The 122,044-nt window shown below is 40.4% G+C and overlaps 10 protein-coding genes across 16 annotated transcripts; 6 read left to right on the forward strand and 4 right to left on the reverse strand.

Annotated features, from left to right (window-relative positions):
* Positions 1 to 10,431: 10,431 nt before the first annotated feature.
* Positions 10,432 to 27,268, forward strand: gne (glucosamine (UDP-N-acetyl)-2-epimerase/N-acetylmannosamine kinase). 5 transcript variants are annotated; one of them, XM_041035921.1, is made up of 15 exons: positions 15,169 to 15,614; positions 15,732 to 15,867; positions 20,092 to 20,163; positions 20,389 to 20,537; positions 20,721 to 20,967; positions 21,763 to 21,970; positions 22,057 to 22,209; positions 22,416 to 22,628; positions 22,888 to 22,975; positions 23,566 to 23,776; positions 24,113 to 24,242; positions 24,360 to 24,581; positions 24,879 to 25,061; positions 25,578 to 25,694; positions 25,905 to 27,268. In XM_041035921.1, the coding sequence occupies exons 2-15, from the start codon at positions 15,856 to 15,858 to the stop codon at positions 26,138 to 26,140; spliced, it is 2,241 nt and encodes a 746-aa protein (XP_040891855.1). In that variant the 5' UTR covers positions 15,169 to 15,614; positions 15,732 to 15,855; the 3' UTR covers positions 26,141 to 27,268. The 5 variants fall into 5 exon arrangements, with proteins under 5 accessions (XP_040891856.1, XP_040891855.1, XP_040891853.1 ...); XM_041035919.1 differs by having other exon boundaries at positions 15,804 to 15,867; XM_041035922.1 differs by lacking the exons at positions 15,169 to 15,614; positions 15,732 to 15,867 and adding an exon at positions 10,432 to 10,567.
* Positions 27,269 to 29,359: 2,091 nt separating this feature from the next.
* On the forward strand, positions 29,360 to 41,017 carry clta (clathrin, light chain A). The gene is made up of 5 exons (XM_041036010.1): positions 29,360 to 29,624; positions 30,384 to 30,412; positions 33,254 to 33,371; positions 33,539 to 33,650; positions 39,773 to 41,017. Exons 1-5 carry the CDS (start codon positions 29,447 to 29,449, stop codon positions 39,942 to 39,944), a joined length of 609 nt encoding a protein of 202 aa, XP_040891944.1. The 5' UTR covers positions 29,360 to 29,446; the 3' UTR covers positions 39,945 to 41,017.
* A 2,666-nt stretch (positions 41,018 to 43,683) lies between these two features.
* Positions 43,684 to 48,760, forward strand: LOC121180569 (sialic acid synthase-like). 3 transcript variants are annotated; one of them, XM_041036088.1, is made up of 7 exons: positions 43,684 to 43,914; positions 44,058 to 44,273; positions 44,488 to 44,587; positions 45,206 to 45,360; positions 46,569 to 46,835; positions 47,503 to 47,727; positions 47,774 to 48,760. In XM_041036088.1, exons 1-6 carry the CDS (start codon positions 43,783 to 43,785, stop codon positions 47,686 to 47,688), a joined length of 1,056 nt encoding a protein of 351 aa, XP_040892022.1. In that variant the 5' UTR covers positions 43,684 to 43,782; the 3' UTR covers positions 47,689 to 47,727; positions 47,774 to 48,760. The 3 variants fall into 3 exon arrangements, with proteins under 3 accessions (XP_040892022.1, XP_040892023.1, XP_040892021.1); XM_041036089.1 differs by having other exon boundaries at positions 47,503 to 47,724; positions 47,771 to 48,760; XM_041036087.1 differs by having other exon boundaries at positions 47,503 to 48,760.
* Positions 48,761 to 49,109: 349 nt separating this feature from the next.
* LOC121180570 (sialic acid synthase-like) lies at positions 49,110 to 54,149 on the forward strand. The gene is made up of 6 exons (XM_041036090.1): positions 49,110 to 49,283; positions 50,417 to 50,632; positions 50,710 to 50,809; positions 51,342 to 51,496; positions 52,245 to 52,511; positions 52,700 to 54,149. The coding sequence occupies exons 1-6, from the start codon at positions 49,152 to 49,154 to the stop codon at positions 52,907 to 52,909; spliced, it is 1,080 nt and encodes a 359-aa protein (XP_040892024.1). The 5' UTR covers positions 49,110 to 49,151; the 3' UTR covers positions 52,910 to 54,149.
* Positions 54,150 to 59,086: 4,937 nt separating this feature from the next.
* slc24a2 (solute carrier family 24 member 2) lies at positions 59,087 to 70,913 on the forward strand. Its single transcript, XM_041036360.1, has 9 exons — positions 59,087 to 60,154; positions 67,782 to 67,817; positions 67,981 to 68,092; positions 68,401 to 68,484; positions 68,916 to 68,995; positions 69,202 to 69,339; positions 69,653 to 69,742; positions 70,397 to 70,563; positions 70,664 to 70,913. Exons 1-9 carry the CDS (start codon positions 59,234 to 59,236, stop codon positions 70,911 to 70,913), a joined length of 1,878 nt encoding a protein of 625 aa, XP_040892294.1. The 5' UTR covers positions 59,087 to 59,233.
* Positions 70,914 to 75,350: 4,437 nt separating this feature from the next.
* xpa (xeroderma pigmentosum, complementation group A) lies at positions 75,351 to 79,587 on the forward strand. The gene is made up of 5 exons (XM_041035246.1): positions 75,351 to 75,744; positions 75,865 to 75,970; positions 76,773 to 76,938; positions 77,848 to 77,965; positions 78,071 to 79,587. The coding sequence occupies exons 1-5, from the start codon at positions 75,462 to 75,464 to the stop codon at positions 78,223 to 78,225; spliced, it is 828 nt and encodes a 275-aa protein (XP_040891180.1). The 5' UTR covers positions 75,351 to 75,461; the 3' UTR covers positions 78,226 to 79,587.
* A 669-nt stretch (positions 79,588 to 80,256) lies between these two features.
* Positions 80,257 to 82,083, reverse strand: LOC121180963 (NAD(P)(+)--arginine ADP-ribosyltransferase 2-like). The gene is made up of 3 exons (XM_041036679.1): positions 82,016 to 82,083; positions 81,734 to 81,823; positions 80,257 to 81,161 (listed from the first exon to the last, which is right to left on the reverse strand). The coding sequence occupies exons 2-3, from the start codon at positions 81,794 to 81,796 to the stop codon at positions 80,322 to 80,324; spliced, it is 903 nt and encodes a 300-aa protein (XP_040892613.1). The 5' UTR covers positions 81,797 to 81,823; positions 82,016 to 82,083; the 3' UTR covers positions 80,257 to 80,321.
* Positions 82,084 to 83,706: 1,623 nt separating this feature from the next.
* kpna7 (karyopherin alpha 7 (importin alpha 8)) lies at positions 83,707 to 87,675 on the reverse strand. Its single transcript, XM_041037000.1, has 12 exons — positions 87,558 to 87,675; positions 87,340 to 87,483; positions 87,182 to 87,267; positions 86,908 to 87,076; positions 86,641 to 86,740; positions 86,263 to 86,345; positions 85,729 to 85,815; positions 85,457 to 85,633; positions 85,095 to 85,328; positions 84,317 to 84,499; positions 84,036 to 84,182; positions 83,707 to 83,846 (listed from the first exon to the last, which is right to left on the reverse strand). Exons 1-12 carry the CDS (start codon positions 87,621 to 87,623, stop codon positions 83,760 to 83,762), a joined length of 1,563 nt encoding a protein of 520 aa, XP_040892934.1. The 5' UTR covers positions 87,624 to 87,675; the 3' UTR covers positions 83,707 to 83,759.
* Positions 87,676 to 106,063: 18,388 nt separating this feature from the next.
* Positions 106,064 to 112,219, reverse strand: LOC121181172. Its single transcript, XM_041037002.1, has 6 exons — positions 112,169 to 112,219; positions 111,273 to 111,309; positions 107,526 to 108,523; positions 107,159 to 107,317; positions 106,724 to 106,816; positions 106,064 to 106,579 (listed from the first exon to the last, which is right to left on the reverse strand). The coding sequence occupies exons 3-6, from the start codon at positions 108,507 to 108,509 to the stop codon at positions 106,259 to 106,261; spliced, it is 1,557 nt and encodes a 518-aa protein (XP_040892936.1). The 5' UTR covers positions 108,510 to 108,523; positions 111,273 to 111,309; positions 112,169 to 112,219; the 3' UTR covers positions 106,064 to 106,258.
* Positions 112,220 to 116,437: 4,218 nt separating this feature from the next.
* Positions 116,438 to 118,972, reverse strand: LOC121181173 (fibroblast growth factor 20-like). The gene is made up of 3 exons (XM_041037003.1): positions 118,018 to 118,972; positions 116,838 to 116,941; positions 116,438 to 116,683 (listed from the first exon to the last, which is right to left on the reverse strand). The coding sequence occupies exons 1-3, from the start codon at positions 118,349 to 118,351 to the stop codon at positions 116,438 to 116,440; spliced, it is 684 nt and encodes a 227-aa protein (XP_040892937.1). The 5' UTR covers positions 118,352 to 118,972.
* Positions 118,973 to 122,044: the final 3,072 nt, after the last annotated feature.

Here is a 122,044-nt window from a genome sequence, read left to right on the forward strand (position 1 = left end):
AGGGAGGCAGGAGGCTGTCTCAGCAACGCATGGTGGTGATTTGATGTCTAATAAACTAACCAGATGAATAACAGATAAATGATATGCTTTAGCCTACATGGACAGATTGTGTCAAATACTACTATACTTTTATTCAACCATATATGAAACAGGCCGTCTATTGTGTGCGATAAGTTCAAATGAAATAAAAATGAAACAAAAAGCAATGTGGTGGTGATTTGTTCATGCTAGATTATACAAGTGGGTCAAGGGACAAGGTTCTACACTGAGAACCATTAGTGCAGTAACCAAAATGCAGATAGTAAATTACCATTTACCACTACCATTTAACAACCCAGAGCTGATGCAGTGTGTATCAATTTGAATAATTCTGTGGGACCAGTTTTGCAGTCTCTCATCTATAAAATTTTAATCAATGATCTTCTTAGTGTCATGTTTACTTTGCACATTCATTAGTGTGGTTCTTCATTACCGCACCCATAGAAGACACCACAACAGATATTAGATTTTCTTGTGCCTTTTTCTTCACCATTAACAGATACTAGCCAAAGCTGATAGGGATAAAAAAAAAACTGGCAACATATTTTCCTGCAGAAAAGCAATTCGTTCTGTGTAGTAATTTATTCTAATTTGGATGCATTTACACCAAGAAAATTTTGCAGTAATGGAGGATATGCTGACATCTAGACAGCCGCACTCCATCATCTCCATCATCACTGAGTAACATGTTTTTTTTTGTGCAATAATTGTCCAACATGTCAACCTTGAAATGAGGTGAAATTGTTGTATTTTAACATGTTTAATCAATCCAGGGCTTAGAGATTTTCTTGAACTACGCAGCGGCATATAGAATGACCCTTTAGCTATTTAACACGTAAAGTACCATTATTGGAGATACGAGGTTATCACTCAAGCGTGATATCAGAGCTCGCCATATTGTGGTGTCAAGAGATCACTCGCTCCCTGAGGTCCAACAACACAGCTAAGGGGTGGTGAAGGAAGCAGCTCAGTGTGACAACTGGAAACACTCCAGTGTGAGAAGACAATGTCCGCTCGCTATAAAAGATAAAGAACGACATAAACAAATGTAAAACTGTGAGGTCGCTGAATACGCTCAACTAGATTTTCTCACTTGTCCTTGATAAGTGGGACAAAAGGAACGGAAGGGTGCAGCTTGGGGACTAAGTCACAGCACGGCTACAGTGCAGCAGGTGTATGAGGACAGCACTCATTGTGCCGTCTGTCGATGGAAAAACACGACAAAGGTTGGACCTCTCAAGTTTGTGTCCTCGCTATGCCCTGGTGGCCCAGTCACTGGACTGTGGTCCACATCTTTTTAACTGCAGGGTGTGAGTAGTGCAAATTCCCCTGCTGCCTCTGTACCTGTCTGAAACAGGAATAAAAATACTGCAGGAGGCTGGGCCCCCCACTCTCCTCTACAAAAACACTTGGAAAGCATCCAGAGTGGAGTGCATCGTGCCCTAGAAAGCTAGTGCAGTAGAACTGTCACGGAGCAATGCAGTGAAGAGAGGAACGTGACAGGACGGTGAGAGCTGGATTCACGCCCCCCAACCACACAACCAAATACAAGCATAAAGGGAATGCAGTGGACAGCAAGAGCAGAGATTTGTATTTCTCTGAGCAGATTTAAAGCACAGTTGAATAAAATCTATATCAATGTGAGTAGCTTTGAAAAAGTGATATGCAGTTGGGACTGCCCTGCTTAGTAAACTCTAGAAGAAAAACTATCATGACTGAATAAACGTGTCCTCTATACCTGTCTGAAGAAGGACTACAGAATCACATTTTTGAGAACTTGATCATGGCCAAAATGTTGCCAGGCATTATATGCTCCTATTTCCTCGATTACACCTCCAGTAACTGTTTTACAGGGACTTTGTGGCATCTACACTGGATGCTATAAAATGCAGAGACAGGCTGAAAAATAGATGAGCACACTTTCAGACTTCAGACTTTCAGTGCTTTGCCCCTTTAGCTTATCAACTCTAAGCAGCTCAAATGATGACATCTGAGGATGTGTCACAAATTTAAAATGGCAGTGTGGTCAAGGGGCAGTGAGTCTAGACCTACTCACAGATTGCTGTGAATGCTTACAATAGCTTACTGTCACAAAGTAAAACAGCCTTTTCAGCCACCTCCTGAAAGAGAAACAAGAGAAGTGCTGAGATTTGGATCAGGAACAAAGTGTCATGTTTACCTGAAGAGACAAAGTGGAGGCAGTTTCTTGCAGAGCACCTCTGACAGGTTGTGCCTGTCTAAACAGATGCTCCTTGGAGGTAAACGAGAGAAAGTGACTATCTTTTACTGTCAAGCATACTGCACTGCAATCACAAAGGCTGCTGCACAGATAAAGGCTTTCTGTACTTTTATTTCACAAAAGGGAAATTTTTGAACAATAAATGATAAAAGTGTGCAAATAAGACAAGACCTACAGTAACTAATATCACTGAGGTTTGTTTACAGTAGAACTGCACGATCAAAGGGCAGATATGGTTTTCTCTTAATTCTGTGGAGCAATTTGGACGTTTTGGCTGCAGAAGGAAATGTGACTTTTTCCTTTTAAGCCTAAACCTAATCTTTTCATGACTTTAGGATGGACAAAAATCAGACAGGACTTCAAAACACAGACTGTTTGCACCTGTGTTAAAAGCACACTTGAAATGTCCAACCTGGTACTGTTTGAGCTGAAGTCAGAGTAGAAAAGCTGGACTGACTGCAGAGCTGAACAGACTTCTGAGTCAGGTGAGAAAAGAAAACAAGATGACAAAGAAGAGCCAGCATGAGCCAGAGTGATGTATGAGATAAGAGATTCACTTCTACAGCGCCTACGTGTGTGTGGGTGTGTGTATCTGTGCGTTTGTGAGTGCATATCTATGCATATATGAATATGAGTGAGCATGAGAGTATGTTCGTGTGTGCGTTTGTTGGGTGCTCTGTGAAGTCATCCTAATTAATAGCCGAGAGTGTCTGGCTGAAAGCAATGTTCCTTAAATTAGAAAAGCCTCTGTTGTCCAACTTGGCAGGGTAAACTATCCACATTAGCACCCATGTTCCTGAGAGTCGCAATAATAATATATTAAATCTCTTTGTAGAGTGCTTTCCTGAACAAAGCACCACAAAAAATTAAAAGAATGAGCTACAATGAAAATGTTGTTTTCCTATCTATCTATCTATCTATCTATCTATCTATCTATCTATCTATCTATCTATCTATCTATCTATCTATCTATCTATCTATCTGTCTATCTATCTATCAGTCAATTTGTCAGTCTGTCTGTTGGTCTATCTTCTGTCCTTCGATTTATGCACCCATTAACCAATTAAACTTTAAACAATAGCAAACTTCAATCACACTGAAGGAGACTGCATCAGCAATACAGCAAATAGGCTCAGGTGTGTGTGTGTGTGTGTGTGTGTGTGTGTGTGTGTGTGTGTGTGTGTGTGTGTGTGTGTGTGTGTGTGTGTGTGTGTGTGTGTGTGTGTGTGTGCTGGTGGTGCTGATTAAAGGAGGTCTCGGTGCAGTGATCAATACTCCTTGGGTCATAGTCAGTCGTTTTATGAGCTGCAGTCATCCTACCGCCTTTTATTTTATGTCAGTCACCCATATCCTTCTCTCTCTCACTCCCCCCACTGCCTCATCCCTCTCTCTGTCTCTGTCTCACTCTCACATAGTCTCACACACATAAACACACTCACACACACACACTCTATCCATCCCATCAATGATAAAGATTGCGCTGACAGAGCAGTCTTAAAGTAACAGCAGATGGCTTGCGTCCAGTGAGAAAGGGTGTGTCCAGAGCATGATTGCATTTCCCCCATATGTCCATCGCCATAGGATGAAAGAGAGGGAGAGAGCAAGGAAAAGCATGATGAAATTTTTAATATCTGTACTTAGTGTTTTCAGATAATTCTGTGAAACGTCAAACAGAAAGACCAAAACAAATGTGGTCTCTAAATCTTGCCACCAACTGAGGGGAATTAAAACAAAAAAATAATAATAATAAAACTTGGGCAAATGGAAGGTGACGCCAAGAAATCTGGAAGGTGGCCAAGAAATCTGCAATAAATTTTACTTTATTAAAATCAGTACAGAGCTTGCTTCTTACACACATTAATTCTACTCACAAGGAGCATTTTAGCATGTTACATTTTTTTAAAAATGTGGTTTAGCATCTTACTTTCAATACTCCATTTTTTGGTGACAATACTTCTGTAATTTTACTTAAGTAAAAGGAAGTGAGATTTTGAATGCAGGACTTTTATTTGTAATTTGGAGTATTTTTAAATTGTGGTCTTTCTACCTTTACTCATGATATGTAGGGGTCTGAATGCTTCCACCACTAAGGATGGTAGATCTTCAAAGATGGTGGTTGAATGGACTGATGGAAAAATCAATTCAATTCAATTCAATTCATTACACAAGAAGCATGTAGGACACTGGGGAAATAGGAAGCACTTGGATTTATGGGAATGTGGCTTTAATTTTTAGAAACACTCTCAACCACACTGTCGTGACTGTTGTCCTGATCTGCACTTTTATTTGTTTGCAATGATGATTTTGAGGCACAGCAATGTGTCATTCCAAAAAGAACCTTTTGTGATATATTTGAGTGCTTTGAATAATGTATGAAAATTAGCAACAAAAAAAGGACACACACATTATTGCTGACAGATAGAAAACATGCCACCCACAGCCTCTCCCTGTCTCTCCTTTGAAATTCTGTAAAATGATTCTCTTCTTCCAGAAGACCATGAATCAGTGTTTATATGTTTTCTGTCTTGTCCTTGAGACACACACACACACACACACACACACACAAACTGCTGATGGAGTGAGCTTTCCAGTGCAGTGGAGATCCTTGAATACATTAAATAGTATGTACACTCAGAGGGGGCATGCATATTTGATGGCCATAAAAAGGTAAGGCTGGGGTGAGTTATGATGGCTCTGCGCATTCTGTAAGTACGACACACTTTCTGCCCTACAAAACTGTGTGTCGTTGTTCAGAATAGTGCATAGATTTTAATTCCAAACAACATAATGAGAATATTTCCATTGCTCTGGTGGAAAACCATATTTGCGACAAAACGAATAGCAGCCATTTGTCAGCAAAGACAGTAAAAGTCTTTCATGTCCGCGGTCCTGCTAACACCCTTCAGTTAGACTTGTCTGTGCTTCTAATTTCTTTTTGCTCTTATTCAAAGTTTCACCCTCAAATATTTTGCAATCACAGCAGAGTGTGAACTGATGTACCCGTTTCAGAGACTATTCAGTGACTGTCTAGACTTAAAGCATTTTCCCCCTCCTCTGAATTACTCTGTTTGCTCCGACTGAAAACGCCCATGCAGCCTCTCCCTGCTTTACATGTGACTTTGCAGATATGATGTGTGTCCTTGACAGAGACCTTGGCTTGCATTGCAGTCATGATGATGGCAAAGAAACAAGCACTCTGGCTGTGCTGCTGCCCCTCAGTGGACAATGTAGAAAAGTGCATCTGATTACAGGAAGTAGTAGTGCATGGTGTAATGGAACTAGCTGTGGTCATATGGGTGGAGGGAATTCCCGGGGTGACTATGTATAATAGTCTGAGTTTTCCTCTAGATGTGAGGCTGTAATGGTTGTTTTCAACTCTGTGATTAAAAAAAAAAAGACTGAATGAGGACTTGATGGAAACAAATGTGGCAAATGTTTAAGTGTCACAATATTAATGGAGAAGTGAAACAATCTGTTGGACTTAAAATATAATTTTTTTAGCTCAGTTTCATATCATTGTAACTGTCTCAGTCTAGTTCTCACGCTTCCCCTGCACTATTGACACAGAAACAACCCACAGAATAACAACTGGATTCTGGGAGGACGTTTATATTTTCTTGGTTGTTTGATGGTGAATGCCACGAGGGAACTAGTCATCAAAACTTGTGTTGTGACTCGTGTCCTGATGTGTATTGTATCATCTGAATGTGACCAATTCAGTGCCAAAATATTCTTCTCAGAATTAGGAGTGTTGTGGGGGTTTTTTCCCCCTAAAACTAAAAAAATACTGCACCCAAAGCATTACCACAGCAAAACTGCTCCAAAAGTGTCAACCGCTTACAGGAACAAAAGATACTCTGTTCTTATGTACACTCTATCCTACTTTCATTGGTGTTGTGCAACTTTAACACTCCCCCCGTGAGGGATCATTGACATTTCTTCTTTGATCTAAATTGATTTATTCTGATAAAGGCAGCAGTCTCAGCCCTGCTATATCAGGGTCTCGATGTGAAACTGCTATAAAAATGCCTGACAGTGTTGCAGAGCATGTTAAGATATTAGCAGAAGAGGTATGTACAGTATCATAGTGTGTTTGTCAAAATCCAGCCACACACTGTCCCAGCATCATTTACCACTGTGGAATTACTGAAAATCAGCCAGTGCAATGTGAATCCACCTCCTGATGTTTATCTTGGTGAATGAGATGCTGAAGAAGAAACTAAATCCCCAATTCTCTCTAAAAAAAAAAAAAAAGACCGTGTGAACTTCCTCTTTTCAGTGAGTTTGCCTTCTCGCTATGTCCTTCTTGGTGATGCAGCAGGGATGCATTAAAAAGTGGTGACCAAAGAAACAGAAATGGACAATACATTAAGAGGAGGACTGACACTGAGCAGTGACGACTGATTTTCTTTCTGTGCAGCGTTTGTTTGCTGTTGTTGCTCAGCCTCAGTCAGGGGAAATCCTTCCTGTTATTTCACACACAACTGTGGTAATAAGCTGCTCTGTGGACCCTAACCTGGATGGTGAAAAAAATACAACTGGGGGAGGGGGGGTCTTTATCCTGCTGCAACATTTCCGTGTGTGTGTGTGTGTGCATGTTTGGATGTAAGACAGGCGGGGGGTCCATTCACTGCTAGAGCTGCAGCAAATGAATTGAATTGAATGAACAGCACAGATTTACCTAAAGTGACATTTGTTGCTACCATAGCACCTTCAGGGCATGGACTATAAAAGTGGAAGCGTGACCTGAATGGCAGCACTCATTCTGCTTCTGAACAAAGGCAAAAACCACATGACAATCACAAGTTGTAGACTCTTGAGCTCTGTGCATGCATATCACACATTTTCAGGCGCTCTTTATTTCCTCTCTTTCACTCACTCTCTCATGGTTTTTACAACAGATCTCGCTCAATGTTCTGTGGTTTTGTAAAAACATTGTAATTTGTGGTCATGTGCAAAGTCTATCATATATCTATCAAAAATATAATAACACTGACATGAGATCTCCATGTTGAATCAAACACAAGTTTTATGTCATAGGTGAATGAAGCATTTCATTTATCTGCATCTTTTCTTATAGTGTCATAGTGTCATACTGTCATGTAATCATATAGGTTGTGCAAGTTTACACATGTGTTAAGTGCTTTAAATTTTCTGAACCCTGTTTGCACTTGAAGCATTTGCCAATTTAATAACTGCCAACCAGGAACGGCAAACCAGATGCTGTGACCACAGTGGAATGCAGCACATCCAGTGCAGCCAAGCCCCTGTGGGTACATTTTCTCTCTTAGTGCATCAAAATGGATCAGTTTCTTTTCTGTCCCCTTCACAACTGCTGTGAAACTGACTCCATCATGTTGCCTAATTACATCGTACAGTTACACTTTAAGAGGGAGAATTTTTGAAAGTTTCACATTTGCAGGGTAGAAAACATGATTTTGGTGGTAGGAATAAGCTACGAAAGGACTGTGCAACATAATACAATCATGAATTAGCAAACACCAAGTAACAAATAAGATAAAAACGGATTTTAGCAGCTTTTCTACAGCAGAGTATAGTATACATACACAGAGTATACATATCTGCCATTATTTCCATGAAGTAATATGCAAAAATGGTCATGTTTGTGAGAGTATTGATCAGGTAATAGACAAATGCATTTGTCCTCACATAGCACAGAAATGCTATTACTGTAATGTGAGTTTGTTTTCTTAAAGAATTAGGACGTTATATTTATTTTGAGATAGATTTGAAACAACAATAATTTTGCAGTTGTTTTATACAGTGATGTATGACAAAATCAGATCAGATCACCTGCTGTTAAGGGGGGAACCTATGGTGCAGGTATGATGTTTCTATTATGTATTATTCTTGATGGACGGCCATTTTTTTGGCACACAAATGGGCTATAATATGTCCCACACATGAATCCATGATGGAGGGACAGAAAAACTAAATAAATAATGTCCGAACTTTGCATAAAAACATGTTAAACATGGTAAAATAAACATGTTTCTAAATTAGTCAGTTACATGAAAAAAATGTCATATCATACTCAAATCATTGTGTAGAAAAAAAATCTCATTTTACTGATACAGTAAGGATGTAAAGTACCGTGTGTTAGGGTTTAAGGGTTCACAGAGTTCATAGATAAATCATTTTTGTCATAGCTCGATCCATTTGTCAGTTTGTTGCATAATAAAGCCAAGTTTGGCTGGATAAAAGCACATGTGTCATGGTGGCTAACAGGACGTGCAGTTTACAGTAACTTAACATGTCAGCTGAGACAGCATCCAGTCCTGCTGTGCAGTGTCGCTGTTAAAAGCCGTGGCACAGACCCCACTGCACTGCCCAGGCTGAGAGTATCCCTCCAATTCACACACACCCACATACACACACACAATCAGTAACAAATAGCAGTGTTTTGTGATATCTCAGGGTTGACTGGAAGGAGGGGAGAGCAGAGGGGGAGATAAAGTAGGTGCATTTCAGTCTCTGTGCACGTCCTACTGCGTCACACATACACATTTACAGGCACACTCTCCTTCACCGTGACTCATCCCCCAGGCCAGCCCCCTCCCCTTAACCCATCTCTGTTCAACCTCCACACACACAACAATCGATCTGTCAGCACCCTCCTATCTGGTCCTTTCTTTCTATCCTTCTTTTTCTTTCTTTCTTTCTTTCTTTCTATTTCACTCCCCACCCTCAGCGCTCAATCCTTCTAAAAACTTTTCATTATTTTCTCACTTTTACTCTTGTTTTTCTTCAGGCAAATCCCACCCAAGCATCCTCCACCCAGCTCCCTCACAGGACTCCTCTTAACCACCATGATGCTGTTGGTTCTTATGCAATCCCAGCCCTGCATGTGTGTGTGCCGGGGGGGAGCGCTAACCCTGCAATGCAGCACAGTTAGAAAATAGCAGCAGGCATTATGGGAGCCGCAGCTGAGACAAAACACTGCTGTGTGGTTACACTGCTCTGCACTGGTTCTGCTGTGAAACACTCTGTTTTAGCCTCTATTTATTTGTGTCTCTGTGACAGACAGAGTTCACATCCAAACAGAAGAATGGGTGTTTTACTAGCTTTTCTTCAAGGTCACATCAGTATAACCTGCTGACAAGACAATTTCATCCAACTCCCACAGTTCATATGTTCAGACCATAATGATATTACGTACTCGATATTAAAACACATGTAATAATTTCTAACACTTCAAAAACTGAGAGCATTTAGTTATACATACAATAATATTTTAGCCTCAGCTAACATCTGAACTACTTAAGTAACAGTCTGTATCAACAAAAGGTGTAGGAATTGTTTGTCTACTTCAAAGGCTTCCTATACTTCCTTTGCTGCAGGAAAGCAGTAAATTAACCAGTTTCTCAATCCCTGAAAGAAGCCTGTTTTCTATTAAATTTATTTTTTTGGTGACCTAAACTGCTTTTTTCCCCCCTTGGGTAGTTTAGCACTTACCCTTCTACCATTTAAAGTTGTTATATTTGTATTTCAGTGTAAACTGCATTTCCGTTATGTTCTGTGTGGTTGCCAGGTTTCCGGACGTAGTCGGGCTGGCCCACAGCATCATAAAGTTCACCAAGATAAAGCAATACCATACCTGATTTCCGTCTCGGATTCAAGACAATAAGAACTGGATTGACAAACCCAGTTTCACCGAATTTTGAAAGTATAGTCATCTCAACAAGGAAACATTGTATTTACTCCTTCTTCTGCCATTCATTTATACTTTTTCTTTTGTCTTATCCATAGCCTTTTTCTGTTGTGATTCTTGAGATGCTGGGCTGCCGAAAGTGTGTTTAGATCCACATGATTTCCACCAGGGGGCGCACTTAAACTGTTATATAAGTAAAAGAAGAGCATACGTTCCTTAAAATATAATTGTCATACCGAATGTCCCCTTTCAGACAGTTATGTAATTATTATTACATGTAAGAAGTTGCCAGCAAAGCAAAATTTCTATATACTATCCAGTAATTGATCAATTCTGTATTCATTTTTTTAAGTTATACTTTGTCCTACATGTAAAATCCGACTGCAAAATTAGTTTGAATGCTTTGGTTTTATTATGAAGGTCCAAAGCACGAACATCCGGTATTGTTCTCGTTGTCAGACTGGAAGTTAACGGTGTTCACCCATCGGGAGAGGGGGGGCACCAGATGCCCCATAACGTTGACTGATATGCACTGGAAACCCAAAGCAGAAGAGAAAGAAGTGCCTCTAACCATCGAGGGTTTCATCATAGAGCACGGAGTCGCTGATTAATTCAAGGTAACCGTTATATCGTGAGAATCCACAGCAGTGTTTATAAAATGTGCGGGACTGAGAAGTTGAGTTAGCGTGACTGTTGGGTGGGATTCACTGGCTAACGTTAGCTAGCGTTGCTGCGAGACTTTCAGTCCAGTGTGTGACAACGTGTCCCAAACTCTAGCAATAAAACACCAAGTGGGTGTTGCTATGATGGTGTTGGCTATGGCATTGTTGTTTGTGCCCTTGTCAACGGGACAGCGGACACTAGCATAACATTGGAACCTTAGCTAAAGTCAGACCTTTGTTCAGCGGTGGGTAACGTTAATGTTAGCTAAAAGAGCCATGCGTTTGGACACAACAATGCACAATACCGAAATAAAAAAAAAGAAATAGACCAGTCTGATGTTGTCTTCATGTGGTTGTCATGAGTTGCTTTAGCTGAATTTGAATTTCAGAGACATAATTTGGGTCAGGCGTTATTTGGCCGCAAGTTAAATGTTTAACAAAAAACTCTTCTGCCTGCATGAAAAGATCCCTTTGTGTTGCAGCCACTGAATGCCGAGGAGATGTGTGCACATTACATATCAAAATACATTTAATTAATTTAGTTATTTCTAGCTAACTACCCAGTTGCTAAATAATGTAGTGTCATTGCTTTACGCTTAATTGGTTGTACTACATATGACTCTATCCATAGCACGTAAGGTTGTGTTGTGATAATCAGACAGTTACTCTGCGCCTGTACAACCAGGCCACATCAACATCATTCTCGGTTAATCCACTATAATCCTGCACAGATCATAGGTTACCTTGTGGTATTTGAGTCAGTAAGTGTGAAGGAGAGATGTGGGTGGCTCCTCACATCTAAATATTACGATATGCAGCTGCACCTACAAGGAATCAGTCAGAAGTAACCTACAATAGCTGCTTCCTTATAAAGGACATTAAATGACAGCATGCCATGAACAATGACAGACACACCTTCATTTGTATCGGCCTTTTCCTTCAGTTGTACTAGTATACTATTTACGCCCTTAGGCACTGTTTTATGAAGCTTGATTGTTCTCTCAAACCTTTGCCTTCATAAGACAGCAAAAGCAGATATTGGTTGTTGTACCAATTGTTGTACCAGGAAAGCAAGTGGAAACTATAATTATATTTTGGTATTTGGTCTCAAAGGCTAGCCCTGATTTTTTTTAAGCAACTTTCAGCAACAAGCAAGTTCCTAAGACAAAAATACAATAAGGGCCGATATAAACCATACACAAGGCAATCTTGAAAGACACACAGATTGGATTTTAAAATGTGTAAAATAAAATAAAAGATTAAAATGAGCTAAAATAAAATAAGACCATTTAAATAGTAGATTAAAAATTACATAGCAGATATAGTGCAGTGCAAGGTATGAATAAGTAATCCTAAATTTAGTTTAATGAATGCAGTGTCAAACAGAAAACTTTTAAGTCCTAATTTAAAAGAGCTGAGAGTTGTAGAACATTTGTTCCAGATATGTGGTGCATAGAAACTGATTGCTGCTGTATCTGAGAACTGTACTGATGTGATCCACTTTCCTGGTTGTAGCCAGGTCTCTGAGTTCATCAGACAACTTTTTAGAGAGACTTGTAAAGACAGCGTTAGAGTAGTCGAGTTAATATGTTCTGTAACTGTTCCACAAAAGACTGCTTGGAGAGCTTTGTTGTGGGACCTCACATGTGGGTAAACAAGTAAGCTGACCCTACATATACTGTAGTCTGTTTAATTTTATAGTAATTCTGCAAAGGAGTGGTTGCACAGTTTATGGTCCATTGCTGTGTTTGCTCTCTTGCTTCACCAGAGCAAAGCTGCGTTAATTCAACACTGTGAGACCAGTCTTTGGTCAAGTTTGATGAGGTATTATCTGAGATATTATCTGTCTGTTGTGAACCAGGATGTCACTGTTATGTTAGCTCTGATGGTAGTTTACTCAGTTAATATTCCATTTTACAGCCAGCTTACTCAAGTTGTACCTGCATTGCCCTTCCTTCATGTCAAATACAGGCTTATAGAATGAATGCGAATATTCACTTTATGATGCGTTTCCCAAATCCCAAGGCGACCTTTTCAGACAAACAGTCCAAAATGCAATGGTAATCAATTTACTATCATATAAGTCAAAGAAAAGCAGCAATTTCTCTCAACTTAAAGGTGGAACGAGCTAATACTTGTCTTTTTTTTCCTTGGAAAAAAATACAAGTATTAGGCAAACATTTAATGAATTATCAAATTTGTTGCAATTCATTTTATGTTGTTCAATTAACGGACTAATAATTTTAATTCATAATTTATAGCAGTCCTTTTGATTTTATTTACATCTAATTCTTATTCCTTCCTGGTTTATGGGAAAACCATAAGGGGGAAATAGGAAGCACTTGAGTTTAAGGGAATGCAGCATTAATTTTTAGAAACACTCTCTAGCCAACCACACTGTTGTGACTGTTGTTTTGATCAGCACTTATATTTATTTACACTAATGATTTTGAAGCACAGTAGTTTTAGCTGTAGTTAGAATGTAGTTAGTATGATTTTTACTCAAGGGAATTAATAAATTGATTCTGTTATTAATCACAGACTGTCAAAGGAGTCTACCCATTGATATTTTCATTCCTTTAATCAAACAAATAGCAGTTGCACTTCAAATGCAGAGTTGACAGATAAATGCATCTACAACAATAGAAACAGTGAAAAACAGACAATGGGACTCTCGAGGAAGAAGCATAGTAATTAGAATGGTGAAGACGCTTCCAGCTTCTCTTCAAAGTGACTGTAAACGACTGTTTAACACAGCGGCTTTAGAGGGCTCAGCAGGAAGAATTTCCCTTCAGACATGGAAACAGTCTTCATGCTTTTAAGGTCTTGAAGGCTGTGTTTTGTTTTGGGTTTTTTTGTAATTTACATTACTGTGAATGTCAGTGTGATTTTTGTTTGCCTTTTTACCTTGTTTTTTAATGCGTTTCTCTGAAACAATTTCGTAAAAGGATATGCCAAAGTTACCTTGAACTCAGCCCTTAAGGCAAATAGTGGAAGGCAGAAGCCTGAAGGTCTCTGAACTTCTTAAATAAACAGAGTTCTTGTAAAAGTGAGTTAATTAGCGCTCCTGGGAATTAGATGTGGCAGATGCAGTAGGCTGCATTTTTTTTTGGGGGGGGGGGGGGGGGGGGGGGGGGGGGGGGCTTTGTTTTAATTTGACCTCTGGTCGAAACTACATGTGATCAAGGTAGACGATTTAGGGTCTCTGGGGACCAGGACTGTTCTGACCCATGAAGTGAAAGCAAACAGACGGTGCGGTCTGTTAGTCCAGGGAAGAGTTCAATTGTGACTTTGTGTTGGCATATCTGTGTGGGGGCCTGGTGGGCGTATGCAAGCATGGAGACAGACTGACTGTAACCGGGAGGATTAACGAAACTAACTCTCATCCTATAAAAGTAAATGGTCAAGAATCTTTTATTAACATTGATATGGTCAACACGTTTGGCTCAGTGCTTCATTGGACTTATAAAAAGATTTAAGAAGCCTTGTACTTATATAAGACGGCATCCCAGTTAATTAGCAGATGAACAGTAGTACTCGTGTAAAACTTGACTTAGTAATCTGTACTGGACAAGCATTATCAGTCCATTTCTGTATAAAGCACTTTGCACTAACAAGAAAGTTACGGATGTATACGGGGACAGGAAAAATTAAATAAAAATACTAGCTAGGAAAAAAGCTAGATGTTTTTTACCACCCTTAGACAAACCCACACCGAGTCTTTGGGTTCATGCATGGCATGTTCACACAATCATTACATCCTCAATGATTAAAAAATAAATTGAGCTATCTATTCAGTTAATACAATTGATCAATATTGTTATTAATGCACAGAAAATACATAAGGAATAATTAACAATGCAGGAATCCAGTGCAGAGACCAATGTAGAGGTGTAACCTATGCAGAATAACACAACTACAATAAACATACTGTAATGGACAGAGCAAAGAGCCAGACATTTTAGAGCCATCTTAGAAAATGGAGACATACATTTTCAATTATTGAAGTCAATTCAAACTGAATTTACAGATAGTGAAATGATCCCTTTATAAAGTGTTTGTTGGAGCAGCTGGGGCATCTGCCACATCTATAATCACTCTGTATGTTGAGCTAATCGAGTTTAGGCCGTGTTCAGACTGACTTTAACTTTGCATAAATGGGGCCAGAAAAAAAAACGTGGGGGCTCATAGAAATGTCATCAGTTGCTGTAAGTTCCTCTCTGTTTTATTGTATTTATTTCTTGATTGTGGTCTGGCATTTATTTATTTGTCATATATTAAAAAAGGTCCTGATAGGGATTTTACAACTTATGAAACACTGAATGGAGATAGGCGATAGATCTAGTTACAAACACATTTACCTGGATACCTGTACTTTAACAATGTGTGCCACGTTGGTCTTGTGTTGCCATAGCAACCAAAAATGTAATAGTAAAAGCAGTCCTCTTGATTTTATTATTTTTACATCTAATTCTTATTCCTTCCTGGTTTATGAAAGAAGCTGTCTCCTGTAACGTTGAGGTTTGTAGCTCTTCTGAGGCTAAGCCATTGAAGCTGAGGATGACAACAGAGAATTTCCCTAATCATTTTCAGAATTTCAGCAGACTTCATGTGAAACATATTGTTTCTGACATTTGTCATTTCATAGGTAGAAGTAGTCAGAGAAATATGGGGGCTGTATATGGTAGTATAACTCCTGCCAAGACTGTCTGCATATGATGTGTCTTTTGTCCACTGAGCCTGCCGTGGGCTGTAAGCCACGCCCCGATCTAGCGCAGCTCTGCTCCTCCCCCATTTTTTACGTCTATGCCATCCTACCGCTCTCTTTTCCTTTATTCCTTCCACTGCTGCTTGATGGCTCATTCATGCCCTTCCTTTGGTGACCAATGTGCCTGGGCTAAAGAGGGAAAATTTAAAAAAAAAGGATTGGAAAAAGAGCAGAAGCAATCCACAGATGCGTGGGATGGAAAAGCATCCGGGTTCTTTGTGTGCAAATCCTCATGTGAGTCAGACGGCCTTTTTTCTCTTCCCTCACTCTCTCATATTTTTTGCCATTTGATTTTGTATCATTCTTTCTTTTTCTCACTATCATTATGTCTCTTTCAATCTGTATGCTCAGTATCTGTGCCTCCACTGCCGTGTCATCCCTGTGTTTGCTTTCCGCATGTGTACCTCCCCCCATACCATAAAGCTGGCTGCTGATGCTGTCTTGTGATGCTTGAGTGGAAGTCACGTTACGCTGAATGAGATTTGAGGTAAATCTCAGGATTTAGTCCAGCAGTTTTTTTTTGTGCATGTGTGATGTGACACAGAAATGCTGAAGAAAGGCACAACAGCAAAGAATGAGTTTTAATATTGCTTTGATTATGTCACACAGATAAGTTGGCATTCACACGATGATGTTACATCTTTTAAGGGTAAAAAGTAGCTGTCCAAATACTGTCCTGGCCTTACTGTAACTAATTTGTGAGTGTATATGTATGATTATAATTGGGATGATTAGCAAAACTAAGGGGAGGATGAGGAAGATGATTAACAACATTGACATTCAACACAGATGATTAACAAATGCAGTCATTTAACAGAACTAAAACTAAACAGCAGCACTTCCTCTTGGCATTAATAAAGGAGAACATCACTGCTCAGAATGAATGAATGAATGAAGGCTACTGGAAAGTTGTGTAATCACTGATGAAAACCTACGTACATTTCCTTAAAGGTGTGTAAGTGAGAGGGGTGGGAAAGCAGAGGGAAGAAGTTACAGAGCCCACGTGAAATCACATTTCACATCTGTTCAGTCAAAATCACAGTCTAATGAGATTTTTAAATAAATTAGTGGCATCTAGCAGTGAGGTTTGAGATTACAACCGACTGACTACTCGTCCCCTCACCCTTCCCTCTCTAATCGTGTAAGAGGACCCTATGATAGCCTTCAGGTAACGTAAAAAAAACTCAAAAGGTGTTCTCTAGAGTCAGAACATCCTGTAAGCTCATTAAAATATGCTATAGTTTACCTACCTTGTTGTAAACGTGCTGAATTATTGTAAAGGGGAATTAGATTTAGGTTTGTGGAAATTATGTAGCAAATTATCAGGGATCTAAAACTAATTCACATACTGCATCAGATGGGGCGTCTCGGTCTCGCTACCAATCAGCTGGCCCAGGAGGAACGCAGATGAGGAGTCCTCGGACTCTCCTGGTCCTTAGAGGCAAACCCACTGGCTGGAGGTACAACCCGCTCAAAACACTGGTGCTAGGCTGGTCGGTGGGGGCCCTTCGAAAGCGGGTCAGTGAAGGTTTCCCAAAGTGTGCGTTTAGAAGCCACAGTTCAGGACGTGGGATCAGCATGATTGGTCGATGCCAAACAATTCACCAACATAAGCACGCAAGATTATTGGGGAATACCAGTCAGCTTTTATGAAAAGTATTATTTATGTTATTTACCTAATTTATGTGCACTTGCGAGAGCGCTCAGTGTGAGAGTCTCTGCTGCGTTTTGCCTTGCTTTTTAATAAGTTAGGCTGTTGTTTAGCAAATCATATAGTAAGTCACCTTAATATTGTAATTGATCACAAGAGATTTGTTAAATTTCTAGTGTTTTTTTTTTTTGTTTTTTTTTTATTTGGAACAGTTTCTTCTCAGAACCTGTTCTTGGTACCCTAACAGCTGAGTGATACTGAGAAAATCAAGTATACCATACTTACATTATTTTAAATGATCACTTGTAATATGGATATGATAGGTCAGTCTTATGTATCTCCAATTATGAGACACAGCCAGTGGAGTTTGTACAGGTTGATCCACTATACGCTATTGTAAACTTGTTTCAGTGTTAAATTGCCATTAACATTTACGTAACAAGGTGCATGTCTGAAAGGGGCTTATGTAAAATGTCCTTAAATCCTGACCTGATGTCATCTTTAACTTGGGCATGAGCATGGGACTGAGTGTATAAACTTCAGTCCCAAGCCAAGCCGCTCATGAATAGACGAGTTGATTTTTCCAGCTTACACTGAATAAAACAAACAAGAGTAAGTCAAGATTGAGAAGTGATGAGTATTACCTTTGTTCTGTGTTGTCAGTCTCTGTTGTGACGCAACCAGGTTTCACCCCGTCAATGTACCAATGTGTCATTGTTATCAGTGATCTGGTCTAACATGCTTGTCATGTATCAAAAATAAATAAGCTCAAGTACAGGAAGCTCAGGAAATTTGACTTGAGCAATATTGCATTAATGTGCTTTTTGAAGCTGATACAGATGTAATACAGATGTGAATGCCAGGTGTGGCAGTATTCTTCATGCAGCTGAACTCACATGCCATAGCACATTCCTTCCATTCCGTTTTTGGTGATGCCTTTTTTTAATTTGCAGAATTGGGATGTTCTTTTTCTCTTGTTTAATAAAGGGCTTAATATTTTCCAAGTTGGTAAATTTAATACCACTATATTTAGGTTTTCCCTCTTTCTGAGCAGTACCCTACCCTTTGATTTTTGTACATTATGGCAGTTTATGGCAGTACAAAGACTCAATCCTACGTTTACCATTCATTTACATTGTAGTTACACCAGTCTAATGGATTATTAGAATATTTTTAGCAATGGAGACAGCAATGTACTCGCCAAGGCTTTCCTGATAATTTTACAAGCAGCATGGACTGTGGTAAACACTGGATCACGCCATGAAAACGTGATGGAATTTAACATTTGTGCCACAGTGGGAACCATGTTTTTTTTTTTTTTTAATCCTTGTTTGTTCATTCTGATGTCAATGACCCCTCTGTTCCTATTCCGAGAAGTGCAAAGGAGTGAAATACCGCTCAGTCAGTGACCAAACTTAACATCAGGAGTTTTGTTAATTCCACGCACTCAATCTGCTCAGGAATTTGAGGTCCCTGTGGTTTACCACACTGGTTTGAATGTATATACAAAAACTGTATGTTTTCTGGAAATGACACCTGACACACTGGTGCTGTCTTTTTAAAGTATTCAAAAAGTAGTCTTTGAATGCTTCATTGGGCAAGTGCAGCTGTCATAATACATTCACAACAGCAGATGGCAGCAAGTATTTGTAAGAGAAGGATTCTCCTTTGAATAAAGGGAGCCATCTTCACTGGGAATGTCCGCAACAGTGATAATTTAATGTAGCTGGATGAGCTATAGAGAGTATTTAAGTGACATATTGTGACATTGGCCATTAAATGTTTGAAGACTAAATCATTGCTTGCTGGAACTCCTGAACAGAACAGAGCCATAGTTGCTTTTTTTCGTAGTATAAGCCAAACTGTCTGAGGCTGAAACTATGTAGTTGGGGTGTGTTTAAAATTATAATCATACCAGAGATTCTTGTTGGACGACCCAATGATTTCATTTAATCCACAGGAGACTCTTGCCCGCCCCTGTATTGAGGGAGGGTAATGAAGGGTTACAGTATGTAGTTAAAATTAAATCGACTGACACAAACACACCAGGCTTTTGCAGCTGATTCACCTACGTATGACTCGAGCTGTCATCGCTTCCTGTGCTTTGCATATCAACAGCCAACAAGCACAGAGAAAAGCTTTTATATGATTTTCAGTTCATCGCTGAAGAGCTGTGACTTTGGTTCGCTCACTCGTGGGCTCCTGTCAGGTCAGTGACGTTACAACTCAGCAAATGTTGCACCAGACTTTCCCAGCTTACCGAGTCTGAAACTCTGAAAACATGAGGAGAGGCACTCCGCATGCAAAATGTTCACAAACTACATTATGTTTTCAGATTTGTTTGCAGCACAGTGAGCAATAGGCACTATATTCCAAATTGAATTTAAAATATCAAATTTAATTTAATTTTGTCTAATGCCTAATATTCAGGTATAACCTGTTTGTGTTGATGAGACTTTAACCTAGTCTATACTTCCCACTTTGATTTTTCCTGGTTGACTGGCAAAAACAAGTTGGTTTGCTAAATCTGACTGAGCACTGACACTGACCTGCTCACCACTGCCTCTTTCACCACCACTGCATCTCCACATCTTTTTTTGGGTTGATTTTGTAACATCTGTCCAAGGTCCACAAATGAAAAACAGCTGACTCTGGCACATTTACAGCAGTACTTTTTACTTTGTACTATCCGTAGTAATTAAACCAATAAGTTAGGTAAAGTATTCATATAGTGGTATAGTATAGTAATTCCTCCTTCCCAGTTTTCTCCTGCCATGCGACCAGAGCGTATCAGTGTGACATTTGCCTTGCCATGCAAAGCACTGTCCTACAGCATGTTTCTACCTCAGGAAAAATGTGACAGCATGTGTTCTTTATGTAAAATACAAAACATTTTTAGCATAGTTTTGTTGTGTTTTCATGCTTCAGCATCTGAATATTTGGAAGGCCCAAGTGAGTATGACCTGTGGGTGGGTTTTGATTGAAAATAATGGATAATATTATGCTTTATAGTCTCTGAATCTACTGGATCTCAGTCTCTCTTCTGCCTTTGTTTTCTAGGAGCTTTACTATCTGAGAATGCAAAGGGGGAGAGAAAGGATGGAGAGACAAAAGGTGGCAGAGCACAATCAGGTATGTCTTCTGAATGAGAGCTAATTGAGAATTCTCTAGTTGTTAAATGCAGAAATACACATATAAAGCCTTTTTCTGTAATTATAGTACAGCGGCATGTGGAGATGGTAATATTCCTGCAATAGTGGACTAATTGTTGTTATTGGAGAGTGGGGTGTATCTCTGTGTTTATTGAAAATCAGCTCATGAGATGGTGTTTGTTGGTTTCACCTCCTTTTACTGCAGTGTAAGAAGAAGTTGAGAGTGTGTGTGGCGACATGCAACAGAGCAGACTACTCCAAGCTGGCCCCCATCATGTCTGGGATCAAATCCCACCCTGATGAGTTTGAAATGGAAGTCGTGGTGCTTGGTTCACATCTCATCGATGACTACGGGTAGGAACAACTGGCACAACAGCACTCTTTAAAAAAAAGCTTGCTAGAAACATCTGAAAAGAGTGAAGTTTTGTATAAATCGTAGTGCACCAGCTAACACAACTGTCTGATTATGAAACTACTCATTTATCCAGGTTTTTTCCTTTAATTGGTCTTGTTGCTTTCCTACCATGCACTCTGCAGGAACACTTTCCGTATGATCGAGCAGGATGACTTTGATATCGGCTCCAAGCTCCATACCATTGTGAGAGGAGAGGATGAGGCAGCCATGGTGGAGAGTGTTGGCCTTGCACTGGTAAAACTCCCTGACGTCCTGCAGAGGCTGCGCCCTGACATCCTGATCGTCCACGGTGACCGTTTTGATGCACTCGCTCTGGCCACGGCTGCGGCGCTGATGAACATTAGAATACTCCACTTGGAGGGAGGAGAGGTGAGGAGGCTTCTCTGCTGAGCAGCATTTGCATTATGGGTTCCTGATGGTAATCAAGAACACGTTCCAAATCAAGAATCGGAATCACACATCTCTGAGCTTATCAGTTCCTTTAATCAGCGCCAGCACATTTATCTGACAGTTGAAAATTGTCATACAATGATGTCAATCATTGTATGATGTCAGTCATATGCGCTGCTGGGAACTTGTGATAAAAAGGAGTTATGATGGAGGGAGGAAATGGAAATTAAGCCCGGCTTAAATTCATGAAGATAGATGACGACAGTGCTAGTTGTAATGTCTGTAAAATGGTCATTTCAATTAAAGGGTGGAAACACCAGCAATATGCTTAAACATCTTTCTGTGTATTTTCAATGGGACTCACCTGGTTACAGAAAGAATAAATAAACAAACAAGAAAACATGGACTTAAATTCCAATAATGCCATGTATCAAACAGTCCATGCAGACAAGTTTAGCAGGTTTTTTTCTTTGACTAAGAAAACCCAAAGGACATATAACAGCAGTTAAACAGTGGGGCTTTTGCTGTTTCCTACTCTGTTGCTACACTGTGTTCAGACTCAGAGATAATAAAACAGTTGTGTTGATGCTACAAACCACCCTGTTATTAAAGTGCATAACATATCCTTATTTCTTAAAAATCCATAAAAATGTTAATGTCAAATGATCGATAAAATTCAGGACTTGCACTCGTCTGTGTAGGAACTTTGTAGTAATTGTTACCACATGGCAAATAACTTGCAACATCTCTTCTCACCCTGGCTTCTCTTCCCAGGTGAGTGGTACAATTGATGACTCAATCCGCCACGCCATAAGCAAACTGGCCCATTACCACGCCTGCTGCACGCGCAGGGCAGAGCAGTACCTCATCGCCATGTGTGAGGACCACTCTCGCATCTTGCTGGCTGGCTGCCCTTCATATGATAAGCTGCTGTCAACTCACTATAGAGAGGACTACATGGATATTATCAAGAGCTGGCTGGGTATGCAGGGATACAGTCACTGGACAGAAATACAGTGTGTGACCTTAGTGGGTGTATGTATGTGATGTGATTTGTTCATGTTGCAGGTGACAACGTGCAGGAGCATGAATATATTGTGGCTTTGCAACATCCGGTCACCACAGACATCCAGCACTCCATTAAGATCTATGGACTGATGCTGGATGCCTTACTCTCCTTTAACAAGAAGACTCTCATCCTCTTCCCTAACATTGACGCCGGTTAGTTTCACCTACTGGTCCCTTAAGGAACTTTTCCTACTTGTTTTTAAAGGTTTTGTCCTCTTCTGTATGTGAGTGTTTTGTCAAAGTAGAACTACGATCACTGGAATTATTTTAAAGCATGTTTGAAATTTAGTTTAAAAATTGACTAGTTGAATAAATAAATGTATCTCTGTCTCTTGACCCACCCCTTCCCACTTAAATAGGTAGTAAGGAGATGGTACGCGTGATGCGGAAAAAGGGCATCGAGCAGCACCCCAACTTTAGAGCAGTGAAGCACATTCCCTTTGAGCAGTTCATCCAGCTGGTCTGCCACGCCGGCTGCATGATCGGAAACAGCAGCTGTGGAGTGCGTGAGGCAGGGGCCTTCGGCACGCCTGTCATTAACCTGGGAACAAGGCAAACTGGCAGAGAGACGGGTGAGAAAGACAAAAACCAAGATTACTGTTGACCCGCTCCCCCTGGAGTGGTTGTAGATCTGATTTCATCATCTGACACAAGTTATTGCTTTGACGAATATTAGAGGATTGTGGCAGCTAGAAGACAAGAAGACTGCTAAGGTGTCAAAATCAGTTTCTTAATATTAGCAATGCAAAGCAAACATTATTCTGTGAAATTAAATTTGCCCCAGGTTGTTTATCTTAACAACTGTGTGAATGACATTTCCTTCTCTGCCAGGTGAAAATGTTCTACATGTCAGGGATGCTGATACTCAAAATAAAATCTACCACGCTCTGGAGCTGCAGTTTGGAAAGCGATACCCCTGGTATGACCAGTGTCCTTCTGTCTCACTGCGTCTTTGTGGTGTTCCTTTGTCATTCAGTTTTTCTCTTGTTGTCCTCTTTTCCTGAAAGTGCTGATTCTTTAATCTAACCATGCGCTTTGGCTCTGGATATTATTAAGGCTGAGTCACAGCAAATAAAATGTGAAGCACAGTGGTGGTTGAGCAAGCTAGTGAATGAACAGAGGGAGCGGCGTTGGTTAGAACAAAGCAGTGAATGACAGAAATAAAACATTATTTTCTGATTGTTTCCTCCACACAACCTCATGGGATGGTGCCGCATTGACGAATTTTGTATGAACTCAGCCAAAGTGAGGAAAATCCTCTGTACTATAGCTTTAAACAAGGAGAGGAAGCACAGTTATGCCTCTTGGTGAACACAGTGTAGTGTAGTTGTAATGTAGTGTGGTTCTTTGCTCTGCTCTTTTGTCTGGATCAAGTTTTTCACAGCTCTGTCTGTGGACACTAAGTTATCGTTTATCTTACAAAAACCTTTATTACTCTGAAGCCATATAATTTTTTTTTTTATTTTGATGAATGATATCAACAAATGCATATTTCTGTTTTCCCATCAGCTCTAAGATTTACGGAGATGGCAACGCGGTGCCTCGTATTCTTAAGTTTCTCCGTTCCATTGACCTGGACGAGCCCCTCCAGAAGACCTTCTGTTTCCCGCCTGTGAAAGACTCCATCTCCCAGGACATCGATCACATCCTGGAGACACAGAGCGCTCTGTCCATTGACCTGGGTGGGACCAACCTCAGAGTGGCTATCGTCTGCATGAAGGTAGGCTCAGAGACTCTTACCTGGACACACACATCAGTGTATTACTCTTGATGTAACTGCATTTTTATGAGCTTAAATTATTTGTCGTGATGATAGGTGCTACTACTCTTGAAGATATTAATTTCACTTTACTGGTCATTCATTTTCATTTGATCAGTGTACAGAAATTGTATCCTCAGTGTGATCGAATTTGTTTTTCAGTTTTCTGTCAATCATTAATTACCTGTCCACAGCAGCTATTTGTTTCTTTAAATAACTTTGGGGATTAGATTACTTTTACTTTGTCTTTTTAATTTGCATCAGTATGTCATATTCACTTCTTCCCTGTCTGTCCAGGGTAATATAGTAAGGAAGTACACTCAGCCCAATCCAAAAACCTTTGAGGACAGGATGAAGCTAATATTAAAGATGTGTGCTGATGCCATGCGGGACGCTGTCGGTCTCAACTGCAGAATACTCGGTGTCGGTATGTAAACACACACACACTCACATTCGTTCTTGAAAGACGGCTATGATGCTGACAGACATATTACAAACTAATATAGCTCATAGTTCTGTTAAAATGTGTCGTCCACATCTTCAGGAGTGTCCACTGGTGGGCGTGTAAACCCACAAGAAGGCGTGGTCCTACACTCGACAAAGCTGATCCAGGAATGGTCCTCAGTGGATCTGAGAACGCCCATCTCTGATGCCCTGCACCTACCCGTCTGGGTCGACAACGACGGCAACTGCGCTGCATTGGCTGAGAGGAAGTTTGGTCATGGCAAAGGAGTGGAGAACTTTGTGACGGTCATCACGGGAACAGGTAAGGAGGCAGGATTTGACAAGTGTCATAATCTGTTTTTTTTTTTTTTTTGTCAAGATAATCAGAATTGCTTAAAAATAGTGCATTATATATAAATTACATTATTATTATAAAAAATATGTATTTTCAAGTTCATATTGTTTTCAATTTTGACATAATTGTTGATCACTGTAGATTGTCACAGTGCCTTTCAGCTGCTATTTGAAATCAGATCTCTTGCATAATTGCACCGACAGTCTGAGGAAGTAAATAAAAATAAATATATGTATATAGAATAAATATTGTGATTGTCTGTAGGTATTGGAGGAGGGATTATCCATCACAGTGAGCTGGTCCACGGCAGCACCTTCTGTGCCGCAGAGCTGGGTCACATCATGGTTTCATTAGAAGGCCCGGAGTGTTCATGTGGCAGTCACGGATGCATAGAAGCCTACGCGTCTGGCATGGCCCTGCAGAGAGAGGCCAAAAGGCTGCACGATGGTAAGTGTTTATTTTAGTGCTGATGAAGCTTCAAGGAATTTCTGAAAACAACTTTTAGTTTTGTTTACCAAAATCCATATAACACACCCAGGTGACACAGGCATCTGTAAAATAAAAAAAACTTTGTTCAGTCTCTCACTAAGTACTGAATTGAAAACAGTTTGGTTGGATTAATTGGGTGGGGGAATTTAAAGTAATTTCCTTGTCATTAATTAAAAATTAAAATTAGAAATCCCTACACTTAAACAACAGAGAGTAGATCATGACAAAATATTTTTTCTGCACGAACTCATTACCAGTGTTATCATTTTTGTTTTGTTGAAGTGGTCTAAGAATTTGTGACTTAACTTTATTGAAATCTAAAAGAATGAAGAAAACCAGAAGTGAAATATTTAAATCTGATTAATTAAATAAAGCTTCTTACCACACATATACCTGAAAAGGCTTGACAGTACAACATCATTCACACACTTGAGGCTGTGTAACATCTGACCTGTGTTTTGTTGTGTCTCTCAGAGGACCTGCTGAAGGTGGAGGGGATGGATATGAAGCTTTCAGAGCCAATCACTGCTGCCCATCTCATCAACGCAGCCAGACTGGGGAACTCCAAAGCTGATGCTGTTCTGAACAAGGGTCAGAGCACAAACCAGACACACACTAACACACAAAAAAATTCTATTTTAAGAGTTCAGACTACAGAATGCTAAAGCATGCAGGCAGGTTTGACAATGACTCCCTATATTCATATTAGTGGGGTTCACTGCAGTGTAGTGTAGTCCAGAATTTGTGTGTCACTGGTTATAAAAACAATGGGAAATTTCATTTTTTTCTTCCTTTCTCCAGCCTCCACAGCTCTCGGTGTGGGCATCGTCAACATCCTCCACATAGTGAATCCCTCGTTGGTGATTCTGTCTGGAGTCTTGGCCTCTTACTACCAGGCCCCTGTGCAGCGAATCATCACTGAAAGAGCCCTCTTCTCTGCCCAGAGCATCAAAGTTGTCACATCAGACTTGGAGGAGCCTGCATTACTTGGAGCTGCTAGCATGGTGTTAGACTATGCAACCAGAAGGACATATTGAAGGATATAGTCCTGATTTCCTAAGGACCACTACCTACCACATGACTGCAAAACTGAAAGGAAAGTTGTACCTGTACTCCCTACATAACTGCATAAGCATCTAAGGGATACATTTTGAAAAGTGAAAGACAGTGTGTTAGAAGCATCAAGTTAAGGATGATATTTTTTTGTAATTTCTTTTTTAATTTCCTGCTTGTTGATAACCTTGATTAATGCAGTCTTACTTGTGTTCTCCACAAAAGTAAAAATTCCCAAGCCTATGGGAATCATGCCTTCACTGGGTCAGATGCTGGCCAGAGTATACCCCTGGTACTTCATGTATGAAGTGGGTCAGTTGCACGGGCCAGAAATCCCACTTGTCTTTCGTACTTACGTAGGCGAGGTTTAATGAAGCCCCAGGCTTTTCTGAGCAAAGCATGAGCTTTAAAATAAGCTACAAAGCCATCTCGAAGCCAAAATGGCCCATACAAGACTGGACTCACCCACTTTATTTGCAGTATGATGTGTTTTTTAATGGAAAAGTTTATTTCAGATGTGACCAAAAATGTTGCTGAAACATGCTCCTGTAGCTCCCTCTCTGTTCTCTCTAAATGCTTGCTTTCTCAGTGTTCTTTGTATCTTATATGGAGTCAGAATTTCTATCCCTTTTTCAGATAAGGTTGACTGTCTAGTTATTACCTTAAATTTCCATGTTTTATTATTAATTTAATTATTTAAGGTGTTGGCAAAAAACAGAAGTGCTTTAAGAAGGTTAGTATAGTTGGTGGTCTTAGAGGTTTGAGGGGAAAAATATCGTATATTTGTAAAAAATCAGTATAAATGCTATACTGGCTCATATAAAAAAAAATGTTAAGGCTGCAATTGTTTTAACCTCATTGCTGCTACGCTATGATGACGGCCTGACGGTGAATCTTTTGCCTGAGGTGGAATTTTTTTTTTTATTATTTTGTTTTTTATTTCACTACCACGTCCCTTATGAAGATTTTTATCAGAATTTGAAGCGAGTTTTCTTCACGCCTTTCAAAGACATATTTTGTCTCTGTTTATGGGGTTTGTATGTAATATTACATACTGTATTGTACATTTTCTGCTATTTGAAAATTTTGGATACATTTTATGTAACTTAATTGGTTTATGTTGGTCCAAATAAATACTCCAATACTTGCTTAAGATATAAACAAGAAATAGATTTCACAGTCTACAATGTTGTTGCCCTCGTTGGGGTTTTATGCACCTTTTACTTGTACAGAGAATACATGCACCTATTACGATGCATAGCAGCTCAAGACACAAATCTCTTTTACTTCAGCATTTACAACCTTGAAATATGTGTAAAATTTAGATTTACTGGTAAATAACAGTTAGTTTAAAAAAAGCTTTATTCAAAAATGAGGAGATAAACAAATCTGATAATGGGATGGTGTATTTCTGGGGTTCCAGTAGAGTAAAGAAGTTGACTGATCTGCTTTTTCCAGAAGAAGTTTTTCCCATTAGACATTTTACTGTGAAACAGGACCTGCAGCATGTCTCAGGGTGCATCTTATGAGTCTCCTGGATATTTAAACTGAACAAAACAGTCAGTCACTTAACACTTTTTATGGTAAAAGTAGTGTAAATGGGACTTTTGCTTTAGAAAAACATTTACCCCTTATATCCATTCTGGCTTCTGCACACTTATCATAACCCTCTCTGACTGGGGCTCCGACAGAGCTGCAGTACCTGAATCCTCCACTATAGTCTCTGCTGCTGCTATGTTTTAAATTCAACTTTATTATTAGCTGAATTCTTTCAAAACTTAGTATTATACCACACACTCATTATGGAGATGATTAGCAATTGTACCCTGCAAGTCAAGTGGTGCAGTCCTGTCAGTTATGTTGCTTGTTCCTCAGTTATTTTGATGTTATTGTGAATTTCTGTGCCTGCATTACAATCATAAAAAAAATTGAAGTTATAAAAGTTTTTGTAGGGTTTGTAAAAGAATTGTACTTTTATCATTTTTCTCTGTCTTTTTTCATTCTCATCAATTCGTTACCTTAAATTTAAACTCAGTTGAAATTTTAGGGAAATTTGGAGCCATTCAAGTCCTCAATCCCCATTTATGTCCCAAGACTTAGAAAACTTATGAGTTGTTATGGTTCTGTACATAAATAAATCTGTATAAGATCTACATAGCACATAGAGGAAATGGAATGACCTTGGTAAAGTTAGCAACAACTGGATGTGTGTTCTTGCTCCTTGCGGTTCTTATGTTCAGCAGCACAGGTTTCAGCCTCTAAACAAAAGGCTAGAGTTTCTAGTTTTCTAATTATGGGGAGTTTGAAATGCTGTAGCACTGAGTGTGTACAACACTTCACGTGTTTTCTGAATCACACTAACGTTGTGATGTACTTTAAAACAATGTCAATTTTTGATTCCAGTTTCATTCCTTGGGTCATGTGAGTGCCTGCTTGTCACCTGAGCTCTTTGAGACTGGCAGAGCTGTAAATAATTAACCACCACAACGTTATAATTAGGGCTGGACACAACAAAGGTTGCCAGGGTGGCAGAAAGAATACCAACAAAGAATACCACTCTGCTAGTGCTTGACAGAAGGCATGAGGAAGACTTAAATAAAGACGGCAAAGTTCTATGATCCGAGACTAAAATGAAACCTTTTCTGTGATCACACTGAAACAGTGTTTTGTGTGTAAGCCAAATAGTGGACATCTCCGCAGCAGGCCCTGGGAGAATTGTGGCAGAGAGTAAAAGACACCCTCAAGGCAAACCTATGGCAACCTGTGCTAAAACTATAGAAATGGGACTTGCAAGAACGCTTTTTAAAATTTCAATGACAGTCACCCAAAGAATCATAGTATGTAATCTGTATTTTTGGATTTACAAAAGAAAAAAATCCATACAAATACATAAAATGTATGGATTTGGATTTTTTTTCTTATCTGATAACAGAAATTCTATGTACAGGAATAAAATTGGGGCCTAACAATGACCACAGTAAACGTAGCACTTTAATCTCGCCTAATCGCAGACTGCGGAATTTTCTCACAACTCTGACTGCACGTAGCAGGTCATGAGACCCGTATGCAGGAGGGTTTAAAGATTTGATTGGTCCAAATTTGAGGCAGTTGCTGTGTGATTGGGCCTCTGCACTATCAGTCACCAATCCTGGTTTTTGATTGGTTGTTTATCAGTTTCCGCTTCGCTGGGCTTTGCAGTTTTTTTTGTCGTCCTTCTTCCCGTAGGTTTCGGTCAACCGCTACACCTGCTACCCGTTTCTCCTATTTATCCACCTACAAGTACACACAACATGGATGATTTTGACATGCTGAACGCACCCGCCGCTGGAAACGGTGTCGGCTCGGAGGAGGACCCTGCTGCCGCGTTCTTGGCCCAGCAGGAGAGCGAAATCGCGGGGATTGAAAACGACGAAGGCTTCAGCATCCTGGACAGCGGAGACGTCCCCTCGTCGCTGGGAGAATCTAACGGTGGGCGACTGCTGTGGTCAAGCGGACACAGTTTGCCTCTGTTCAGTGTTATCATTGTCTGTCTAGAAAACCCAACTTTAACCATATGTGGTTGTGTTTGTTACTAAACGATAACTGTTCCGTTAAACGGTAATTTGGTCCCAAATGGACACTGGAGTGGACGGTCTTTAAGCTAGCTTGCTAACGTTAGCTGAGCTAGCAAATTAGCTAAGAGGACTTCGCTAACGTTGAAAAGTAATCCGTGTCTTCGTTGTTTAAAATTGGTAAATGACCACCAACATATAAAAAGAAAACTCCGAATTATTAGTCAGTGTTATTTGTAATAATCCACGCTTTCGCTCGCGTTTCTAAAATGAATGAAGCTGTCTGATAACATCAGCTCTTGGTCGTGTCATTCATTGCTGACCATCAAGCTGAACTACCTTATGTCAGCGCTGTTGTGTGTTGCTCCAGCTGCATTTGCCAGCTAACCCCACAGTCTTAAGAGGAAATTGATGGAGCTTAATGACCTTTGGCCATTTCCTTGAAGCTTTAGCTACGTTGTGGTTTGGCAATTGTAGCTGGTCAGAAATGCTGACATGGCATATTATGAAATATGTGTGTATGAAAATCTTGAGGGTTCAGCAAGAATAAGGGATTCCCATTTAGTTCTAGTCATTGTTAAGATGTTTTTTCTTCTTTCCATTCATGTTAAATTATGTTTGTGGTCATATTTATGTGCTTCATATCTAACAGCTATTTCACTTGTGTCTTTTTTAGATGGTGCTGTCAACGGAGAGCTTCATGGGGTAATGATTTATTTAGGGCCCGAGCACCGAGTGGTGCGAAGGCCCTATTGTTTTTGTAGTGTTTATTATTATTATTATTATTATTATTATTATTATTATTATTATTCCTCCCAAACAACTGCATTTTTCAACCCCTTCCCATGCTCTAAAACGCCTGAAATTTTGCACACTCATCAGGTCTGGTGAAAAATTTGATATTTTGTGGTCGTTGTAAATGGGGGGGGCAAAATGGCTCCGCAGCGCCCCCTTGAAATTTTCAAAACCCCCCTCCCATTGGGCTTAGTTTGTCATAGGTGCATGAAAATTGGTACACATGTTGATCATACCGAGACACACCAAAAAGTCTCTTGACACCATGACCTCAACCCAACAGGAAGACCGCCATTGTGGTCGGAAGTTGGCCATTTTGGCGAATTACACCATTGGTATGCGGACGAACTCGTGCTAGGGATTTCACCCGATCCACTTCATATTTGGTGGACGTCACCTCAAGACCATGATGATCAAAAGTTATCACAGAGTTTTCTCTAAGTTAAAGGGCGTGGCCTCTGTGGCCCGCCAAAGTTTGGTGGCGTTTGGTGAATTTGCCATGGCATTTTGAATGGCTCTCACGTCCACATACTTTATCCAAACATCTTCAAACTTTATGAGCGTGATCAGGGCTCTGCCCTGAACGCCTCCATATGTCAAACTCCCGCCTTACTCGTGGCGTCCCCTGCTGGTAACAGGAAATGACCTATTTTTACTCTGAAGTGTACTGCTCCTTAATAGTTGACACCATCGGCTTGGTTTCTGCTCTACAACCTTCCCAACTACTTGGTGAAGCTACATTATAAAGGCCGTGAAGCTGGGTGCAATGGCATCTGTGTGGCGGCGCGGCAACTGACGATCCCTCGCCGTGAAATTACGTTTGGATTTGTAATGACCTTAACCACCTCCTATGATCATAAAAATTCATACACACGTTCTTGGGGGCTGGTCCTAGACTCTGATGGGGTTTTTGTAATTGGGCGGGGCAAAATGGCTCAACGGCGCCCCCTTGAAGATTTAAAATACCCCTCTCCATATGGGTTTTTTTGGAATACAAAGATGAAAATCAGTACACATAAAGAACACTTCGGGACGCACAAAAAAGTCTCTTGACACCATGACCTCAACCCAGCAGGAAGTCAGCCATTTTGTTTTTGGCGGCCAAATTTCAGTGCTTTCCACCATTGGTATGCGGATGAACTCGTGCTAGGGATTTCACCCGATCAACTTCATATCTGGTGAACCTCACCTCAAGACCATGATGATCAAAAGTTATAACAGAATTTTCTCTAAGTTAAAGGGTGTGGCCTCTGTGGCTCGCCAAAGTTCGGTGGCGTTTGGTGAATTTGCCATGACATTTTGAATGGCTCTCACGTCCACATACTTTATCCAAACATCTTCAAACTTTATGAGCATGATGAGGGCTCTGCCCTGAACGGCTCCATATGTCAAACCCCCGCCTTACTCGTGGCGCCCCCTGCTGGTAACAGGAAATAACCTGTTTGTACTATGACGTGTACTGGGTAGAAGAGGAGAGGACATAGGGGGACTCTGGTACTCTTGGCTGCGCCGGCTCCGACTCCGCTGGGTCGCAAGGGGTGCGAGGGCCCGTCATCGCTGCTTGCAGCTTTAATTACTTATTGTTATTTGCCTTTGTTCTTTTAGCTCTTTAATTGTCAGAGTTTGTCTTCCCTATTGTTTGTTCTTCTGTGTGTTGTTTGTGAAGGGGGGGATTTTGACAGCAGCCTATTTGTACCCATGACGTACACAGATCTTTGATGTTTTGACTTCTAAATAATAGAGCTTTTACTTTCAGCCTTTTAAGAGCCATGTGTTTTTGTGTCTAATCAATGAAAATAACGTTGCACTCACCAGAGTAGTTGCTCAGACCTGACCATAATTCCTATCAGTATTTATAATGTTGTGCTCACTAAGAAAATTGCTTAGATCTAGAAACATGGCAACATCATTCAAAAGAAGTCAGATGGGTGAAGCAACACAACATTGAGGTGATTGGACAGGTTTTAAATAAGCCAACAGTTAAGACAGATTACTTTATTTGGGTGTAAACCTGACAGTTAGTCCACCTGAAATGCCAACAATAAAGTTTCATTGCACAGAAAAAAATAGTGTGCACATACAACTACATGAACTACCATGGGTCAAAGTTGAACCAATAAGTTGTCCTGCAAACAGTGATGCATGTTTATATTGCACAGTCTGGGTAACAAAACCTTTACTTGTGTTTTTTTTTTCTTACTAAAAATGTTGGTAACCTGTTGGTTGGTTTTAAAGTTAATCATTAGCTGCATCAATTCTGCAGCTTTCTCACTGCATGAAATATAAAGACTATTTGTAGTATTTAAAGTGGTAGTCTGAAAAATATGTCACTGTAGCAGTGCGATTGTATTACTAACCTCAGATGCTGAATGAAGATTTGCTCCAACTTCCTTTTCCTGTGCTGTCATTGCAACATTGCTGGCTTTTGCACTGTCAGGAGTTCTTTGTTGCTGTGAGAGAAACTTAGCTGATAAAACTCAAAGTGGGCCACATTTGGTTTTAATTGAGCCCCTCAAACATCATACAGCTAACATTTACAAGCATAGGAACGTCATGCATATCTGAATCAGGGCAAGAGACTGACAACAATAGCTGATTCAAAATGTCCTAACAAATTCCAGGTGATAGTTGGAAAGATGAATTATTGAATCATTCAGGATGTGGGACTGTTTCTTTGCCATGTCTATGTAAATGTCATTGGTAAAATGGTTTTCCTGTCACCTTCCTATCATTATCTCCCTTGTTTCTCAGGAAAGCAACGGTCCATCAGATGCTTATGCAGCAATTTCCAATGCAGACCGGCTGCAGGCCGAACCTGAAAGCTTACGCAAGTGGAGGGAGGAGCAAAGAGAAAGGCTGGAAGTGCTAGGTAAGCACTTAACACAAAGTTTTTTTCTCAAAGAGAACAGGACAGACCTTGCTCTTTGAGATGTGAAGAAATAACGGTTCGTTTTGTGACAGCTGTGCCAAGCGCTGGAGATTCAAGCCTAGCAGATCTTCTTTATTGTTTCTCTCCTCGTTCATCTCCCTCCCCAGACGCCAACTCTCGCAAGCAGGAGTCAGAGTGGAAGGACAAGGCCAAGGTGGAGCTGGAGGAGTGGCATGCCAGGCAGAATGAGCAGCTGGAAAAAACCAAAACCAATAACAGGTACTGGTGTCTTAGAGGGAAAGAAACAGGACAGAGGACTATTACTGTTAAAGAAGAATGATGATGATTCCATGATGATGATGATGGAGGATTCACAACAGCACACAGTCTCAGAAAATGTTTGAATATTTAAAAAGGTTCTTAATGGTTGTGAAATAATAGCAGCAGTCTTGGGTTTAGGCACAGGTGAGCATATAATCGAATACTATAGTTTGGCTCCGTGGCTCTCTGGCAGAAAAAGAAATGGATCCACTGTGAGATACCAGAAAGGACAATGTGTTAGCGCCCCAACACGTCACTATATCTTTTCATCATTATCCCCATCCCTCCACTTATCAGTTCATATGTTAACTTATAATTGTGGCCAATAATGTGAAAACAAGCCTTTTAGTTTAGGGGCCAACATGAGAAGCTACAGTAGATCAGCCAAGAGCACAATATTCACAGTTGTATCGTAGCATCTCATGTTTTGGCACAAACATACTCTTTTCAGGTAGTGTTTATTCAAAATCCGGCTCCATAATAACCTTGAGCCAATTCAAACTTCTACAATCTATTACAATCCAGTGCAGTATTTATTGTAATGCTTCCCAGCACACAGCACTCTTTACTTATCAGCTGTTTAGTTTAAACATCTTTAGATTAGACTAAAGTTTACTCAAGTTTACCTGTCAGCTAAAGTTCGATATTACTTTACACTGGATTTATCATGGAGGCTTAAAACAACCATTACATTTTGTTTATATTATTATCTTAGAATTACACTGCATCTGTTTTCGTGAATTGGCAGGGGTGGATGAATAACATCTTTGTACCAGGTCGAACTAAAGTTGTCACATCAAACGACAACAACAACCTGGCTTGTTGCACTGGCAACATATATTGTTGGGGACAATCCACAGGGCTCCTCCAATAAACTGTGGGTTTAGCTTCCTGTTATTTATTTTTTTGTGTGCAGCAGTGGCTCAGGAAAAGTATCTAAGAATTGCTCTGTACAAAATTAAATCATAACATGAAGTGGTTTTTAACAACTAAAATTCAAATGTAGATTAAAAAACATTTTTACAAGTGTACAGGCTTATGATAAAATACTAGTTGACACGTTTAAGGTGTTAAGGTTAATTGCTCTTGACTAGATTAAAATAACACTTTGTAAGACTAATGTGTTGCTTTTTCGCCTGGTTGTTAACATGTACTACAATATATGGATGTACTAAAAACCAAATGGCTGGTGTATTTGTGTACTCCATCAGCCACCAGGTAACTCATCGTTTTGACAGGTTGAATTGGCAAAGTTTCTCCTGCACTGTAATGTAGCCCTGCTGCCGTATTAATAATGAACTACCAGCAGCCATGACTCCACACTCATAAGGCAGCCCTGTGTATCAGCTTGATTGAAAGCTGTTTCTGCTCTATAATCTTTTGAACAGTTTTTACTTACGTAAATAGTTATGTAGTTTCACCATAGTTCACACCTACTGTGTAGGTTTGATCCGACAAATTGACGAATGATTTCAGAAAGTGGAAAATTTGAATTTGATACCGTTTTGAAGTCTTTCTCTCACTTACCTAATTTGTCTTAAATGTGAAGGACCAATGGTGTCTTGTGGATCACCAGTGCTGGGTAATTAAAGATTTCAGGGGGCTGACACAATGAACTCCCCCCACCCCCAACACTGCATTTAGTCCATCCAAAAACCTGAGCCTGTGATTATATGCCTGAGCGTATTATTGTGTCGTAACCTGTAATGCTTGTTTTTCCATCCTATTCTCCCTTTTACCGCTGTCTCTCTTCTCTCCTGCCTTCTTGCTGCTCTGTCGTTTGGGCGGATGTTTGTCCAGGGTGCTGGATGAAGACTTCTACAAGCAGCCCTTCTCTGAGCTCATTGGTTATGTGTATGTTGCTCCAACTAACATCCTCCTCTTTCATTTTCTCTTTTTTTTTTCTTTGTTTTTTGTTTTCTCCATCGTCATCTGCTCCCAGCATCCAACCACTGACATCATATTCCTGACATTAGTTAGGGCATTAGTTTAACCATGTGTTGCCATGTTTTAGTTCCATCCTTAGTTTCCCATATTTAACTACTTGGATTTTTAACGGTTTCTCTTCTCATGTAGCTTGTAATTGTTGCTTTTGTTTTTTTTTATTATAAAGTGCAGTAATTTTCACCCCACATGCCTGCATGCCATTCGTGGCTGGATATTTCAGTAAAGAGAATGACTGCATGCTTCTACATACTCACTGCCAGGCTCCTCAGTCACATCCACTGAAGTCAAATTAATTCTTTCATCACCTAATTAATTCTTTCACCTGTGTTGATTTCTCATCCATTATTCACTTATAAACCATTTCCTTTCAACTCATTTCAGCAAAACATTTCCAACGGTTATCACTTGCTTACATTAATTATATGAAATATTTTGTTTCCACTTAACACCTTTTATATTTGTGATTTTCACCTAATTAATCTACAAAATATATGCAGGAGTAGGATGCCTATAGATTTATTTGAAGCAATTGTGTGTTTATAAGTGGACGTGGTGTGTTCGTTAGTATCACCTAAACTTTATTTGACTTTTTTCCTTATCTCGAGAGTTGTTTGTAAAATGAGATATGAGCTCCCTGCTTAAATCCTCACCCTAGCTGCTCACTTATATAAAAGACAAGGGCTATGTACAGAACAGGATAAGGCCAAACAGAACATAAAAAAGTTAGTTTTAAATACAGTGTGTGAAGTTATACTCCTTTCTGAACTCATCTGTGCTCAGTGAGGTGGAACTCCTCATCAAGCAATGTATTAAAACATCCTCTCAAACTATAGCTTTTATCATTTTATGTACTTTTACATGAAATATGTTCTTTTACATACGAGTTGATACCTTATTTTGCCTTTGAGGATATATTTTAATTCTCCTATAAGCTGCAGAAAGGTCATCAGCTGTTTTAGGGCATTAATCACCTCTTCAGATATGCAGGTTTCCACTTTTGTATCCATGATTTTGGTTCAGTTCACTTACAGGTAGCACTAAACAGTTTAAGTTTGGTTTTCCTAAAGCTCCAGCACTCGCTGTTTTCACTGTGCCTCTCTTTCTCTCTGCGTCTCATTAATGCTAAAATTAAATGTACAGTAAGATTTTATTGCTGGCACCACTGGTCATGTCATGAATACACAACTGCTTCAAACTGAACTGTGTTCATGCTTTATTAGAATGTTAGCTGCTCTGTAGCTACTGCTGTCCTACAGGATGACATGCTAATTTGCCCAAGCTAGCTATCCAATAGCCTGAGCTGTGCAGCCTTTGGTTTTGCTATCAAATTACTTGGGAATGGCAGTTAGCCTGCATTGTGGTGCACACGTTTTGTTTCTTTGTTTTTTGCCTTAGGTTTTCAAGGTCAGGTGTCTCGTAGCAAGTTATGCTTATGTATAGCTGAAAGCTGTCATGTTTGCTTTTTAATAGTTTGATATCTTTCCTGGTCACGTCTTTATATTTGGGTTCTCCTTCACTGAGTTGGTTGATGAGCTGTTACTCTTTTTAAAATTGACATCACCCTTATTTTGTATCTGTAACTCAGCGTAGATAAATTCATGTCCCTGGGTCATTTTTGTCTGTTGATTAGGGAAAGAGGTATTTTATTGTTCATTCAGTCGTTTACTTTTTTTTTTAATGTGCACATCTCAATGCAGCCTACACAGCGTATTATTATTATTATTATTAGCTTTGGTCTTGGATTCTAGTATAGAACAAACTGCTTTTCAGCCTCAGCAGTGTTGCTGTAGGATGACACTGAATCACACCACTTCTTGCTGCTTCATCCTGTTGGTATGAGTCTGCGACAGGGACTGCGGGGGCCTCATTTATAAACATTCATTAAGAACACGTGGGCTTGAAAGATGTGAATACCACTTCCCACGCAAAAGTTGTGATTTAAAAAAATAAAAAACACCTCTCTACACAGTCTCTGAACAGTGCCTGTAAACTTTCTGGAACAAGCGTGAGCAGGGAACAATTAGCAAAGCAGTGAAATAAACGATGTGAATGGTTGATTTTTAAAGAAAGAAAAACTGTGTGTAGATGAACTTATTTGCTGTCTGTTTTACATTAGAATGTTTTTGAAGTCAAGCAGTGCTCGTGTTTGACCCAACCTATTAGAAACGTTTTATAAAGGAGACCTCCGGGCTATAAACTCCTTGTGTGTGTATTTGACAAGAATATGGCACGAGATACACTCTCACCAAACCAAAGGCTGCACACTGTTCTTTCTGTAGAATACTTTGCAGAAAAAATATGAAGTTAAAAAAAAAATGTTGCTTTTGCATGCTTGCTTTCAACATCTGCATTTAGCTCATTTTTGTTGTCTTTCATTTCGTCCCCTCCCCCCTTTCTCTCTCTCTCTTCTAAATTCTGACTTGTGAAACTGTTTCTCCCTGTTTTCTTTTCCTATGCACCTTAAAGCACACACATTAACCATCCTTGCTACCGCCTAGACCAGTTAAGTAAAAACATAAAACCCCAGAACCTCCAAATACTCTATATTTTTGACAGGGGGTAGATTCAGTTATTTGTGTGTATGTGTGTGTGTTAGATAATTATGCCTTGTACAGATCCACAGCTTACTAGCCCAAGAGTTAGATCCACTGCCTAGATAGAGGTTTGGTAAACTGTCCCTTCTGTGGTGTTGTGGTCCTTCTAGTCCCTTGTGTATTTGTAGTCGGTTGTGACAGTGAATGTTCATTGGCTTCTCATCCCTCATTTTGCTTTGTGTACTGTGTTGTAATTAGTAGCTGAGTTTGTGCCTACAGGTGGGGTGGGGACTAGAAAACAGTCTTTGTAAATAGAAATAAAATATGGCAGTGGAATTAACTAATGCAATGTTTTGTGGGTTGGGTGTGATGAGGGTTTACATTTGTTTAGCCATAATCTGTGGCTTGCATCTCAAAATGTCTTGTGATAGTGGCACTGATCCATTTTTAGTTCTTAAGTTTTTTTTTTCTTTTGTTCTTTTTGTCACTTTTGTGTTTTAATTTCAAGTATGTGGTCAGTCCTTTAGTATAAATGTCTTTCTTTCTTTCTTTATTTATTTTTTGTTTGATAGATGGTTTAAAAACACACCAGCCTTCACCAAGAAAACATTAATTGACCAGTTCCACAATTATGACACATGAAAAGTAAACACATTCTTTGCCACACCTTCAAATAGCCTGCTTTTCAGCCGCAGCATAATGCATGGCTAAGGCCCAGTAGTGCTTTCCAATTCTTTTGGGCTTGGTTAAAAAAAAGAAATTAGAACTTGCCATTATTGTTCCTTTTTAATCAAGGACAAGTATACAGATGAGCTTGTCATCCCTATACTTGGGTCTTGTTGTGGAAAGAGAACATTGTAAAAATGCAACTACAGGGCAAGTCCAAGTATAAGGGTATGGGCAAAGTCCCCTCCCTCAGTTCTGTACTGAACTGCCTTTTTAACCAACCAAAAATGCTTATCAGTCTTTTTGATTATTATTATTTTTCGGCTTCAGTTTGTTTTCTCTTTGGATTTCTCATCAGTGTTTTGTATGTACTGCCCCTTACTGTTGTGGAGAGTTGAAAATACAGGTGACTGTACTGTTACTGTGTAAGTAGAGTTGGGGGCATGTCACAGGTAATGAAACTGTTGTAGCTCGTTTCCCTTTGTTAGCATAAAGACAGGTGGATGTCTTGTTTCTGTGTGATGATCGGACTGTCCTGCCCTGAGATAGACTCTGTCGAACCAACAAACTCCCACCAAGCCAAGAAAAAAACAATGATAAAAATAAATAAATAGTAAATAAAACAAAGACGTATCTGTTATGAGTTATATCGTGGAGATTTATGTGTACTATACACATTAGGGGAGTATTTCTCACATCTTGATGTCAGATTGAAATTTGAACTTATCTTGTGTCTATCTGGCAGTTCAGTCAGTCATGCCACTGCTGAGCCCAGGAGGCGCTGCCAAGTTTTCCACGAGAACTTGTGTTTGTTGATGATCAGCAGAGGATTTTCTCAGGGCTGTGCGTACATCTATGTTTATCTTACCTCTTCCCCCACTGACTGTTCTCTCTTGCGTGTCCCGTCCTTCTCCTCTTCCCTGTTGCATGTAGGGCGGCTGAGGAGGCCATGATTTCAGATCTGGATGAGAACAACCCCGGCACGGAGTGGGAGCGGGTGGCTCGGCTCTGCGACTTCAACCCCAAGTCCAGCAAGCAGGCCAAAGACGTGTCCCGCATGCGCTCCGTCCTCATCTCCCTGAAGCAGTCCCCGCTCGTCCGCTAGGCAGCCCGAGGCTGGGCGTCATTCTGGATCATCCTCAATCACCACACACCAACCAACCCAACTACCGATGTCCCACCATCTGTATTATAAAGACAAGGGGGCTTGCACCTCATCTTTCCATATCTGTTTGCCATACACAGCCCTGTTTTCTTTTCCCCAGTGGAAGGATATAGCCAGTGGTCCCATCCCCATCTGTCTCTTCCTTGCAGGGCTGTAGAGATTAGCTTTGAAGCACCAGCTCACCATTTTCCCAAAAGGTTTTTACCCAAGTGCACCTCTTCCACAGACCAGTCAGGACCTTGTAATTCCTCTTCCTTGTTGTTTAAAGAGATCATCATCTCATGGTCTGTGGACTTGTGTAACACTTATGTAAGGGTGGTGAGTTGGGACACTAAAAGGGAAGGGTTGATGTTTGTTTGGGCCTACAGCTACACTACAGCCTGCTTCTCATGGCCCCCAAACAATATCATTCCCATGATGCTGTACTCTAACTCTTAACCTGTCAATCTTATGAATCCTTTCATTGACTTACGAGGGTTGATCGATGTTAAATGGATTTAATCACCTTTTGCCCTCTTAACACATCACCTCATGTCCCATCCTCACAAAAAAAAAAATTCTGATTTTTCTTTTTGTTGTTTTGTTTTGGGTTTTTTTTTTGTTTGTTTTTTTAAGGACCAAACAACAAAATTCCAAATTCAGTGTGTGTGTCCTTTGAACTGTGTGTTTAGAATCTGCTTGTGGCATGTTGTGTTAAATTTTCCAATCTATGCATTTCCTTTTGAAAAGCCTCTCCCCTCTCCAGTCAGGAACTGAACAAAGTCCGGTCATTACAATAAATGTGACCCGTTTGTATGTGTGTTTAAACCTCAGCAGTGTGTGTGTGTGTATGTACTCTATGTGTGTACCTTTGTACATATACAGAAGGCAGTATATATACATTATATAAAACATTTACGTCACTGAAATTAGACAGTTGTGGTTTTAAAGAGAACTAGATATCAGCCAGCTGTTGCTTGACCATGCGTGTTCATTGACCATTTGATTTCAATATCAGTAAAACGTGAATGAAAGTCATTGTCCTGTCATTCTTCAACTTGGTATTTAATGTTATTCTGTGACTAAGGAGCGTGGCTGCACTGTGCTGAAGGTATCATGGTGCTTGAAGATCATGGAAAGGTGTGAGTTTAACTGTAACCTTTAAACTAAATCACTTCGTGTCCACAAGGAGGCAGCGCAGCACCTGTAGAAACAGGTAACAACAGAAACAAATGGCATGTTTACTTCTACTGAAGTTAGCAAAAAGTGCCCCAGTGTAAACCCAGCAGACTTGGACTAACTAAATTATCTGAGTGGAGTCATGTTTCTGTTCAACCAATTAATTCAAACCTAGTATTTTCTCCTTTTTGCTCTGTTTTACTTGCTACCACTTTTAATATGACAGTAACTAGCTTTCTAGCTCCACTTTCCTCTGCATTTAACTTTGCTGTCTGGTGCTAGGCAGCCTACAGCAGGTTTGTCAAAAGCTTTTTTTTTGGGGGGGGGGGGGGCATAAAACAGCTGCCTGCTGCTTCTGTAAGACGTGGAAAAGCTTTGCACAGCTGCAAAGATGCACTGAACAGTGTTTTATATCAACAGTGGGTGACCTGTTTCTATATGTAATATTAAGACAGAATCACATTTGGACTTGATATTTACTGGATGGACAGAGCCATGAGTCTAAATAAATGCAGAAGTTTCCTCTCGTCTGATGTGTAGACAAGTAACTGACACTTATAAAATTGGCACAGAGACTGGTATGGCTGGTTTATACCGACACAATGGACTGCATTTATGCCCTCACACGCACACTTGTATGTCACATGTATGTAATGAAAGGTTAAAGTCATAGTGATGGGACGGAGATCTGGAAGGGAGAGAGTGACGACCCCAAATCACATCTTCTGACACATGACTTTCCGTAGGTCAAAGTGTTTGGTTGCGTCTTTACATCCCTCAGCACAGAGCATTGATACGACTTGGCACAGGCCTTTGCCTTAAATTGTTTCTTATGCTCATTCTCCTCTGTTTATGTTTTTTTGATATGTTGAAACTGACTTTTTTTTTCTTCTCGTTGCTAGGAATATTATTCTACTTAAGTAAGAGGAAGTTTTTTTTTGACAGTCTAAAGTACAATTTGACATATTGTCAGCGTCTGTTTGCCAAGGGAAGGGAGACCAAAGACAAACTGAGAGAGGTTGAAAACCGATGACACATATTTGGTTCAAATTTTGGACTCCTTTTTAAGCTGCCTATTACCTTTAGTCAGTTACACATAGTGATATCACTGTGCATCATTATTAACAAGATTTTGCAAAAATGAGCAAAGTAACAAAACCCAGAGGGTTGTAAAATATTGTGTATTTCACACTAAGAAATACACAATGCATGAACAAATTGCTGTAGTTTTCCATTGCATTATAGCATCAGTCAACAGTCTGTCATGCCATAGGATGATTCACACAAAATCTGGTTGTACGAGTCCAGGTAGTTTGATTGTGATCTTCATGCGTTACAGTTATGCTGTTATGATACTTGCCCTCACAGTCTGTGGGCCTTTGTAAAAATTAAAGTTAAAAGATGTGACGTTTGCCATCACAGCATCTGACCCAGTCATGTCCCAACAGTGCTGCCTGTTTTCACTCATTCAAATGCAAATTTGAATATATGTAAAGCAATATATATATACATACCTTTCAGCCTTAAATTAATATTAATAACCTTAAATTTCCATTAAATAAATTAGTAGAAGTTAAGTAAGTGAAAGTAGAAGTATTTAGTAAGTTAAGTGAAAGTATTTCTCCAAACTGCATGACATTATGACATATTCTTTATTATTATACTGTTGTTTTTTTCTGGATGCTCCATTATGTCAATCATAAATATTCTAGACGAGGATGCTGGGATCTCCAACAAAATATAAGGTTAAATTCTTTGAATATAAGTAATGGTTGATCCACCAGATGAAAAGGGTGAGGAGCAAAAACAAAGCAGCTTCCTTTTATTCTCACCCCACCCTGTCTTTTGTTACATGCACTTCAGTTTGTCTGCAAATTCTAGGCAGAGAAGATGGGATGGGCCATTGTTGGTTTGCTAAAGTTTGATAGTACAACTATGCTAATAAAAAAGTTGAGTAAAAAAGAGAGTAAAAAAAAAAGAATGGTCCTCACGTTCATGAAGTGATCAAGTGGACGAGCTAGGAAGACTGTGCAGTGAAAGTGACAGAGAAGAAGTAATTTGCACGGAAGGTTGTGCAGTAATTTGATCACCAGGTCGGTTAGGGTCAGTTTTTGCCCGTAGACCACACACAGACTGATATTCAAAACAGGAACAGAAAACAAATTCAGTCATGTAAAGTCCTGACTTCACAATGAGGACAGTGTTTGGATGGGGCTGCTCACAACAATCAAATATCAGTGCATCTGCTTGTGAAGATTTTAATAGCAGTCAAACTTTTTGTGGATATTTTCGTTCACAAAAAAAAAAAAAAAAAAAAAAAATCCAAACTAACAAGTGTAGAAATTCAGCCATGTTGTGTGCTTGTGTGTGTGTGTGTGTGTGTGTGTGTGTGTGTGTGTGCATGTAAGCGCGTACCAGAAAACTGCATTACGTGGACATTTAGCATGTGGAGGCGGGATCCCTTGGGCCTATTATAAAAGGCACATCAGAAGATGCCACAATTTCCACTCGTTTGCTTGCCTGAGGGGAGTTCACTTTATCTGACATCTCTCACCTGCCAAGTTGTGAGATCTCTGACTCCTGTTAGCAATTCACTCATCAGCTCTCCTATATCACCAGAATGCCTCTGCAGTTTGAATTGTGTCCCGGTAGAATGATCGGAGGTAACCATCCATGCTTCATCATTGCTGAAATTGGACAAAACCACCAGGGAGACATTGAGATTGCTAAGAAAATGATCAAGATGGCAAAGGTAAATTTAAGGAGGTGAAACTGTGCTTACAAAGAAGCTGGTCATTTATTTTACATTAAATTAATGCTTTGTGCCTGTCAAAAATAATCTTTTCTTCTCTTACTTTCCTTTCTTTTATCCCCCATTGTCTTCTGTTGTCTCAGGACTGTGGTGCTGATTGTGCTAAATTCCAGAAAAGTGAATTAGAGTACAAATTCAGCAAGCGAGCCTTGGAGCGCCCCTACAATTCAAAACACTCCTGGGGCAAAACATACGGCGACCACAAGCGTCACTTGGAGTTCAGCCACGATCAGTACAAGGAACTGAAAAAGTATGCGGAAGAGATTGGCATCTTCCTCACAGCTTCTGGCATGGATGAGGTAACAAATATTTAAATCCGCACTCCGGTGACAAGGTTAGGTCTGATCAGGTTAATATTCCAGTAGACTTTAATCCGGAGTTATAGTGTAATACATTATAGCACCCTGGCTGTACCTAACTGTGTTCCTTAAGTTAAAATAGAAATAATGCAACTGCTGACAAGAGCAGAGCACATACAGTATGTTTGTGCCCTAATTACTCTGATTTCCATAGATGGCTGTGGAGTTCCTCCATGAGCTGGATGTGCCTTTCTTCAAAGTTGCCTCCTGCGATGCCAACAACTTCCCCTATCTGGAGAAAAGTGCCAAAAAAGGTATGAGGTCCTGTAGCATATAGTCTCAAATGATTCTGACTTGAACCAACATTACATGATGTGAAAAATATGTTACATCTGCCAGATGTAACATGTCCCTTTAAACTGAGCTTGATTGTTATTTGAGATTGAAACCTTTGGTACAATGCGTATGTTGTCTATTTTTGACCACACCTAGTAATGCAAATGGATGTGGACACAGGTGCAGCTCTGGCTGACTCCAGAATCAGAATCAGAATCAGAAAAACTTTATTAATCCCCGTAGGGAAATTCTTTTGTTACTTACAACTCCCAATTGAAAATTGAGAGTGTGAGGAAGATAGAGTGTGTAGTAAGAGAAAAAAGTTTCTAAAATAAATAAGTAAAGTCAAAACAAAAAAAGGTATTGTATAATGTCTTTTTTCACCCTTTACTGTCTGGTGATGAAATTTTATGAATAAAGGTTCATGCATGCTGTCAGTACGAAAACCAAGGCTGAGCTCATAAAAGTAATGATTTGACATAGAGACTTAGCTGTTAGCTGTTAATTTTTTGTAAATATGTCCAGGGATGGTGCATCTTATGACACACATCATATTTCCCTCTTACTTTGTCTTTGCACAAACCTGTCTGTGCCAGGACGTCCCATGGTGGTGTCCACTGGGATGCAGTCCATGGAGACAATACGTCGAGTCTACAAGACAGTGAAGGAGCACAACCAGAACTTCACTCTGCTGCAGTGCACCAGCGCCTACCCTCTGGATCCTAAAGACGTCAACCTCAGTGTGATCACGGTAAGATGAAGAGATAAGTGTCCCCTCCCAGTCAGTCGTCATGTCCACAGTCATCATCTCCCTGGGGTGCAGTAAAAAATAATAACTCATATCTCAGTGTCTTGCTCTATGATCTTTTGCAATAAATTACCATTACTCAGCACTGATACAGACATATAATCTCTGAATTGTTCTGCTTTTGTGTAGTACAGCTTGACCACTTTCTGTGTTAAAATGATACAGATTTTGTGCACTTGACTCCCTACAACGTGTTTAATCTCTGGTCTCTTCTGAGAGGTGAAACTGAAAGCTCTTCACACCGTGTGTGAATAAATACAAGTTCACTTTTCACTGTCTCATATCCACAGTCTCACCTTTCTGTGACTACCCAGATCACATAACTATAAATGGTCTGAACAAAGAATTTCTTCTCTCATTACCTTAAGAGTTTGACGCAATACTTGCATTTCAGGAGCTACTGTAGAGAGCAGTGAATCCCACTTTCCATATTTTGTCTAAAGACAAAAGTGTTTATAACCACTTAGAAATGGCAGCAAACTTAGTTCTGAGATTTATAGAAATGTGGGTAACAGTGCACTTTCAGACAGTCTCTCCTTGAAGGTATTCATAGTGTTGCACTAGGCTGTACACACTGAAATGTGCTTGAGAGAACCGTTCATATCCTGCTTACTTTCTTACCTCCACACACATGGCCAGTCGCTGTGTTCAGTGGGCATGTTGTTGGATTTTTGCTTTTGAAAACATTGCCAGAAATTGAAATTACCTTGATAGTTACCCTAAACAAGATCTGCAATTACTTATCATTCAATCCAGTGCCTTAAGGTCATGTGACAACAGAACAAAGTCTTGTGGACTCTGTTGTCAGGAGAACAGTCACCTCTCAACACAAACACAATCAATGCTAATTATATCTAATGATACCTTTACATTATCAAGTTATTGGAGCGTGTTCTTGTATGTCCTTGAAGACCAGTTAGACTTAATCCCCTTTAATACCCTTTTAACAAAGGGGAGGAAGGGAAGGAGGAGGAAGAGAATATTTGAATGTCGGGAAATGAACAAAAACTTCTTTACGGTTAATGCAGCAATAACATCGTTTGTAAGATCATACGCATCCATGAAAAACACATATAACAAGTGTTATACACAACACACACTATGAGCAGCAGTGGCAAAGAGATTTTTACTCCCCCTCTCTTTCCCTGTAGGAATACCAGAGGGAATTCCCAGATGTTCCCATCGGATATTCCGGACACGAGCAGGGGATCTACATCACCGTGGCTGCCGTGGCGATGGGGGCAAAGGTTGTGGAACGCCATGTGACCCTGGATAAGACCTGGAAGGGGAATGACCATGAAGCATCCCTGGAGCCCTCAGAGCTGGCAGAGCTGGTCCGAGCCATCCGGCTGGTGGAGGTGGCGATGGGATCTCCTGTCAAACAGATGTTACCCTGCGAGAAGAACTGCCATGATAAGGTTGGTTTGATTGGAGTCAGTGTTGTAGTGGAAAAGTCCAGAACCTAAGTAACCTTTACCTTGGCACAGTGACTACAGAGTGATTAAAACTTTTATGTCTTTGCAAACACATTTTATGAGTCTACAAACAGCAGAAACTGTTCATGTCCTACTGGCAGATAAGTTTTGTCTTTTACAACTTATTGAACAGAAATTGCCACTACAATGTCAAGGTTTGTTTTTTTATCTTTTATTTTTTATTTTCAGTCTTTATTCCCTTCAGTTTAATCCCTAATTCACATTGACAGAGTTATAAAAGGTACACCCACCAGAATTACATTTTGCACATGAAGGTCAGTTTACCATTTTTACCATGCATTGCACTTCACACAAATTACATAATTTCATGTTAGCATAAAATAGCAAAGTGTGCTGATTTCTTGTATACTAACTGCAAAAGCTGTATACAACAAAGATTACTGTATAGTATGCACTATATAATACTAGCATGTAATTATTAAATTGGCACACATCCATAACATAAGAAAATAACCCCAGTGATGTCATCAGGGTTTCCTCAATTTGGACTTTGAACAAAAGCCTGCATTTCAAACTGTTAACGTAACAGACATTTATAAAAACCTGTCAATGGTTTTGTTTGTTTCCTCTCTCCCTTTTTTGGTTCCAGCTGGGCAAGTCAGTGGTGGCCAAGGTGGCCATCTGCAAAGGCACGGCGCTGTGCCTGGACATGTTTGCAGTGAAGGTTGGTGAGCCAAAGGGCATACCTCCAGAAAACATGCAACAGCTGGTGGGCAAGAAGCTCAAAGTGGATGTGGAGGAGGACGACAGCATCTTGGAGAACATGATAGAATAAAGGATCCTCCACAGAGGTTGGGAGAGAGAGGCGGACAGACAGAGACAGAGAGAGAGAGAGAGAGAGAGAGAGAGAGAGAGAGAGAGAGAGAGAGAGAGGCAGACAGGTGGAAGACGGAAAGACAATGTTTGCAGTGCATGATCAGAAAGAGACATAGAGAGAATGAGAGGGAAGAAATGAGTGGAACAGAAGATTAAGTCTGTGTGTCTGGGTGAAAGAGAAAGACAAGAGGGTTGATAAATAGAAATGCAGTCAGAGAAAGGCAAATTACATTGAAGATGAACAGGTTTGAACAGATCTTAAAATGATACCACATGATGCCAATAGCTTAACCAAACAGGGTGTGTGTGTGAAATGTAATTACCAACAAACTGTAATTAACGTGGTGTTGACAAATCAGTTTACACCACCCAACTGAGAATTTTGTCAGCAGTAAAATCTGGGATGAGAAGCCACACGTTCATACTCCACGATCTGAAATTAAACCCTGTAAATGTGATGCTGGCATTTCTGCTTGTCCCCTGTATTCAAATAATAACATGTTCTCAAACTAAAAGCGAAAAACAAAGTGGAGTTGCATGGCTGCTGTGTGATTTGCACATCTTTGACAAGATAAATATGAACACGCCTGTACCAGGGAATGAAAATATCAGCTGGTAATGTCAGCTATGTTTGCATCTCTGCACTGCCACAGCCCTCTAAAAGATAAATATTTGCACCACCAGTCCCTGTCCAAACTAAGAAATGCACCACAGCTGGCTTGTAAAAGTTCCTCACTTAATGATAATATTTCTCATATGTGGTATGAACATCATCTCTGGAATGATCGGTCCCTGCCTAATTTTCCCAGCAGTGAATCATAATAAAATAGTGTGGTGTGGTTACAAATGCAAATATATTTAGGCTGTACTTGAATTATGTGCAGTGCCTATACTGAATTTGTGGGGAATGTCACAGACAAATGGTGTTCGGATTTCATGTGCAACAACTGTTGATTCCACAGTTGTGGCCCTTTCATAGTAATCAATGTTTCTGTGTTGTTAGTCTTGTAAATAAAAAAGGGTGTTAGAAAGCTTTGTATTCTAGTGTTATTTTTATTTTTGTGTAATCGTTTTCTGTCTTTTCAGATTTGATTTGGGATAGGCTTCATTTGTAAAGAAAAACTTTATTTACCAAAAATGTTGTTAGCCTCTTGTGAAATAGTCTCAGTGTCCTAAATAATGTTTTATTTCGTTTTAATGTTGGCGTTTTTACATTTTGAATTTAAATATATATTTTAAAGGAAATCCGGCTGATACGTTGACGCACAAAAGCGGAAGTCCTCCCACATCCTGGATGTGCACCGCACTAACTGCTCCGGTCGGCTTTTCTAGTCACAGCTCATCGCTCTGCGCCACCCTGTCCAGTCCTCTGCTAAATAATTACTGTCACTGGTAGTTCTTCGTTTCCCATCTGTGAACAAAATGCCGTTAAAGTTTGAGCTGTGTCCCGGTCGAATGATCGGAGGTAACCATCCATGTTTCATCATAGCTGAGATTGGACAAAATCATCAGGGAGACATTGAGGTTGCCAAGAAAATGATCAAGATGGCAAAGGTAATAAAAACCACACGAAAAGGCAACGTATTGGTTTCTTTTGAGTGTTTTCTTTTCTCCCCTTTTTTATCTTGCACACACAGAGGAACGTACTAACGTTAGAACATGAATTCCCCTTAGAAATCGACTAATATATCTTAGTCGCCACACCTTCCTCTTCTGAATCATTCATTTGAACAAGATATAAACATAACCAGTGTGTGTTTATCGAGCTTATTGAATTAATAGTTAAGTTATTATGTGCTTACTTATGCACCAGCTCCATGCAAGTGGCTTTAAAGGCTTTTTGTGAAAGGATGTTGAGCCATGTTGTAGAATGTTAAATTGCCATATTTGTGAATGGAGTTTGGTGTGCAACTTCATGCCTGGCACATAGTGGCCTTGCTAGACAACTGTATTTAAGCCATAGTACATTCCTGTTTTTGTTTATACAGTTTAACAATATAAATGAGCTAACATGTCTGATTCTCACCTTATTAGAAGTATTACTTCTGTTGTAAAACTACGTGTAATACCAGGCTACAGTATGTTGAAGCCTTAGGCTACATAAAACATGATGTCATGTCATCTGCTTTCAGTTCAGTCAAATGGGATAGGTGTGTGGAGCATACTGGCCCCTTTGGTAGTTTAGTTTCTGTCTGTTTATTTTGTTTTTAGCAGTGGGTGAGAAACTTTAGATGAAGACTTTCGGTGAACATGGTAAACATAAAAACAACAACAACATCACATCTTTTCAGAAATAAAGCAGAAAGCTTCAGTATGGCTCCTCCTTTATAATTTAAGTTGTGTTTTATTTGACAGACATTTTAATAACAACTTCCTTGTTAATAAATAAATTTCCTTCGACATTTCCTAAAAGGATCAATTTTTAATGAAGTTTCTTGAAAGCACTGCTTCTTTCAAACCCAAGTAAATGCAATAATTTATTATTAATTTATTATTGTGAACATTATTCTCCATACGTGTTGATTGGTATACCTGCCTGTAGGAAAGAAAATCACACTTTTGCATGTTCAGTATGAACTTACAGTTATATATCAGTTGCTTTCTAGTTACTGGAATCTAGAGGACGTTTGAGATAAATCATTCCTGTTCAGTATGATTTCTAAGCGTTGCCTCCTCCACCTTCACAGGACTGTGGTGCTGACTGTGCCAAATTCCAGAAGAGTGAATTAGAGTACAAATTTAACAAGCGAGCCTTGGAGCGGCCATACACCTCCAAACATTCCTGGGGGAAAACATATGGCGAACACAAGCGCCATCTGGAGTTCAGCCACGAGCAGTACAGGGAACTGCAAAAATATGCTGAGGAGGTGGGGATCTTCTTCACTGCCTCAGGGATGGACGAGGTAAGAAAGATAGAGGTTTTCATGACATTTCAGTCAGGTTTAAGTTTAAGTTTAACCATAACCTTTTCTGTCTTTAGATGGCAGTGGAGTTTCTCCATGAGCTCAATGTGCCTTTCTTCAAAGTGGGATCTGGAGACACCAACAACTTCCCCTATCTGGAAAAGACTGCCAAGAAGGGTAAGTGTGAACTGTCATAACCCCAGAAATGTTTCAAGTATGTGATTGAGTCATTAGATGTTAAATCAGTTACGTCAGTGTTAATAAGTCAGCATTAAACCAATCCAGTGTGTTTTGGGGCAGCAGTGGTGGTAGATTTAGGTAACTACGGTAGAAGGATTCAAGGATTGTCAAGTGCATTAAAACTTGGGCTCCGGCTGATCCTTGGATAATATGTATGAAAACAGTAAAAGAAGAAATGCAGAAATGTCTCAGGCCTCTTTCAGAATGAGGTATGATAAAGGAAAATATCATGATGTAAACTTCTGGAATATGCATGGAAATGTCTACAGTTTGACTCAGGGCTCTGGCCTTTATCAAAAAATGCTTGAAGCTAACCCTAAGCAAAGAGATCTTAAGCCACACGAGTCCAGTGTGTGATTCTTAACCAGTCTGGGGCTCTCTGAGAGTAGAAAAGTATAGTATAGCATTTTGCCTTCTGCTCATGTTAGACATGATGTTTATGACGCTGTTGCCCTCTCCTGTGTCTCAGGACGTCCCATGGTGGTGTCCAGCGGGATGCAGTCCATGGAGACCATGCGCCAGGTCTACAAGATAGTGAAGGAGCACAACCCAAACTTCACCATCCTGCAGTGCACCAGCGCCTACCCTCTGGAAGCTGAAGACGTCAACCTCAGAGTGATCACTGTAAATAGAATAGAATAAGAATTTGTGCAAATTAAAAAAAAAAAACACTTTATCCACTTTAGTTGTTGTGGAGACACATCCCTCTATGGGGCAAACCAGTCCAGTTTGAGTGACAGATACAAGAGTTTGAAGGTTTACCAGATGCCAAAACACTGCACAGTGGTTTGTAATATCACAGGGAACCGTGGAAGATAATCACGACGGCATTTATTTTATCTTTCATCATGATGATCTCCAAGTAAACAGATATACTGTGCTCACTTTACAAAGTAATCTACCTGGTGTGTGTGCTTGCACATCAGTCCATGTTATAATGGCAAAATATTTGTGACATGATGTCACAATAGAATTTTATGCTTAGTTTATTCATTCATATTATTTATCTTCTCAGACATTAGATGATTCCTTATAAGGTACATCCATACATTTTAAGCTAAAGCTGGAAGAGGATAATCAATTCATTTTGTCCTAATACTTTTTAAATTATTTATTTTTTTCTTTTTGAACCAGACAAAGTCCGTAATCTTGTTAATCCATGGTTATAGTTAATGAATTTGATTTCATCCTACAACCTTAAATTCATCCAGATTTCACTGAGGTCTGTTGTTAGCTTTTATGGCTAAAAGGGCAGAATTACTAAAACCACTTGTTTTCTTTACAAAATAACCTGATTATAAGATATGAGCGTCATAACGTGAAATTTTGAACTATTCCTTTTAAGAGTGTCACTTTGTCTCAACCACACCAGGAATACCAGAAGGAATTTCCTGATATTCCCATTGGGTATTCCGGCCACGAGTCTGGGATCAGCATTTCAGTGGCGGCCGTAGCTCTTGGGGCAAAGGTCATCGAGCGTCACATAACCTTGGACAAGACGTGGAAAGGAAGTGACCATGCAGCCTCACTGGAGCCCTCTGAGCTGGTGGAGCTGGTCCGCTCCATCCGACTGGTGGAGAGGGCATTGGGCAGCGGCCTCAAGCAGATGTTACCCTGTGAAAAGCCTTGCCATGATAAGGTTAGATACCGTCTTTCTTCGGGCAAATACACAAGTCAGTCTGAAGAGTTAAATGCTATTTTTAATTTTAATCTCTAATGTTTATAGAAAGTTTAAGAAACCATTGAAGCTGTTACTTTTCATAATTGTTTTCCCCTTTGTGCTGTAAGAATAATAATAATGTCACGTCCTCTTTATTTTAACACCAGCTGGGCAAGTCAGTGGTGGCCAAAGTAAAGATCCCCAAAGGAACCGTCCTCACTCTGGACATGTTGACAGTGAAGGTGGCCGACCCCATGGGAGTTGCAGCTGAGGACATCTTCCAGCTGGTTGGTAAGACCGTGACGGAGGATGTGGAGGAGGACGAGAGCGTTGTGCCAGGAGTGGTGGACAGCTACGGCAAGAGGGCTAAGTGTTGAGGATGGAAGAGAGGTTTGAAATAAGTAGAAAAAAAGGCACTTAATTTGAGAGGAAATTGTTTTTTGTTTTTTTTTTCTTCTGGGGATAATTCTGAAGGAGCTCAAGACGACACATGCAGGATGGTGATGGTAATTTTGTTGGGTGCTGCTGAGATCTCTGACTTTCACGAGTCACAGATGATCAGTAGCTGGTTGCATACTGGTACTGGACATTGCATTAGAGTCTGATAGTTTGAATATTATCACAGCTACTAAGCTCTGATAACTCAGTCTCTCCCTCAGCTCTCCATTGCCAAAGCATTTTTACATTTTCCAAAAGCCTTCTTTATAAAATACACACACTTTTTGGCTTTTTGTTAGACCTATCATTATCTTATAATAGGCTCAGTGGTAGTTTCAACACTCTGATCAGTGCATTACTACTAAACATACTTTGCACTATAGAGATTAAATGAACACTGAACATGGAGGTCAAGCTGCTACTAGTCATGTCTTCACACATCACAGAGCCTGTCAGCCCAAAAGTCAGTGTATTTGTTTTCTAACCTTCTCATTGAGCTGTCAGAGGATTGTCAACTAGCACCAGAATGGCTCTAGTCATTGAAATGTCTGGTACTGAATCAAACAGAGTTTGTGTTCGTACAGCTGATTAATGTTGCTTTTGTCATCAGCCAGACTTCTTCTGTCTTTGTTCTGGCACCAACAGTGTCCACTGACCATAATGTAAGGACGATGGAATGTTAACGTACACTTCTTGTTAACGTGGAAATCTGATGAGACTCTGTCGAGAAATCTACGATGATCTGAAAAGATGAAGCCCTCGAATAAAATATCTATATTGCCAAAATCTCTTTGAAACATTACTTTGATGTTTAGCTGGTGTTAAGCATGCATCGCAGTACTTCTATTGTTATGGCAGCTTCTTTATATATGCTTAATATTTTCTGTATAGCAGTACTATGGTTTATAATGCTATACGATTATACTACAGTGCATAATGTCTTACTTTTCTTTTGCTATGTAAAGTGGTGTGTGCGTTGTGCATCATTTTAGATCCCAAAGTGTTTCGTTTTGATCAGATGATCTGTGTGGACATGAAGAGGTTGTTCCTGTCCTGCAGAGTTCATGATGCTAAATACACACGCCTTCCTTCAGTATCCTTTGTGACCTAAGAGTCACAAAATAGCAGATGATAACGGCCCACTGTGTGTTCCAGCTCCCTACAAGCAAGTTCACATTTTGCTATGCTGAGTAAAGAACAAATGAAAACTTCTTTGTACCAAATATACAACAAGTAATGTTGTGTTTGACCACTGGATGGTGCTGTTTCTCTGTTGTCCGTATCATCACAGGCAAGCAAGGGTGTTAACCCATCTCTGACATTTCTAGGATCAGTTGAAGGCAGGAGATCATGTTTGTTGCCAGTGTTGTAGTGAACTGACACTGACATTCTTTATCTTTATCTGAATTAATGTCTAAAACATGACAAACACCACACCTTATTTCACAAAAAAAGACATACCTTTCATTAATTATTATTATTTTAAGTTACAGGGGCCACTGTTCTGGGATTAATCCTTCTCTCTCTGCATTTGAGAATCAGAGGATTTCCCCAAGATTATGCAAAGTTGTCTGTCTGACACGAGTCACTTAGGCCTCTAGTCTCATGGCTGTAAGAGGTAAGAGGTCAAGGTAAGACAAGTAAAGCTAATGAGCTGCATAGGTCGTCCTCTTACCAGCCATCTCAGCTGCTGATATCATAATGCACATCACAGTGTAGTGTGTGTGTGTGTGTGTGTGTGTGTGTGTGTGTGTGGCTCCTTAAATCTAGTTTTAAGGCCTTAACAATTTTAATTTACTAAACATTTCTAACTCAAGGTGCCTTTACACACTTGTTCCACAGCTTTTAACTATTATCACATCAGCACATGGAGTCTGTTCAGTTGTCATGGAGATGAACCTGTTGAAATGCAGATTTAGTGCCTGTAATGATTTTATATCATTTTATTTTGAGATTCCCAAGTTCAAGACTGATCTTTGTGCTTGTACAGTGCATATTCCTAAATTACTCTGAGTTGTGGGGGCCCAACGGGAAGATTTTGCCCCAACTTCTCCAATATGTTAATCTGGCCAGGCTTGATAGGCTTAGCAACAGTAACTAAGGGGGCAGGGCTTCACAAATGATCAGTTTCCCTGAGAGAAAGGAGGTAAATTCCTCCTCTCTATTCGTAGACTTGTTGTGTAGATCTCAGTGATTACCTGGGCCGTCCCTGTTCACAGATAAAGGGTCTCTCTTTCTAACTCATATATAACTTAGCAGCTATTTCAGGCAGGAGCTTTAGCCAATAAGCTGCTGCTGATCCCAGCTTCACAGAGGAACATGGCTCTATCTCTGACTTCTCACCGCCTGGCCTACCAATACCTTAGCCACTCCCACCTCTCTCTCTCTCTCTCTCTCTCTCTCTCTCTCTCTCTCTCTCTCTCTCTCTCTCTCTCTCTCTATATATATATATATATATATATATATATATATATATATATATATATATATAATGAACTGGTGCAAATTCAAAGGTTATGTTTATGTGGCCAAGGATTGGCTAATGTTTATGTTCAGTCACTGTACTTAGGCAACATCTTCGTATGGGAACTCTAACACATTTATTTTTGCAAGAGAGGGGTACTTCAAAGTTAACCTGAAACAGCTACCAAAGGCGTCTTCTGCATGCCAAGAGACTTATTTGTATTTCAAGTTCTGCATGCGATGTACCTCAGCCTACATAGAAGGAGGGTTAGGTTAGCAGGGTTGGTTATATAACAAGTTTAGGCTGTTCAGGACTTTACATGATCCTTAATATAGCAGCTAATGACCCAAATAAGGAATCCATACTGAGGTCAAACACCCTTACACCAAGCCAGGTGTCACCTCAGGCCGTGACATTGGTTTGTAATTCTACATTGTAAAAATGTAATGGCTCTACTAAATATAAAGAGAATGCAACACCTTTATCAAAGTCATTTTGGCACAGTTTGTATTTTTTTTTCTCCTTTATTTAAACAAGTCCAAAGACCACCTGAATATAAAGCCAGAGAAAATCCTGAAACTTCAGTATCGTCTGAACAAAATAGTCAAAAGCAGACTCCTGTTTGACAAAGGTATTCAACCTTTTAAGTGGTCATGGCTGAAACAGACTGACTGTGAGCAATTAAGAGCAGCATTTTGCTTCTTAGGGAAAGTTAGCGGTCCACCCCTTTAAGTATGCTCCTGTTTAATTGGATAAGACCAGTAGGAGGTGTGAAACAATGGTCAGGTCTGGTTGGATTTATTCCCAGCAGGGAATATGTTGTTTATGAAGGAAGTGAAGTGGAATAATGCTTTTTTTAAAACATCATTCTGGTTTCAGGCTGCCAAAATCTCCATCTTTTCAATACATTTTTCCAGTATTCAGTTACTACTCAATAAAAAAAAAAAAAAAATTATTAATTGAATTTATTTTATTTCTAAAATGTCTAATTTCTTTTTCAGAACACTACATTCTCTCTGTGTCTCACACACACAGACATACAGACACTGCACCTGGAGAAGAGGTGGAGGTGTGTTAGGGACACTCTACGTAATGGGTCGCATCATTTGAACTCACCTTCAGGTGGCTATTGGAGTTCTCACGTGGCTATTAAAGTCTTCACGTGTAAAGCCTGACCTGACTTTAAGCGTGTGCTCGTGCGCACACATACTCACACACACACACACACTCATGAACGAACACACCTCAGTTAAAAATTATACATTCATTCCTCTTATTAAAAATTATTTTTAGATATTTTTTACACTTGTATTCTATTACTACTATACTGTTATTCATTTGATTCATTTTGGAAAAATGAGGAGGAGAGCTTCCTAACATAATCTCTGCTATACTGTGATTCTGCAGTTCAAAGTCTCAGGGCCTGTCGATGTGTAGGTCCAGATTAGCATTTGTCAGCAGGCTTCATTATTGTGCGATAAATGAAGGATGCAGGATTGTCTCTCAAGAGCAGATGTTGCTCTCAAAGCCAATTACAGACATGCAGGAGATGAAAGACAGAAGGCGTGGTGACATCCAACAACTCGCTGTTTATGACTAAAATGATTGTTGCAAGGAAAGAACTGGAAAGGAGTGGCAAAATATGCAGAGGAAAAACTCAAAAGAAAACTCTCTCAAAAGTGACATTCATAGTCACCTAAAAAATTACAAAAAATCTCTGCTAAAGTATCAATAAATATAATCTAATATTCCAGACTGAAGATGTGCAAGAGAAAAGCTTGATTTAAAAATGTTTGTGCTTTTGTGCCTCCTCCACTCTGTTTGACACCCTACTTAAAAGTTGGACATTTTAAAAATGCACACAAATTTCATGCAGCAGGTCTTCTGAACCTGGTAGCAATGCCTTCCATTACAGAGCAATTGGGATAATTTTCAAGGGCTTTATGCACAGCACTATGATCTGATGGCAGAACGGGCTTCAACCTGTAAAGCTCTAAGCTTGTTTTGTACGACTCATTTTCTTAGGTGTGTGGATGGGAAGAAATGATACATGACACTGAGGGAAGGTAGGAACCAGAGAGGAGGGGGCACAGAATGGGGGGGAGGAGTCCTTGGTCCTCAGCTTCTGACCTGATGTCTCGGAGCTCCACCTCTGCTGAGGGAGGAAAATCTCACTGAGGATTTACTGCTGGGACCTTCAGACTGAACACTGAGCGCTCGGGACCTTTCTCCTTTGGGAGTCAATTATTTGGAATACTCACTTCAGAGACTCTGGACCTGCCTACCTGCTGGAGTTCTTCCTGCTGAACGGGAAATATCCAAGAGTGGTATGAGAGCAAAAATGATGCTTGTGTGCTTTTTGTGTGTAGCTGTTGTTTGTCTTTGCTCTAATGTGCTTATATAGAGTCCAGAGTGTTTCTTTAGGAGCTGCTGTTATAGCACAGTTGGATTTGAAATTCTAAAATGAATGTTTTTACAACAACTGACACCGAAGTTTGACTGCAGATTAAGACTGTTCAATCTTTAGGACTTGTGCGAATAAGAAGTTTAAGAATTGCAGTTTGTCCCAGTGGAGTTGCTTCACGATTGAATTACTATTATGAAAATGGACGTGGAGTTTGTGGCTCAATTCATTTTGCTGGTGTCAATTTTTGACTTTGTGCAGTGGCATCAGTGTGCAGGGCCTGAGGCTAATCTAAGTATATCTTCTCAGGGATTAAATGGCTTCCTAATGAGCTTTCACTAATGTCCAAGCTTCACTTAAAGGAAAGCTCTCACTGCAGGTCCTCACACAATGTCAAGAAGGCCACAGCACGTTTAACAGAATTGTTGCTATTAATACTGCTACTATCAACTGCTATTAGCTATTAGTACATACTGTAATTGCAGTTGCAAGAAAGTGTTGGATTTCAGATGAAAAACAAGAAAGCAAAAGGTTTAAATATGTTTATGTAATATATTTTGTAAACATGTAGCATAGACACATAGACACTGACTGTAGTTGCAGATAGGTTATTGTTCTAGCGTCAGTTTAGTTGGTTTATGCAGAATATTTTGCCCAGCAATTATCATTCATCTGAGCCTTGAACTTAAAGCCAGCTCTTGAAATTTGTCAGCAGCAGAGTCAAATAATGCAGAACTGCCCCATTCACAGTGTTGCATTATTATAGACATTATGTTACTGGGGTTTTATTATGGATGCATCAACCTATAAGTAATAACTTTTTTGTTATAGCAGGTTGAGGAGAAGCTAATTTGAATTAATTTATACACTGTTGAGTAGTCTATCTAAAACAGTTTCCCAAATCATATTCATCATGATTTGAATGTGAAACCTTCATCTTTGAGGCAACTAGCAGCAGTACTCGTAATGCTGCAGAAATGTAGTGGTGTAAAAAGTAATTTGTCTTTTTATCAACTTAAAACCCCAGAAGATGCATTGAGAACCCCCATCTCTCAATCGCATTAAGAAGCTTAACTTTATGTATGCTCTTCTAATTTTTAGGTTCTGAAGTATAACTATGGTTATTTTTTTGAAATGCTCCCTTGCATTAAAACTGTATTACTTTTTTTTCTCTGTCATCTAGTGAGTAATATGAGGAAGCCTTTGATTGGGCTAGATCCAGGAGTCAGACTGCAGGGCTTCCACTGTGTTTAGACTGGGGAGCAGCATGCAAACAAATCGGTGAACCGCTGCGGCCTATCACACCCCCACCCTCTAAGCCACCAGCACCACCAGCCCAGTTTTGGGGGGGATTCCAGACACTTCCACTCTGCCTGACAACCTGCGCCAAACACCATGGATTTCATGCTACCCATAAGGAGTCGAGACACAATGGCTTCCTCCAGCTCAGCTCCCCTTATGGGCCCTCACAGCAGCTGCGCTAGGCACCACTACCAGGTCATCAAGAGAAAGCTGCGGCCCGGTCGGATTCTAGGCTTCATCATCAGCCTGGTGGTGGTCTGCACAGTCTGCTCATGGAGTGCCTTGTCCTTGGCCACAACGGTGGCCACAGAGCTGGAATCCACCGCCGAGGGCTCAGCAGAGGCAGAAGTGCCCCAAAGAACTCTTCTGCAGTACCACAACCTCTCAGCTGCGCCAGAGGACACACCGGTGGCCATGCGATCATCTGAAATAGAGATGAATCAAGGGGACTACCCAACGGACTACTTCAGCGTGGAGGAGAGACGTGAGGGCTATGTGGTGCTTCATATGTTTGGCATGTTATACATGTTCATAGCCTTAGCCATCGTCTGCGATGAGTTCTTTGTCCCTGCGCTCACTGTCATCACAGAGAAGCTGGAGATCTCTGATGATGTAGCAGGAGCCACCTTCATGGCGGCAGGTGGCTCAGCCCCAGAGCTCTTCACCTCTGTCATAGGAGTCTTCATCTCCCACAGTAATGTGGGTATCGGTACCATCGTGGGCTCTGCCGTATTCAACATCCTGTTTGTGATCGGGATGTGTGCCCTGTTCTCCAAAGAGGTGTTGAACCTCACCTGGTGGCCTCTGTTCAGAGACGTCTCATTCTATATCGTTGGCTTGCTCATGCTTATCTACTTCTTTCTGGATAATCAAATCACACTGGGGGAAAGTATCAGCCTGCTGTTGTGTTACACCTGCTATGTGACGTTCATGAAGTTCAATGCCAAAGTAGAACTTCTCATCAAGAGCATGTTGGGCAGCAACCAGGTGGACAAGCTGGAGAATGCATCAAAGGTGAGTCTGATTCCATCCATCCGCCCATCAATCCATTGGTCCATCCATCCATCCATCCATCCATCCATCCATCCATCCATCCATCCATCTTCCCTTAACCCCTCATCTTTTGAGGTACAGACCCAACTGTTGCCACTTTCTGCTGAACAGCACCCATCTTTCACCCCATCTTGGATGCCAACAGCTGAAACTTACACTCATTCATCCATACATTTACCCCAGTGTTCTCATTCACTGATTGACATCTCCATCCACTTAAGGAGCATCCCCACCAGAAACAACCATCAAGAGGTTTTTAAGTCTATTAGTGGCTTTTTGGTGTACCAGAGAGTAGGAAAAATGAAGTGAAAATATTTAGAAGTTGAAAATATCTGACAAAGATCAAAATATATAAGATGCATTTCCTTTTCTTTCTTTAAGTCAACATTTGTGATTCTTGAAATCGTTGCACCTCTTGATGACTGATCTGAGAAAAAAACATTTGGTTTTCACAGTGTATAAGATCGCAGAGAAAACCGGTCATGGCCACTGACCCTGAGAATAGCTGTGCTCCTGTTCTGGGAATCAGAGAGGGTGTTATATTGAGGCAGAGAGGGTGTTAAAACAGAGCTTACTGAACAGGCAGCACTCTGTCAGGCAGCCAAACCCCCCTGAATCCCCCTCTGGAAGGATATAAAGATTTGTCTTAACCCGTGCAGCTCATACAGAGCCAGACGCAGGGCCAGACTGCAGTGTCTTCATGCTGACTAAGTCAAGGAACAGACCTCATCTTCTACTTTTAGAAACCGAGTCCAGACCAGAGTCCAGCAAGGCTCTCAGAATAGGAATAGCAACAGAGCTGGTTGTTAAAATGTCCTCAATTCAAATGGACTGAAGTACAAAGACATTTTGTGTAAGAATACTTTTGATGTTCTCATTACTTACGAGAGTGTCTAAATTAACACTATGACCTGTTCTTAAATGGTCACATCTATCACATACATCTTCTGACAGTACTGAACATTTTCCAAAGAGCTGTATCAGCTCTGTTGGAGGATAAATATGTTTACAGTTAAAACTGCCCAAACCTAAAATAGCAGGATTCTGTCAAAAGCCATTTATCCATTCATTCATCCATACATTAAAACTTTTCCATATGGTGTATTAAATCTTTAATATGACGTATCTCAGCTCAGTGCTTTTGGTAGACTGCACATTCAAAATGACATTTGAAAAACGTTGCAAAATATTACAAACTTTGCACTCACCTGCCTATTCTGAGATCTTCAAAGATAAAATTAGTGCTTTTCTTTTTCTGTTGTTTCTTTTTTTTTTTTCAATCCCACGCTAGGAGCAAGTCACTTCGAAGTCCATTGTCCATTTCCCATGTTATAATCACACTGGTTACATCGAGATATTTATTTCATTATTACATTGAGACATTGTAATTGCTGGTGAATTCTGATGTTATGTTGCCAATTCTGAAACCCACACATAGTGTAGAGAGAGTTGAGATGGCTGGCATCCTGTGTGATTAAAAATCAGTGGAAAACTAAAAGCAAAGAAAGAAGCAGAGAAATTGGGAAATTAGTCAGAAAGAAAAAACCACGTAGCGTCTCTCCTACCAGCATCAGCATCAGCTCCCTCCTTTAGCTCCCCTGGTTTTGTCATGGCATTGGGTAAAGTGAGAGGGATCCTCTGACTGTGGAAGAAGGCTGTAGTTCTGAGTGTTGTTTGTCCTCTATTCACACTAAAGCTAATTTCAGAACATCTGTGGTTATTCATCCTAACATGGGTCACATACAGATTTCATAGGCATCTGTCTGTTCTTTAGTTAGGCTCTTGCACAGTAAGTGTGAGTCACACTGACAGGATGTTGACCTGAACACACTTAAAATACCAATCACTTCACAATCACTAAACCAATCACTTCATGTCAGCCGGGTATAAGATGATGGGAAAGTGTAATTTTGAGATTAGCTTGGAGCGCTCGTTGTTCTGCCTGGTGAAGGATTTATGAGAGGATGTGCATCTCTGTTTTTTGTTTTTTCATATTTGTCTTTCCGTCTCTTGTATTTTCTGTCTGTGTGTGTGCAGTTGGAGTCAGATCTGTTGCTCTCTGATGTTGTAATCTCATACGGCGCTCAGGTGACTCAAACATCTGTTGACTGATCTTAGAGCAGCTTGCCTGTAGCTTAGACCAGCATCACCCATCACCAGTTCTTCAGGGGCGTATACAGTGCAGTGCTGCTTTTGTTTGTCCAGAAATATTAATCACAGATTATGAACATTTTAATCATCATAGACCTTTAAAGCAAGGTCTTGTTCTCAAAATGTAAACTGTTAAGATACAATAGTGGTTAAAAACACTTAGAATGATACAGATACTTTTAAGGTCGTAATTCAGGCCATTGGAAGGTCTCAGGTTTTAGGCAGCAGATGAGCTAATGATCATCAGCCTCCACTATGGTCATACCTGCTTTAAAGCTCCTCCATTTCACTGCTTAGGAAAATGCAAACAAGAAAAATAGCTTCCCCAGAAGCATGACTTGCTTTTATTTAGAGGTTTTATAGAGTTATGAGTTATTTGCTCCTGCATCGTCACGTCGTCACTTATGTAAGAAGATAAATCTATTATTATTTGCCTCTGCGTCCCTTCTCTTTTCCATTTATTCCTAATTATTGATCGGTAAGAGCAGATTTAGTACTTTTTGGTTTCTTTCATCATCTTCAGGCAGATGAATGCTGTATTTAAGATTTTTTTTATGTCATTGTAGTCCGGCCGCTGTGAGCACAAGAACAATCCAAAACTGTCTGATCCACATTTATAATTGTCATGTTCTTTGTATTTCTCCTAAACCTGTGAGCTCATCCATTTCCTGATCAACCTCTGTTGGAATCAGTGTTGTTGCAGAAGCTCAGTTTGACATTTGTGCCCTTCTGGGAATCAGCTGTTCTTCAGGCTTGCCTTGCCTCAACCCAAGAACAGCTTTTCTCTTTCTGTCGTACGGCACTTGATGTCCAACTGTCTTGCCCTCATGTGTCGGTCGCAGCTAAATAATCCCCCGGGGTTAATGCTCTCCAATCGCATTTAAGCCTCTAATAATAGTCAGATGCTCCTTGGGGGGAGCAGGAATCAGCAAGTCACTGAGAGAAAAGACTGAATGTGCCTTTGTCAGCCTGCAGTCATGCTCATAACGCATTGTGGGTTTTTTTTTAATTTTAGTGCATAATTTAGGATGTTTCCTGTGGTTTTGTGTTTCATATATGTTGCATACAGCATCTATGTACAAGGGGAGAGAGAGGCGATTTGCTGGTTTGCTTGCTGATGGCACTAAAGACGCCAATCCTTTCTGATCCCCTTATTAACTGCTTACCTGCAGTGACGACAGCAAACATACAGCCCAGCACACTGTAACTCTGCTTCTGTGCAGAGCAATAACAAAATGTTCAAGTTCTTCTGGACATAATAAATTTCTGTCCTGCATGAATCACAGTGCAGAACAGAAGAAGACATCAGTATCTGTTTGGAAAAGGAAGATTTATTTGGCTTATTTGTTTGCTCAGTAGAATTCTGGGGATTTTAAATATTCATGATCTGGAGTGCAGATTCACATTGGTTTTTGATGTGTTTATTCCATATTTAATGGGTGGTGACATTTTTCTTCATACAGCGGATTCTGTTCTGGGGTCAGCACTGGCAACCTCAGTTTGCCTCAGTTCCACAACAGGACTGATTTTTTATTTTCATATCATCATTGTGATCTTTCAAAATCTGCTCTCCTAAAATGTGACAGTAACTGTGAGGGAAGCAGCAAAAATCCAGGAATCCACAGACTCTATAGTGCTGACTGCAGTGGAACTTGTCGAGGAAATTTGACTTATAATACATTAAAAAGGTAGTAGGGATTTGCTGACAAATGAGTGTGAAAGAGAAACGTTTGATAGGGTGGTGACCTGTGAAAGTTACTGCAGGACTTCACACACAGGCTTGAAAATAACCAGTCTAAAAGTGGTGATCTCTGCCGATTAATCCTGGCTAAGCCCCACAGCTCGGACAGTCAGGTGTACACTGAGGGAGAGAGAGAGAGAGAGAGAGAGAGAGAGAGAGAGAGAGAGAGAGAGAGAGAGAGAGAGAGAGAGAGAGAGAGAGGACAAGAGGGTGGGAAAGGAGACATGGATGTGTTTGAATTTTGAAAAGTTGGTCTGATTGTGCCTCACTGGTTTAATTATCAGTGATGACAATTATGATGAAGGGAACATTTGGTGTAAATCTGCTGGCCCCAGGTCAGCTCTTTACATCTTGGCATTCGTCCAGTGTCTGTATCTCCTTGTCTGGACCAGGGATGAGACAACTGACCTGGAACAGCAGCTCAGTCCAAAGTGAACAAATCGTTTAGTGAGGCTTTCTTCCTTCTCTGCACAGATCATCTTCAAATCTCAAAAAGCTCTTTATCATAATATTAATGAGTCATGACCTGTTTGTAATAATTCATTTAACTTCTCAAGGTTGATGCTTTCTACTAATTCTAAAATTATGAATACACAATACACAATATTAATATATTCTTTATTATTATTGTTATTGTTATTGTTATTATTAAGTTAGAAAAAGAACTGCCTTACACATGTACAAGAGTATCTTGTTTCAATGAAGAGAGGTGTACATTATAAGGCAAAGAGGTTCAGCTCCGTTTATTAATTCTCTACAAAATCAGGAAAATGCATCAAACATTGAACTCAGAAAATAACAAGGTATGAACAACAGCATGTGGTTTCATAGTACATGTGTTATTATATCTATATAAAATAGACCTAACCTAACGTTCTCAACAAGGTAACTTACAGTAATGTTACTCTGGATGATCTTATTCTGTGACAGTTCTCATTATGTTTCTGCTTGAATCTGTTGTTGCAACCTGCTGGAATTACTGACTGAAAAGGTTTGGCTTTGGAAGACATTCACCAGTTTTAGAGGAGCAAAATAGGCTCATAGATACACTGTCAGGTGTCCACTGCTTCTTTTTCCTCCTTCCTTTAACATGTCGCTGTTATTTTTCTTAATAATAATTTATTGTATAGTGTATATAAAACAGTACAGCTCTGGAGAAAAAAAAAATCAGCTTTGTTTGCAGATCACACAGTTCTGAAAGTGTATCCTGCTCAGTTTGATGAGTCTGTGTAGGTGAATCTTAATCAGGTGAATGTAAACTTGCAGCTGAATGAAAATCATGAACATCACCTAATGTGCAGTCAGGGGGTCTTCATGCAGCTGAAACTATAAATACCTACATTGAGAAATCTGGACTGGACAAACACGTAACAGGTCTATAGGAGTGACAGCCCTTTAAACCCTAAAAGAAAACCCTTTCTTTAGCTTTGCTTCAGCTTCCATAACAGTGGTAGGTGTCTTGTCAGATGCAAGCTAAAGGGATTATCTGCTCAAGCTCTGAGGCCTCCATCATGAAAATGTGTCAACAACAAAACCCCACCCACCTCTCTGCTTGGTGTTTGTAGATGTCTGTTTGCTTTTTAGGTTTTCTAGCTGTATGTATAGGATATCTGTAGCTTGTAATATGAATTAGAAAGTGTATAAAAAGAAAAGCAATAGTTACCTCAGCTGTGTGATGTGTTTGTGTGAGCTAACACCGTGTTAGGTTTGGCACTATTTAAGGAAAAAGACAAGACAGACCAGCAAAATTTACAACTTCTGTCCTCATTCATCATTTTTATCAATTAAATACAGGGCTGTTTATAGGCTCTCTTTTAAACTATTCTGTCCGTTTAAAGTCTCAGAAAACTCACACAGCGTTTGGCAGCTTGAAACTGTTATGACTGCACAAGTGACTGAGAGAAATAGTGAGAGAGTTTAACTTGGAAATCCAGCTCAGTAAATGCCCATACAAACCTGTCTTGAGAGATATATTGGGAGGAACAGGGACAACTATATACAGAAGACTGACTGTTTTTCTAATTTGTGATCTACTTTGAAATGTAGTTCCACATAATTTCAAAACTTTAGTCCTGATAAAACCTCTGATCATTAGTTTAATCAAAGGTAGATTTCTGAAATTACCGTCATTTTTACTTCATTTAGTAAATACCTCGAGTCTGTTTATTAAAACGCCTGCCAGTCATTTTGAGATTAACGTGATGTTTCAAACTTGTGTTATGATTTTTGATGGTGGGTTACGTTTCTACTTTTTGTACACACTGTGATCTGCAATCGGTTGTAGCTTTAATCTACATCCTCGGCTCTTTGTTTTATTCTTTCTTTCATTTTTGGAGCAAACCTCTCTGTACACTCAGGAAACACAGGTCTAGGGTGTGATAGAGCTACTGCCCTCTGTGATCATTTGTTTGGTAAAATATAACTGTAACTGTAACAAATTCTGCGAATCTCCTCAGTCAATTCATGAAAACAATTTTGGTCTTAAATTTGGATTACATAACACAATATCTACCTACGAAACCTGATGCTCCCATCTGTTTTCTTGAACATCTCAAAATCCCTGATTCCCACACTAAACCATCCCCACTGCTGACATCACCACCTCTGTTTTGTTTTTGTTTGTTTTTTTCACAAACCAGCACCACAGTCTCTGTCTGTCTCTGCCGGTGGACTGTGTGTGTTTGTGTGTGTTTCTCAATGTGGTGACACCACTGTGCTGTATATGTCCTCTGAAGAAATGGCTGAGGTTGAGATTAGTGTGAGTCCTCCTCTGTGTATGTGTGTGTGTGTGTGTGTGTTGTGCATGTAGGATCCTAGTCTTCATGTTGGAACAGGACCCAAAACCTCGGGCTCTGGTTTGCTCCCTCCAGCAGCAGTGAAGAGGAGGAGTAAAAAAGGAGGAGACAGTGATGTCTCAGGGTGCATAAACAGTGAGCTGTGCAACTGACGTAGATTAGTCTAATTTCCTGAGAAGAGGGAGGCAAATTTTGGATCAGGTCGCAGAGGTGTTTTCCACATATTTTTCACATATTTCTTTGCCATATTGTGGATTGAACGAGGCTCATGTTCATCTTTCATATCTGTCCCTACCGCTCTGTGCTGTCATCACACTTACAGGGTAGAAGAATCATATCCTTGATCTAAAAAAAGTAAGATAAGAGGTTTATCTCTGCAGTCTTGCATCCTTTTCCATTTTACCTTTTTTTTTTTCCTTTGTTTTCTACCTACTTATGTGCTCAGACATTTGGTTTTAGTGGGTGGGGCTGATTCATTAAAATGTAAATCATTACTTTAGGTGTTTGTGTGTTTTCACTGCGTGATTTTACATTTTCAAATCTGTTATGAGCACCTCTGGGTCTGTAGGAGTTTCACTCAGCTATATTGTAGCTGTGTCATCTGATTATTTCACTTATCCCCTCCTCACCCTGCCATTGTGGTGATGCAATCCAATCCAAAAGCAATACAAACTGAAAAACTGGTGTCAAATAAGAGTGTTGTGTCACAAATATGGAACATCGTAAGAAATGAATTGCATTTATTGCAGGCCTAATGTATTAGATTGCATATAGCACATTTGTGTTACTGTGTCCACACCCTGCATATATAGAGGACTGTATGCATGTATATGTATATATATAAGAAAACTTACACTGTATATACATTGTGTTTTTTTTTTCTCTGTGTTTTTCCCTAAAGGTAAATGCACCAGGAGATGATGAGAACAAGCTGACGGTAAATTTGTTATGTGTGTGTGTGTGTAAACTTATCATGAAATCTCTGATACTGGTCATGTTATAAGAAAGCAGTTTATGTGTCTGGCGTAAAAATAACGTTATGCTGAATATATGAGAGTCAGTCAATATTTATTTATTTATTCATTTATTTATTTTCACAGGCAAAGCCCAGGCTGCAGAGAGAAGGCAGCTGTGCATCTCTGCACAACTCACTGATGAGAAACAGCATTTTCCAGCTCATGATACACACACTGGACCCTCTCAGTGATGAAGGTAGGGTTAAAAAAAAAAAAAACACAGAGACAACACACTCAAATGCGACAAGATCTCTAAAACAAGGTGTAATATCAAAAGCACAAGCTTTGAAACACAAGTGAACAGGCTACATACGTGTTATGTAATCATTACATTCCTCCACATAGAATTAGGCTGTGTGACAGCAAGACAGTCCAGTTTGCTCTGTCTGTTCTGTCTCAGTGTCAGTTATCTCTGTCCTATGGTTGTGTCTCCTGCAAGTAGTCCTACCACAGTAAATGTTCAGCTGCTGGACCGCTTAAAATGTCTCCTTTTCTCTGTTTTAGGACAATTTAAAGAGAAGGCATCAATCCTTCACAAAATGGCCAAGCAGAAGTGTAAAGATGAAGCAGTCAGTGCCAACGGCGTAGGTGAGCGACAGTGATGACTTGTGCATGAACACACATTTGTGATATCTATAAGAAAGCGTGCGACCATGTGGGAGTTAGAAGGAGGTGTTTCTGTAAAGTGAGATACTATTTTATCATCAAATGATATATTTTTATCGTTCATTTACTTATTTATTCATATGTTTAATCTGTTTTTTTAGAGGCATAAAAGATTTTCCATATGATGTTACACTTGTAAGAATGAGCTGGGAAGATTAACATGGATATTTTGTTTCTCCACATATGAATCCTCTCCCAGACACTAGCTTAAAGAAATGCAAATGCAAAGTTTCATCTTTTCCCTCTGTGTCGTTTGACCACCATTTTTATTTCCAATTAACACACTTCTCATGAAAGTGTCCCTTAAACCATTTTTGTCTTTTTCTCTCTTTGTTTTCTTTCCTTTCCTGAAGCTGATAAAAACATTCCCAACAGTACAAATGTCGCAGTGGAAGTCACGCCACCCATGAACGGTGTTGCAGGAGGAGACGGGGTATGGTTCACATTCAAGGCTTTTTAAAAACCATTTTATTTTTATAGAGCCTCAAACAAGTGCACATAAATCCTTAAAAAACCTATTAAAAATGTATCACCTGACTTCAACGTACAAAAGCCTCAGCAATACATAGCTTTACCATTGCTGATAATATGTTGATGCATTCAATATATGTCCAGTATAATTCATGAACTCTTCCTCAGGATGGTGATGAAGAGGAGGATGAAGACCAGCCTCTGAGCTTGGCCTGGCCTGACACCGCCAGGAAAAGGATCACCTACCTACTCATCCTGCCCATTGTATTTCCACTGTGGGCTACACTGCCCGACGTCAGGCGAGAGGTGACAGCACACACAAACACACACAAACTTTTTCTCATCAGATATCTTGACAATATTATAAGTTCACATAGTTCACTGAGGAGTTTGTGTTTCTCAGCTTGTTAATTGAAAACACAGGCGTGTTGTCCTGCTGTTTTTAAAATCATTACTGATGTAAACAAAATGAGAAAACTTATATTCAGTGTTTCTCTTGTTTAGTTTCTATGTTGCACGACCTCCATAATCATTTTGGGTGTAACACAATGATTTTGTTTTGCACTTTCTTGACATTTGGATTTGAGTATTTTGTCTTGTTTTTTGTCTTTATTTTCAGAGCTCAGTAAAGTTCTTCCCCATCACTTTCATTGGCTCCATCTGTTGGATTGCTTTCTTCTCCTACCTGATGGTCTGGTGGGCTCACCAGGTACAAAACACACACACCCACACACACACACACACACACACACACAGACACACACACACACACACACTCATACAACACAATTCCAAAGAGGAAACCTGTAAGATCTGTACTTCAAGATTTATATTTCTTATAATCTCTGATTGTTTGTCACATGCACCAATTCTGCTGTCTGGTTTGTTCTATTTTATTCTATTTCTGACGCCTCTCTTATCAGAGTGCAGCAGTCAAGGTGCTGAATGTGTGACCACGGTAGCTAATCCCGACTAATCTGCCTTGATCCACAGTCAGATCAACCTGTAATGCTCTATTTTAACAGTGCAAATGCAAAGACAGTCCTGAAGCAGGAGGTCATGCGTGCAAGGTCACAGAAGAAGCACACCGGCTTTTATCTGGAAATATTTAGTCTTGTCATGTCATTTTTATTTTGCCTCCATCGTGTGCACTCACTCACTGACTCTGTTGTAAAGGGATGGTTGGTGTTTAAACCTTTCAGCCCATGATAGCAAAGTGATGCCTAAGCACACATAAATCCCAAACAAAACCAGAAATAAAGCAAAAATGATTGCTCTGAGCACCGTGGAAAACTTTTCTGCCTTTATGACGTTTCAAAATTGTGCAGCTGCAACATGAAGCGCCATGTTTACTCCCTTTCAGGTTGGAGAAACTTTCTGGATCACAGAAGAGATCATGGGTCTGACCATATTAGCAGCTGGCACTTCAATCCCCGACCTGATCACCAGTGTGATTGTAGCACGAAAAGGCCTCGGTGACATGGCCGTGTCCAGCTCTGTGGGCTCCAACATCTTTGATATCACTGTGGGGTGAGTCCAGCAAAAGACAGTCAAAACATTTACTCTAAGAGCTGTGTGCTAAGGACAGAGATAAATAACTCTTCTTTGCTGTGCTTTCTCCTCCTCCCAGTTTGCCGTTCCCCTGGCTCCTCTACAACATCATCAACGACTTCAAGGCCGTCGAGGTGAGCAGCAATGGCTTGTTCTGCGCCATCGTCCTCCTCTTCCTCATGCTCCTCTTCGTCATCATGTCCATTGCAGCTTGCAAGTGGAGAATGAGCAAGTTGCTGGGCTTTCTTATGTTCCTGCTCTACTTCGTGTTCCTCATCATCAGTGTCATGCTGGAGGACAAAGTCATAAGCTGTCCCGTCACCATCTGAGAGAGAGCGACTCCCACTGCTTCTCAGAAAGCTGAACTTAAACATAAATGTGCTCATGTGCACATAGGATCGCAAAAAAAAACAAACATGCTCACACAGACACAAAGTCTTGTCTGTTTCACACATACACACAGTAGAAGACTTGCACAGACACACACACACACACTCAGTGTCAAGCTGTACCTGCACACTCAAATGAAGCAAACACACAAAACATACACAGGTCATTACAGGTACAAACTGGTGCATCACAGCCTTCCAGCAGTGGCAGACAAGCCGGTCCTTCATTAATGGACTTATGCCGCCTGTTGGGGGGAGACTTCTCTCACTTTGTACCATGTGACTACACTCTGTGGCTGCCATTGGTTAAAACCTGCTGAAAGCAACCGATGGAGCCACTGATTTTAATCGCAGACCATCATTTTATTTTTTTCTTTCAACCAAAGGACTGTGTGGCAGCATAAGAAGTACCTCCTCTACTCATGCAAGCAGCCATGTTAAGCATACAGACTGAGACTGAGGGCTCAAAGAGACTTTATGTTTTGTTTGCGGAGCTCCGGAGAGATCCCGTATGTCTTGGGGGAAAACTGGAGAAAACACATAAGTGTGAAAGCTGCTTAATTGATGTTTAGATTTTAACCATGTCGACTCCACCACCTGTACGGCGCTGCAATGATCTGAATGTGTTTTCAAATGCAGTGCATTGCATGTCAGGTCATATTTGGCAGAAATTGTTTCTTTATTTCTAATTCATGAATATCTATAATAGGACACATTAAATGCTAAATAGTTACAATAGAGTGTGCACTGCTAGCATGGACCAGGGTTAAACTGGCTACGGTTTTATCACGCTCGGTATTTCTGCTTATATCAGTATATCCCAACTATCTTATTTGGGTTTTCATATAATAAGCCTGTGAGAGTGACTTTTTCTGGTCTGTCTTTTTTTTTTTTCTGTCTGCCTTTACATGCACCACTTTAGAGAAAGAGAGATTACTTCATTGTCCTGACTAAAACTGGATGATTTTGGTGCATAGTGATAAAGAGGTCAGCATCACATTTTAAGAAAAAATCCCAGCCTGTAGATGATACAGCTGGGACAGCAAGTGGTGGACTAAAGATTAGTGTTTTTTTTTTTTTGTTTGTTTGTTTGTTTTTTGAATTATGTATTTACAAAAAGGAGTGTTCAATATCAAAAGGTATCACCAGGTTCCTGTAACACTTTGATGTGAAGCAACTCGTACTGTATAACATCTATATGTGAGTATATATATATATGTATATATATATATATATATATGAAAGCATATGATAGCAATATTTCTCATTTCTTGTTTTTCCTGGTTTTCCACTGCTGTAGGCCTTTTGTACTGTATCAGATCAAAAAAGCCTAATGAGGGGCCATCATCGCTACCTTCACATACTACTTTCATGTGTTCAGTGTGTGACATACAGTGGGAAATCTCAGACTAAAGTTGTTATTACAAGCACCACGTAGGCCCGTATTTTACTTCTGAAATAACGCACCGCTGAAGAGATTCAGTTTGTGACATTTACGCATTTTGGCTCAATCTTTTTTCCATTAGAGTTACAGATGTGAGCCATTGCTCAGCTCGTGAAACAACACTGAGCAAAAGCATCACTATGGTCCTGCTGTAGTTTAAAAGTATCAATAAGCATATCCATTCAAATGTTACATAAATTTTCAAAAAGTAAAAAAAAAAAAAAACTGTGTGTGTGTGTTTCCATGATGCAAATATTCCAAAGAAGTTGCAGAAAGATTAAACAATTAAAGAATACCACAATAAAGAAGTCTCTGTGACTCAAAAAAAAATCCATTACTGTTTTGCTTTTTTTTTTTATTTGGGGGAAATTTCAGTGATTTTTTTTTCTTTTTCTTTTTTTTTTTTTTTTTTAAAAGTGGTGCTTCCATTTAACAGGCGGGGTGAAGCGTACTTATGAAGCAGAAACAGTTGTGACCCAACAAATGTCCACCTTGTCTACATCAGCTGCACCACCTGTTGCAAGCTGATCTGCCTGGCTGCCCTCATACAAGCTACAACACGCAGACCGTCCTGAAACATTTATTTCACCATCTTCAAATATCTCAAACAGCCCAAATAGTTCACTACCTTTCAGGGCTCCTAAAATACCTGTTAGAAATGTTAAGAAGAACATCATCAGCCTCTGCAGACAAAGATCACATTTTTAAAAAGTTCAAGTTCTGGTTGCAGTTTTAAAGGAAATGTTGGTGAATAATTGTATAAATGTATCTTTCATTTTCCTTATGTTGCCTGCTTTATATGTCAAATACATGAAGTGGAACCAAATGACGGTGATAAATAATTTTCCCAGTCATGTTCAACGTGCTCCATCAGACTTGGAGAAATGCTCAGTAAAGGTCCTGTAGACTCTTTGAGTAACATCCTCCTCTGATTTTATTCTTACAGTAGTGCAGGAGTTGGGAATTGTTTAAAATGTCAAATTGGTCATGTGCAACCCCGAAACAACAAAAGAGCCAAATGAATTTGAAAGCTGGCGACCTGCTAAAATCTTCTTTCAGAAGTTTTATAATCTATATGCTAACTTTGGAAGGGAAATCTTAGCGTGCAGAATGAGAAAACTTGTTTTTTCTCAAGTATAAATTTGCATTAAATTTGTATTTTCTTTTTAATGTAGACATTTTTCTGTTTTAGAAAACTGGTCTAACTGTCCGTCCTCCATAAATAAATCAGTTCCCTTATTCCAAAGGCTTAAAAATCTCCTTTTGTGTCACTAGGTCAACCCACCTTTTTCTTTTTTTTTAAATTTTCATAAAATGCTATTTTTTTTGTCCAAATGAATATGAAAAAAGATTGTCCACATAATTGACCCCCAACTATTCCTAATCTCCTGTTATTAAAAATGTGTTTTTTTTTTTGTATGTGCATAAAAGATTTATAAACTGTAATGCAAAACTGTACATAAGCTCCTGTATGTAATGATAGTCAGCGCATAATCTCAGAATCCAGCTTCATATTTAGCCTCACTGACTCAGTATCATTTGTATATCTTTCTTGCTTTGATGGATCATCTGAATGTGAGACGTGTGTATGAATGGATGCAATTAGAAATATCTACAAGAATCAATCCTCAACCAGTTTGAAATATAATAAACAGTAACATGCTTTTGTATTTCCCTTGGACGTTATGCAAGAATGGAATCATATTCATGTACTACTTGAATCATGTATCATACTGTAAAAACATATATATCATTCAACTGTGTATAAAGTGTTATATGATCAAATAAATGAAATCAAATTTTCACTGCTGGCCTTTTGAGTTGATGGTCAGATTTAGACCTAGTGTGTCTGACAGACTGGATGAAATTAATTAAACTACAGAATATTTTGTGAATGATGATCAAGGCTTGTGCCACAGGTTTTTGGAATTCATGCAGCTGCTCTACGGCTAAGACAGTTGCACTGTAGACATCATTTGTTAACTGGCAAGGTCATGTTCGATTTTAAATCTGATGAACCACTTAAAAAGTAAGTTCACGTCACCTGTCAAGCTTCCTCACCACAGCGGTAAGATCTGCAGTGTCATCTATCAGGATGTGATCTGCTTTACTTTGACACAAGCCTCTTACGGCAGTATGCGTGGCTCTCTTCCATGATCGGCATGATGCAACAGGGATTCGGTGGACACCTGAGGGCAACCAGTGAAGGACACACTCACCTGCCTGTATTCTTCCTGCGTTTCTCTTCACTGCCAACTGAGGACACCCACTCAGTATACGGTAAATGTCTGTCAACCATCAAGCTGGAGACAGTGTCACACAAACCCTTCTATCACTTCATCATTTTTTATTTTTTTTGTCAGTTGATTTCTCATTTCCAAATGTCAGAGCTGCGGAGAAGTTTTCTGATATCTAGTGTTACACATGATATGATAGCAGAAGAACTGAAAACCTGATAGGAGGGATGCTACTAGAACTCAAAGAAAATCCTTCAGAGACTAACCACTCAGACAGCATTCAGGGAAGTGGTTTGTTGCAGGGGGGCTGGCATGTAATCATGGATTATGGCAGTGGTTCCCAAACTTTCTCTGCTGGGCCCCCCCTTTGGTACATAAGAAAATTTATTTATTGATTAATTCATTCAGTCTTTTCGCGCCCCCCCTGCTATGGCACTGCGCCCCCCAGTTTGGGAACCACTGGATTATGGTAAGTATGATCAGGAAAGACAACAAAGTAAAAAGAAGAGTCTGAATCTAAACAATAATGAACTGATCATGTGGCATATGCAACAAACATTCCTTGGATGTTACTGACCAGAGAACCAACGTAGGATTTAGTCTCTGTTTCACTGTTCGTGGCCGCTGGGGGGCGGTAATGCACCTAAAGGTTCAAAATTAAAAAAAGAAGAAAGAGAAGCAGCCGGAAGCAGCTGTCACTTCTGTAACAACAGTCCATCGTTGTGCTCCGTGTGGAGGACAGTAACCACCGGTCTCCGCAGTCATTTAGTTCATTTCCATGCTGTGATCGCTATTTGAGGGAACATCATGGATCCCTCAGAGACAGAAGGGTCGGACGCTGCCGGTCCCGAACCAAAACAGAGTCCTAAACCCGAACTCTCTGCGGCGATGCGAGCCAAAATCGAGCGGAACCGGCAGCGCGCGTTGATGCTGAGGCAAGCCCGACTAGCGAGCCGCCCTTTGTCCGCGGTGGAGGGCGCAACCTCGGCCAAAGTCTCCAAGACCATCGACTCCGGCGCTGGCTTCTTCATCGAGGAGGAGGAGGACGAAGAGGAAGAGCAGAGGGTCAGGAAGGTGGTGCACCAGCCAGGTGTGTGTGTGTGTGTGTTTCGTGACTCGTGCGTGTGCACACATATGGTATTTGTATGTTTTGAATCACCTCACTGAATGTGTGTGTGTGTGTGTGTGTGTGTGTGTGTTTTGTTTCCAGCTCCAGTCATTGAGCCAGACTACCTGATGTGCGATGACTGTCAAAAACCCTTTATGGACTCATACCTCAGCAACAGCTTTGACCTGTCTGTGTGTGACAAGTGCAGGTACACACACACACACACACACACACACATACACACACATAACTGCAGATGTTTGGTTGACAGTGAGCATGTAATCAAAATATAATAGGTTTTCATGAAACTGTTGGAAAAGCATAACATGTCTATAGTATTTATTAGAGTTGTGAATTTTTCTAATTCAATTTTCCTTTAATTTTCCTTATTTATTTATGTTTATTTTTCTCTTTATGTGTCAGTGAGATGCCTTTTATAATTGTTTTTCTTTCTCATCAGTACAATCCTTTGTCTGCGCATTACTGGATTATATTTTTATTCTTTTGATTACATGTAGTGACACTTTCCTTGAGGAAAAGTTAAATGAGGGAGATGAATTAATAAAATTAACAGAATATCTGAAATATCAGAATAAAAATGGCATTAAGTAGTATTTTATGAAATTGTTTGATATCGTTATTGTTATTATGCTGGACTCTACATACATATACTCTCTATACATTTAGCTGTGTATTTTGAAGTGTAACTAGTCTGATGGTGCAGCACCACTGTTCCAAGAAAGTTCAATCTTTGCTGGATTAACACACCATCTGGTTGTCATCACAGATGGATTACAAACTTTTAATCTTCTGGTCATTCAGGTTTAAATTTGACTTTATGGAGTGTTAAAATTTTCAAAACTCATAGTGCCATTTTCTGTTTTCCCATCCTTTGTCCTTGAATCTTTCTGTTGTTGTTTTGTTTTTTGTTTTTTTTGGGTTTTTTTTCATAATTATATGAATGAAATACAGCCAGATAGACTTAACAGGTTAAGCATCTTTCTCCGCAGAGACAATGAGGAGAAGCACAAGTTGATCTCCAGAACTGAGGCCAAGCAGCACTACCTGCTGAAGGACTGTGACCTGGACAAGCGAGAGCCTCCGCTCAGGTTTATACTGAAGAAAAACCCCCACAACCCACGCTGGGGAGATATGAAGCTCTACCTCAAACTACAGGTGCTGTCCTGTGCTGTGTGTGTGTGTGTGTGTGTTTCTGTGTGTGTGGTGATGGGTGTCGTCTGACTGAAGCCTAAAGAATCAAGGTGTTCATTATAATATTAAATGTAATGCAGTAATCAATTAAAACTTCTCCAGTCCATGCTAACTTATATCACATTATGTTAAATCCCAAATTGCAAAACAGTTATACAGGTTTTGTAAAGTAACACTTCACTGCAAGTATGGGATTTAAAAACTACTGACCAACTCATTTTGGGGCAAATATTTTGTAATTTGACGTTACTGTCTCTGTTATTGTCTTTTCTGTGTCTTATCCTTCTTTGTCCTTCTTGTCTTAGTAGTTGGTGGCCAGGTGTGTTATTGGCTGCCAAGACAACATCCACCCAAAGCAATCTGGTGTCTAATTTTCCAGATTCTGAAAATCATGTCAAGAACCATTTCAATTAAGAATGAAAAATAAGCTTTTACTTCAGTGTAGCTTTAAATTTGTCCCTTTAAGGTCAGTGGATGTGTGGGAATTGCAGATAATATTTAAAAACCATGGAAAGTGTAACTGATAGATCAGTTACTCACTCGTCATGAAATGAATCGACATTTGTTGGTTCCAGTTTCTTTTGAAGTGAGGATTTGCTGCTTTGTGGAAAATTAGCCATCTTTCAATTTTGAGGTGTTGCTTGGACAAAACAAGACATTTGAACATGTAGTCTTAGGCTCTGGAAAATTTAACAGTTTTATAACATTTTATCTAAACTAAATAATTAATAAATCATTTAGTTGTTGGTTGAATCGCTAAACCAAAGCAACAGTCATTTAGGTTCAAAGGCCAAATAACTCTTCCTTGTTCAACAATGATGTACGTATGTGTGTATTTGTGTGTGTGTGTATGTGTGTGTGTTTACACCACAGGTGGAGAAGAGATGTATGGAGGTGTGGGGTTCAGAGGAGGCTCTGGAGGAGGCCAGGGAGACGAGGGAAGAGAACAGAGAGGTGCAGAAACAAAAACGCTTCAACAAGAAAGTCAAAGGTCAGTTTCCTGTTTGAGACAAAAAAAAACAACTCTCAAATGACAAACCAGTTACACTGTGGGTTGTTTCAAAATCATCGTTTGTCATTTGTGTGTGTGTGTCAGAGCTGCGCAGGGCAGTGAGGAGCAGCATGTGGACCAAAGACACCAGCGTTCACCAACATCAGTATGGACCAGAGGAGGTGGTGGATCCAGAGGAGGACCTCTACAAAAAAACCTGCACCACCTGCGGACATGAACTCACCTATGAGAAGATGTAGACACACACACACACGTTGACAGTCTATGAGGAGATGATATTTGGTGCTTCTGTGGGGATCCACTTCTCTCACAATCCATCTCTCCCTCCAGTAATATTCCTTTTTTAAAATGTATTCTTTTCTTGCTCATTGATAAAACACATCCTGGTCACATTCAAGGTGCCAAATCGCTGTCCTGTGTGAAGCACGCACACTTTTCTAGGTCAATAGTAATTTCTATTTTAAACGGCTGTTACTCATCTCAGCTGAAACGTTGACTCAGAATTGCTGTAGATATTTTTAGCAATAACTTCGCTTTCTTGCCTTTCTAGTCCACTGCCTGTTGCCACACTTCCTGTCAGGAATTTCCTTTCACATTGGGCAAATTAAGGAAAGGACAATACTGAAATCTTAAAATTCTGTCTTGCGTAAAACAGTGAATTGTGGGGCCTACTTTATATATGTATGATTGAAACAGATATTAGCAACAAGAACAAAAGTCTGCTGCCTTATAGAAAAATGTGAATTTCGAGAAGGTGCTCTGTTTTTAGTTTTTATTTCACGTTTTTGGGCACAGGTCTGTGGCTGTATCCATATGTCCTCACAGATTTTGGCTACACGTACTGTGATGTGTTCACTGTCACACATCATTGTGTTAAGACTGAATGCTAAAAGTTCACTTCTCATCACCGTCTGTGGCCTTATTCACCTTAACTGTATTTGGTTATGAGGCATATAACTGTGGCTTAATATGCCATTGTTATTAGGGACCTCTGCTTAGCTCAGTTTTCTCTCGTGCTCTCTATTACGTCAGCTTCCAAATTATAATCAAAGTCATTCAGCTATTGTCTGTTATTGGACAAAGATGTAGTGGTGCATGGACCTTCGTCTGGTCTGGAGTTGCTGGGTTCAGACGTGATATCAGACTATTTAAGAAGGTTTCTGTGAACAAATGTTTGATACTATTTGGTATCAGCTGTAAAGACACGTTGTCATTGTCCAGATATTCACCTGGTGTTGATGATAAAAGAAAGGTGCTGTGGATTTGCTCAAGAGTTACTTTTGATCATTTCTTAAAAGACTAAAATGAGATTAAAAAGAAACATGTTTATATATTGTATGTATATATATTTGTAAAATGAATTTTTGTGTTATGTAAAAATTCTGTTGCTTTAAACTAGTGGAAACAAACTTTGGGGTTAGTTTTTTGGTATAGTCAGTCTATAACAGCTTGAGAATTAACTTTCTATCTCAACTTTTATGCCAACATGAATGAGAAGTCCTTAAAGTGCTCAGCTACAATTTGATGATAGATCATGTGATAATATCAAATATGATGAGATGGTTTGTGCTGTCTTAAAAAGGTTAAAAATAAAAATTTAAAGTTCATGAGTTAAAGTGTTAAAAAGTATTTTAAAAAGTGTAAAAGATATATTTTCCTTTAGTTCATGGAAATTGTATCAGAGTGAGTGTTCTGTACTTTTCTTGGTTTTGGAAACAGCGACAGAGTGAGCGCTCTTTCCCGTAATATTCTAAGTCGCATCTTTGCCGCTCCGCTCTGCTACGTTACTACAGTCAACAAGTTGAGTCAGTAACGTGGAGACCTGCTCATAAAGTTGGTTAATGTGGTTGCACACGCTTCAGCCTGGGAACACTACAGTCTGTAAGTATTGTGTGTGTGTGTGTGTGTGTGTGTGTGTGTAGTTTTCTAAGTGGTATGTTTATTGTGTTGTTAGCATTTTATGTTAGCAGCTACCGCACGAACTAGCTAACTTGCGTGTTATTTGGGAGTTTGTTTGCTAGCCCCATTATATTTTGCGTAGTTATTGTGCAGATACTGATTTGTGTTGTTTTTTCTGTTGTATTTCGGTTTTACGTGAATGACAGTGTGTGTTTGTGACTAAAGTAAAAGCAAGAAAAGTCACCAGACGTTATCTGGAGGTCTAGCCTCGTAAGGGTACGCGCGGTGAGGTCAGTGCATCGTTATATCATCTGCTGTTTCCAAGTCAAGAATGAATTTCAATCTCAAAATAATTGTTTTAATAAATTCAAAGCCGTGAATCATAACAAAACTGATGCATCAAAATGATATATAATAACTGAAGACCTAGCACCTTTTAAAGGTCCTGAGCCTGGCAGTTGAGGCTGCTGTAAACCCCTGCAGTCTCCAGCTTGTAGAAGACATCACAGTGTAAATCATTCTCTCCTGACGTGTCCACGGAGACAATGTTGAACATCTCGAAAGGAGGAATCAGTACTTCATCCTCGTCTGAGTCAAACTCTGAATAGAACTTGAGGTAGGCACCGAAACATGTGTGGATCTCGAAGCAGGTCCTTCGTCCAAACTGACGCAGGTCCTTGTTGAAGGAGCTGGAGGCGAAGGAGCCAAAGCGGATGGTTTGTCCAGCTTCCCCGCTGAAGAGCAGTTTGCTCCTGCGGTAGGTGGTGTAGCAGCTCCTTTGGTTGAGTTTCAGGAGCCGGATGGCATCAGACAGCAGGAAGTGGAGGGCGTGGAATTCGAACGAGGTCTTGTAGGAGGCCTTCCCCTTGCGGACTGCTCGGTTCAAGTCATCATAGGCCCCCGCTGTGTAGGCACACAGGGCCCTGAAGTGATTCCAGGACAGAGGGTCGTAGATGTCCTTGTTCTTCATAGCTCTAATAGCACAAAGTTTAGTATATGTGTCGTGCAGACCTTCCCTGGTGCTCCTTGGCAGGTACTGACGTTTCACCTTGATAAGCATCTTCTGGGAGCAGCCGTAATACATGTCATCAACAGAGTCCAGAGACAAGCTCAGAGGGATTCTGATGAGCCTGGACAGACCTGAGGAGACCTTCAGTGAGGCATTAGTGACAGCATGGGTGGAGGTATTCTGAACTTTTACAGGAGCTTTGGAAGCTAACGTTGGGTCCACTGTAGCCGTTGTAGCCTCCAGTGGAGATGATGTCCCAACAACCGCCTGCAGAAAAACAAGATGTACAATTTAGAGACATAACTCAGCAAGTGAAATTTGACTTTCTAATACACTCAGCACTAACAAAACCGGTCACGTTAGTTTGGTTTTAATGGTTTTAATGATAGAACTTTGTATATTAAATATTATGTGTTATTATAATATATGTTTTTTCTGGGAAATTGTGTTTTTGTGTTTATATTCCATGGTGAGAAGGTAACACTTAAAGTTTTGAGTCTTATTTCAGTACTTTTTGTACCAAACATCTTGATTTATTCTAGGCAAACAATTATAATAACCACATCATTTGTTTTTCTGGCTCAAGAAGATATCTTGACTTTTTGTCACTATGGCTCAAGTAGTGAGTTGTGCTCCTGCTTTAAAGTAACCTGACTTTGATGTGTAGATCTGTGTATTTAGTGAGTGCTCCCTTTACAACAAATCTTCATGTTACAACATAAAAATTATTACAATTATTAATATTATGTCAGTATGAATAATTTTTTTACAAGCTGGGGGAATATACTAACATCAGGGAACAGTGTTGAATATGTTACTGTATGGATCTGTAATCTTACCGTCTCTGCATCCAGAGGTCTCATCCTCACACAGAAGCAGCAGAGGACAATTAACATCAACATGCTATCCTTCAACACGAATGACAATGCCTAAAAGAAAGTATACAAATCACAGGACATTCTTTAAGTGGATAGTAATGACTTACGGTCAGATTATTAAGCAGCAGCAACTTTTCTATAATAAAATCTGAATAAAAACCCCACTTAATTTCACTCCCCGCAAAAGAAAAATGAGAAGAGAGAGTAAATAGATTAAATGTATTTTATTCTATTTGATCTTACCAGATAATGGTGCAGCAGGTGCTGTAGCTCTCAGAGCCGGTGAGGTGTTTGGTCTAGATGATGCCAGTTGTCTTCTCTTATATCAGAACTGACATGGGTGTGTATAGGAGAGGGGTGGAGTACTTCCCAAGGATTTCCCCAGGGTTTTTGCCAGCAACAGTTTTTTTTGTCGGTTTCAACAGCTCCAAAAGATGGAAGTTGCAAGGTTAAAGGAGTGAAAGTTGCAGACAATTTATCAGAAGTCCATCTTACAAAAGAAATAGTCCGCATGAAAACCGCTGACAGTGTGTTCTTGATGTTTAACGTGACACTTCGTGGAAAACGTTTCCATTCATCTGTGTCGTATCGAAGCGGTTAACCTGCTCCAGAGCAGCTTAACCTGCTCTGGAGCAGGTTAACCGCTCAAAACCTGCCAATAGCCCTGAAAAGCCAGGGGTTAAACCTGGAGTTACCGCAGTAATCCCAGATCCTGCTTCGTAGTACAGGCCTCAGAACATCCAATGAAAGTCTCAGTGAAGCCGGCTAATGAAAAGATATCTTGGGTCTGGTGAACAGGCCTAAAGCAATTCATATGGCTTCACTGACAAGTGGAGATACGTGAGAAAATGTCTGTATCTGAACCTTAAACAGGTGAAGTATCGCAATTAGTTTAAAACTAAATCAAAGAGTAGAATGACTTTCATGGTTGTATTTGTGGTGCTTCAATAGATAATTTAGTTGCTGTCAGATATAAAAGCAGTTGGCCAATCAGAAGTACAAAGCAGCAGGTCAAAAGTTTTGTGAACATGACAAACACTATAGCATTTGAATATCTATATTAATGCATGTTTTGGGAAGAAGCAAAATCAATTTGTTAAATGGTCACAAGTAAGCGTAAGTTAAGTCCTTCCTTTTTTCACTTTAAGTGGAGAAGTGGGAGTTTCATAACTGAAACTTGAAACTAATTTAAGATCTTACTGAGAATCACCACTCTGATGAAATTTGTCTAACAATGTGAGTTTGTTTGGAAAGTCCCCTTTTTTTTTTTTTTTTTTCTTTTACCTTCAGAGGTCATAGCACAGGAAACAATTCAGTTTTTCACTCAAAAAAAAAACAAAAAAAAAGTGCTGTTTGGATGTATTGCATAATTTACCTTATTTACAATAATGTGGCTTGTCTAAATAAACACCACTGTATAAAGCAGTACAGTTCAAAAGCACCACAAAACATCCTCAGTGGAATCATTACCCCTAAGACAGTAAAAAAAAAAAAAAAGAACTTTATAAGTTATAAAAGGTAGGATTAATAGCATGAGTGTTGTATTAACTTTTTTTTTTTTTTTTTTTTTTTTTTTTAAAGCTAGGTGTACCTAATAAACAGGGAACTAAATGTGTTGCAACTGTGGCAATTTGTGTCAGTACTGCAGTAAATGTTTACCTTGCTAATAAATGTAGATGTAGTTTTGATCACTGACAAACTTAAATCCCAAAAGGTTCAAGTTCTTTTATCAAGTCAGATAATGGAGGCTAATCAGGATTTTGGCTCTATTGAGTTTAACATAGCTACAGCTCTGCCTCAGTCCTTTGAAGACGCACATGCCACCCATACATACGGTCTTTAAAATATATCTGTTTCTGTCCTGTATCCACTACTGCTTGATTTGCTTACCAGTTTCAAGTTTCATGCTTCCAGCAATAAGAAATTTACTGCATGTCATTTATTTTACTTTCAACATTAAAACACATACAAGAGCAAAGTTTTCAGTTTAAAATTCAAATGTTCTCTGAACATCAGAGCACTGAAACACAAATGCATCGTCGGTAGTGTCAACCTTGACTCCCTCCATGTCACCCTAGAAGGACAAGAGAATAAATCGAATTTTAAAATTGCAAATGGAGAAAGTGTGCTACCTCACTTTCAGATAGAAGTAAGCTTTAGGCAATTTTTGAAAATTTTTTTCCCCAAATTTAACTGATCTATTTAACATCCATGATGGAAAGAAGTGTTAGATGTGCAATTTGCTGTATATTCAACCACTTACATCACCAAAGTATTTTTCTATGAGGTTATGTGCAGCCTGGTACACCATGTCGTTGTCATGGTTCTGCAGCATCTCAATGCGGTCCAGCCCTCCCAGCTCTTCAACCAACAGGCTAAGTTTCTCCGTCTCCCCGAGCTTCTCTGCTGCCTGAAAAGTCATATACAGTAACTGAAGCCATCTGTTATCTGGTCATGTCAGATTTCTGGCTGGATCAAAATTGTAAAAAAAGTTTTAGACCAATTAGATGCAAACGCTAATCTGTGCCCACCCGCCCTCCTCACCATGAACATGTTGTTGATGGCATCCAGTATAACCAGAATGACTTTAGCATCTTTAACTTGCAGCAGGTTGATTATTGCCTCCAGGGCTCCACTCTGCACCAGATGGACCACCTGCTCCACAGTGCCCCCACTGGTGAAGTTTGTCACTGCCCACACTGCCTCCCTTTGAGTCTTGAAGTCTCCCTGTGAAAAGATTGATCAGGGCATTGCTCATCTGCTCACTTAACATTTGCTGCCGTCCAGTGAAAACTGCATCCCCAAATTTGGTGATATTTAAATTCCAGTAAAACTGGAACATATGGCTTAAGCAAATCTGTGTCATTGATTTGAAAAAGCTGAAAAGTGGACATTTTCTTGGCTGTTACAGGAGTAACAACAATTTGTAAAATGTCACCATGTAGACCAGCAGACCAGAGTGAGACTTAAACCCCACATGGTCTGTGTTATATATTTATGTCTCCAGGCAGCCATTTCCAGCTACTCCTTGTAATTTAACTTGAGTTTTCAATTAGGGAATAGTTAATCTGTTTTGTTGTGTAAGAAAGCTGTTTCAGAGCCAGTTTGAAGGCTGCTGAAGGGCATTTGTGCCCCAGTAAGTCCTGATAGTGTGACATGTACAATATCAGGACCCTGAAACTGAAGCAGCTAAATGAGTTGATCCATCATTCAATTTGTTTAATGTGCTTTTGTCAAAATGTCTTCTGTGGAAATGGATACATATTTTTTATGCAAGTAAATTTCAAACGCCAAGCATTCACGCAATTCATGTTATACTCACATTTCTAAGCTGTTCTACCAGAGGGGGGAGCAGTCCACAAGTGATAAGCTGCTGGATTTGCTTACAGGGACCCGCAGCAATGTTGGACAACGCCCACGCTGCCTCCTTCTGCACACTGGCCTTTGGGTGCCTCATCAGTTGAGGAAGGATGTTCAGAACTCCAGCATCGATTGCTGTCTGGGTCTGCAGGTCGGAGCCACTCACTATGTTGCCGATGGACCGGAGAGCTGGGGTCTGGAGGTGAGGAAAAAAAAAAACAAAAAAAAAAAAAACTAGGATTACTTCACTAGTACAGGTTGCTACTGGACATTTGATATTGTTTGAAACACTTGTTAAGTTTTAATGATTCGACACCACACTACCATGACGCTGAGCTCCTCGTGGCTCATGAGCTCCACCAGTCGAGAGACAATGCCAGTTTTTACTACAACATCAATACGGTCATTGTCGCCATCCGACAGGTAGGAGATGGCCCAGCATGCATCAGACAAGATGTCCTTATCACTGAGATGGAGCAGCTGGATCAGAGAGGGAAGCACCTGATGGACAGTCACAACACAGTTCTCTTACTGGTATTGTGGACACCTTTCTGGACTGAGGATCAGTGAGTACCAACCTGGGGTCATTCACTTACCTGCAGGACTGCAGACAAGGGTGGAAATGGGTTCTTATTTCGGCACAAGTTGGACAGTGTCCATGTTAGGTTACGCAGGTAGCCAACCTGGAGCGATAAATCATGAGTAATGGCTACACAGCAGCAAAATTAAGACTTCTAAAACCTTAATGATGATTTCACACATTAGTCTGTTTACAGGCGTCAGGGGCTACTACAACATGGGTGGGGGGGGGGGGGGGGGGGTTAAGCCTTTTGTGGACACACTGAGGAAGCCAGTGTGACATCTGAAACTCTTTACTGGGTTTTACTCACTAATTTAATCTTTACCAGGTGTAGGTCTTTTTTTTCCCCCCTAAGAAGTTGGACATACATGTGTTCTATCAGAGCTGCATGTCAAAAACAGAGTGAACTTTTCTGGGTTTTGTACAGCAGTTTAGTTTTAAACAATGTGACCCCAACCCTTCTTTGTAAAGTTTTAATAATCAAGTGAAATGGGAAGAGTATAGAACGTGGGAGCATAGTTGGAGCTGGTCTTGTAAAGGTTTGACTTACTGGTGTGTCTGGGGAGATACGGGCCAGCAAGGCTGGAATCACATTGCACTCAATCAGGACGTCTCGATAAGCCGGACCGTCGCCTGTCGGTTACATTTGGTGACATTAGTAAAGCAAACCACAGTTAAACAGATATAGAGTCTGTCTTTACCACCAGTGTCTTTACTGGACTGATTTATATTTTTCAGCACTAAGACCTTTGCAGTACAAGACACATGGGCCTTGAGTCACTTCATAGCTTAATTACATCCCAATTGGTACATAAGGTGGGTAACCACTTAGGTTTTGTACTTTTGGAAACATTACCATATTTTGTAATTCAAAATTCTCATTTGGATATGATGGAAACATAAAACATGAATTCAACTTGGATTTCACCTGCAATGTTTCCCAGAGCCCAGACAGCCTGTTCACTGATGTGCAACAAAGGTGATGCAAGCAAAGCGATGAAAGCTGGTACAGCCCCATGTTCCACCACCTGAGGACAGAAATGCCAATTTAACTTAGGTTTATTCAGAAAGAGCAATTCAAGAAGTTGCAGACTTCATAAGCCCATCATGGACCATGTGAACCCAAGTTACTGTGAAACTAAATAGTTAAGGTCAGTCAACTTAAACGTTAGGCTGTCCATAGTTGTGTTAACACCTGTTGTGTATGCCAAGATGTTCCAGAGGCGATGTTGGTCAGAGCCCAAGCTGCTTCAAACTGCAGAGTCGGCTCATCGTCCATAGACAGGAAGGACACAAAGCGGGAAAGCAGACCAGCATCTATGATCTCCTTCAGAGGAGGGTTACGCTCTTGAGAAAGCAGCTTCCTGGAGGAGGGGTGGAGGAAATTTACTTAAACATCGTACGTTTTAACTCCAGCCCTCCCACCCCCCATCTCTATTAGCTTGAATACTGAAACCCTGATGTCTCACCTGGCTGCCTGACAGCCTCGGGTTTGGGACTCCTTGCTGTCGCTGTTCACGTCTTTGATTATCTCCTCTATGGATAAACAGGTGACCTAAACAACAGGTCGATTGTTAGAGCCTACACTGGTTTGATTTTTGATCGTTCAATGTTTCTGTGCACTAACCATCTCGTTGGAGATGTAATCGGGAGAAAGGGCCTCTTCGTCCGGAAGAGAGGACAGCGTTATGTTTCTCCTCTTCAGGAAACTCTCATTCTTGTGGGCTTTGCGCAGCTCCACGCACACCGAGATCCTTTTCTCACGAAGCTTCTGCAAGTGGCACAACATGTAGTGTCGATAAACTCATTAATACGCATTACCTCGAAAATTAAACATCAACTTACTGCTGGATCCTTCCCCTTGTTCTTGAATTTGGAGATCCGCTCGTCAGTCATGTTCTTGGTGGGCATGGTGGACTTTTTTTTTTCTTCTTCTTTTTTTACGCACGTCGGAGCTGCTTGGCTCGCACTGATGAAAAACTGATGAAACCCTCGGTGGGGAGGTTATAAGTAGCAGAGCCGCCTCGGGTGAATCTAATTAGCTGTGATTGATGTAACGCCCCTATTGGTTCATTCACCTGCAGCCGTGCGAGTTTCAATCAAGTCACCAACAAACCTCCCGGGTTCCTTCAAAGGCCTGTGTTTATGAGGAGCAGATCTTCCTTTGCAGTATGATCAATGGTATGAAACTGCAGGCTTTAGGTCACGAATTCAATATTATAAATGACTGATTACCTACCAACCCGCACCCTGCCCCTTTAAATCAAATTACACTTTATTTTCTTTCATGCGTTTGCAGACTTTTTGTCTTTCATTCATGTCATAATCTGCACCTTGTGCAGATGTTTATGTTCCTAATGTGTCCTGTTTAAAGTGGTTTAGATGATCATGTACAATGCACAAACTGTAATCACCACCATTACTACTCATACTACAAATGATGTAATCATATGGAAATAGTCTAAATAAAATATACAGATTGAAGTGAAATTGTTGAAAAAGTAGCTACGAGGCTTGAAATTTGTGTGAATAATCATGTGGTTCCAGACTGCAAATGCTGCTGCTTTAATCAGCCATTGCGTGTCTTAAACAATAGATGGCAGCATAACACAACTGACCCGTAGTGCATGTAAGTGTGTGAGAATTGTGAGTTGAGAGTTGTGTTGAAAGCTGATGTATTGCTAAATCAAAGGAAATTTCTTCTTGTGAATCCATGTTCTATCTGTGTCTTTATATCTTTATTATCTTCATGTGCAGTCCTGAGGTTTTCTTTTAGACACATCGTTGCAGATAGATAAATACAAGGATGATTTCAAAAAATTGAAAAGGGAAAGGTGAAAATAAACCGATCAAACAAGTGAAAGAGAAGAGAGAAGGTGTGAGTGAAGGCGAGGCAGAGAAAAAGTGTGACAGTGATGGAGTGGCGTCTTCCTCTGTAACAACCAGGAAGGACTGAACAATAGCAGCTGAAGTGGAGGTTTCCCCCTTACCAAGTTATAATCACTTCCTTTTGATAACATATGTACACACACACACACACACACACCCATGCTGCACACAACAGGGTCATGTGACTGTGAGTGTTCAGGCTCATGTTTAAACACAGTCTGTCTGCAGCCTTACCACCACCAGAGTGAGTGTAGGTCACAGCCCTTGTCATGGTTGTTTCCACTAATGTAGAATCTTAAAGCTTAAAGTGGATGAGGAAAATGGCTCTTTAAAAAAAAAAAAAAAAAGTGTTTTTGTTGGCCTTCATGGCGCTGGGGACTACCAAATTACCAAACCATATACAGTGTAATGGTGATAATAGTGGGTGTGTATCTGTTGGAGGGTGACATGATGGTGCAGTGGTTTAGCACTGTTGTCTCACAGCCCAAAGGCTCCAAGCTTCATGCTCTGTGAGCATGCTTCAGGGTTTTTCTGCCCCTAGAAACCAAAAATGCATTAATGCAGCTTTAAGAAGCCACGGTTCTGCTGCCTTTGTGATTCATTTATTGTGTGGTTTTCTTAGAGAACTGTAAATGTTTGTGAGAACATATTGGATTGTTTCAGAAAGACGGAGGGGGAAGAGGAATGAACGTATATTTTATTTGTAAGGTGATGATATTTATTGAATCACACCTGCTCTTAATTTTATATTAACACTTTGAATTCCCCTGTACAACCACTAGTTTAGTGGCTTGTTAAAGGGCAAGAGAGTGTTAGTGTATTAGTCAGACTTTAGCAGCGTGTTGAAGATCATATTAAAGAGTGAGCAGCATCATTTAGCTCACAGGAAACTGAAATCTTTTTTTTTTTAATGGATGGAAAAGGATATTTTCACTTGTCTTGACACTGCCTCTGACAGTTTCTCTGCGTCTGTCCTGTTTTCTTATCCCTGCTTCAGTATTAGTAATTTCCCTCTGTCAGGCATGAGAAACCAGAGAGGATAACGATCACATCTGTTCTCAGGCTCTCTTGCTACTTATTTTTTAACATAACATAAAGGTCAGAATGTTGTACAAAGCACGACTGGGCTTACTGTGAGCCTTCACCAGAGGTATTGATATGTACAGAAGTGCTGCTTCATTAGATGGTGAAATTTAAGAAAACAGAAATGTGCAATTTCCAGACGTAATTTCTGGCATAATGACTTGTTGAAGCTGAGTTTTGTGGAGTGTGTGTGTGTGTGTCTGCTCCTCTCATTGCCCTTGAGATCATCCGGCTGGCCTTTTGACCTGGAAGTGCTTATGGTTCCTCAGAGACACCCTGAAGGGTGTAGAGTGTTGCTGTCCTGCCCTGTCGTCTTTGACTTGTTGTTAGACTGAACAATGTGAGGTGATTGGAGGAAATTCCGCTGTGCACGTCTGAAGGCTTCACATGCATGCACACACGAGCACACACACACACGAACACACACTCTCTCTCTCTCCCTCCCTCTATTACAGACAGAGACAGACAGCCCAACTTAGAAGCTCTAAGAAGAGCTTGTAAGTTGTATCTAATGGCTTTAACAATGGCTAATTAGGTATTTATTAATGCTTTATCAATCAGTAATACTCCATCACTGAAAGCACCTTTGCCAGGTTGTGAGAAGTCTCTGAGGGCTCTTACTTTGTCTTTTTAACTGCAAGGAATCAGAGTCACAGTCGGTATAGTAACTGTTTATTAACATTTACAACTACAGGCTTCTGACTGATTAACGTTTATAATGATGACTTTCTAAGTTTGCTGATGGGTTTTTAGGGAGTGAGAAGCCCATGACCCTTTATCATGACTGACAAACATTCATACCTCCAGACTTGATTGCTCATTAGAAAGTGAGAAACCCATTAGCATTTTGTTATTGACTTGATTATTAATGACTCACCAGCAAAAGAGCAACTGTTGTTGGCTTATAACTGATCAGTAAGCATCAATCAGTAAGTAACCATTACCAGAACCATTTATAAAGTCATAAATTCTTTTTAGAAAATTCTGCCAGATTCTGAACGAAGTTGTACCTAAAAAGCACCAAGAATAAGCGCGCAGTGCTTCAGCTGTAAATTGTTGATTCATATTACTGGTGTCTGTCCCTCCTTACATTCCTCTGTGCTGCCTCTTTCTTCCTTCAGTCTTTCTTTCCTTCCATCTCTTCATTCGTCTCTTTTGACTTCTCTCCCTCCCATCCTCCCTGGTTCCCAGATCAACTTGAGGTGTCTATGGGAAATCATTAGTATAGATTGCGCTGCGGTGCTGTGTCAATACACACACACTCGCACACGCACACACACAAACTTGTGCATCGTATGCCCTCTCTGCATCTAATAACGGTGGGATGTTTCAACCCTCTCTGCCTTTCTAAGTGTAATTCTGGGAACAAATTCTTGGGTAGGGTTTGTTGTTGTTGGGTGTGTGGCTGTTACTGTCATTATGGTAGAAAGAACATGAACACAGTCAAACACACACACATGCACACACACAAAACCTAGATTGCAAAAAATGATGACAAACACTCATGCAGTGTGGCAAAGACAAAGGTGTGCTTTGTCTGTCCACGTAAGTCAGCGGTTCTCAGATATCAAAGCAGAGGAGAGAACAAGCACCACAACAGGATGTGGGTTAGAGTGACAGAAACAGAGAGAGGGAGAAAGATTTGTGTGTGTGTGTGTTTGTCAAATGTATCAAGGATGGAGGGAATTTCCATTGAGAAATCACTTGATTCTGATATCAGACATATTTCAAATTCTCAGACACACGAATGTGAATGCTAAGCTTTTCTAATGCTTCTCATCCCTTCTTCATGTTGTAATGCCTCAGGTATGGACACTGTCATTGCATTTTTGCATTTCAAACATCTCTCTCTTTGCCCTTCTCTTTCTCCTTCTCATTCTTTGTCAGATCGGCGCTTAGCTCCACTCTATTAATATTTCATGCTGCCACTCCGGTACCTGCCTATCAATAACCCAGACAAGACACATCTCAGGTCCAATCCATCATACTCACCACTGACCAGGCTGCAAAATCATGTGTGTGTGTGTGTGTGTGTGTGTGTTGATAGATCATTTGTTTCTGCTGACAAAGCCCTTGTCGTGGGCTTGTGTAAACGGGCTGAGGGCTCAACAGCTGAGAGATCGAAATAAGCCATCTATCATTTCCTGTAGAAACATTCACATTGTCGTATGTGCACACACACACACACACACACACAGTTATTTACTGGCATGCAGGGTTGAAAGATCAATACAGATTTTCTTTGATCAGTCAAAAAATAAGAAGTTTACAGGACATTGAAGCAGGAAACAAAGTTGATCTCTTACAGCTAATGACTTTTACACATTAAAAGAAACTTGCAACCATCTGCTAAAACAAAAATAGCATTTGATTAATTAATTTAGTTGTTTAAAAAAAAAGATGGGTGGGTGACATGAAAATTAGAAGTGATTAAAAGTTAAAGTTTCCCAATGTAAAATGTATAAAAGTGTTCCCAGCGGTCAGGTTGTGGTTTTGAGGAAAACCAAATCGTTTTAATGACCTTGGCACAGAGGACTAAGAGCTACTAAATGATAAGACTGTTCCATCACCTGCAAAAATCCAGTTGTGATGGTTTTAAACAAAGAATCCCATGATTCATGATATCACTGTAAAAGGACATTCTACAATCTTATAACACACTAATTTAAATTCACATTAAATGATCTCTAAATTCCAGCAGGTCAAGCTGAAAGTAAGAACGTTCCAGAGCACTTAACACATTGGAGACACCAACATGAGACAGATGTGCAGTGGGAAACTTCTGTGAAGGTTACTACTGTTTGTGAAAGCTGTAAAAAGCAATGAAAAGGTTTAACTTTATTGTCCTTAAGCCAGCCCGGATGAACTGTCATCAACATGCAAATGTGAGGCTTGTTTTAATCCACCTGTGTGCCTTCAAAGCAACTGTGCTATTTCAGCACATTGGTGACATGCAATAAAAAGCGAAAGCAATAGACAGTTTGTGGAGAAAGCACGCCAATGAACCAATGCAAACAAAGTTACCGGGACAGTTTTTCAGATCGTCCATCCATTTTCTGTGCCCACCTATCTTTTGAACTTATCCCATATGTTTGCCTCTGTTTGATATTCCTACAGTACATACGCACACATCGAAATGTGCAAATAAATAAATGAAACAAGGAACAGATCAAACAAGATTAAGCACTTCTTTATTTGTTCTGCACCTGAGCCGTGTATGCTGATTTTTTTTTTCTTCAATATGCAGCCTAGAAGAGACTAAGTGGCATTATCTTTGGATCAGCCAACTCCCCGTAACAAGAAAGGGAATCAAAGCAGTAGAGGAGAGACAGGGAGGGGCGGAGGGGGCGCAGGGATGCATGGTAGAGAACTTCAAAGGTGAACACAGAGTTCACACAGATATGAGGCTCAGACAACAGGGCAGAGCCCTCATAGACTCTACAAAAAAGACAGAGGGCAGAACTGAGAACATACACATAACATACACGCAGTGTGGGGGGGCAGAGCTGCCAATACTGTCAACAATAACATCCTTCATTCTTGTTGTGTGTCTGTGAGTAAAAAAGCCAGCTGGCAGGCAGACCAGAGGAGGAGGAGTTGGGGGGGGGGGAGGGGGGGGGGGGGGGGGGGTTTGGGTGTCCAGTGGGGGACTTTAGAGGGAGGGGTGGTGGGTGGGTGTTGCTCTGAGGGTATGAGCCAGGTATCAGGTGTATCTGGGCTGAGAGGCCCCTCGCATGGGCATCCTATTCACATGCTGCCCGGACCTGGACAAAGGCTGGGGCTCTGGGGCTCCGCTGGGCCACAAACAGGCAAGGTAACACTAGAAGGTCTTAATGGCCCCAAGATGAAGGGAAGATGGTTAGAAGAAGATTACAACATGGGAAAATGTTGGGTTAAAAACAGAGCTTTTTGATGATCTGAGGCTCCACAGTCAGCACAGTCACCTCTTTCCCATGAAGCACCTCTGAATGGCTGAACAGGGCAATGATTCGCAGAAATTGCATGTTTAATTTTGTTTATTTATGATCCGGATATTTATTTATTCTACACACAATCAAGGTCAATAAGGTTTATAATTAGATTTGTTTCTAGTCTTTGTGCTAAGTTAAGCTATTTTATCTTCTCATCTAACTCTCAACAAGAAAGCCATTGAGTGTATTTCTCAAAATGTAGTAAATAAAGAATTTTTCAGTATTTCTTTTTGTATCTTGACTGTATCTCAGTGTTATAGAAAATGTGAGAAAGCATGTGCATGCACTAGTTAGACAATATTTGTGGACAAGAGACACCTTTTGTTCATGGGAGGATCTGTGTGCAGTTTACTAATCTCATGTCGCATGTTTTCTCCATATTGAAATGCTAAAAATGAATCTCTTTCTAAAAAAAATCAAGCTCACCTCACAGTGGAAAAAAAAGAGAGAGAAATGGAATGAGAAAAACTGGTCCAAGGTGCTGAACAGACAAGGTCAGAGTGGTTTAACCTTCTCAGGCTCGGTTGCTTTGGTGACCTTACACCAAAGACCTTACTTTGAATACTGTCTTGAAATGTTGAGGGAATAGCATTAAACAAAAAAAATCGTGCAAACCTGGTGTGTGCGTGCTTGTGTGTGTGCATGTGCTTATCAAAAGAGATTGTGTATATGAGTGAGAATGAAACTGAACCCCATTTTAGTGCCATGGCATCCTGTGCTATAACAGCAGTGACATTTAAGAAAGAAAAGACACGTTGATTTCTGCATCTGAGCATTTTACTGCCGACACATATGTTCTGCAGAGGGCTGAATCTAAACAATAATTACCATACCTGCCTGACATAAAGACAGACAGATGTGTTTGTGTCTGAGTGTGTCTATGTGTGTACACACATAGACACATATACATCTTTAAGTCATATAGACTTTTTTTTGTTTAATTATTGTAAAATGGCACTATGAACTGGAAAAATCCAATATCACAGTACACTGTTTTCAGTTTCAAGATATTTAGATTCACCAAAAAAAAAAAAAAAACTCTGCATTTGTCATTTTTAATTTTCAGCAATTTAAAATGTATTCTTCTTTGCCTTTGGACTGACATTGTTCTACTTCCACTGTTTTCAGCAGTGTTTCCCTTGTTTTCTGTGTCTTTCATAGTCAGTGTTTAATTTTGCAAAATTCTTAACGTAAGTTAGTTTTCGAAGAGAACTTTTTTTTAAAAATGCATTTTAAGGTTTTCTGGCTTTGGCTTCTGCTTGTTTTTTGTAAGCTGATTTGTTTAGGTAAAAGCTGAACTAATAGATCGCATTATCAGATTTTAGGATTCAATAGTCGAGGAAATAGCTCATTAAGATGGGTTGTTTTTTGTAGTGTGTTTTGGTAGAACAGTATCAAACTTTTTTTATAAACTTTTGTGTTACCTTGAGTTTAGAGTCTCAGTCACATCTGCCCTGTAATTCTCTAACAGAACAGGACTATGATTTTAAAAAAGGTCCATTACTATTTGTTTTTAAAAGTAATAAACAGTTGTAATAACAGTACGGAATGATTCACAGATTGTGTGTGTGTGTGTGTGTGTGTGCGTGTGTGTGTGTGTGTGTGTGTGTGTATGAGAGAGAGAGAGGGCGAGAGAGAGAGAGATACAACTACAGTGGCTTGGATGGAAAAAGTGGAGACATCAAAGGGCAGTAGAAGAGAGAAACAGCTGGTGTGTGTGTGTGTGTGTGTGTGTGTGTGTGTGTGTGTGTGTGTACATGAACACACCTTCAAAGAGGACCCTAGATGTGCCAGCCCACCTGACTCCAGGTATCAGTATAGGGACCCATAGACTTTCACACACACACACACACACACACATACTCATTTCCAAACTCACAAACACATACATATTCTGAAATAAACACATGCTGATGCACAGAACACGGAGAGACTCTTTTACTTATACATAAACTGTTTTTTTAAACTCCACTTGTCACTGTGTCTGTGACTGCATGTGCGTATGAGTGTGTGTGTATGTGTGGTTTTTTTTTTTTCTGCAATTGAAGCACACAAAAGTTGCATGTCTTGACATGTCCAGGCTCCATGCACCACAGCTAGGCAGGATGTGCCTGGATTCAGGTTTTCTGGAGAAGAGAACCAGACGAGATCTGCAAAGAGGAAAATGGAACAAACCAATCAGGAATATGTTTCTGTGCATAGTTGTAGGTGAAGTGTTCTACACTTTATCTGCAACATCTCAGAGGAATTTTATGGGGAATTGTTGAGGTTTTAAAGTCTTAATATTTAAGTTAAGGTTGAGTTTAAACTAAGTCAGGACTCACATCAGTCAAGTCTAAGTCCTGTCTCAAGACTGTGGACTTGTGACTTGAGTCTTAAGTCTACAGCTTAGATTCAGTCGCTTCAACTTTAAAGAAAAAGGGCCTGCGATTCTGGTTGCACACCTTTAATTTACTTTCCCTTTTAAGTCTATCTTAAAGGGTTGGTTTATTTTTTTTTTCAACTGTCTTAATACATTACTCTTATATAATATATACATTCAGATATTTATTAGAGTCTCTGGAATCAGTCCTCCTCTCCATACCAATCCATGTCCTCTGCAAAACATTGCATTTGAAAGTGCAGTCCATGTCAGCCAGATTAAGTGGATATGTTTCAGAGTTACAGAACTATTTGAGTCTCCTTTCTTGCTGAGCTGGTGGAGGAATACGTCCAACAGGTCACGTGTAAGTTTGTTCAGGGGCACCTGCAGGAATTTTGGGCCCTAGGAAAAGATATCACACTGGGCTCCACCACTCCACCAACGCAGGTTACTTCAACCCTGAAAATATTACACTGCAGACCTACATGCAACATTCTGCCTTCACAGGAATTCATTATTCCATGCAAGACTGTTACCCTGTCTGAGAAATATGCTAAAGGCCATCTTTTACAGTTTACATGTATGTATGCATTGCATATGGGTAAATGTGTATGCAATACAAAACCTCTCTGGATGTTTACTTTTTGACAAAAACAAGAATAGAACAAGAAACTTAGCTTTAATGGTACATTGTAAATAAAATATTCTATTAATGATAATTGGTTAATGATTTTATATTGAAAAAATATGTACCTAGTGTTTAAAGGCTCCTGTCAGTCACAGGCCCTTAACTTTTCCCTCCCATCCAACGGCCCTGGGTTTGTTGCAGGTGCACAGCATCAGCAATATTGGTTTAAGGATAATGTCACACGGGTGAGATAAGAAACCTATCAACTGTAGCAAGTTAAAGGAACAGTCCAACCTTTGAGAAATGATTGGGAAGGTTTGGCCATCATACTCAGAATCAGGAGCAAAGAAAGTATTGAAATCAGTCGCGTACAGACGATCATAAATCTTAGTTATGGTGTTGACTTGGATGATTTACGGTGTCTTTTACAGCTCTGCATTGTGACATGACAAGTGATGGAATTACTGAATGAGGCTCTTAATGAGAGAACACTGCTTTCTTTCACTTCCAAGGATTGTCAATGAAAAGTGAAAATATGATACACTGCTTCTCTGGAGAAAGAGAGAGAGAGAGTGTGTGTGAATGTGCAAATGTGTTCATGTGTGAGTGCATGTGCTTGCCTGAACTCATGAGTGTGTGTAATTGAGGTATATCTAAGAACAACCTTAGGCGACAATGTTGTTTACCTCCTGGCAGGTCAAAGCTGCTTGGAAGTGGTAAGGAGTACACACACGCACACACACACACACACACTAATTTCATAGAGCCTCAGCCAGGAAAGGAAACTCCCTGGCTTAGAAATGCAGTGATCACTCATATCCTGATCTTCTGATAACAACATAAGTGTGGTTTCTGTGTGTGTGTGTGTGTGTGTGTGTGTGTGTGTGTGTGTGTGTGTGTGTGTGTGTGTGTGTGTGTGTGTATGTGTGTGTGGTTCTTGCAGTGTTTCGTCTGCTTTCTATTGCCATAGTTACTGTCTATTTGTTCACGAGTACAGCAGCTACAGTATGTATAAGACAAGCATTCCATAGCTCTGCTGCCATTTGTTCTGCACACACACACACACACACACCCATACATCCACACACATGAACATAGAGTTGCTTTTCCAAATACTGTCTGTCACCTTCACATGTCGTAACTCCTGAGGTATGGATACTGTCATCACTGGCAAACACCTCTCTATGTCTCTTACTATTTCTTTGTTTTGGTGTCTCCCCATTTTAAGAGAAATCATCAGTGAGACACAACCACAAAATAAGACGTGATCAAACACCTTGTACATGTGTGCATGAGGTTGTTCGCACAGCAGCTGTGACTGGGGAGAAACCCAGTGAATGATATCATAGACATTATAGTTCACATGTGGCCCCAAACAGATCTTGTCTTGTAATCAATTTAGTTTTTAAATGATGGCCTCAACAAATCATATGGGACATTTCCTGTGTGAAACAGCACCACTGTTTTCTCCTGAAAATTGATGTTTTATCTGAAAAAAGTATTGTAATGGTAAAGTATTTTACTGGTGTTGATGCATGTGCTGTCTTATCTTTTCATATGTTAGTAGGCTGGTCCAATATTAATTCTAATGTAAGATTTCCACCATGCTAAAGAATCAAATCTTGTAATTATCACTAAAGTGTTTGACTTCTCTGTTGTTATTTTTTAATCCAGAAAATATTCAAAACTCCAGCCAAACCCTGTCTGGGTCTGCACATGTGTGTGTTTGTGTGTAAGGATTAGTCCTTCGTGTTTGCACTGACAGCAACAAGTTTTATAAAAGAGCAACAGATAAAAGCACAGCGACGGCTGTGTTGCTGTGAAGTCATGTTTTGTTCTGAAAATCTGGCAACTCTTCAGCCAGACCGCTGTCTACACCTCTCCCAGCTGAGAACACAGAAACACACACACACACACTCACACTTGGTTTGAGAAAAGGTGTAATAAAACTTCCCTGTCAGTCTTTCATGTGTGAGGCTTAGGAGCTGTCACACCAACAGGGCGAAACCACCATGCTTGGATGGGCCCTCCACAATAAACACAAATCTGCACACAGCATGCAGGGACGTGTGTCAGTGTGTGTTCATGTGTTTGTGTGGCTGCGTGTTAGATATGCTCAATTTCCATTGCTCAATGAGGCCACTTGATATCCAAATCAAATATATATTAAATAGTAGTGAGGCTAAACAGCAACGACTGACTGAAGTCTGCACGGTGCTATGTATCAACATCTCAAATTATGCATCAGTTAAATTTGAGAAATTTACATCTGGATGTGGATGAATGTGTTTCGGTGTAAAACACTGACTGCAAACCAAACCCTACCGTTGTCAGAAATGTTGATATCTGGCGATTCTGCAAAATCCTGGATTATGTTCATGCTAATGTTTTCAGTGTAACTTCTATCTCCAACATCCGCACATGGCATCTGTATGGCATATTAAGGTTAGGGTGTGGTTAGGGTTAGGCAACTAAACGTAACTGTGCCAGAGATGGATTCTAGGATTTTGGATGTTGTGGTCATTGTGTTTTGAATGTATTTAGTGATCATTTTCTGAGAGATGCTTTACTCACTGTAGCTGGCTTTATTCAGCCATACACCTTGGTTTGCTTAGGCAGAGCTTAGTTCAGTTATTTACCTGTAATTTTGTCAAATCAAACCACTCCTACCAAAATATTAGCCTTTTCAATCCTATCAAACTGCAAAACAACACACACACATACACACAGAGAGGGATGGATGAAGAAAGTGAATGGACAGAATAAGTGCAGGAGAAAAAGGTTGACACTGAGAAGCTCAGTCACACAGTGGAAGGACTCAGCCAGTAGATGCAAACCCACTTAGGATTGATCACAAATAGGAGATAATCAATTCCACTCCAATTGAATTCACATCAAGCAGAGAGGGAAATGCATTTCAACAGAGCAGCCATCCACCATTGATGGTGGGTTTGACACACATTTGTCATGTCGAGACCTTGTAGGGAATTCCTACCGATTATTCAATAGAAATCCATGGCGTCTCACTCCCCTGCCATTTCTGGAAAATCTCTGCTGTCATTTTTTTTCTTTTCGTGCTGTTTCTCATCAGCAGTGCTTTGTCCTTAGTCCAGTGCAGAGTCACCTGGGGTACTGGGCATTTATGATGACTATACAGTCTGTGTGGACTGAACAAACACACACACAGCCGCCCCCTCTCACACACCCCCCGATGAACACACAAATGCTGTTCCATTGATCTGCTAATCTAGTGGGGTGGGGACGTGCAGGACTCTCATTTAGTTAAAATCATTACCCCTCCCTACAGATAGATAGAGATAAAGGGATTTAGGGAGAAAGGAGAAAACAGGAGGTGGGATGAAGAGAGGAAGGCAGAAGTGAGAGAAGAAGATGGGAAGATGGGACAGAGAGAGAGAGAGGTAAAATGAGGGATGAAGAGGCAGAGAAAGAACAGCGTGAAGGGCAATTCCAAAATTAGTTTTTGCAAATTCTGCTGCACAGAGCAACTCTCTCTGTCTCTGTCTTTTCCTATCTCTCATTGCAACTGTCCCTTTTTCTTGTTCACCAGCTTACATCACACACACTTACTCACACACACACACTCTGCAGAGAGAAGTGTTTTGCAGAGGGAAGTCTTTGCAGCGGTCGATAGCGCTTGGCGAGTGATCTATCGACAGAGCGGGTGTGTGAGAGATGAGTTCAATATACTTCAATTTAGCTCCACTTGCTTTAATTACTTCCACCCTGTGTGTGTGTGTGTGTGTGTGTGTGTGTGTGTGTGTGTGTGTGTGTGTGTGTGTGTGTGTACCCCCAGAGGCTGAGTGGTGTTAGACTACCCATGAAGGCTGATAATAAAAATACAGCTTTGGTCATTATTGAATTCAGGGTCTGCTGAGTATTTAGGAGAGTCCTGGGGGCCGTGACCCTTCAAGGTGTGAATTTAAGAGGGAAAGTCATTTATCTAAAGAATATGGAATATTTTTTATTCATTATGTCCATTTCATATTCTTTATTATTTATAATTATTTGGTAAAATAATACATTTTCCAGTGATTCTAGGTTTAACACGGCCTGCCCACATTTTTGCACTGTTGATGCTATAGGGTAGAAGTATCAGTATAAATGAAAAACACACCAGTTCCAAAGGTTTTATTAAAATCTATGCTTTGTTATGACCAGGGTGGTCGAGCGGTTAAGGTGTTGCACCCATGATGCAATGTACACATGTTCTTGTGGATTTCTCAATCTCAGTCAATGTCTAACAATCAATCAGGTCCAAGTTGGCAGATAATGTACAGTCCAGTGCAGATCTTTGTAGTTGAGGATCCTGGATGATTGAACTCAGTGAATCCACCAAAAGCTCAAAGGATAAATACGATGACTTTGGTGTGACCATCATTTTGCAAAATGGCCTCAACATTAATCATTTGAAAGGTGAACAATGATATTGGCCGCGCCTCAGTACAGATGATCCATTTTCTACAGAAACAAAAAAAGTCATGCTCCAAGTGTTCTGAGACCAGACCTGTATTTTACCTGAATGTGTTAGTTTGCACAGATAATACTGTGAGTTTGAATCGCTTCTTTCTTTCCCTTCTTTCTTTCAGTATTATTCCCTCTCTCCCCCGTCATCCTCTCCCTCCCTGTACCCCTCCTTGTCTGGCATGTTAATGGATGTTTCCACTCCTATTAAGAATTTAGGAGTGAATTTGTCCATGAATCCATTCCATTGAGCGAACATGTCCGCCGTAAGCCACATAAATGATTTTACACCACAAGGGTGGAGAACCACAGGGGAATAAGTGTCTGCTGTCTCATCTCTAATCCCTTCTTTTCCCTCCTATCAGTTCAGTTCCCAATACCCCTTTCTCTGCACTTACACGCATGCACTTCTTGCCATTTCACTTCACAGTAAATTATCACAAAGAAATCAAAACAGCTTAATGCAGATGTGTTTGCAGCAGACATCAATTTTTCTGGTTTAGTTTTACGCTGCAGCAGAAGCCTAATTATTATGGAAAGGCAATTCATAGAAAGTATTGGTCTTTTCAGGTTTCAGTGCATTGCACTATTAGAGGATGTGCAGCTTCGCTGGCTCAGGTGGGTGTTCCGCTTGACTTCGCCCGTACAATGAACTTCGCCTGAACAACTTTCAAAATAAATCTCCTGCTGTCGTATGTATGATCACACCTGCAGGTTCAGCTGAGTTTATTGTTCATATTACACGTCTGTGTCTACTGGTAAACATGCATTATGGGGCACCCGCTAGCATAATTCAGTCAGCTAAATTAATTAATGTTAGAAGGTACAACATGTTTATGTGACTTAAAAGGGAATTATTTTTTATGTGCTGGCACTGTTTTATAACCTCAAGGCCATTCAAAATCTCAATAGCAACGCCTACTGTAAACTAATAAAAATGCATTGTAAGTGTCATGATCAGCCAGGAAACAAACTTAGATCTGAGAGAGCTAAATTTCGTTCTCTGCCCAATTTCAAGCCCTACCCATGTTGTGTGTAATTTGTGGTTTTAAGGTTTGTGAATATGAGCTGAAGACAGTGGTTAGATGGGTATTTGACATGGAATCTGCCTTCTGCTCAACAACATGTTCAACGACTGCTTTAGAAGTATCTGTGATAACAGGGTTGAAAATATGTGCACAGTTGTGAATCTTTCATCTGCAATATGTCAGGTAACACTCTTTCATTGAAAAAGACCAGGAGAAAATAGCAGGAGGGCGTGGAGGTGCACATCAGGTGCTCTTGGTTTACTTTAGCTTGTGATGTGGTTTGATTGTGTATTGTTGTCTCTTCTGAGATAATTCACGGCTTTAATTTATTTAATTTGGCTAAAATCCTTACACTGTTTATATATATATTTATAAATGTGTGTGTGTATGGTTTTTTGAACACTTGAGGGCAGTGGAGCAAGCTGTAAACACATCAATTCATCATCACCTAATGAAGTTAGTATGGAGAACTTTTCAGCAAACATTTCCTTATTTATTCATCCAGCAGACACGGAGCAATATTAGCATTTATTTGGAGTAATGTCTCTGACCACCTCATCAATGTAAGCCTAATATTTACTGATATGAAAACGTACAGGCTACATGCTAAATGCTCCACTACCAGTTAGGCCCTGGCCTTATCTGTAATCCATTTTGCACATGGCCAATAGTATAAAACCGGTTGTTGGGGCTTTTTAGCTAAAGGCAGCTGCCCATTTATGGGAACTGCAAGACTTAACTGTAACAGTAAAGCTGCAGGCTGTAAAACCAATACAATAAGCTGAAAGATAAGTCAGTCATTTGACCCATTTTTGATATAAAATATTTGGTTCAGCTTTTAAAGAAACTTTATTTTTCCTCACTTTTCAATAGCAAAAGTGTACATAGTCTGACATTATACTGCTGCTAAAAGTGTGAGAAGAGTTTGATCTACAAAACCTGCAAATTTAACATCAGAAAGTGTGGTTCATGTCCTGCCAACAGTCGGGATTAGTTTCTTTCCCTTCAACGTCATCTTGACTCATGAACACACATGTATTACCTTCACAAGTCTGTTTCACTTACAGATGCTTCAGTTAGGACAAACACTTTTGAAAACATTGTATTTCAACTGAACAATGCAAATTGCTGTTACTGAATTTGTTTTAAATTGTGTGTGTCTGAACAGTGGTTGGTTGCACAACGTTTTTAAGTACATTTGTAGAGATGTAGCGACTGATAAGTACGTCAGAGTTGAAGTCATTTGTTAGTCATTTGTTGGATGAGTTCATAGCTGTCTCGTAGGTATAAGAATTTGGGAAGGACACCTAGTTTTCTTTTTTTTTTTTGTCTGAATTCACCACAGTTGAGTCACCCTCACAGCACCATTAATCTCACGCATAGAAGAGTGATGACAGACGGTGCGCGCATGTCGTCAGTGTGTGCGTGCGTTGAAGACTGCAGGAAGAACACCTGTGTGGACTCCGTCAGTCGTAGATACGTACCAAGAGAGATCACTGACTTCTACACCTGCCTGTTGAGAAAAACAAAAAATTACACACACACACACACATTCTTCACACACACACACACGCACACTTTATGGGACATGAAACCGTAAAAGAGACAGGGACAGGGGCTTAAAAGTGTTTTTACAGAGCCCCTAAAATACACTCACTCATTATTTGATATTTTAATTTTGTGTTGCTGTTATAAATGCAGTATATCACAGGACAAGAGACTATACATTTGCTGCAGACTGGACCTTGAATTGGATTTTGTTGTTTTGGGGTATAAACAGGATTTTAGTTTCAACATACAGTCTGTGCAACAAACAGAGTGAGACAAACGTGATATTTTTAAGGAAGTTTTTAGACATTGTGATGAGGAGAATCACATGAAAGATAAAAGAAAGACGAGATGTTTTAAAGAGAATTTCAGAATCAATTTTCCTTTTTCTGCTTGTTTTGCACTGGTTATCTTTGCAAGGACCATTACCTGCTGGATCCAACAGTGGAGATTCAACCAGTCAATGGAAAACCCCACAGAGGACAGACAGAGAGTGAAGAGAGGGGGTGGAGGCAGGGCACCACACACACACACACACACATACACACACACACACACACACACACACATGGGCCTTCACACATCAGTCAGACAGCCCTCAAGTCAGGAGAACCCCTGGCTCACCTTCACACAGATTCACAGATCACACACACACACAAACACACACGCACACACACAGACATTGTGCTGACATGAATCTATGCAGTCACTTTGACTCACATAAACATGCCTCCCCCCTCCCTGCAAACACACACACACACACACACACACACACTTCAAAGGAAGATTGCAACCTGACAGGCCGGCAACTCTAAGAACCCACATACAGCCTTTTTTTTTTTCTAATTCTTTGTAAGAAACCCACCTGTTTCTTACAAACTTTCAAGTCGTACCTCTCTCTCTCCTGGCTGGTTTTAAGATCTCTCTCTCTCTCTCTCTCTCTCACTGTCTGACATACACTCTCAATGTACCTATGCTGGTACTCAGGCGCTCTCTTTCTGATGTTCTCTCCCTCTCATCCTACACTGTATACCCCTATCAGAGGATTATACACACACTGAACTGTGTCTTAACTAGACACAATGTAACCATGCTCCGGCCTGTACAACTGGGCAGATGTGAACTGCCGTGTGCTGTAATCTTATCTGAAACATGTTGCTGAGCCGATGAGCCTGTATGCTGGCACCGACCTCTATATAGAAACATCTCCTTGATGTGAAATGCAGCTGGAGAAATAAAAAAGTTTGAAGACAAATGTGACACAACTGGTGTTTCTTCAGGCCAGATTGAAAGGTACAGAGTGACAGGCAGCACTGAGCTCTGCTTCAGTACTGTGCAAGGTCAGCCATGCTTTGTTGAGCCCTTTCATTTCCATTTCCAGTACACAGGGGCCTTTGGGTGCCACAGATGGGGGTCCAAGCCTGTGGAGTCTGTTGGAGCGCTTCACTTGTACGAAGTAGAACAAAGGTTACTACACATTACATGGGGGGGTAAATCCCTAAATCACATGTGGTCCCCAACACTGTAAAATATAATAAGTTGACTTTACTTAAAAAAAATATGCAAAGTCGTTGCCTCAAAAAAAGTAATTTATGTTGATTTAGACAAATTAAATTGGGTTAACTTATTTATTTTGAGTTTGCATTACTCAAATTAACTTATATTAATTTGATTACATGACCTTATTTATTTTAAGTTTACAGTGCTCAAATCAATGGATTTCAGAAAAGTACATTTAATTTAATATTCATGAATTGTGAAAGCTTAATTCTCTAGTTTTACTCATCCTTCATATTGAGGCCAATTTAATTTAATTTTTTTAAATATTTTTTTTAGTGAAAGACAATAGGACACATGCTAATTTAATTAAAAAAAAAAAAAAAAACACACACACACACACACAATACAAGGTAATGAGCCCCCAAAACAAAATGAATGGTGAACACATTGGATTTACTTTGCAATTAACATTTATTTTAAATGCTATGTGAACAACACATTTAAGGCTCTGGAAACATGTTCCACGTTTGTGGAAAGAATATATATGTATATATATGTCCCAACAATAAATACATGTATCTGTCTCTTTACCTTCCTCCCTACCTTCCTGCACCTTCCTACACCTACTTTGCTCCCTCTCTCCGTCTGGACCTACCTACCTCTTTACCTTCATACCAACCTTCCTGCTTACCTTCCTACATCTACTTCGCTCCCTCTCTCCCTCTGCACCTACCTACCTCTTTACCTTCATACCAACCTTCCTCCCTCCATCCCACTACACCTACCTACCTCTTCACCTTCCTTCCTACCTACCTACCTACCTACCCACACACCTCCCTCCTTTCTAACTGGCCCTTTCTATCAAACTGGAACTACAATAAACATGTTATTATCTGCTAAAGTGCACAGCAGTGATAAATAACAAAATGCATCACTGTCTTTCTGCCAATTAACAAATCTGTATCACTTTGTTACAAACACCATCAAAGTGTTACATTTGAACATTATTAAACCTGGAACAGTAAACAAGTTACCTTGTTTTTTCTCTCTTTGGCCTACCCCAGTAGTGTATTCTGCAGTGTGACCAGCTTTGGAGGGAGGGTTTTGTTGCCCAGTCCAAGCATGACTACTTGAATGAATCTGAACGTGTTTTCCATGCATTTTGGATAATTCAAGTGAAGGGCATAAATGAGGCCGAAAAGAAGGCAGACTGCCTGGGGAAAGTCTCTGACACTGTCCATGACAGTACCTCCCTCAAGTATGATGGCAGTGGAGATGGGTTGGAGGTGCACTGCTGGACCCTGCTGTTGAGCATCTTCAGTCACTGTCAGCACTCCAACTGTGACTGAGGCAAATGCTTCTTCCTTTGCTGTATCCTGCAAAAAAGCACACAGAACCAGCTATTGAATCTGGGCAATTTCAATCAAAAATTGAATATTAAATATTTTACAATGCTGTGAAATAATTAAATATGATTTGCAATAAAATGGATAATGGAGATCAATGTTTGTTTTACTCACGGAGCAAGTCGTGTAGACTTGACTGGAGTCTTCACTGAGTAGAACTGGAAGACCTTTGAGGACAACAGTACGAAGTGCCGTCACATCAGGTGACTAAGAATGGAGAGAGAACGGATAAGTTCAGACCTATGTAGCATTTTGAGAGTTTGGGGGAATATGTGTTGATATACTGTTCTGTATTTCCTCTGATAGTGCAGGCCTCTAATAGGAAACAATCAGGTGGATTCATCAAATTCCTGCAACTCTAATCTTGTCTGAGCAGAATCAAGAAAGAAATATAGAAAGAAATCTTATTTTTATTGTCTGTTACTCACAGGATCAATATTATATAGTCAATCAGCATAAAAATGTGTAGAGGGCCAAAAAAGGCGAAGAATGAGAATGCATAAAACTAATTATTAGAAATATAGTACAAAAACACAATAGAATCCTTACCACCCAGTTGATGTGCTGCATTAAGTCTTTCAGTTTTTGTCCCACAGTTCCTTTTTTGGACTTGAAAAGATCCATGAAGCGTGGTGTGTGCTGGTCCAGAGCTTCATAGAAGTTGCCCTCAAGATTCTTGCTGGCTATGCGATTAAACTCAGCAAAGACCTGGAAGATAGAGAGGGGAAATAGCAAGAGGGATAGCAACACTAAGCTGCCCATCATTCAATTAATACTATAGCAAATGAAAGAACTTCACATGTGAAACTAGGATGACTTGGAGCTGCTCGATTATGGTAAAAATAATGATCACGATTATTTTGGTCTGCTGGAATCTATATGGGGGAAGGCAGGTCAAAACTAACAAATATCTTACCTGTCTCTCCGTAAACAGTGCTGGCCATCGTTCTATCACGCTCTGCACAGCAGGTTCCTGTGTCACTATCTCCCTTCTGCGCAGTGAGAATGTTTCTTCCATCATTCTTGAAACTAGACTGGCATTGGGTTGTTTTTTCTTCATTTCCTCTATGATAACCTTCCTGGCATTTTCAAGGCTGCTTTCATCATGTCTGTCAGGAAAATTTGGCAAATAGTTGACTTCACCTCTTTTTGGCCGCTTGATATTCTTGCTAGATGATGGTCCTTCTGGGTTGCGTTTGCTTCGCTTACCCCCATTGATCAGTACATCATCACATCCTGCTTTTCGTAGTTTTGTACGATAGTTGGCCATCTTGAATTTAAGGCTGTTCTTCCAGCCATACCATCCAGGCTGGGGACCAGGTTCAGTGAGGCTGGGGTGCTTGCTAATCAGTGCTTTTGCAACCCTGCTGAAGTCATCATCGTCAGGGTAAGCTTTGAAACTGTACATTGTTTCAGCAAGTTTCTCAAGTATGTCATGTTTCATATCTCGTGATGGAGTCCATGGGACACGATCTTTCATAAATAAGAGATCTGCCTGTCTCAGTCGGTAAGCTACATCCACGGAGAAATTGGGTATGTCAAAGAACTCCGGCCACTGTCTTCTTAGTGGAGGTGTTGAACCAGTGGAGGACAAGATCTCAGTGTCTGCTGTGCTGCAGTCTGTATCTTCAGTGGATGAAGACAGGGATGTCAACTCAAGAGTTACAAGAGGGATGATTTTCAGAGTAGGTCTTTCAGGCAAATCCTCTACTTGAGTCAAATTGCAGAGTGCATTACTGAAGTCTGGGTCTTCATATTGGAGTTTGAAGTCATACTGCAGTGACAGCTTATCACTCAGCTGGGTTTTTAGTTCCTGAATGGAATCCGGTTTCTTATTCAAGATTAGTTTCCTTATATCATCATCGTCAATGATAACTCGCAGCATCATTCTTTGCTCCATTTTGATATCCTCTCCTGTAAAAAAAAAAAAAAAAAAAAAAAAAAAGAGAGAGAGAAATTCATCTGAGACTGGCAAGTATTAAATCCTCACAGCACAGTGTTAAAACCAGTCAGCACAATATATACCGTTTGAGAGTAACAAGCTGTTTGCCATGAACTCTGTAAAGTGATAGAGGAAAAACATCGTTCAGTTCAGACAACTGGGTGACTGAGAAGATGGGCAAATGGCTGCTACAGAGTTCGTATGCTCGAAGATGCTCATCATACCATGAGGTCATCAGTCTGCAGACAAATGCTACATCTGTGTTGATAATGACAATGTTTGTGATTTGTCTGAAATCTGGGAGCCCTGAGCAGGATCCAACAGAAATGACCATACCAGCACTGTACCTAATGCCATCAATGCAGACAAAGGAAGCTACAAGTACTGTGTTCAGCTTGTTGCTTCTTTGATTGAGCCAGTTCTGCACATTTTCTGGAAATGATGAAACCATCACAGAATTCAATTTGTGAATTTCAATGGAAGGCTTAAAAAAAGATGAGGCAGCTAGATGGAAAGCCATCATTTTCTGATGTCTGTTTGCTAAAGTAAGGGGAATATTTTTGAAGTTCTGAGAGTGACGCACAGCTTTTTTAAAGAACTTGTGTTTCCCTTCGAAGCGCATTGTCCAGACATCAGACAGAGGACCAAATGTTCGAATTAGCTCAGGGTAGTGCTCAACATAGTGGTGCTTTGGTCGTAGCTTTTCACCTGGGAAAACCTTCTGAAACAAACCTCTATGTTCAGAGATTTTGCTGTCAAGAAAGCACAGGGATTCCTCTGTAAAGCTTGTGGACACAGACAATTCTACCACATCTTTTAAGGTCATTAAAACTTCCCAGGTTTCATCGCCTTTCGGAATGTGTTGACCAATCAATAATGGCAGAAGTCGGAGCAGAGTCCAATTTTCATGACCATTTCCTCCAATTGTTAACTTTGAGGAGAACGTCTTTGGAATGAGCTGGGGTTGGTTTGTTTTGTCTGAAAATGTGTAGGGGAACTGTTTAATAGCATCATTCAGAGCCACAAAGGAGATGATTCCCTTTGATATGAGTGCCTTGAGGCACAAGGCCAGTTCTAATGGAACAATCCCCTCCAGGAGGTCGTGCAGAAGGTCTGGAGGGAACCCCTCAACAACATGAAAATGTTGCAAGCTTTCAGTTAATGGACAGCTTCGTTTCACACCATATTCTTGAGCCTTGGTTGAATCCTGAGAAACCTCTTGCACTTGTTTGTCATGGTTTTCTCTTGTTCTTTTTTGAAAAAATCCTGTCCGTACTTCCTTGTCCTGTATTTCCCCCCGCTTGGCCATACAGAACCGACACACTTGGGTAACTGTGAAGCTTTCAAAGAATCCTCCCAAAGAGTGGGCAGCCAGATTGTCTGCTGCCACAAATAACACTGTGCCTTTAACAGTGGCTCCCAACTGTTCTACATATATTCCTTGTTGCTCAAGAAAAACAAGGTCCTGGATAAGAGGGCGGAGAATTTCACCATAACCATGGTCTTGGATGCTGTTGGCCTTGACAAGCAGAGCAAGTTGAATGGCATGAAGACAGGAGCGATATTTAGGGTGCAAGTTGCCAAGTACCCAGTAGACAGCAGTTAGTTTGTGCTTTTTTCTGGAGGTTCCTAAGGGGTTGGCCACCTCAAAATCATCAATATACAGGTAAAGAGCGATTCTGAACTCTTCCTCATTCAAAAAAGCATTGTCTTTGAAGCAGGAACCATCTCTGTAAGACTTGTATTCCTCTGACAAAGTTGCCTCATGTGACATGGTCTTTTCCAAAATGTCTCTATTGCTCAGCAAAGTTTGCAGCATTTTCAATATGGGGATATACACAACTGTCTGCTTGTCATTTCCTTGGACAAACTCAACAGGCATAATCAGAGAAAATTCCTTTGAAATGTAAGTTGTTCGCTTTTGAGCAGTTGACAATGATCCTCCATCAGAAGTGAATTTGAGGAATACATTATTTTCAGTGACCACTCGAGCTATCTCATTCACTAAATCATCATCAACATTTGCACCATGCGTGTGCAGAATTCTTCGAATTGAAGAATGTAGCAATGGCTGTGATAACAAATATATTTGATTGACCTGCTCTATAACCTCTTGCTGGGCAGTTTCAGAGATGTTGAGAATTGATGACATTTTCAGGAAAAGAGCTGCTACATTGTGTTCCAACTGAGTCGTCAAGTCCTCCACATCTTTTAGCTCAGTAACTTCACAGTCAATATCATCATTTTCAGGGTCACTCTCTTCCAACTGAAAACTTGCATTAGTTGGAAGTTCTTCAACTACATTTGCTGAAACAATTTCAGGTTTGAATGCCATCTTCTTGTGCATCGGATGCTCTTTGCTTCTATGGGCATTGAAGGTAGAATAAACGTTACTTTGAAAGTAACAGTCTTTATATGGGCAAGCAACCATTTGTCTCAGCTTAAGATGTCGTCTCAAATGAGTAAAAAAGTCTGCTTCTGTGCAAAGCTCCACAAAGTTGCACAACTGACAATGAAATGCAGTTTCGCTGATTTTGCCTGAATCCTTTTTATTATGCCATGTTGACAGGTGTACTTGGAGGGCATTAAAAGATTTAAATGTGCACAGGCAGTCCATATGCAGGCATGGGAGTCGAGATGTGCGAGTATGGCATCCATGTTTTAAACGGTAATGTTTAAGCAAAGCACCCCTCTTTTCAGCAAGAAATGTGCAGTACTTACACGTCCACTGCATTGGAAAAAAACTGCTCGGCTTGACCTAAAATAATAAAAAAGAGAAGAGAATTTCAGCATTGACCACTAGTTAAAAAAAGTTTTGATTACCTGGTCAAGATTGAGTTTAATTGACACAGCGCGACCTCCCACCCCAACCCCTCTCGCAAATCTCATATGATGGGGAAGGGGGAGGGGGGCACAAAGCGCAGCGCACATAGACAACAGACTGACACCCAAATAAAGTTTTCTTCCCTCCTACACACGTTTAAGAAGAGCCACATGTGACCACAGTTTAATGTGGTCGCTTTACACGCGGAGTCTCTCTATTTAGAAAAGTAACCGAAAATTTTAATTTGTAGCCGCATCCAACTTTCCGCTGGCACTCGAGCTGCGCTGGGCAAAATGTGTGCGTTTGTGTGCGCCGTCCAGCAAAAATATAATGCTTGCGTATTTTATCCAGCTGCCGGATAGACTGTAATGTAACGTTCAGCCGGACATGGTCAGGAATGGACGAGGAGGCGTCAATAAACCGTTGTGTATTTCTTTATTATTCTGGACGGTTACTGTCGGCGTAACCACGTAACTACAACAACACAGCGAGCAGCTCGAGCGGCAACAACACACTTCACCCTCGGCTCTGTTTCTCTCACCACCCACTCCCCACGCGTGTGCACACAAACATTCACGTTAACAGAGCACAGGCTCCCCGAACAACAGTACAACACACATTTCACGGGACCATTACTGCTCCCTACCCATGAACTAGCTAGCAAATCATGAAGGAAATACAAGTGAAATTAACGAGTTTGGCGACTGCGACGCACCCAGCCAGTAAAACACCATAACATTATACCACAACAAAATAACTCCACGGTTGACAAAAGAGAAAAAATTTAACTTACCAAATGGATGCTTTTCGCTGACCTCCGGTTCACCCTGGTGCATGTAAAATGAAAAGACCGCGCGTAGATGGGACTGGTCTGCGCATGTCTGAAATAACGCCCAAAGGACTCTGGGACAATAAATTAATCTTTCTAATTTAACTGAAGTGGACTTCACTAAGTTAAGCGTGTTCTCCAACCTGAAAGTAGCAGTTCCTTATTTAAGATTAGTGTTGACAACAGGTTGATGATTTCTAAGTTTGACTCACTAATCATTTCTAATTAATTTGAATATTGGCATTTACAGTGAAGTAATTCTAGTCCCGTGCGAAGTGGGCTTAAGGTGTGCCAAAGTAATTCAAAAGATTGACAAGTAACCAAACCCTGGTAACTGAATTATGCTTACTCCTATTTCACTCCGCTACTCTGAGTGTTAACTTAACCTGGCTGTACTGAACTCAGTACATACAAATGTACTGATAAGCACAGACACACACACACACACACACACACACAGACTGCCAAAACAACCTCACCTAAAGGTCCATTTAGCTGCAGTTCTGCAGCTTTTGATCTTACAACAAGATCAACAGATAGAACTTGCCCAGTTGACATGGAGGTTATTGTTCTAAGCCCCGCCCCCTCCTTAGTTACTGTTGCTAGGCTGTCAAGCTCTCAGTTCTCCGTTCTGAAAAGGCACAAATGCAGTGATAATAGAGGTAGATTGATCACATGAAAAAAATCTCTGTCATCTTTCAAACACTGGCTCCATGCTTTCACACACAGGTACACAAAAGCATCTCAGTTTTAGCCAGTGGCTGTTGATTTTTCAAGCTGAAATGGCAACTGGCAACAGCTGCTTGGATATTTTATCATAGCTAGCTAACTAGGTAATTACGAGACTGTCCACCTGTAAAAAAATCGAGCTCATAGGTCATCTGTGCAAGTCACTTATGACAGTTACATGAAATGAGCTACAGTCACTTACACAAGATTTTTCATTCCAATTGAAGATCTTGGGTCAACTGTTTACATGGGGTGTGATTTAATATTAATAATCTGATGTTGAATGCTTTACAAACTATATTTAAATACATGTTTATATGGAGCGCTTTTTTCTGTTTGGGATTTTAAACTGTTTATCATTGGAATATTGTGTTTCTTACAAAACGTACACTTGCAGTTTAGTTGTATATAAATGGAATTTCTTGGAAACAGTGTTGATGCTAAATGAGGTGAGCTGGTTTTGCCAACTGCTGTTTCTAACATCAAGAAGGATGTTTGAAACTCAACTTTGAAGCCAAAATGGATGTGAGGTCCTTAAATTACTCAGAAAATTGAAAAGTTAAACATTTACAATTCCACAACAACTGGAAATACTCCATCTGCCAAGACAGACCATGTGATCCAAAGCTCCAGAACAGCTAAAGGGACCTTTTGGTGAAATAGTTTTGTCAACTGTTTCCTAGCTGCAGAACAATTATCCCACACCATTGTCTTTCTCATACTCATCGTTCTCTGTCTTGCCGCATCATTTTCTTTTTTTCTGTTTCCTGTGCCCTCTTCCTCTCTCTGTCTTTCACCTATTCTGCAGTGACATCTGTCCAATTCAGGTGTCATAAGAACAAGGGATGACTCACCCAAGCTGGGCAGATGAAGGGAGGGATAAAGGGATGATGAAGGGGAGGATGAAAGAGTACATCAGATCACTCGTCCTGCCAGTCACTTGTCTAATTGTAGTGTCTGCCAGAGCAAGCGCGTGCTGTCTCTTCACATAGATGACTTCATGGTATTTTTCTCCTCCTTTCCCATTACACTGTCTTTAGCTTTTAGCGGAACCATACTCTTAACCATTTTCCATTATAACAACGGAAACAGCCCATGAGAACAATTTCACATTTTCTTTAATTCTTCTTCTTTTCTTTAATTCTGAAAAACTGGGCTTTTATTGTTATCTAAGACAGTCACACAGTCTTATGTCACTGAAGGCTTTAAATAATGTAAAGGAATGATTTTGCCCTTCAAACTTGAAAAAGTTTGATATTGAATGGAAAGCCACATATGTAAAATATGGAGTACTTTAATGGTTGTTTGACTCTGTCAGTATGGTAGTCCAGCAATTACCAGCTTCAGAGGAAGGAAGGAAGGATCAGCTCACAGTATCACATAGAATGGTCCTTTAGGTATTGGTGTGGTGTAGGGGGAGACAAAGCATAGCTTGCAACATCTGACCTTTAAGAAGGCAGCCACACTGGTGGTTTACAGTCCTTTTCACCAATAGCTAACAACATGTCTAAACTATCTCTTTCTGCATGTTGCTCTCTGCAAAAGAAAAGTCGTAAGGAAGCATAATGTCATATATGGATGCATTGTGCATGTGTAGGTTGTGCCTGCTGCTTTATGTGAATTGTTCACTGCGAATCTTGGGATGTGGGATACCGATACTTCTCAGCGTATACTAAAGTTTGATGTATTAAAGTACAAACAAGACGTGGCATGCTTTGTCTCACTGGTTCTGTTTAAACAGACTTTATGAGCATTGTCAACCAGGGCAGGTACAACAATCCCATTGCAAAGTTCTCAAAAATGGGATACAAGAGTCTGCAATGTTTAGGTTTGTGCTGTGTATAATTTGCCATATGGATAGATAATCTGTATTAAATAGGCACTCCAGAGATATTACATGTCAAAGTCAATTTATAGTCTTGGGAAGCCTGTATACAACAGTTGTATAATGGCTTCTGTGGTTCTGGTGTAGGCTTGTCAAGTCTGAGGAAACTACCCAAGTGACATCACTTAAGTAATCTTGGCTTGGGCTTGGAGAATACAAATATTTAATACAAACTGGGGTTGTGGAGTTTGAAATTCATGGGCATTTACCAGCCAAGGAGGGCCCGTCCAAAGACACCACTGAGCTGAATCTTGGGAATTGTGGGAGTTTTTTGGAAACAGCAATTTTGACACTTGAATAAAAGTCAGAATTTTTATCTGTTTGTTAGAGCAGATCACATTAACCAAATCACAGATACAGATGACAAATGGACTCATGGCAGTAAAATGAAAATTTGCTGTTTTTAGCTGAAAAGAGTTTTGAAAAGAGGAGTTTTTTTGTTTGTTGTTTTTTAATCAGTGATCCCATGTGTTCAGTTTCAGCCACACTTGTGAACACAGTCAGACAGTGAGAATTCAGAACAAAAGTATATGCTGTGATGATGTGAAAAACAAGAACAACCTCTCATGGCTTGTTCTGGATATTTTTTATTTTATTTTATCTCATAACTGTAAAAATATATTCTCAAAATAAATAAATATATGAAATAAATATACTGTATGTCCTAGGTAACAAAACCTCATAAATTAGAATAAAATCTGTCAACGTGTTCGTAAAGGTGTCTTTGTCGGTTCTGTGCAGTCAGTAGGAGAACAACTGAATTCCTTCACTGGATTCTAGATATAGTTCCACCAGAACACGCAGTATTCCACCACAGGACACCACAGAAGAAGTCCATACAAAACGCCATTGGACGTGTTCTTCTCTTATTCCTCATGCACTTTGTAGAAAAGTCCCATTTTATCAGCAGCTTCTGTCTTTGGAGCAGTTTCAAAGAGAATCCATCCATGTCATCACAACAGTCAGCCCGACAAAGACCCGTCTCCCAGAACAAACATGGCTGCTTTCCAGTGCATGAAACTACCTTTTAGTGTAAACCAGCCACTCTGTGTAGTGAATTATGCATTTTGATAAATCGTTTACATAGCAGCCACAGTAGTGTTTAGAATAAAATAAAAAGCCCTACTGAAAACAGTGAAAATGACGAGACTCACCAGCCACAGCAGTAAAAAGCTATTAGCAGCCAGCTGTTAATCTCAACTATGGGTTCCACACTTTTGTCCTCTTGAACATGCAGTTTGGACTAGCAGGTAGTTGGATTTAGTTAGTGGAAACTCAAAGGAAATCCATGAAACATCTGTTGGGCCACCAGGGCCTATGCAAAGGCCAATAAATGGGCAAGGTAGCCTCTGTGTCTGTCATGGGGCCTTCACATCTTCCATAGAAAATCCTTGGTGCTGTTCAGTCAAACTCCACGGTCAGTCTGGTTTAGGAAGGCCTGCTTCCTTCCTCCATTCCAGCTATGAGGAGTGTTGATTTGGTGCACTTTTTGTGATCTTGTTTTGTCTAGTTAAACAAGATCCCCCAACTTCATCAAGAAGGGGTCGAGATTAGGTGCACTTGGTTTGCTTTTCAGCCCAGACTGACTCTGACAGGGTCCAAGAAATGCCCCATCAGCCTCAGCTCTGGCCCAGTATGTCCCTGTACAGCTCTGGTACTCTATCCGGATCTACGGGTCTAGGTAAGAAGTGAGTGAACCTCTGATGCCGCCTTGACCGCGTTCCATCTCGGGACGTCCCATCTTTGTTCAGAGCAACAAAATAAAATGCACCTTTTTCTCCATGCCGGTAGATGTTGGAGGAGTAGGTGTTGTACCAATTTTCTTCAAATTGCTCCCTAAAAACACATTCTGCTGACAGCTTCTCCTGCAGAAAGAAAGCAAGAGGAAATATTAGTTTATGGTACAAAAGGTACCACCTGCTCACAATGGGTTACACATTAGATATGTAGTGAAATGGTGTATTTCAAAATAAGCCTCTTTGTGAAAGCAAATATGAACATTTTAGTGTGCGTACTCACCGATCCATACAGTTCTCCCTTGCTGTTCATGGCGAGGTAGAGGCCGCTGTCCACCCCTCTGATGCTGACCAGTCCAACAGCTAGACTGATGAACTCCAGAATACCTGCACACACATTACATTATATTATATTATATTATATTATATTATATTATATTATATTATATTATATTATATTTATTTGACAGATAGTTTTGTCCAAAGCAACTCACAATAAGCACTTTCAACCTTTCATTAACACATCTGAAAACACATGGGCAGCATCTAGTACTGGATACAATGTGGCATTAAGTATGGCCAAGGCCGTACTTGCACAATATCCTACAGTATCATGTGTTTGTAAAATAACATGTCTGAAGAAGGTTAATATTAAGACTAAAATCTACCTGTACTCCATAAAAAAAGTATAGTACATAACTCTAAGAATGTCCACCCCAGCTGACTCTGACAAGCAAGGCTGAGTGTCTGGAATGGCTTCTGGCAAGTTACATCCTGGTCTCAGATGGAATAAATCAAGTGCCAGAAGTCTGTTAAAGCCTCGCAGCACTAAAAGACCTCTCTAAGAGGTCTACTTTTGATCTGCCGTAAGTTGCAGCTGTTTATGTTGATAACTGAAGATAAGCTAGTAAAAGGAAAGAAAAGCTTCCAATCTAATCTCAAGAAGGAAATGTGGTAGAAATGTGCAAACATGAAATATTCCAACTATTGTCTCACCTGGAAAGTTTATTTATCTTTAAATAAATAATGTTTCACTGGATGCATTATAACATCTACTAGGCTGCTGTTAAAGCAGTAGCAGAAGCAGCTGCCATCACAGAAGGCTACTACAGACTGAATTAGCACCTGTGTGGCTGGAGTAGCATAGGCATTATTTCATGGTTATATGAAGTGGGTGCTCCAATGGGTTGTGTGCCTATGTCCCCCTATACTATGGGTTAGTTAGTTATTTCCATTTACATCTAATCAAAGCATAAAACAAAATTTTGTGCTGTTTTTAATCTCTCTCTCTCTCTCTCTCTCTCTCTCTCTCTCTCTCTCTCTCTCTGTGTGTGTGTGTGTGTGTGTGTGTGTGTGTGTGTGTGTGTGTGTGTGTGTGTGTGTGTGTGTGTGTGTTCCATAGCCTCTACCATAAGGATACCTGTCAGTTATAACAATAGATTTAATCGTAAAAGGGTCTGTACCGAATCTGCTGTGGTCCTTCCTGGTGCCCTGCACCGTTCCGTCGGGACGGATCTCCAGATGGAAGCCGGTCCTGCAGTAGAGCTGCCGCCGCCTTAGAATCCCCTTCAGATGGCTGAGGTCTGCCAGGCTCCGGGACAGCCTCTCCGCGGACACGAGATGCTCCTGCTGCTGCCCCTGGCCCCCCATCATCAGTCCGGTTACCGAGTTGTAGTCCACCGCCCCGGCTGGGGTGAGAACGAAATGAGAGCCAACGGGAGCCTGCGCTGCACCCGCGGCACCAAAGCTGTCCAGAAATCCGTTGGCGAAGCTCCCAACCTCGGCCGCTGCCCCCATCACAGATGAGACACGCGATCCGGTTTGCAGTACGGGAGATCCGAGTCGAGATCCAAGTGATGAACAGAGAGCCTTGATACGAGCCAGCGAGCGAGAGAAGGAGGGTCAGTCCGTGAAGCGGAGAAAAAGAAAAGTTGGACGTGCAGGCGGAGAAAATCCCCAATGAGTGCGCGTTTTGGCGCAGTCACCAGCACCGTTAATTAGACTGACATCTAACTGAGATTAAACTCCCGCGTTATCTTGATGTGTGCAGGTATCCTCGGTTGCAGCTGCCCCTCTCCCTTCTCCTCCTCTCTTCTGCTATTTATCCCTCTCTCCTGTTCTCTGTCCGCTCCCTCTCTCTCCTCTTCACCTCGGGATACTCCCCTTTGCTCCGATGCACATCAGGGTTTTCCTCTCTCTCTCTCTCTCTCTCTCTCTCCCCCCTTTCTCTTACTCTGTCTCCCTCTCTCGTAACCTCCTTAATTCACTTCAGCCTTTTCATTTCTGCGGTACTTCTTAGCTCCTCCAGCAGAAGGATGTAACGCAGTGAGACCAGTGCGCTGCACTCCACATCTATATAGAGCAGAACTCCGTATAGAAATTCACCCTAAGTTGCCTCTTTATGTAAATGCGCCCCGATCTCCTCCCTTTATGGCTCATTTCGGTTCCGCGTTTGAAACGGAGCCCCTTCATCCCTCTACTCGTCGTTCTCCTGCCTCGCCTTTGATGTTCAGTTTCAGTGCAGCGCAGGGACTTGGAGGGGAAATTAAAAACTGCTAATAAAGATTAGCCTAACATACCCCCCCCCCCCCCACTCCGCTCCCCTCCAGCTACACAACTGCTTCCGTGGAGCTCATGTAGACGCAGTGTCAAATTGCTCATGGGCACTTCAGCAGTGGGGATGCCTGCCAGTTTAAACTGTGTGAGTGTTTGTGAGAGTCGCAGTGTAGTGCGCAACTCCGCAACAACTTGTGTGTGATACAGACGTGGAGAGAAAGCGAGAGAGTGTGTGTACATGTTAAACGGCATGAAAGTGATATTACCATTACCCTAAACGCTTTACAGCCCCACGCCCCCATTTCGAAATGACTCAGGTGCGGCGGGAGAAAGAGGAAAGCCCCCATTTGCGTAATTTTCGCACTCGCTTGATGATTTATTGCCCCTGTTTTATGTAACCCAGCCGCACGTTTACAGCACCCGCACAGACACAAACACACATATACACATTCGCACTGAACGCACACCTGTGCAAACGACATCACTTGACTGTCAATCCCCTCATTGATCTTTCCACGATGCTTTGAACAGCGCAGGAGCCCATATATCCTTAATTGTGGTCTTAAAAGACGAATCAAAGACACAGAGGCTTCAAAGTGCGGGGATCTTGTAAGGGGATCAGGCAATAACAACCAGAAGAAGGGAATATACCTGTTTGAACTGCAAGCATAGAAAATACCCCGACACTTGACACTTGAAGGACTTGTGAAAAAAAAATAGTAGCTGTTAATGCACTGTGTAAATAAACGCTTTTCGCAGTGCATGTGCATCTTTTCATTGATCATAACTTTGAACATAGCCTGTTCCACTGACCATGTAATAGTCGTGGAACAACTGACCCCAGTGCACTAACTGTATATGCAGGACAACGCAAAGATCAACAGTGGATTGACTTTTAATATTACAAGATTGTTTATTCATTCCAAAGACGTCTCTCCAAATGTGAGGTGGCGGCTTGTACCATCCATGAAATATTTAATATTCCACCATTTTCATACATCCAGGTCTGAGTTTCATGGCCACGGGGCCAAACTGCAGCTTACATGGCTGATTTAGGCTGGTTTCATCCAAACCAGGGGCACAGAGGCCCATGTTCCAGCCTATATGGCATTGATTTTGGCAGCTACACAGACTCGCGCACAAACGCACGCGCACACACACAGCTGCCCCCTCCCTTGGGAGTCGCGTTGATAAATGAGTTGAAGGTGCAGAGGTGTTAGTGTGTGTGCGCGCGCGAGTGTGGTCGCCGCACAGGTCATTTTGCAGTAATGTGGATTTCTGCAGCGTGACAGGAAGACAGAGGCACGTGTGCGGTATGTATTTTCTTTTCTGGTGTTTTGTTCGTCTGTTTATGTGTTTGTTATGTAGTGGATGTTCACACTGTGTGCATGTGCGTGAGACAGACAGACTGAGAGGGCCTCTGTAAGAGTGGCGTGCGTCCTTTCCCCTCTTTCCCTCGGTTCATTAGTATTTATGACTAGCAGAAAAAAAATGAACTTTTTTTTTTTTTTTTAAAGGAGACAGGATCGATCGGAATCGCCTCCAGGCTGATCGGGTCCTGATGTATTGGATATCGACCTTGCCACAGTGAAGACGTCAACTACAACGCCACATCTCCACTTAGGCTTCAAGGTGCAAGTGAGCAGTTCCCAGGGTCACATGGTTTACTTTAAAATAAAATTTCTGTAGGTTTACACCACTGATTGTGGCAAGGGACGGACAGTGAAGTCAACCATGTAGCCACCATAGCGGTCATGGAGGAGGAGAATGAGGAGGAGGAGGAAGAGGCCCCCAGGGTTACACCCCCCACCCCGCACCCACCCACACACACACACACACACACACACACACACACACACACACACACACACACACACACATACATACGCTACACACACACAAAGAAATTACAACCTAATCGAATGCCTGGATAATGGAATAACTGAATAAGTAGCCTAGAGGTTATTAATGCAAGTGGTTTCCAAACCGAGGTCTGGGGAACTCCAGGGGTCCTTGAAAGCAGGATTCGGAAGGCTCATATCAAAATATGGATAAATTATATATAGATATATGATTTAATCATAATTTAAACTACTATGTGCCGGAAAATGCATAAGATGCACTTAGCATGCACTTAGTCTTTGTCCCCCATTGGACAAACTGTGATTAGATGAGGAATCTCTAATGAGTTTCAGCTAGGAGCTTTGTTATATATAAGTATTTCAAGTGGTTAGACTTTATGCATCAGTCAATACTGAATCCTTGTCAGAGATGTTAATGTCAGATGACAAAACTGGGTACATTCCAAATTCATTGATTTTATTTATTTATTTTACAGGTCAGCTGAAATTTTGAATTAATTATCCATTTCCATCAGTCAACCAGTTAGGAAAGATATTGTTATGATTAATCACTGTAACAGGATTATCACATTTGGGTTATGTACAGAATAGAAATCAAAGTAACAAATTAAGGGTTTAATAGCCATACTTGACCCTTTAGAGGGTTTATTTCTACCAAGAGTCATTTGATAGTCATTGTTTGATCTGTTTTCAACTTTTGGTTAAATGGAGCTTATAGGTTAGAGTGATCCACAGTGCTTCATGTGTGAACAGGTGATAGGCCCATCTATTAGACTTCTCTCCTTTATTCTCTCAGCATCAAAGTCATAAGAAAAGCCCCATCAGGTTAACATTAGTCCTACATGTAAAGACTTAAATGAAGAGTTCATCTTTGATATTTGTTTCATATCTGCTCTCCGCTGGCTGCTTTGATCCTGCACTTCCCACTGGAAATTTGACTCCACACTGACCCTGAATGAAAAGTGAAGATTGACAAATGTTGATATTGTTGGTCACTTAGAATTTCCCTCATGTAAACTGAGATGACTTTCATGTGGATTCCATTGTGAAGGCTATTGGCTTGTTGTGAACA

This window comes from Toxotes jaculatrix, chromosome 4 (genome assembly GCF_017976425.1).
Source record: "Toxotes jaculatrix isolate fToxJac2 chromosome 4, fToxJac2.pri, whole genome shotgun sequence".
NCBI classification, from domain to species: Eukaryota; Metazoa; Chordata; class Actinopteri; family Toxotidae; genus Toxotes; species Toxotes jaculatrix.

Bases quoted from the DNA above. Each gene is read 5' to 3' on its own strand.
- gne (XM_041035918.1), top strand. From the start codon at position 15,567: ATGCGTGGGATGGAAAAGCATCCGGGTTCTTTGTGTGCAAATCCTCAT. The intron at 20,164-20,388 runs GTATGTCTTCTG...CTTTTACTGCAG, and splicing joins AGGTGGCAGAGCACAATCAG to TGTAAGAAGAAGTTGAGAGT. The intron at 21,971-22,056 runs GTATGCAGGGAT...TTCATGTTGCAG, and splicing joins TATTATCAAGAGCTGGCTGG to GTGACAACGTGCAGGAGCAT.
- clta (XM_041036010.1), top strand. From the start codon at position 29,447: ATGGATGATTTTGACATGCTGAACGCACCCGCCGCTGGAAACGGTGTC. The intron at 33,372-33,538 runs GTAAGCACTTAA...CTCCCTCCCCAG, and splicing joins AGAAAGGCTGGAAGTGCTAG to ACGCCAACTCTCGCAAGCAG. The intron at 33,651-39,772 runs GTACTGGTGTCT...TGTTGCATGTAG, and splicing joins AAAACCAAAACCAATAACAG to GGCGGCTGAGGAGGCCATGA.
- LOC121180569 (XM_041036087.1), top strand. From the start codon at position 43,783: ATGCCTCTGCAGTTTGAATTGTGTCCCGGTAGAATGATCGGAGGTAAC. The intron at 45,361-46,568 runs GTAAGATGAAGA...CTTTCCCTGTAG, and splicing joins TCAACCTCAGTGTGATCACG to GAATACCAGAGGGAATTCCC. The intron at 46,836-47,502 runs GTTGGTTTGATT...TTTTGGTTCCAG, and splicing joins AGAAGAACTGCCATGATAAG to CTGGGCAAGTCAGTGGTGGC.
- LOC121180570 (XM_041036090.1), top strand. From the start codon at position 49,152: ATGCCGTTAAAGTTTGAGCTGTGTCCCGGTCGAATGATCGGAGGTAAC. The intron at 50,633-50,709 runs GTAAGAAAGATA...TTCTGTCTTTAG, and splicing joins CTGCCTCAGGGATGGACGAG to ATGGCAGTGGAGTTTCTCCA. The intron at 50,810-51,341 runs GTAAGTGTGAAC...CCTGTGTCTCAG, and splicing joins GGAAAAGACTGCCAAGAAGG to GACGTCCCATGGTGGTGTCC.
- slc24a2 (XM_041036360.1), top strand. From the start codon at position 59,234: ATGGATTTCATGCTACCCATAAGGAGTCGAGACACAATGGCTTCCTCC. The intron at 68,485-68,915 runs GTGAGCGACAGT...CCTTTCCTGAAG, and splicing joins AGTCAGTGCCAACGGCGTAG to CTGATAAAAACATTCCCAAC. The intron at 68,996-69,201 runs GTATGGTTCACA...ACTCTTCCTCAG, and splicing joins GTGTTGCAGGAGGAGACGGG to GATGGTGATGAAGAGGAGGA.
- xpa (XM_041035246.1), top strand. From the start codon at position 75,462: ATGGATCCCTCAGAGACAGAAGGGTCGGACGCTGCCGGTCCCGAACCA. The intron at 75,971-76,772 runs GTACACACACAC...CTTTCTCCGCAG, and splicing joins TCTGTGTGTGACAAGTGCAG to AGACAATGAGGAGAAGCACA. The intron at 77,966-78,070 runs GTCAGTTTCCTG...TGTGTGTGTCAG, and splicing joins CTTCAACAAGAAAGTCAAAG to AGCTGCGCAGGGCAGTGAGG.
- LOC121180963 (XM_041036679.1), bottom strand. From the start codon at position 81,796: ATGTTGATGTTAATTGTCCTCTGCTGCTTCTGTGTGAGGATGAGACCT. The intron at 81,162-81,733 runs GTAAGATTACAG...GTTTTTCTGCAG, and splicing joins GACCTCTGGATGCAGAGACG to GCGGTTGTTGGGACATCATC.
- kpna7 (XM_041037000.1), bottom strand. From the start codon at position 87,623: ATGCCCACCAAGAACATGACTGACGAGCGGATCTCCAAATTCAAGAAC. The intron at 86,346-86,640 runs GTGAAATCCAAG...TGTAACCGACAG, and splicing joins GGCTCTGGGAAACATTGCAG to GCGACGGTCCGGCTTATCGA. The intron at 84,183-84,316 runs GTGAGGAGGGCG...ATGACTTTTCAG, and splicing joins CCATCAACAACATGTTCATG to GCAGCAGAGAAGCTCGGGGA.
- LOC121181172 (XM_041037002.1), bottom strand. From the start codon at position 108,509: ATGGAGCAAAGAATGATGCTGCGAGTTATCATTGACGATGATGATATA. The intron at 107,318-107,525 runs GTAAGATATTTG...TCTATCTTCCAG, and splicing joins CACTGTTTACGGAGAGACAG to GTCTTTGCTGAGTTTAATCG. The intron at 106,817-107,158 runs GTAAGGATTCTA...CTCCATTCTTAG, and splicing joins TGCAGCACATCAACTGGGTG to TCACCTGATGTGACGGCACT.
- LOC121181173 (XM_041037003.1), bottom strand. From the start codon at position 118,351: ATGGGGGCAGCGGCCGAGGTTGGGAGCTTCGCCAACGGATTTCTGGAC. The intron at 116,942-118,017 runs GTACAGACCCTT...ATGTGTGTGCAG, and splicing joins GAAGGACCACAGCAGATTCG to GTATTCTGGAGTTCATCAGT. The intron at 116,684-116,837 runs GTGAGTACGCAC...TTCTTTCTGCAG, and splicing joins AGGGAGAACTGTATGGATCG to GAGAAGCTGTCAGCAGAATG.